The 140297-nt window shown below is 37.6% G+C and overlaps 2 protein-coding genes across 3 annotated transcripts; both read right to left on the bottom strand.

Moving 5' to 3' along the window:
- Positions 1–63566: 63566 nt before the first annotated feature.
- On the bottom strand, positions 63567–84103 carry LURAP1L (leucine rich adaptor protein 1 like). The gene is made up of 2 exons (XM_050328735.1): positions 83644–84103; positions 63567–65167 (listed from the first exon to the last, which is right to left on the bottom strand). Exons 1-2 carry the CDS (start codon positions 83827–83829, stop codon positions 64793–64795), a joined length of 561 nt encoding a protein of 186 aa, XP_050184692.1. The 5' UTR covers positions 83830–84103; the 3' UTR covers positions 63567–64792.
- A 23378-nt stretch (positions 84104–107481) lies between these two features.
- On the bottom strand, positions 107482–118301 carry TYRP1 (tyrosinase related protein 1). 2 transcript variants are annotated; one of them, XM_050328727.1, is made up of 9 exons: positions 118171–118301; positions 118116–118137; positions 117120–117589; positions 113957–114279; positions 112449–112653; positions 111276–111443; positions 109562–109741; positions 108300–108446; positions 107482–107765 (listed from the first exon to the last, which is right to left on the bottom strand). In XM_050328727.1, exons 3-9 carry the CDS (start codon positions 117496–117498, stop codon positions 107560–107562), a joined length of 1608 nt encoding a protein of 535 aa, XP_050184684.1. In that variant the 5' UTR covers positions 117499–117589; positions 118116–118137; positions 118171–118301; the 3' UTR covers positions 107482–107559. The 2 variants fall into 2 exon arrangements, with proteins under 2 accessions (XP_050184684.1, XP_050184685.1); XM_050328728.1 differs by having other exon boundaries at positions 118136–118184.
- Positions 118302–140297: the final 21996 nt, after the last annotated feature.

Raw genomic sequence — 140297 nt, 5'->3', positions numbered from 1 at the left:
CTAACTACGTTTCAGAGCAGCAGTACTGGCAGAGAAAGGAATCATGCCTCTGATTTCACAGGCATTATGAAATGCATATGCACTCCATCTGACAGTTTCAGTGCATAGGATTTGAGCCTGTGTTTATGCAAGTCTTCCTAGTTAATACTAAAACAGCACAGTCATCACTAGCCAAAAAATAGTAGCTTGCACCTATCATTCAGTATGACCTAGGGGTCATACTAAATGCTGGGAACATGCTCTACATGATACTGTGTTTAGGTTGTTGCTTATGCCCAAGCTGCTTCCCTGGTATAGATTTATTTAAGAAGAGAACAGATTTTTACAGTCTGATTTCCCAGTAATTTCAAGAGTAATAAGATGGCTAAATAAAATTGTGAGATTTGGAAATTTGTCTCCAGCTTCACTGAGCTCTACATGTTTGGGTTTACACTGATAAGCCTTGTTGCATTCATTGCTCTTAAATCTTAACTGTAGCAGATGATAAATTTTCTTCTCTCTACTTGGTTTATATAAGTTTCTTGTGAGTCTTGTTATGCATAAGAACACAAAATGCATGAAGAGGCATAATGTAAGCCTAAAAAAAAACCCCAGGAATCAGGAAGTTGAGAGGGTCAAATGAGTCAGTAGGAAAAAACTAGAGCCACTCCTACCTCTCATCATTTCAACTATGTATTAATCTTACAGATTTGAAGTCTCTGAAACAACTAATTTGAATTTTTAATACAGTCTTCATTGCCAGGTAAGGTGAAAAATAACATTTTATTATGCAAAAACTTTTGCTATTTTACTGTTCCTAAAACCTGAATACAAGCATTGGGGTTATCCTTCTGTCTTTGTAAGAATATTTTACAGGCCAGCCTGGCTTCTATAAATTCATATTCTCTTAACAAGGGATTCTTCTTTTGCTCCCGAGACTTTGACTTCTCCTGAGCTAGTGAAGAAAATTGTGGGTAGGATTTCTGGAAGCAAACATTAGATAGGATTCCACTAACACTCATAAGAAAAGTGATCTTCATTCCTGGGAGAGGTGCCTGCTCCAAAGGAGAAGCCCTGCCTCACAGTGATAACCCTTGCTGTTGAGATGGGATGCCTTAGCAGATAAGGATCCAGATCCAGAATTGGATCCCACCCAACTGCACAGCCCTGTCTCAGAGAAGTGTGAGCACTAAGAGGGTGTAAAGGTGAGCAGAAAGAAAGTCCGCAGAGAGATGCAAATGATAAGATTACAAACAGAGGGAGCATGGTTGGAACAGGACCAGGTTGGAACAGGTGTGCAAGTATCCAAGAGGAAAAACACCTACATGAGAATTTCAAAGTTTAAAGAAAGAAAGCAGAGAGCTTAATCTAAGGACTGACGGGTGTCACTAGGTCACCAGTAAGAGCTGTGGATGGAGCTGGTGGCAGAGGGCAGAGCAGCAGCAGAGGAGCTGACCTGGTGACCTCCAGCCAGTCGCTCTTCTTACACAGTCCACTGATGCTTTCATCAACAGCAAAGACTATTTAAGTACCTTATCAGGGTGGCAAGAAGACCTAAATCCTTTTGTGTGACTGTAGAAACATCTGTCACATTTTTTTTATTTATGCTTGTATTACCTGCAGTCTTTTCATATGGATTAGGGGGCCCAACTGGATTACCCCAGAAGAAGGTTATTTAAAAGGTAAATATGAAATTATGTAAAATGGAAGGTTGAGTTTAGGTTTTTTAAGCAATAACTACTTATTTGCAAAATTTTGCTGGATGTAAATGATTTGAGTGACTGCTGAAAACACATTGCTTGAAGCAAGCTGGTAATACATGCCTCCAGGGTGGAAATGACAGCAGACATAGTGGGTCAGCAAAAATATGCTAGAAATTGTTATCTCTGACTGCCTTAATAGGTAGATTTCTGTAATCAATCAAATGGCAATAACTGCCCTTTTTACTTGAAAATTGCTCTATAGAAATATGCACACACATCTCCTTTTTTTTTTCTGTTTTCTACAATTTTTTCACTTTGGTTATTTAGTTCTTCAGATTTGTTTCCTTCTCTCCTTGTTAGTACTTCATCAATTATTAACCAAGCCTTCCCCAGCTTCATGTATTTAAAACAGCTGGTGTGACTTTAACAGTCCTTCATTATGTTTTTGAAACCTGGTGATTTACAGCTATAAACGATAACTTTTAGTTGCTTTCTATGCTGCTTGATTTTTTTCTGCCACTTAGTTTGTAACAGTTGTCTAATGGTGCATTTATCTTATCTGTGGCAAACAGATTACATTTACAGATTCAGGAGTTCAAACTTGCACCAAAAGAGGTTTCATGCTTGGATTTATTGGGTAGGAAGTCATAGATTAATTCAGGTTTGGTGTTTCTCAGAATTCAGTGTGACCTATTCATAATACTGTGTGTCTAACCTTTTCTCCTTCATTCCTACAGGCTGAGAAAGAAGAAAAGAGGAGCTACTGGTCTTGAGTTTAGATTCTGAAAGTTAAAGAGCAACTCACTGAGATAGCTTTTAATTTGGACCCACAGTCTGTTGATTTAAATGCTCAACTCCAGATCTTTCAGTCTTACCGGGAATGACCTGGCCATTCGAAGAAACTGCATCCCATCAGTATGGGAAAACACGGTGTTGATTGATATGGTGTGTCACTAAACACAGTTCCAGTGAGGGCTGTGACTCAGACGTACTGCCGTCAGTTGCACAGTTACACTCTCAGAGCATGACCTCTGTAACTTATATGTGACAGATGGGAGTACTCCTCAGAAGGTGCCCCCCAGGCCCTTGCACAGACATGGCTTTTCTTTCCTGGGGAGCAGGGAGGTATTTAGTGTTACAGCCCTACTGAAATTCTCTAAAGTGACTTTCCACTAGGTGGCCATTTCAGTGGCAGTGATTTTCTTTAGGACTTGTGGCATTGTCCTACAAAAAAACAAATTATATTTGCATTTAAGAAATATGACATGGATCTTTTCTTTAGGTTTGTTGGGTTTTGGTTGTGTTTTACCTTTTTGTTTGTTTGTTTGTTTGTTTTTGTTTTGTTCTTGGTTTGGATTTTTTTGTTTTGGTTTGGGTTTTTTTTGTTTGATTTTGGTTTGGGGAGGTTTTGTTTGTTTTGTTTTCAGGAATAAAAGGTTCTCGTTTGCCTTTAAATTTTCTGGTAACTTGCATCTACTAATAAATTGTCTTCCTTCTTTGACTCAGTGACATATTACGGGTCAGAGCAAGAAAAGGTTTCTTCCCTCTTCTAGTGAATTAACCGAAGTTAATACTGGGATATGCCAGTTCATAGGTATTCAGAACTTGATGGAAGTATTTTTTCCATGTTTTGCTCCCAAATGGTTTGATCACCTCTGTAGCATGGTCATACCTTCATGTTAACGTGCACATTTAATACAAGACAGCATTGTTCTAGGAATGGAATTTATTTCCTGCAGGTACTGCACTTGATGGATTTTGAAAGGAACTAAGGACCAAAGCCAACAGACAAGAAAAGACATTTTTCACGCAAAACAAACATTTTTTGAAGAATCAAACATATTAGTGGTGACTGTTGTACCTCAGCTTTAGGCCACTACTGCCTAACTGCATGTGTTATTCCCTTCTCAAAGTTATTTTAGGATATTCCTTGAGTCTAAGCATACTAATAATGCTCCACTATCTTGGTTTGCAACTGAGTGAGACAAAGATCTTATGTTATCCCTCCCATTAAAACAATACCAATGACCCCATTTGAAAGCATCAGTTAAACTTTCAGAAAGTTCATGGGACATTGATTCATTATTCTATATAAATTACCTTTCATACTGAGGTTACAGACAGAACATCATTGATTTGTTTATTTAAAATGAAGTTGTAATGCATAATGCATTCCTGTTCACTTTTTTTTTTCATTTGTGTAGAATATTTTCAGCTGAACTCTGTGCATCAAACTGCCCATTTTTAAAAATTTGCTCAAATATAAAAATGGCAGTGACCAAATGAATTGAAATACAACACCGATGATGAAAAACCTAGTAGAGTATATTACAGCATAGGCAGAAACAAATAAATCTTTCTAAATATAAATTACTGTAGCTGTATTGACTAGACCATCTGCTCCAGCATGCCCCAGGAACATTATTAATTTTTTGAAGTATATCTACGTTCTTAGAAGGAATGTTAAAAATCTGAAGTTGAAAATATACTGGTAAATTATAAACAACAAAAATTTATTGTAAATCCATAGTAGAAAGAAAAATATCACTGCACATTACAGACAACATGTATCTGAGCTGTGGCATTTTTACTCTTTCTATTTGCTGGGAATTTCTCTTACAGCAACTCTTAATCAGTAGGGTGTATAAGATACCTGTATATTGAGGTGAGTATTCCCCCCATCCTACAGCCTCCCTGCCCTCCCATCCATCTCACCCCACAAAACAAAAAGATATTGCAATGAAAATATTTGGGTGGACAAAGTCTGTGATTTAACATATTACCCTAATCTGTTTTCTGGGTTGTTCTGTGGAGAAGATGATAACCAAGACTCTGAATTTGGAGTTTCTCCTTATTAGGTCAAATACAGCAGTCACTCATTCCAGAATATGCAGTATTTCTGTGAGGTTTTCCACTGTGGAAGAAAAATATGCCACAGGTATTTGAACATCTCTTAACACACTGCATTTTGCAGCACAGTTTTGGGTTTCCATGTGTTGCCCATAGCATTTGGGAGCCAGACTCAAAACTCAAGAAAAGGAATTAATTTCTAACTACTTCCTCTTCTGGTCTTGGCTGCATCTAGTTGATGTATGTTATTAGTGCATAGCCATGGAGTGATCTGATACCCAGATGATGAGAGCTTATTTGTTATTCTTCTTCTAATTTCACACAGATTATTTGAGTAAATGTGATACTAGAATTCAGGACTCAGATGAAAATCTATCTTCTCATGAATGAAAGTGAGTTCTTTTTTTAACCAGTGCTGACATGGAGCATATTGCTTCTTTACCCTGCCATTTGGCTTGCTGCTAATCTTATGCTTGAAGGATGTATTTATGTTGTCCTTGCTAGTCAATTATAGTAATATGAGTCAGGTGATGTTAATTCTGGCAAGCTACAAAGATTTGGCTTTACAACTGTGAGAATTCTTCTTTAGGGAAACTGGGAAAAACTTGAACCTTCTTGCCTTGAACTGGAATTGTATTTCACCAAAAGTATTTTAAGGTTTTTTTCTCCTCAATTTCTAAGTCATTAGAACTCATAATTTGTCATTCATCAACTCATGATTAATTAATAGAATTGCATAAGAATTACCAGACTGCACCATGATACAGATCATGGCATGGCTGATCATTTTACATGGTATTCCAAACAAATACTCTTCTCCAACATTAGATGTAGTGGTGACGTTGTTGTCAGTAATGATGCTCTGTGATTTATCACTACCCACTGGTGACAGTGAATAGAAGCTTTCTGAAGAGTTCCTGCGAACAACTTTAGGAGATGTTGGCAGATGCTATTTTTGGTGAGAAACAGAAGGAATAGGTAAGAAATAACAAGTAGTTTGTGTTTGTCCTAAATCTGATGATGACACTCTCCAAAAATGTGAAGATTCCTGCAAGAATGCTACATAACTGTGTTCATATTATATATTCATGCTTAATAATTTAAGTACCATAAAATGCATTTAAAACTAAAAGGAAAGAAATTGCATGGGAAAAAAAGTCCTGGATTCTCACTGTTCCCACGAATGGAGTACAAAATGAGGCTTTTTTCAGTGTGAGGAGAGAGTCCAGGGGTGACCATGGCGCACCTTTTTTACTGGAACTTGTAAAAACTGTGCCATAGGGGCATTTGGCCTGTGATGACTGGCTTTTGTGCCTTAACTGTTCAGCATTAATTCAGTTTGTATTTGGTTTGGGAAGGGTGCTGAATGTTTGCAGGATGGTGAAAGTGGGTTATGAAATAGCTGGTATAGAACATCCTACCAGCACTACATAATATGGAGTGACGTTTTTGTTTTTTCTATGTGGTTTCTTTTCTTCATGCCAGCTGTCTAGCTACTGTTTCCTTAGTGTGTTTATCTGGGCAAATTCAGACTAGAGTTTCCATGGTATTGTCATGTAAGAACCTAATCCAGCACACCTTGTATGTGTGAGTAATGTTCAAACGTATTAATGGGCCTGCTGGAAACACTGTTACTCATGTTAGTCATGTGAACAAACCTTGGAAGAGCAGATCTAGACTGTGGTGAAACTGCATATATAGATGTAAACTCACTAAGAGACCAGATTTGCCACTTGTTGTAAACTATGAGGTGGTGGGGTGAGGGAGAAATGGTGTGGGTGCCCTGCTACTATCCATCAGTTCTTAAAACTGATGATGGCCATCTTCCTCTACCATCCTGAAATTTTTATTTGTCTTAGATAATTTTACTGGAAGGGGCTCTGTAAATGTCACTAATTGGGAGTGACAACTCCATGGTAAGAGCAGTAACATGATACTGAATCATCTCCAGAGGAACTCTCCATTTTGGCTGTACCAAAAGACTTTCTGGTCCATGGCCTGGCAGTATTTGACCCTTTTTTGCTCTGTCCAGCCAGCATCCATTACTCGGTATAGCTGTGACGTGTTTATCTGAAACAGATGAATAGTTTCTCCCTTGTTAAACTGAAGATGATTGGAGATTGCTACTAATTTGGAAGATTTGCTCTATTTGCTAGTATGTGGAATTGCTGGCTAGGAAAGGGCATGCATGAAAGCATCCTTTGACAAGGAACCTGCCTGACTTGTTCTTGGCAGTGGAGACAGCCTGTGTGAAAACTCACTACCCAGCCAGTGGCTCCTAGGAAGACACTCCCCACAATCTCCCAGAAGAGTGGGTACACAGCTTCCACACTTAGCACCAGGAGCTCAGTCTCTGCAGGGTTCTGTCTTTCTCTAGCCCAGCCTCCAGAGACAATGACACAGCCCCTTAGGCTTCTGTTTTAAAGCACAAAAACCTTTGTGTAGGAGCTTATGGAAGAATGCAGAAATCTTTGAGCCAAGAGCTGAGATCACAATGTGTATTTAAAATAACAACATAAATTGGCCATGTCTAGGGGTAATGGTGCTTTAAATATACTCTTGAACAGCATAGTGCGGAAATCAGTTGGAATCATCATTTGGCTACAAATATGCAGAAACTTCTAAATGTCTAGTTGTTAACACACACACACAGAGGAATAAAGTAGACAAGTTGTGAAAGCCCACACCACTTTGAGAGAGTACTTCCCAGAACTTTGGCTGTGCTCTAGACTTAATTGTCAGTAAAACCAGAATTTGTAAACCCCTTGTATTATTGTAGTTTTATGCAATGACCTATTTCATTTAGTTAGTCCCTGCTTGGTCTGCACTTGTGTCACCATTCAGGTGTCACAAGCCCAGGCAATGCTGCATGCCTGGGACAGAGTGACTTGAGAGATTCTCAGCAGAAAAGGACTTGTGGGTGCTGGTTGACAGCTGGCTGGGTATCAGCTTGTTGTGTCCAGGTGACCGAGAAGGCCAAAGCATCCTACCCACTATAAAAATAAGGTGGCCAACAGGACCAGGGAACTGATTGTCTTCCTGTTCTTGTCACTGGGGGGGCTGCACCTCAAATCCTGTGTCCAGTTCTGGGCCCCTCACTACAAAAAAGACATCGAGTGCTGGAGCAAGTCCAGAGAACTGCAACAAAGGGTCTGGAGCACATGTACTGTGATGAGTGTTTGAGAGAACTGGGGTTCTGTAGTCTAGAAAAGAGGACTTTATTGATCTCTACAACTACATGAAAGAAGGTTGTAGCAAGGAAGAGGTCTCTTTTACCATCTCTCAGGTGAAAGGGTGAGTGGAAATGGCCTAAAGTTGTACCAGGAAAGGTTCAGGTTAGATATTAGAATTTATTTTTTTTTTTTTACTGAAAGAGTGGTTAGGCATTGGAATAACTTGCCTAGGGAGGTGGTGGACTCACCCTCTATGGAAGTGTTCAGGAGGTATCTGGATGTGGCACTTAGGGATATGGTTTCAGGGTGATTATGTTGGTGCTGGGTTGATGGTTGGACTCAGTGACCTTCAAGGTCTTCCAGCATTGATGATTCTGTGCTTATATATACTAAAACTTCTCTCTTATACTTTCTTCAATTTAAACTACTATTGAAATTTGTGGTATTTCAATTTGGAGAACAATAAAAACCTTTGTTGTATTGGTGCAGAAGAGTAATCAAAAAAAAATCAAATCATGACAAAGTACCACAGTCAAGATACAAGGAAAAGAAAGGGAAGTAGGCAAAGAAACGAATATGCTTTTCCATCAAATAGAGTGGTCATATTGTTTCCCATTATTCACAGAATAGTTTTCTTGAAATATGAAAGTGAAATAAGAAAACAAATTTCCAAGTTAATAAGATTATTTTTTCTTCCTTATGTCTTTCAGAAGTTTTTTCTTAGAGGGGGACAACAATTGGCAAAATGTTTCTATGTCACTATAGAAGTATTTCCAGTAAGGCATAAAGATCTGTTTCTTACTACTTGTAACCAAGTGGATGTATTGAACGGATTATGGACTTATGCTTGAGGCAGTGAGCGAACATCCAGAGATATCTGATTTGTTTGATAGCATGCTTTTAGACTTTGGAGCTGTTGGATATACTGTTGTTGAATTTCATAACACTTTTAATTTCTATGTTAAATTGAAAGATGTGGACTATTTTTACACTTTAGCACTGGGAAGAGAACACTATCAATATTTATGGATATTAAGCATACATACTCATCTTGGTGCCTCCTGTGTTCCTCTGCTCCTGAGTTCTGCCTTGTGTGACATAACAGCCTTGTCCTTGCAAACGAATTTAGGTCTTGTTACAGTAAGGGCATATCAAACCACAGAGAAGACTGAGAATAGCCTGACAAAAAGTTCTTCATGGATCATATACTGTGATCTCAGAGATTCTCTGAAATCATCCCATAAAAGGCTTGTCATTGTGGAAGTAGACATAGATAGTCATGGCTCTGTCTTAGTGTCCTTCCAAAATGTGTTGAAGGGGTTGTTATGCTATACTTTCCTAAATCAGAACATCTCCTAAGACCTTCACTTGTTAAGGTGCAACTCTCTATGTCCTCTGCTTGAGTAGTTTTATCTCCTCTCTGTATGATTCATGTATACACCTTTCAAAAATTCATTGGATGTGTTGTATGAAGGAGAAATCTTTCAGTTTCATTCTTGCTTTCAGGAGTGCAGGATGTCATTAACGGTAAACACTGTACAGGGGAGTTAATATCCATGTGGAGTGAGGCAGTACAGACTCTCCCACTCCCAGTGCTCTGCACAGAATAAAGAAAGGGAGCACCTGCTGGTTTTTGGTGTTTCCCAGAAGATGCTATTGGCAGCAACTGACTCCTATGGAAAAATGCACTGGAAGATGTACACAATATATCTTTAACATATTCAATCTGTGCTAGCATAAGCATGAATCACTGAGTTCTTGATGTGAAAAAATGAAAGGGGAAAATAAGCCAGCAGATTTTTATTCAAAATAAAAATATATGAAAGCAGAAATTGGGAAGAATTTTCAAATCAAAGGGTATATTATGTCAAGCAGAAAATAATTCATTGGAAGGCAGCATCATCTGTGTAAGTTCACAGCCTGTTTAATTTAGTTAGTCCCTGCTTATACATACTAATCTGACAAGAAGATTCTTTTTAATTCCTTTACACTATACAGATCAGGTAAGGATTATGAAAGACTCTAAGAGTTTGTGTCATTTGCTTAATTTAGAGTGTGATGAAGGGGAATGAGTGAAATATACATGTGAGACCATCAAGGCTGCCTGAATGTTAGGGCAGATGCAAGTTTTGAGTAGAAAGCTCAATATTTATTTTTTTTTTCAATACAGCTATTTCTCAAAATGTCACAATAGCTTAACAATGCTTAAAATCTTGCCTGGATGGACCTTTGACTTGGTGCAACTTGGTACAACTACTTTGCTCCACTGTATCTTTTGCTCCTACCCTTCGTATTTCCATGGAGTATAAATTCATGAAAGTACTTGGATCTTAGTGATTCAGGTCTAGTTAAGCATCATTATATTAAAAGAAACTTTTGGATAATTATTTGAAAATATTCGTAAGTTGATATATATATATGTATCTATATATACACACATGCATATCTATGCATATATCTGTAGATAGATAGACATATCATCTGCATCAGACAATGCAGTCTGGTGTGTCATTTAAATAAAACATAAAATGTTTGAGAGACAGGAGCAGATCCAAATGGAATGAATGGAGGAAATCTAGATTTCTGCTTTTCCTGTGTATTATATTGCTTATAAATTTATTTAATAGCAATAAACCTTGCAAAAAAAATTCTGACTTAATAATTTATAAAAAAGTTTAAATAAAACAGTGAAGCTTGGTGAGAGGTACTGCAGAAAGGTTTACAAGCTCTTTTTAGCATAAGTGTGGCTTGGTGAAAAGAGGAAGCATTTTCTGAATAGGTTGTGCGCAGGAATAAAGAATGTTGAGAGATGAGAAAGAGGACTTAAATTGGACTGAAAAATAATAGTGTAAGAACAGTGGTACATGAGCTTGGTGAAAAAATGGGGTAAAGATAAATATTTGGGTTTAATATCTTACATGAATTTGTTTGGTTTGTTTTTCTTTTTTTTCCTTCTGTTTGGAGTCCACTTTAACTTTTGCAGATTTACTATAGAAAGCTGACATATATTCCAAAAAATTATCTGTTTTTACCCAAAGGGAAAACTTCACTTGTAAACATTGACAAAGAATGCTTCCAAGGAAAATATAGTGCTTAACACTATACTCTCATGACAGGCTTTTCGAATTGTGCATTGGGTGACATGTCACTGGAACCCATATTTTAAGGAACAGAACCAAAATAAAAAATCAATCATAGAATCAGCCGGATTGGAAAGGACCTCTGAGATCATCAAGTCCAACCCTTGATCCAACACTGCTGTGTTTGCCAGACCATGGCACTAAGTGCCACATCCAGTTTCATCTTAAAAACCTCCAGGGACAGAGAATCCATCACCTTCCTGGGCAGCCCATTCCAGTGTCTGATTACCTTCTCTGTAAAGAATTTCTTTCTAATATCCAACCTAAACCTCCCTTGGCCAAGCTTAAGACCATGCCCCCCTTGTCCTCTTTCTGGTTGCCTGGGAGAAGAGACCAACCTGGCTACAACCTCCTTTCAGGTAGTTGTAGAGAGTGATGAGGTCACCCCTGAGCCTCCTCTAACAATCCCAGCTCCTTCAGCCTCTCCTCACAGGACTTGTGCTCAAGTCTCTTCACCAGCCTGGTTGCTCTTCTCTGGACCTGCTCCAGCACCTCAATATCCTTCCTGAACTGAGGGGCCCAGAACTGGACACAGCACTCCAGGTGTGGCCTCACCAGTGCTGAGTACAGGGGCAGGATCACTTCCCTGCTCCTGCTGCCACGCTGTTCCTGATGCAGGCCAGGATGCCATTGGCCTTCTTGGCCACCTGGGCACACTGCTGGCTCATGTTCAGCTTCCTGTCAATCCAAACTCCCAGGTCCCTTTCCACCTGGCTGCTCTCCAGCCACTCTGTGCCCAGCCTGTAGCACTGCAGGGGGTTGTTGTGGCCAAAGTGCAGGACCCGGCACTTGGCCTTGTTGAACCTCATCCCATTGGAATCAGCCCAAGTCTCCAGCCTGTCCAGGTCCCTCTGCAGAGCCCTCCTACCTTCCAGCAGATCAACACACCCCCCCACAATTTGGTGTCATCTGCAAATTTGTAATGGTGGATTCAATCCCCTCATCTAAATCAATAAAGATGTTAAACAGGACTGGGCCCAGCACTGACCCCTGGGGGACACCACTGGTGACCAGACACCAGCTGGATGCAGCCCCGTTCAGCAGCACTCTCTGGGCCCGGCCCTCCAACGAGTTCCTAGCCCAACACAGAGTGCCCCTGTCCAAACCATGGGCTGCTGCAGCTTTTTCAAGACAATGCTGTGGGAGACAAGCAAAGCATGGGAGGGATGTTTGAGTAATACGAATGAAAGACAAACCAGGTTTTTTAAAATTCTTTCAATGAAGCTAGAGTTATTCCATGGAAAGCAGATTTGCTACCTAAGGGTAATCAGGTAAGGTCCTGATCAGTTTGCTGATAGAATCCATTTAATTGGTAACATTGCCTATGAGATAAACACAAAGCAGTTTTATAGGTAGGGACTCTGAGCAATTTAATCAACTCTATTTCCTTTGCTCTCATACCTGGAAAAGTTATGGCATACTTGACATACAAAAGAAAGGTGTGTTTTGGTTTTGGGTATTTATATACTCTTTCTTAGATCTTTGTAGATGATTTTCTTAGTAGCAAAAACTATTTAGAGTCCCATCTCCAGCTTTTGTATTATGAGCACTGAAACAAACACTTGAAAACAACAGTGGTGTCTTGAATCTGTAGAACTTTAGGACAGCTACTTTTAAGTCTTTTTAGTAGATTACTGTTGGGGATAGTTTGCATAGTTTGTCTCCATGTAAATACAGTGAACATACTTGGGGCTATAAGGGGCAAAAGCTCTCTACTGTATTTTGATCATGCAGTATGGCAAGTGATGATCTGGGGAAGAAGACACATGTGGGTCAAGTAAGGATGCAAATGAATGAAGTGGTTGAAATGCACAGCATCTGCCCATAAGTGAAAGAATGGGAAAGTAGTTAAGTAGGGCAAGATCCCCATAAAATGGCAAGCAGAAAAACTGCTGGTCCATGCTGGCTGTTGAGATGCATTCTGCCAGTCCCTGGGCAGCTGCACTTACTGACAGGGTGCAGGTGGATATTTTTTCTCCATGCTGCTTGTTCTGCCACCAGATCAATGGCATGGCCCTCTCTCTTGCTTTGCTTGGTTTGTGGATTTTTTTTGTGGAGCTGGTACTCCACTACACTCATTTTTTTGGTCTGTTTGGCACCATAATCTACTCTGAGCTGAGAAACCAGAACTCTTGAATTTGTCATATTAGTTTTTATAGCTCATTTCTATCTTTCTATATTTTTTTTAAGATGTCTGCTAGATAAAGTATGCTTTTAAAGTTGCCTGGCCTGAATTATAGAAATATTTGGAAAGGATTACAAGATATTAAAATGTCTTTATAACTTAGAACATGCTAAAGATTGTATTTAAATTTATGAGGTTTTAATTTTTAAAATGCTATTTTTTGGTAGTACTTTTTTGTATTATTGCTTAGAAACAGGCAGTTCAGTGACTGTATTAGTAGGAAGATCTCTTGCCTCGCATTTTTTAAATAGCAAGTGACCATGAAACTTTAGAACAGCAATGTTATAGAGATGAGAGAAAAGAAGAATGAGCAGCTTTTGGGTTTTTATGATGTAATTTCAGAAAAGTTCACATATACACCTACTTCCTCAACAGCTTTGCCTTTTATTTGCCTTTTCTTCATATTATTTGTGCAATATATACTTTAGTGCGCATTTTTCTTCTTAAATTCTGACAATAAAAGAATCTTCTTTTATTTTTGCAAAATTTAATAGCATACGTAGGAACATGAAGACCTGTGAAAACCTGAAATGTCTTAATTAGAGTCTTTTTTGCTGAATGGAAGAACCTTGTTAGCATGAATCCTAAACTTTTTAAGTCAGAGATAAAAGTTTAGCAAACAAATCCTACTTGTTAGACATATTCTCTCTATTTTACGTTGTCTAATTTGTTCCAATTTTGTTTTTTGAGCCAGGATAATTTACATATCTTTTTCTGTTTAAATCAAGTTTTCTTTAAATTAAGTGTGAGGTCTAGTTATTCTTAAAATAATGTCCGTAATAACATCTGTGCCAGAGTAAGGCAAGCATGCCATGACAAATCTTCTGTAAGTGCAGAAACAAATATAAAGTAACAAAAATAAACTCAAATGGAAGTAGTTTGCATGCAGTAAAATGACAAGATTTAATTTCAGTTTGACTTAACTGGGCTAAATGATAACAGATCACATGACTAGTATTTAAAAAAAAAATCAATGTCAGGTACTCACTGCAAATTCTCTGCCAATCAATCAGCTAGCAAACCATACAGTGAAAATTTGACTTAAATGCTGTCTTTTTCATAAGGTGAATTTATGTCCAACCAGGACAAAATGACATCATTGATATTAAAATTATTTAAAAATATATTTAAAAAAAATCAAATAAATAGAGAAAAAAGTGGAAACTGATTTCCCAGAGATATTTACACCAGGTGAACCATTTTGACTGCAAGGCAAAGTGCTGCAGAACTCCACCTTAGCTTCCTTTTCCTTGTTATTACATGCCAAAATCCAAACTAATTCTCAATTGTGCAGATTTCATCCCCTAGCTACCTGCAGCTGTTGATTGTGACTGTAAAACACTGAGGCTGCTGGCTGCAGTCATTTGTTGTGTGGCCACGGTGAGCAGTGGCTGCTCTGGTTCCCATCTCACTCAGAGCACCCCACTGATAAGACAGTTGCCAAATAACCTCCTGTGTACTTTGGACAGAAAGAAATCTCAGTCTGAAAGTGTTTCTCAGTGCCTCATTTTTGTTTGTCTTGTCACTACAGCAACAGAGAGTTGTATTTTTATGGTTCTATCATATATATATATTTGTATATATATATTATTTTCCTGCTGATGACCTTGAGGTTGTAAATTTTTGGTTGCAGACTGGCATAATGGAACACAGTGCCCTGCTTCACTGAAAATGAAGTATTTTCTTGACATTAAAATGCAATAATTTTATGTGGGTTAAGGTAAAAAAAAAAGCTCTTTAGGGGAGATAAAGCAGAATGGAGAAATGAGTTTGGATTTGCATCTCAGGTCTGCTGACTTTATCTCAGACACAACATTCTTAAAGACACCTCTTGTCAGGAATTAAAAAATAATCAGTTTTTTAAAATATTTTAAGCAGAGCAAATAGTCTTCAACTTATTTTTTTTCTGAAATATCAGTTTGCAGACTGTGTTTGCAGAAATGATATTTTACTGCTAACAAGTTTAGAGGTTCCTCACTAGCCAGTGTACTTTGCCAGTGGGGAGTTGCGGTGGTATAACCCTTACTGATTAATAAAAATTCTATTACTGCAGATCTGTGGAAATGAGAACCCTGTTTAGCTAGAGCCCTGCTCTGTATGAAAGCCTGGATGATAAAAAGGCTTCCTTTTCAGTTATTGCAATGGTCATATTTATTTCCACATAAAACACAAACATGAAACTTAAATACTCTTAAATTAGCATTTAAGTGCCATACTACAGACTGTAGAATCAAAGCAAAAGGGAAACTGGGTAGATGACCTAGGCTAAATTAATAACGTCAAGGATTTCTGCAGGATGCAGTCAAAAGCTTTGTACTTGAAATAAACACTTAAAATCAATACAAAGGGTACCATCCTGGATACCATGGGGACATTTCATTTCTTCTGGCCTTCCCTGACAATAATCTGCTGTGTGGGTGAAGAGCTCCAGCTGGAAGTGAGGGGGTTGCACAAAGGGCAAGGTTGTTTCAATAGTGGTGTTTGAGTTGCACTATTGTATGAAGTACAATACTGCTTTGCACAGGGAAATATGGTGACAATCTCAAAAATTACCACCACATTAGTCTGAATCAGATTCTCTTCTAATATGTGCATGTTAATTTCTGTGATTGACAACAGCAACCCCTTATTTTCTTCTTTGTACAGGCACGCAAATTGTATGGTGATGGACAGGATATAGACAGGATATTTAGCATCAGTTTTTAGTGAATCAGCACAGCAGCACTGAAACATACCTGCAATTTCATATGAAAACCATACAAATAAACAAGACATAGTCAGTAGCCCCTCCTGTGGAAGGTTTGGCCTGTATATTAGAAGCAATTTCACTCCTCTTAAACAGAGAGTGCATGTCATGCATTAGCTAATTTTGTCTATAATTTAATTCCTGTAGCAGAGCCAAACCAATAAAAATACATTGTTGGCCTTGGAAATGAAGAAGAAGCTATTCAAGTGACCAGTGTCTGATGCTGATGCAGTGCTGCTGCAGGAAGGCCTGACCTTGGTGGTTTAAGTTAATACATCTGTAACTGCAGATTTGTTAACAGCCTAAGTACAGTGTTATTGCCAATGTGTAATGGCTAAACCTGCAGCTCTTGTTAGCTCTGTTATTTCACACGTCATTGTAGCAGCTGTTTCCAAATAGACAAATAGACTAAGACTGAATGTTGTGCTCAATCTTGTAATTTATGGCTATTTTTTACATGCTTTTGTGGAACTTAGACAAAATTATTTCAAGGTCATCATGGCTTCATGAACTACTTAAAAAAAAAAAAAAAAAAAAGCTGAGGTTTTGAGGTAGGTAACGAGGTCTACAGAGTAGGCTGTGAAGTACTGTTGCCCTTTTCCAGAAAACCTCTTGACACAAAAAGCAGCACAACCTCTGCTGAGCTTACCTTTTTGTTCAGAGCATTGACACACTGTAAGCACTGCACCATAAAAATCTTATGGGAATATATTCCCATCCTGCAGAGGAATAGAGTACAGAAAACAGCTCCACAGTTTGGAGTGGTTTAATGCCACAGATGCTAGACAGCTGGGTGTTGTGCAAGGGAACCATATACAAATGCTGCTCTGAAACAGACTGAACGCACAGGGGCTTCTACCCTTCAGGTTAAATACATTTTTCCAGGGAAAGTTTGGCAGGGTTTAAATCCCAGTTGTGAACACGAGCAATCTGTATGAAAATCTTCCTATGAATGAGACTAATTTCCATGCCAAATGAGGGCAGAATTATTAGCATGTGGTTAATAGCTTTTCTCTTTTTATATATGATAATGTTGATTTATTGGGAGACATAGAATGGCAGAAAAGCATCTTTTACCTTGTTTTTCCAATAGATTTCCCCTGACTAAATCCTGTTATTTAGTAAGTATACAATGCATATTCCAGACTGTTTATGCTGTGTAGTGGAGCCCCTGGTGGTCTAGGGGTAAAGGCACCGCGCTATCACCGCGGAGACCCGGGTTCGATTCCCGGTCAGGGCCACTCCCGGGCAGGTGGGGCTCGTTAGCCCTTAAAGGCAACCCACCTACGTCCTAAGGACCTCGCTGCCACCGTCCAAGCTCGCTTGGCCCCGGCAGATGAACCTTAGGATTAAAGGGTGGGCTCAGTTCCGCGCACACTGTGTCTCACCTAAAAAATCCAATGCGCAGGCTGGAAGGTGGAAAGACCTTCCCCAGATCTTCGCTCGCGAAGACTGGCCATTATTATTATTATTATGCTGTGTAGTGAAGTAAAAGCTTTTCAATTTTTTCAAATGTTTGTTCTTTACAACCTTTGTCTCCCTTTTTGAGGGCATCAGGGATTGCTTTAAAAAAAAAAAAAAAGAAATTAAGTTTGAAAATATTGATCCTTCACAACCCTGTAGCGTAACTTTTGAATGAAAAGGCATTTGAGAAGTGGTAGAACTGGTATTCAGCATAGGCTGCAGGATTAGGAAATTTCAACAGACCTAAAGGCATGATTTAAATTCCCCTTGAATAGTAAAAACATAATGTAATATAAAATCTATCTATTTTCTGCAGCTGTCAGCCAGATTCAGGAGCTATACTCAAGATAAATTGGTGCATTATCTGTTACAGTTGTGAGCAGACTCTATGTCCTCTTTTCTGTATGATGAACTACAGAATGAATGTTTCTGAAGTACACTTAGCTTTTTGGCATAATGAAATAGGAACTCTAGGACTTTGATCTTAGTTTTTCAAATTTCCATCTCACTGTTTTGGGCTGACAGCCAGTGTAGTGACAGCATTTCTACTTTGTGCGTGTACATTGTGAAGTACTAGGTACACCCTCTCTCTTTCTTTAACATCTCACGATCTCTAAGCAAGGCACAAACTGTTCCATAACAACTCTTAAACGTTGGTCTTTGGCAAAGAAGAGAAATACACAGCACCTTTCTTCAGTGACTTAAAAAAACATTGAGTCAAAAAGTGAATCATTCATTCCCCACTGAGTATAAGGTAAGATAAATACCTGTACACTGTACCTTCATAGCTTCATAGAAACCTCCCTCCTTCTATGACTAGAGCAGGACTCTTACCAGCAGTACAGCAGCAACAGACTCAGGTGAAATATACTTTAACAATCTCTTTTCTTCCCAGACTTCTTTTTACATTTAAGTCATGACAAAAGACTGCAAACACAAGGGTCTTCGTCAGCTGCTATAAGAGGAATAACCTTATTCTCCTTACAGTGGCTAGACCACCTGTTTAATCTTCCAGGAGGGTGTAGAGACTTCTAAAGGTATCTGTCTCCCTGCTGATGGTGTGGAAATCTATCAGATGAAGAAGGTTATCAGTATAGATGGAAAATTTATTTTAAGCTTTTGGCTATGCTGTGCTATTACTAAACATCTATGTGATCAGTGGGCATGCAGGTGACAGCACTTATTACTGGCAGTAGCAGTAGGAGTTTAAGAAGAGTTCTGAAATCAGTGCAGGGTCTAAAACAAGGGTTCCTATCTGAGATGCTTCTGCCAACAGCCCACATGCAAGGATTTTTAATTTTCCATTCCTCCAGATATAAAAGCATGACAGACCTGAGTAAACAAGGTGTTTTCTTAGCAATAGGGATATTTTTTTGCTGTCATCAGCACTGTGTCACTGTACTGTTTCTTCCCTTTCTACTAGGAACTTACCAGCCATCAGAATTACTGCAAAAGGGAGCAAAAAGTTGCAAATGCTGTCTGAGAAATTGCACAGAAGTTATGTTTTGTCTGCAGTATAGCTCTGCAAAGTGGAAGAAGGTTCTCCTAAGAAGAGCTTTACCCAGTAGTCAGTAGTTATAAAACCATTAGCATTCCTACTCCATTTAAATCTGGTTTGTGTATTTCTAAATTACACAGGAATTTTTAGTGGCCACTAAATGTGAATTTTGATTTTGCCAATGACACAGCAGCATATATTGTTCAAAGATGGCAAGTCAGTGTATTCCTGAAGAAGAAGAGAGAGAGGCTGGGAGGAAAAAAGAGGAATGTGGGGGCATAGAGGCTTCTTCACATGGTGCTAAAGACTGTGAAGGGTCAGGGATAATTCGGTGTGTTGTGAGGTGGAAAGGGTTTAGGAGCTCTCCTGGGACAGGAAAAGGGATATGTGGTGGGTTGACCCTGACTAGTTGCCAGGTGTCCACCAAAGTCACTCTGTCACTCCCCTGCTCAGACAGAGGATAGGGGAGTGTACAAACATATAAGAAAATGTTTGTGCGCCAAGGTAAGGACAGGGAGAGATCACTCCCAGTTACTGTCACAGACAAAACAGACTTGATTTGGGAAAATTAGTTTAATTTATTATCAGTCAAATCAGAGCAGAATAATGAGAAATAAAAACTAAATCTAAAAACTCCTTCCCCCACACCTCTCCATTCCTCCCAGGTTCTGCTACTGAATTCTCTAACTCCTTCTCCCCAGAAGTCCAGGGGGACAGGGAATTGGGATTGTGCTCAGTTCATCACATCTCTGGTGCTCCTTTGACCTCAGGGGAAGGACTCCACACACTCTCCACCTGGTCCAACATGGTGTCCCTCCCACAGGAGGCATTCCTCCACAAATGTACAACATGTACAGACTGCAGTTCCTCATGAGCTGCTCCAGCATGGATGCAGTCCTTCAGGAACAGATTGCTCCAGTGTGAGTCCCCCACGGGGTTATAGGCCCTGCCAGGAGCCTGCTCCAACACAGACTTTCCACAGGGCCACAGCCTGCTTTGTGCACATCCACTTGCTCTGGTGTAGAGTCCTCAACAGGCTACAGGTGAATATTTCTTCAGCATACTCCATAGGCTGCAGTGAGACAGTCTGCCTCACCATGGCCTTCACCGTGGGCTGCAGGAGAATCTCAGCTCCGGTGGCTGAAGCACTTCCTGCCACTCTGTAAGGTAAAGCATAAGCAGATATTCTTCCCAAGAATGTCAGGGCACTGGATGGACTAAAAAATGTTCGTTTCAGATGCAAGGGCCATTTCTAAATGATACTGCACACTGAGTCTGTATTTGGTGTTTGTGGCTTTTGATAACAAGACAAAGAAATTCTGCAAGGAACCAGGACTGTTCTCAAGGCTCAGATATGAGAACTGAGCTGTAATATACAGGATGAAGGGTGTCCAAATTCAAATGCAGACACGACCACAACACACGGCTCACATCTCTTCAGTAGCTTCTGGTACTGTTTCACTTGGAAGAGTCTCACTGAAAGAGAAGTGCTGTTAATGTCATTAGACTTCTAATAAAATTGAAGGCTTGTGTTTGACCTCAGATCACTCTTCCATCATCTGGTAGTAAATTAGGTTTAACTCATGTCATCCAATGTACAGTTTGAAAGTCTGAGTAGCCCTCAGATAATTACTTTCAGCTGCACCTGAACACTCACCTGAGTTTCCAGTTGTCCTGAAGTGGCCCTGAGTTGGAACTGAACTATGCTTTGCAAGGAATTATGACTTTGGTCACACTCTTTTAAACCCTGTACCTATATCTGGCAACATGAACCTTTGGACAGCAAAGTTGGAACAGTGTTTGTGCTTAAATCCCCCTCTACAATGCTGGTGAAGACTGGAAGAGCTAGAACATGCTTTTCAGAAGTGAACAGTGTTTCTCTTCCACTACTCCTACCCTCTAACAAAGATGTCATTTGTGGCTACGGATGAATCCTCTGAGCAATCATCTTAAGTATAGTAAAAGTAGCAGTTTCACTCAACTATTATCTAAACAGCAAATTGATTATGGCTTTTACCTTATATGACCTGACTTCAGTAAATTTCAACTGTTCGACTTCCCTTCGTTAGTAAATAGCTACCTTGTTGTTGTTTTTGAGCTCAAATCCCAGAGAGCATATTTACTTAATAATAGACAATCTATGCAGCAACATATGGGCAGGTCATTAAAAGGGGTTCACATTATCTAATTAGAACTAGGTCACTGTTTGCCTTTCCGCACAGTGAATCAAGGCTTAGCTCACAACTCTGCTTTCATGCTCCCCTGGGAGCTTCAGTTCAAAACCAGGCTAAAACTTTGACTGACCTGAGATGACCCATTTTCAGCAAATTCTGCCCCTTAGCCCTCTGTCTGTCCCTTCCCAAGTAACTTTGGACCTTGGCTGACTGCCTGAGGAGCACATGTGGGTCTGTTTCCCTTCTGCAGGTCCTACAGAGCAACCTGCTCAATGTCTATTTGACCACGGACAATCCTGCTGACTTCAGAGGCAGGGAGGGAGGAAAGTGAGGACATGGCATTCGGGTGCCCTGAGGAGAATGAAAGGCTACCCTCTGCTGTTGATATACACTGTATCTATCTGTTCTTGCTTTTTTGGGAAAAGAAAGCTAGAGTTTAATGAGCCCTTATCATCATGTACCAGTATTTAAAGGATGGCTACAAAGAGGATGGAGATTCCCTTTTTTACAAGGAGTCACACAGAAAATGTGAGGGGCAATGGGTACATTTACTTCTGATTAGACACAAGAGAAAATGTTTTCACAGTTATAACAATCAACTATTGGAATAATTTCTCTAGGGAAGTGGTGGATTCCCCAACATTGAACAGTTCTGAGATTCATCTAGACAGAGTGCTGGACCATATTGTCTGAACTGTGTTTTTGCCAAGTAAGGCTGGACCAGATGATCCTAGAGGTCCCCCTCCAAGCTGGAATTCTATCATAGTGAAAAAAGTTCTTTTAAAGTGTTTCTTTCTGGTGGTCTTGTTGGCATTTCCTGGGCAAACATGATTCAGAAACTTTTCTTTGTGCCACTGCCAAACAGTGTTTTGATTTTATTTTGCACAAATTGTTTGTCTTCCACATGTTGGGGTATTTTTCATCCCACGTAACCATGACACTTGAAAGAGCCTTGCTTTCCCGGAATTGGCTAGCATCTGCCTGCCACTGGGAAGTAGCAAATTCATTCCTTATTTTGCTCTGCTTACGTGCATAGTTTTTTGTTCATGACCCTCTCTGGGCCTACTCTGAGTTCAACAGTGTCTTGTACTGAGGGCTCCAAGCTGGATGCAGCACTCCAGGTGGGTCTCACCAGAACAGAGTAGAGGGGCAGAATCATCTCCCTCAACCTGCTGACCATACTGCTTGTGATGCAGCCTGGATGCGGTTGGGTTTCTGGGCTGCAAGCACACATTTCCAGGTCACATCTGGCTCTTTGTCTCCCAGTATCCCTAAGCCCTTCTCAGGGCTGCTCTCCATTCATTTTCTGCCCAGCCTGTACTTCGGCATTTGGGATTACCATGACCCAGTTGCACGACCTGGCACTTGGCTTTGTTGAACTTCATGAGGTTTGCACAGGCCCATCTCTCACACACGACAAGGTCACTATTCTGAACGGCATCCTTTCCCTCCAGTGAGTCTACTGCACTGCTTATGTTGGTGTCACCTGAAAGCTGCTGAGGGTGCACTTGATCCTGTTTTCTGTGTTGTTGATGTAGATGTTAAATATTATCTGTTCTGATCCAGACCCTTGAGGTCTGGCACTAACCATTTGTTAACTGGAACATTGAGCCACTATATGAAGACTGTAACTCTTTAGATGGGGCCCTCCAGCCAATTCTTTGGCCTTCTAGCAGTCCATTCATCAAACTCACATATTTCCAATTTAGTAGCAAGAATATTGTAGAGGACGTCTTACCAAAGGCCTCATAGAAATCTTAGTTCTTCATGACAGCCTTAGTTCTTCTCTTCTCCACTGATGCAGTCATTCCATTGTAGGAGGCCATTAGCTTAGTCACAATTTTCCCTTCATAAAAACATGTTGGCTGTCTTTAATCTTCTCCTCATTTTCCAAATGTATTAACATATCTATTTCAATATATTGATTCATGAGTCTTCTTGCATTCTTCCTATATGCTGCTCTGTGTGTGCTTGATCACTGACCAGGGTGAAAACACTATAAAACCATACACTTACATTTTTCATAGATTAGTGGTAGCGGCAAAGATTTTTCTCTAAGACCCTACTAAGACCCTACTAAGACCCTACTAAGACCCTACTTGGTGTACTTGGAGGTACTTGGTACTTACTGATACTCTTCTCAATCCTAATTATTAGTGATTGTCTAGTGATTACATTTATCAATAAAAAAGGACTAAGGAAAAGACAAACTCTGTTTTTCTGGAACAGTTATCCTGTTCTGCTAAATTTAAATCCCAGTAAATTGGTTTTCTCCCTAGAAACAGAATTACAAAAGAACTGCACATGCATTTTCTACACATAATAGTTTCTGAACATCAAGTTGTGATTCACAACTTGCTTCTATTAGTGCTTTCTTAATGCAGATGGTGACAGACAGTTCCATTTCTCTACAGAGCACCATATTTATATGAGGGGATTCCTGAGCTATGATTGACATACTGTGATTTTTCGTTAGTGTACAGCCTAAATATAGCATAGTTAGGTGAATCAGGGATAGAAGAGCTCAGAATACAGTATACTGATGGCAAGTTGGTTAGTTTTCGGAATGACCTGGCCCAGAGGCTACCAGAGGTCTGTGTTTTCTGCTGTCTTAATTCAAATTAATAGACTCCACTAAACTACTCCTCTATGGCTGGCTTCTGTTCTACCTTTTTCATGCTGAAACAATGTTGTAAAAATGCTCTCTTCAGAATTATTCTTCTAGGTTATTGTTGCAATTCTAAACAAAACCTGTGTTTCAGAGAGGTCCTTTCTGGAAAATGATCTTTTATTTTATCTTTGTAACATGTTTTAGGGCGGATAAGCAAGAACCTTCCTCATAGACAGAACTTGTTTCCAACACATTTAGTGATAGCATCATAGCATGCTATGGTATGAAAATACATTGTAAAAACACACTGAGAATTCATGTTTAAACTGGTTCTGTAGATGTGAATCCTGGAAAGCTCTTCTCCTGTGGTCTGTGAGCAAGCTGGTACAGCTTTATTCAAAACACCTTGCAGCTTGCTCATTATTCTGTCTCAGTTCCTCAAAGCAGGAGCTTCTGGCAGGTTGAACAGCACTGGCAATGGAGATCAGCTCACAGAGCAGTCATAGATCACCTAAACAGTTCCAGGTTATCTATGCATGCATGAGCTCTCATAGATTTGGGCAGAATCCCTTTGCCCATTGACCCAGCCAACTGTGAAATGATCCTGTTCCCCATTCAGAGATGTGAGATGTTCTCTGCTTCATCTAGGAAGTAAGAAATTCTAGACATACTTCTAGGATGGGGCATAGCTCAGACAAGCCCAGAATCCACAACGAAACTACAAAGGACATATGTATGAGAGTTTTCCTCTAAAGAGCCAACTTTGAAAGCTCGGTGGGTTTGAGTTAGATAAGGGAAGTACTGTGCATTTATCCTGGAGCTATTTAATTTGAATACCTGAACTGAAACAAACACGATTCCTTGGGATATTAATATTTAACTTGAACTGACTTGAAATAACCTGTATATGTTTTTAATGCACTTTTTTCCATGTCTAGAATGCTAACATGTCAGGAGACCAATTAAACAGCAAAGTCAGATGTTTCTTCTGGGCTTATAGTGAGCTGGATAATTTGACTCAGAGATCAAACAAAGAGACAGATATTTAAATTTAGACTTTTCATATATTGCCTTATATCAATGGGTGTCTCCACTAATAGTCCTGTGTCTTTTTCATTTCGCTCACAGCAGGCTGTATTTTTTTAAGTTAATCAAACTAACATAGGTAGAGTTAAGGTGAAATACATATTCCTTCAGTTAGCACATGATAAAAGATAACTACTATATACTGGAGGTAATCCAACAAACAAGGCATTAAATATGCAAGTAGTTGTACTTGTTTCAGTGGGATTAATTGTATACCTGAGAGGGAAGCTGATGTGAACAGCCTAGGGTTACTGTTAGCACACACCTGAGACTGCAGGAAATGCAGAATGAATATTTTCAGGCTGACAGATTTCATTTTCCAGTGTTTAGAATGAAGTTGAACATTTTTTACAGAACTGGGATGGGATAAAGGATATGAGCCAAGAGAGAGCTAAGTTTACTAGAGATTTATACTTTGTTCTTTTGTAGCTCCATTTTCTCCATTCATTTTCAAGTGTGAAGATCTTATTGTTCACTTAGCCTGATGAAATTAGGAAAGTTTGCAGTGAACTACAAACAGTGACTAATGCAACAAACTGAAAGTGTATGGCTTATTTGGATTTATTTGAAATCCACTGCTACTTTATGGAATAGAGATTCTAATTCTTCCTCTCCTTAACCACAGGAGATAAATGATGTTGTACTAGTCAGCATATGGCTCAATGAAGAAAGTCGAGATTTTTTACTACATATGTCTAGTCTTTGAAAAGGGAGATAAAAAAGTAATATTGTATTGACCACTCCAGAGTGAGGAACAAAATGGAGAAAAAAAGGAGAAGGAATATTTTGGCTTTCCAATTTTTTCTGCTCTATTATTAAAGCATGCCTCTTGAATCAGACTAATGTTGAATTTAGACTCCTGCACTAATGTCATATGTAACATTATCATGACAATGTTCTGATATTGGAAGACTTCTGAAGGAAGGTATTTAATTGCTTTAAATCAAAAAGTCACTTCAACATGAGTTAGAATCTTTTTTCATCTTACTTTTCTATTATGGATATTAGCAAGTGAGTTTTAAATGACTTTTTACAGTAAATGTTACTGAGAAAATCACAAGAACATGAATGAAAGTTACCAGAGGTCTCAGTCATCATGTTGTGTCATTTAGTTGTGAAAGATGGAAGCCCTCGGTTGTAAAAATGGTGAAATAGATCTATTTCTGTTGCTGCCACTTAATAACTAGGCCCTGTTTAAGAGTTTTCTTCTTTGTGTGTTTGAGTGAAACACCAAAGTTTAGAACTAATATCTTCTACAACAAGGTGACTTGCTTAGTAGATAAAGGAAAGGCTAGGATGTTGTCTATCCAGACTTCAGTGAAACATCTGACACTGTCTCCCCCTGCATTCTCCTAGAGAAACTGGCTGCTCCTGGTGTGAGTGGATGCAGCCTTTGCTGGGTAAAGAACTGTCTGGGTGGCTGGGCCAAGAGGGTGGTGGTGAATGGAGTTACATCCAGTTGGCAGCCAGTCACCAGTGAGTGTTCCCTAGAGCTCAGTAATGGGGCCAGTTCAGTTTAATATCTTTACTGATGATTTGGATGAGGGGATTGAGGATATCCTCAGCAAGCTCACAGTCAACATCAAGCTGGGCAGGAGCGTTGATTTGCTGGAGGGCATGGAGGCCCCATAGAGAAATCTTGACACACTGGATCAATGGGCTGAGGACAACTGCATGAGATTCAGCAAAGCCAAGTGCCATGTCCTGCCCTTGGATCACAACAACCCCAGGCAGCACTACAGGCCTGGGGCAGAGTGGCTTGAGAGCTGCTCAGCAGAGAGGGACTTGAGGGTGTTGATTGACATCCAGCTGGTATAAGCCAGCAGTGTGGGGTTCAAGGTGGCCAAGAAGGTCAATAGCATCTTGGTCTGTAAGAAGAACAGTGGAGCCAGAAGGACAAGGGGAGTGATTGTTCCTTTGCACTTGGCACTGGTGAGGCTGCTCCTCAAGTAATGTCTTCAGTTTTGGGCCCCTCACTATAAGAAAGACACTGAGGAGTGAGTCCATAAGAGTGCAGTGGAGCAGGTGAAGGATCTGAAACAAGAGTCCTGTGAGGGCCAGCTGGGGTTTTTTACTCGGAGGAGGCCCATTGCTCTCCATAGCTACGTGAAAGGAGGTTTCTGGGAGGTGAGCATCAAGGTGAGGTTCAGTCTCTTTTGCCATATCTCAAGTGAGAGTATGATAGGAAACAGCCTCAAGTGTGCCAGATGTTCAGGTTAGATAGTAGATTTTTTTTTTTTTTTCAACTGCAAAAGGTGTTAGGCTTTGGAATAAGTTTCCCAAGGAGGTGGTGGAATCACCATCTCTGGAATTCTTCAAGAGGCATCTGGATGTAATACTTGGAGATATGGTTTAGGGGTGATTATGTTGGTGCTGGGTTGACAGCTGGATGAGACGATCTTGAAGATCTATTCCAGCCTTGATGATTCTCTGATTATGTATCTGGATTCTGCAAGTTAATTGTGAAAAGTAGGTTAAAGAACCATCTGTAGGGGATGGTTCACAACGCATCTCTAGTACAGAGAAGCTGTACATAGAGTAACAGCACTTCTGATTTCCAAAGCAGCTAGCATATTCTTTAATTTAATTCTTGTTTCCTACAGGAAAACAGCTGAACTCCAGACACCCTCTGGTAAACTGTAATGAGAAAAAAACACCCTGAATTTCAAATAGCTTAAGGCCGGAAAACATGCTAAGTCTTTAAACTATCGAAGGTACTTCAGGTTTGTTACGTATTAATTGATATTTAAATACTCACCAGCTTTTACAAAATTACTTCAACTAATTCAGTATTTTTTTACCGCAATGCAGCAATAGCATTTCTGCGACATACTTAATTTTTTTTATTTCTTATGCTGATATGAAGACATTCCTCCTTCAAAAAGTATCTTGCTGCTCTTGGACATTGCCCTAAAGTAGAAAAAAATGAAAACAAAATATCAAGGTGACCTGTAAGATATTTCAGCACTATGTTTATTATATTCTGGTACGATTTGCAGCAGAGTAAAGGAAGATCCAGATGAATATGGTGGTATGTTTGGTGGGGGAAGAAGAGCACTGGTGTGCAGTCATGAAGTAGGTTGGCAGCTTTTATGGATACATTCTTTGTTCAAGGTACTTTTTTATACTCTTAATGTTACTGAAGTTATTTGTTGGCATGGATGGTGATGTAATGATAAAGTTGAATAAATCTTGCTTTAAAACCCCAAAAGAGAGATGCATTAAGTTGTTTTTCAGAAGTCCTAGTGACAGCTAAGTGCACTAGCCATAGTTAGTCTATTGTTGAGGAAATAATAGGCTTATATTTTACACATAATTCCTTTATGTGTACCCTTCTTGAAGGGAAAAGGCAGGAGCAGAAGGTACAGAAAGCCTTAAACTTACTGTCTTTTCTTGAAATTCTATCTCGGCAGACATCCTTGACAGCCTTTTAATAGGATTCTACCAGTCAGGTCACACTAGTAAAAGATGTGGTGAGACAACCAGAACTCAGGGGTTAAACAAATCTGTTTGGGCAGGTAAGCTCCACCTTTAATTTTATTTGTGTGAATTTGTATTAACTACATTCATATAGAGCTTAGTTTAAATTTACACTAGGTAGCTCATTGCAGAGCTTGAGTCCAAATGCCCATTGTGAATGAACAAAGTGGTTGTATTTTAATGGTGAAGGCTTTGCCCCATTTTTATTGAAAACAACTGATGAATAATTTATTGCTATATATCAGTTGTTTGCTCCTTTTTTAGTTGTTTATTGTAAGCATAGGAATTGCTATAATTATTTCAATATACTTATCTTCCACGGAACTTCCAGTGACTATACATTGTATTGCAGAGGGGACTCTGAAATCTGTTGCTGCATATGAGAACAAACTTAATGTTTGAGAAAGTTCTGAACTTTTATGAAACTTGTCTGAGGCCTAGAACAAGAAAAACTGTAGAATTCTATTTCCATTCCAGTCTAGAGGTGTGATTCATGTCATGATGACATCAGTAATGCATCAGTAATAGTGTCAATAAGTTCTTTTGTACCTGTGGGGACATATGTGCACACACAAGTACGTATATCAACACTTCAGACACTGCTGATCCTTAGGTTTCTAAGCAGGTGTTTCACTGTGGTTTACTTCTCTATAAAATAAGAATAATATGTGTGGGTTTTTTTACAATGAATATAAAAATGTGTGTGAAGTTTAAAAGTCTGAAATTCATTTATTGTTAGTGGCCTTACTGATAAAGAATGGCTTGATAGAGAATGGGTACTTATGCTGCAACCTGCAACCACTCATGACACTGTAATCCTCCTCTTATTTTCAGTAAGGTGAACTGAACTTTGTTTTATCTTCCTTTGGGCTCAGCCAATTAGTTTTCTTCCTTCTTTTTACAGAACTGAAAGGCCAGAAGTCTTCTGTCCCTACATGCTAAACTGAATTCTACATGAGAATAAAGAGAGAGAGAAAGAGTAAAATAAATATATGCAGCCAAAACATAAATCTTATCAGCTAGCTCATTTTTCCTCATAAACTCTCAGAAGCAAAAGGAATATTTTAAGTAATGTAGATTTTCACGCATTCATCCATTTCACGCATGCTGTCAGAGCAGCATGGAATGTTTTAACCTTCCCATTTGCCAAAATGAGCCTATGATGTCAAGGGTGATGCTGCCTTGGAAGTACAGCATATGCTTCACCCCTAGATTGCTCTATTAATTCACAGGTTACATTCTGAGAATCAGATACCATCAATGTTAGCACTCTAGCCACAGACAAGCCTTAAAGTGAGACAATTAGCCAAGAATGTAGCCATATGGCATGACAAATATGGACAATGACTTATTTTAGGTTGGATGAAAATGTCTACTCTGCAATGAAGTGTTATACATAGTTTCAGATTAGAATATCAATATTCACTGTAAAGCTGCCTATCCTCTGAAAAGTTAATCAGATTTGAGCTATGTAGATGTGCCTTGCTGGATTTCAAGGTCTCTTGACATACAACTCTGAAAGAAAAAGAGAGTTTTAATTAGATCTGGTGTATATTTTACTGTAAAGGCATTTAGTCACTTTGAAGGCTTAAAAAGAGCTTTACGTTTTGAAGGTCGAGAGAACTATCAATAACTTTTCTGATAAAAGAAAAGTTAAAAGACTTTTCTATATTTTATACAGTGCATTTTAAGAAACAAAATGATGTGTCTGCTTCTCTATTCTTGTGAGCCTTTTTGTGTGAAAGGCTCTTCTTTTCAGTGCGTGTTCTCCATTCTTGGTAATACAGTGCTGGTATGTTAAGCTTTTGAAGGTAGGGAAGACAGTAGGCAGGAATTACTGGAAGGAAGAGATTGATTACACTCTGATACTGACACAAATACTTCAGAAGTCTGAAGTAATAAGAACCTGAGGACTGATGCTAAAAAGTATGTGAGGAAACCCTTGTTTCATGTCTTCCTCAGGCACTGACAAAGTAAGCTGAATACTATTTTACCCTGGTAAAGTGACCCTCATACTTCATCAACCTAAAGTTTGCTTTAGGTACAGATAAGACAAAAAAATCTGCATAAGACCAAAATCTCTGACACTTTCTGGAGATTTCAAAACCATAACCTGGGAACTGACCTAGCTCTCAAGTGACATCAAAAAGGCACGAGGAAGAAAAGGAAACAGAGCTTGACCACTGGTTTTGTGGGGTTTGATAATTCATTGCTACAACTTCTTCCACCTAGTCAATGATTATAGTAAGATTATGAGACAGATCTCTGTTTAAAAGGCCCATCATTCCAATTCTTACAACCTCTGAAAAGTTACATATTAAGCATTTTCAGACCTTGATTCCTAAAAATATTTTCTGGGTTATGATAGAGGAGATTAAAGAGTTACTGTAACATCTCTGTCTGACAGGGGTTTCAGGATGGATTTAAGTACCCCCCACCATGTTGTTCAGTTTGGCATCTTCATTCTTATTCTAAGCACAAAATACACAAAGATGAAAAGAACATAGTCAGATTGTCCTGAAATGTAATTACTCAGATGGCATTCTAGGTAACAATTTATAAGTCATTGAATTGATTCCACACACCAGTCAATTTCTACATATTCCTTATAGAAAAGTGGTTAATGGGAGGGAATTCTTCTGAATAAAAATTTTTATATTCCTCCCTCAAACCCATTATGAAGGTTTAACTTTTTGAAATAAATCCTGATAATATGTAAAGAAAAACACATGAGTGACAGCAGATGGTGGATCAACTCTAACAGAGAATGGTTTGCAAATGGGTTAGTAGGACAGAAGAGGGGATGTTCCAGTGAGATTACAAATTTGGATGATTATCAGAAAATTAATTTTTATCTGAAATGATGGTTGTTACAGTTGGCTTGTGGTATATCTTATGCATTTTCTTTTCCAGTAGCTTGGTCTGTACTACATTAGCTGTCACCATCAAAGGAAAAGACAGCTAAGAGTCACATTTGTGTTTCAAGAGTTCTTGCAAGAGGCTGTCTGTTGATTTCATAGTCATCATTTATTTTCTAAAACAGTTCCAGTAGCAAAAGGCCTCAACAGTAAATATCAAGAAACAATCTGTTTGCTAAAAGTATGTGTTACTGAGTAAATCTGAATATTGGGAAAGACTGATGCATGGTGCCCTACACTTATTAACATTTCTGTTGCGTCTTTGAGGCCAATGCTCTTAGTTAGACATCCCAGTGCTCAAGAAACTTCATCTGAAGACACGAGCATCATGTCTTCCAACATGATTATGGTGTTCAGTTTTTTTCTAGGCTATGTCTTTTTAAGAGGTATGAAAAGACATTCATGATGTTTAGTAAATTCAACCAGTGTTTGTTACACTTATGTGTAAACAAAGTTTGTTACACTTATGTGTAAACAAACATATTCAAGTCTTGATCTATGACTAACTGTTTTTCTAGTTATTTTCCATAAGTTTTTTGCATGTGTTTGGGTGTTAGAAGCTTCTGACTTAAAATATCAAACCTTTCCACAATTCAGGGACTTCTGGCAGTGAAGTTTATCTGTATTACACGTCTCCATAGTCACTATTTTGAGAGCATAAACCTAGATAAGTAAACTATTGTTCTTTCTACTGAGTCATCCAAAAGACCTTCTCTCTGCATGTATTATGACTAAGAGCTTATTGCTTTGCTTCTTGTATTCCAAAGTCAATATGTAAGACTTTAATTGTTGAAATGTTTTCCCTTTCTGCAGCTGAAATCTCCTCAGTGTATTTGTTTCCTTTTTCCTTTTATTTTTCTGGAAAATATACATATATTTAAATAAAATCTTATAGAAATGAAATAATTATTTTAAAAAATCCATTATGTCCTGCTGAAAGTTTTTATATTTTTATGTTTATATAACTCTTCTATATACTGGTAGAAAAAGTGGATCTCTCACTCAATCTGTCTGTAAATAAAATTTTATAAATCAACTGGAGCTGTTCTGCCTTATATTGTGAATAGTATATTAAACTATCCAATGTGTCTTTCATTGGATCTTTGCCAAGCTATTTTACTCCTTGACACCAGACAATCAGTCTTGTTATGGAAATGAGATCATAACTGGCAAAACTTATTTCACATTCATCCAAAGTCAAGAGGAAAAAAATGTCAGCCCCTATGTTTAGGTGCTTTGAACTTCAGAAAAAACGTAAACTGGATGTTACTTAAGCTAAAATAGGTTACTTTAAGGATAGGCACACTAGGAGAAGGAACTTCTGAGGGAGCACAGCTTTTGTGCACTGAGACCTTTGTCTCAAAGGTGATCTATAAAGGCAATGTAGGCCTGTGTTTGTTGCTCTGGAGCATTTCTAGGATGACAAGATACTCGAAGTGATAGCAAACCTTGAGATCTTGTTGTTGTTGTTTGGAGATTATCACTGAGATTAGCACTTCCTGTGACTGAATTATCTCAGGCTGGAATTACTAGGATATTGAACATGGTGTTTGCCAATGACTAAACTGGGAATCTATCCAGGTAGTTAACATCCTTTTACACAGCTGAATTTGAGTGAGATCAAGTCCACCCTTAGTAAAAAGTGTTGGGTCAACAGAGGGGTTTGTTCAACTGTAGATATGCAGATTCAAAATCTCCATTACTTTCAGTAACAATTTAGTCTAGTGATGAGCTCATTGTGATTATCCAAAGGAAAGCAATTCATTCTTACAGGTAAGTATAGTGTTAAAAAAATGCTGAGATAACTTTGGACAGTCTTTGTGTTTCAGTTGGGACCACTTGTCATAAACCATTCAGAGACTGTGGCCTTCACTGTCTGATACAAAATTCAAGAGCTTTTTTTTTTTTTTTTTTTTTCAGCTAGGAGAAACTTTTTCTTATAAAAGGTGAAGGCTTGCATATCCTCACGGTGAGTCTGAGAGTTTGGCCAAGCTGATTTCAGCATTCTTCAACACTATAAAGAACTCGATTCATCACTAGTAGCTTGTAAATAAGGCAAACTTTGAGCTGCTGTATCCCTGCTTAAGCAGAGTAAACTGCCACAAGTAGAGCAGGGCTGCTTTATTTCATTGACTAGACAATGTAGTTTGTCATCAAAACATATCAGCCCTTGCCACTAGCTAGGTATAGGGTTGTGAAAATCAGAGACATGTATCAAAAAGGAAAACTAGCAAGGTAGTGTTGCTTGTGAGCTACAAGAAACTCCCAGAGAAGCAATTAAGCATAAATTTCCTGGGGATTTTCAGGATATGTCCAAGAGAGGATGTCTCAGGGCTGTTTCCATGCAACTGGCAGCAGTGCTACACTGCTTTAACAGGGCAGATTGATACCTGTTAAAAGTTACTGCAGGAGTTTCTAGGCTGAACAGCACAGTTCCCAGCAGAAGTAAGTCAGTATATCAGAGAGATTCAGTACATTGCTCAGCTTCACCTTGAACATTTCATGCTTTAGCTGAAGAAGCTTTTGGCCTTGTTTGCACAAAAAGACCACCCTGACATAGCAGTAAGTGAGAGGGGCAAGAGAAAGTAGGTAACAACAGGTGTTCAGGCTGTAATACGATTTGGTTTTTCTTCTTTACAGCTTTTTTTTAAAGGGGCATTAACTGAATTTGGTCCTTCCACCAGTTTTGAGAAAATGCATTTCCAACCGTATAACTTCTTACTAGACTCAATGTGACTTTTTAGAAGCACAGTGATGAACTGAGCATATAAATTAATTAGAAAAAGCAGGATCTTAACGTATTATATATACCCTACTAATCTAAGGAAATCTGATTTAATTGCATTTTAGGACTCTGGCACTAGGAAAAGTCAGTCACAGGTAATATAACTCAGTCTTCTTAACTCCAGGGTCAGGTATACAAAACTTTGGAATTCATTTCTTCCTAAACTGAGGCATTCAGCAAGCCCACTAAAAAGGAGTAGAAGACGTCTTTTTTTTGATGAGACATCTAAATGTAAGACTTCAGGCTATGATAACAATATTATCAAAACACTGACTAAATTATTACAGATCTAGGTAAACTGCTAGGTCACAGAGTCCATACTTTCCTCCTGTCAGATCTATAATATTTATTTATTTGCATTAACTTAATAATATAAGATTTTTTCTTACCAGTATTAAAATATCATGTCCAGCCTGTCTTCCCTTCACATTTAAACCTGGTTTCTTTAATATAAGATTATTGTAATATCATAAACAAGGATGAAATTTTTAAATAACTAGTCAGGTAGCATTTTAAGTGGTCCCAGAAATGATCTTTATGGATTCACAGACAAAGAACTCAAGAATTTTTGGCCCCAAGCTGAAATGCCATAATTTTTGAGTAAAGAATTGCTACTGGTCTGTGCTGGTATAGTGTACAATTATAGAACAGTTTTTCCACAAAGGTGAATTATAAAGCACTATACATCTAATGGCAGGTGGAGAGTGTCACCGGTTGTTGCACGTGGAAAGAACAAATCCCACTTGAATGGAAGGGAGAGGACTTTATTAATCATTACATTTAAGAGCCTACTAATCATATCTAGGATTAAACGACTCATGAGGGATTAATTTAAGAAATATTCACCCTCAACCATATTTTACAAAGCAGTAGGTTGCTCAGAAAGTGATAGAAAAAGGATGGAAGGTTACACAACATTCCATTATGGCATCCCATAGTCCCAGCTGTGGAGTCCCATGTCCCAGTCTGATCAAAAACCCTGACCTGTGCTGAAGTCAAGCTAAGATGGACTTCTTGCTAAACGCGGACCACTGAACAATGAATCACTGGAAAGATACCTTAAAAAACACACAGTGCTCCAAGGGTCAGAGTTCAATTTTCAAATGAACCAAGAATTCAAACCTTTAAGAAATCAACAACATCAGTTTCTGTCTTCGCTGGGAACTTCTTTCAGCACTGGCTTTGGGGGAAATTTAGCATAAGCCTTTCCCTCCATGCTGTTTCATAATGGCAGCTTTCCTGAGGAATATAATCCACAGCCAAGATGTAAAGGGGAATCAGGATACAATGCCACTGTATGTTTGTAAACATATATATATAACCATATGTGAGAAATATGTAATACATTGTGTTCTCTGATCTATGTTCGTCTGTCTGTCTATCTATCTATCTATCTATAATGTCCTTTAAAAAAAAGGTAAAGAGGAATTTGTCTGCTCCAAATTAAATCAACTCTGAAGGAAGATACATCCTATTTTCTTCATTTTGTAAGTAGTTCATTTCATGTTGAGCTCTAGATTTCCAAAGAAACAGAAATGCTATCAATCAGGATATCCTACAACAGATCACCTTAAGATGTTAAATGAACTGTTGGGAGAAAAAACTCAGAAGAATATAAACTACCATTGCCTTAATGTTTATTGATCATGCAGAAACTTTCCACTTTGCCTATAAAATATCTAAAAAATAGAGCTCCTAGACAGCTGAAAAACACAGACATTAGCTCTCCTATTTCATGAACTGAAATCTGTATAAATGAGACCAAAACAGAAAGCAAGGTTGTGTCAGTATTGTCAAGGGTTCTAGCATAAATAACATCACAGAAGACAAAAATAGAGAAATATGAGGAATAGAGTCACTGTTCTTAGAATCATAGAATCTTTAAGGTTGGAAAGGACCAAGTCCAACCCTTACTCCTATATGCATTTCTACAGAAGTTGAATACTTAGACACAGGCAACATTGCTATTATGGGCAGTTAAACATGGTCATAAATATCTCAGTGAACAGCACAGTTACCTTTGGTTCCAAATGCTTTATTGTCAAAGAGGTGTTAGCAGACTAAATGGCAATGGAGTGAAAAGGACCCCTAACAAAACTTATTTGAAAGCAAAGTTGGTGAGTTTTGCTTGAAGTGAAGAATAATAATAAAAAAATAGTTATAGATCAAAATCTATAGCTTAGATTACTTTTTAAATGCCAGAAAATGCAGATAACTTTTTTCCCCTCGTGGAACCTTCATTGCTTCATCTGCACATCTTCCTGGTAAAGTCTCTTTTTTAGAGACAATTGCATTCTTTGCTGCTCTGAATACAAAATGAAGGAAAATATGAAAGATTTGAATTTATAGTATTTTGTGCCCCAAAACTAAATAGAAACCTATATTCAAATGAGTATTTTCTCTGGTCAAAATGCACCTTACATGGTTTTGATATTCTTGCCTTGTATTAAGCTTGGTTTTGGCTGTCAAGGATAGATATCAGTGATAGTTTCTCATATGATCTGCTGGTGCTATGCCCTGGCTCTGTATAAGTCTATATGATAGTGATAAACCGAAGTTAGACAACAGCATGCCTCCAAATTGTGCTCACTGAGATCTTGAATTTCTGTGGCTAGAACAAAAACTCATCTATTTTGTAATGTTAATTTCTGCAGTCTTACTGCAAAGTGAAGAAAGAAAATACAAAGTTGTACGTGAGTTTCCCAAAGAGAATATAACAACTCCATATGTATATCCAGATTCAAACTCTTTCTGGTTTATTTCAAGTTATGGTCATAAGAAATGGTGTTAGAAAAGGATTTTTCTTTTGCGTTTGAAAATTAAATGCCCTCAAGCTGAAACTAATAAGATTTTCCTAGCTTTCATTTTTCCTTCTTGGACATCAGAAACTTTTTGAAGGTCATTATGAATTTGGCTCGAAACTCTATTAACAAAACTTCTAGAATATATTTAAAACCATTCTTCAGTTAAGTCATGGGCTTGGTAAAAAAATGAGAAACAATGAAGCTGGTGATTCTTATGAATATATGATCACAGAAAGTATGTTTCTGCCATGAGAAATTAAACTTTTTTCATTAGTCATATTTGCTAAATGTAAATAACTGAGAAAAAAACCCCAAACTATTTTTGACAGACTCCTGGTAAAAAAAAACCCAAACAATAACTTTGATACATATAATAATAACGGCTGTAAATATTAGTATAAAAGGTAAGAAGTAATAAGTATCTATGTCCTTTTAAAGCCCTAAATATCTTTTAATTCTAAAATAGAACAACTCAAGTAACAAATAGGTCAACCAAGATACCTAGTTACCTTCACCTTTTATCGTGTTTTTCAAGGTGATTCTATAGAATTATAGGACCACAGAATATGCTGAGGTGAAAGGGACCTATCAGGATCCTTGAGCCCAACTCCTGGCCCTGCCCAGGACACCCCAAGAATCACACCATGTGCCTGAGAATGTTGTCTAAATGCATCTTGAACTCCGACAAGCTTGATGCTGTGACCACTTCCCCGGGGAGCCTGTTCCAGTGTTCAGCAACTCTCTGGGTGAAAAACTTCCTGACATCCAACCTGAACCTTCCCTGAGTCAGCTTCATGCCATTTTCTTGAGCCATGACACTGATGATGAGAGTAAAGACATCGGTATTTGCCCCTCTGTGTCAAAGGCTGCAATGAGGTCTCCCTTCAGTCTCCTCCAGGCTGAACTAAGTGCCCTCAGCGACTCCTCACACAGCTTCCCCTCAAGGCCCTTCACCATCTTCGTTACTCTCTTTTGGATACCTCCCAATAACTTAATGTCTTTCCTATATTGTGGCATCCCAAACTGTTACAATATTCAAGGTGAGGCCACCCCAGTGCAGAGCAGAGTGGGACAATCCCCTCCCTTGATGAGCTGGTGATGTTTTGCCTGATGCCCCCCAGGACAGTGCTAGGGCACTGCTGACTCATTCAAATTGTCATTGCCCTTCCTGTGGCAATGCTTTTCACCTGTGTAGTGCAAATACACATGTGCATGCACAGCACAATTTCAGCTCACCTATTTATGTAACTGAAGTAAAATACTGAGCCTGCCCAATTCTAGTGCCCTTACAGTACCTAAAACAAGATACCATCAAAGAACATCTCTTGTTTTGATTATATATTCCACTTAGCTCTTTGCTCTGCTGTACATCATTTCTGCTCTGTTTATAACTTCAGTGATACATGCTGAGCTGGAAAGTATTAACAGTAAAAATAGAGAACATGTAAGAGATCAAATGTGTTGTAGCAAGGCCATCAGAGACGTTGTCATGGAAAAAAGTGTTAAAAGGAGCTAGTTTGTGATGAACTTACTAACAAATATATCTCTAAGTTGTTCCATAAAAAAAAAGAAGTAGTCAAAAGTTTAGGTAAATAGTAAAAAAAAACATATTAAAGATGAGTATGTGTAGAAATTGTTGCAGTTGCAGGAATCGCATATGATAGCTTGTTGTATCCCAAAATATATTAAACAAGTATCTATTTATTATTTGCTAGCTGGTGCTGATTTCATAGATGGTGGGTTTACCTTTTAAATATCTCTGTATCATAATCTCTCTTCATTCTTAACAATAAATTCAGACGTATCTTCAAAGGATTTTTTTTGTGCTAAAAATCCTAGTATTAGAATAAAAAAGCTTAGAGTGCTAATATCGTGTTAGTGTGCTTGGAGTTCATGATTCTGTGGATGAGAAAAGACTCCAGATGAATGGAAGATTTTTTTTTTTTTTTTTTGGGGGGGGGGTTTTTTTTTTTTTAATCACAAAAATCTTTATCCAACATTAATTTTTCTTTTTACAGTGAGAATACATAGCATAAAATGGAGACAAACATCTATGTTAGGCAGCATAAATTTGATTCCCTTTGTCAGCAAAGAATTAAGATTTCTTTAAAGTTGTTTATTATGGAGAAACTTTAGGGTTTATTAAGGTTTTGCTGCTAACCAGATATTTATTTTTATGTCTGTATTTTCACTGCTGGCTCACAAGAAGGCAAAGCATTTCATCCACATCAGTGCTCTTTCAGCATAATAATTGCTGAGTCCTGAATTCTGGTTCTTCTACTTTCAGTGAGTGCCTCCCCCCTCCTTTTTTTTAAAAAAAAAAAAAAAAATTGTTAGAAGAAGAGTTCTTTCATAAGAGATGTAAAACTTCTTTTGCTTTTAGTTTTCCAGCTGTGACAGCTGAATATTCTAATCAGTCTGAAGTAGAAAGGGGACTCAGGTTCATTGTAATTTTTGTCCTTTTTAAGTAACTTTTATCTGATCTTCGTTACTAGTTTTGTGCCACAGAATAGTGAATGTTATGAAGATTAATTGTATATGTAACTATAATTTTAACTACAACTGATAAAAAAAAATGTTTTGCTTAATGGTGTTTGCATCCTTTACATCCAAAATAGATGGAAAGGGAGGAAAAGAGTTATAAAAAACACTTCTGAGTGTGAATATTAATACAAGTGTGTTTATTAGTGGATATTTCTTGTGGAAGTTAGAAAGAATCATGCAGGAATTTTGTATTTTAAAACTGTACGAACTCACCATGCATGGGACTTAATATATTTATTTATTAGAGGATTAGATGCTTCCCACATGTCTTCTCCTAAGTTCATCTGAAAGTCTCTCACTCACCAGCTGTCAGGGAGAGGATGGTCATTGTGCCCTTTGCTGCAGCACAGAGAGCCAGGACATCCATGGCAGCCACATGACTTATGCTGCTGCTACCTCTCCTATTTCACATTTTTCAAGTTTGAATAAACCATTCCTACAGTTTTCCACAACCTCATAGTCACTTATAAGCTCTCTAAAGCCATGGTATTTCAGCTCCTCTACCTCGTTTTTCAAACCAAAGGGTATTTTATTTTTTCATGAGCTCCAGACAACTCTTTCAGCTATGGTTTCAGCTTAGTGCAATTACAAAATACCTCCCTTATGTGTAACCACAGACTACACTGAGTTTTTTAAACAGACAATCTCAAGTGGCTAAAACAAAAGTGTCCTCAACTTATTCCTTTACTTCTTTGTAATGCTGTCCTCTTTCTCAGACCCTGGAGATGCTCCCATCACAGATTTTGAGTAGCTTCTGAGCTATCCCAAAAGTTTTCCTCTCTGTTTCAGACTTTCAAATTCTTAGAGAAACTGGAAACCTCTGGCAAATGCTACACTAAAAAATACTCATAAAATTCAGGCTTCTCTAAAGTCACAGTGATGGAGAAACCAACTGTGTCACATACACTTAATTTGCAGACTGCAAAAACCCCCTTCTATTTGGAAAAGTTTAGATTTTCCTTTCATATAAACCGAGTAACCCGTAACTTAATCTGCTCAAGAGACACAGATGTGTCAAAGAACTGGAAAAGAAGGGGGAAAAGTGAAAATGGAAAAGTTAGGAACCCTTCTTAGTCTGATTTATTTCACACACATCCCTATTGCTTTGACTGCTGTTTTGAGAAACCTGGCATCAAAATTGTTCTGTTTTACTCTTATCTGCAAATCTCTTTGACAAACCAGTCAGACAGACACTGTAAAACTCAGGATGGATAAGCTTCTTCAGCAGTGGCATTTCTGGTATTTTAGTGTTTATATAGAGAGGAGTTTCAGTCCATGTGATCCAATGGAAAAGAGCACTGAGGCTTTGTGCCTTTCAGACTTCCAGTTTCCCACAGTGAACCATGTTAGTTATCCAAAAGCAAAGTATAAAGAAAGACACAACACATTTATCCTAATGACACAGAGGTTTTTTCCTATTACATTGTTAAGCTATGAGGCTAGTGCATCTCCAAACAGCTAAACACAGCAATGCTTTGAAGAAGTCCTTATAGAGACATTTGGTAAACATTTACAGTCTTAATACTTGCTTAGTAATTTTGAATATCATTTGCATTGCCACATATTTTGAGGATTGGTGTGTGGCTGTGGAACTACTGACAAAGGAAAAAAAGGGAGAAGTAAATTTGCAAGAGGTGCACATGAGAGTTCCTTGAAGTCACTGTTTTTGGAGCACTTCATGGTGCAGTAGTCGGTAGATGGGTTTTATGGGGCTGCAAAGGGAAGGTACTTAAGCAAGATGCAAAGGTGTGTCTGGCAGGTGGGGTTTTTTATGTGTAAATTGAAAAGCAGTTTAATTAAAGGAAACTATTGTTGTTTTACTTTTTCCATCCAAGTATTACTGAGTAATCAAAGGTTATGCCTACCAGGTGCTTAAATACTCAAAGATGTATCTAAGTGGATAGTAACTTTTAAAAAAGGGTGCAGCTTAACTTCATGAAGGCGTTCAAGATTAACTTGGTCTTAACATACTCCTCAATTTCACTGAAATATCTTAGAAGTGCATATTAAGATGCTTCTTAAATTCTGAGGGGGGGGCAATTAAAATCTTGAAAATACTAAATCCATTTTAAATGTGTAAATAAATGCACTTGTCTAAAACTATGTTTCCTTACTTTCATATCATTCAAGGTACCATCCATTTATTGATGTACTAGCGGGTTAGAAGTAATCCATTGGGATCTTCTAGGAGAACCTATAATACAAGATTCTTATAATCTTTGCCATTGGCTCTTGAAATCAGCATGATCCAATCTGAAGAAATCCAGAGAAACAGAAAAGTTTGAAAAATATTACTATTGATACTAAAATATTTTCAGGAAGGTAAAAGATTCCGTTTGAATTGTAATGTAGGAAATAAAACCTTGTCATTTTTATGTCAACATCTATATGTATGAGTTCTGAAAAAATATCCCTGATTACATCTTTGATTCTGAAGGGAATATTTCAGTTAGCCTTGTCTAGAAGCTTCCAGGGTGAGCTTATGTGAGATGCTAGCAATGCCAGAAACAAAACCACGGAAGTTCACATATTACTGAGGAAACAAATAGAATTCTGGAATTTTCAAGCTAGGTGTTTTGCTGGAGTTGAAAGATAAAGGGTAGTCCGCATTCCACAAGCACTATATTTATTAAAAGAGATAAAACACAGGACACATATAAGCTAAGGATTCTTGGCAGGACCAGAAAGCAGTAAAGCTGTCTGAAACACACTAAGTGCTTTATAGCATTGGTAGTGAGGGCAGTTGTCCATTTTCAGTTGATTTTGTCAGTTTGTTTTGAATTTGTTTCTCCTACCAATTCCCTCTAGAATCATAATATATTCTTCATTATCAACTCTAATTGACCAGAGTAGATTTTTTACAGTCTAAACAAGCACGTGTGGACTATGTTATGATAAAGTTCAAGGTGTGCCATACTTTTAAATATACATGCTGTTGATCAACAGTTTCAAAAATTTTCTCAGTCTGATACTCACTGATCACTAGTGCTAGTTCAGATTACAGAAAACTTGGAAAATGCTGTGCCAAGTTCTGCTACCTCAGAGCTGCAGTAACATGTTACTTATGTCCTGCAGAAAATGCAGCTAACTTGCAACAGGGTGTTCCATGCTAAAGGCAGAGACTCTAATTACAAAAGTAGCAAAATTTTCATCATACATACTATTACCATTTTTAGATGGAGAAAAAATTGGAGTGACATTTGACAAATACCAGACTTCACTAGTTACGAAAGTGGAAATCAGATAAGGATACATCTTGCTGTTTACAAATCTGAATTCACAAAACCAGCATTACTGTAAAAGAAAGCAAACATCTTTTGCAGCAAAAAAAACATCCCACTAGTGTTTCCTGAAGATTGAAATTCCATTTGCAAAAAGGATCCCTAACCTAAACCAGGATTATTTGTCAAAAATGAAATATATTCTGTGATTTCTTTTTGAAACACTGATCACTGGGCTCAGATGAATTGCTAATGTACAGGTCAATGAGTTCTTATTCATTCTGTAAGGGAGAATCGTGAGGTCACATTTTCATACTGCCATTGACTCCTTTAATTTCTGAGTCTAGTGATCCAGGACTCATGATTTAAGAAACTGCAGACAGCAAAAACTGATGAGAAAATACGTTATATAAAAGCTTGGTGAACAGGAAAACAACCCTATCTTGCCTTGAGATGGTTGAATAACTCTTACTTACTGTGAAAGTCTTTCATCATGTTATTACATGATTTTCTTATGAAATGGGATGTGTACAGGTACACATAGGAAGCAGAAGATATTGGCTGTTGCTATCATCTGGAGAATCCTGTCAATCTTGTAATTTTTTGTATTTCTAGATTTTGATTCAAGGATACACTGTGACTGGAATTTCTAAAGTTTTAAAATTCTTTGAATAATTAGCAATATATTATGTTTTTGTTGTTATTCTTCTAGAATAGACGTGTCCTTGTACGGTCTTAGAAACCCATATCTTATTTGTCATTTCACAGGGCTGGACAAAGAAACACAGTTTTACGCATGACAGATAAGAGACTTATGGGGCTTCAAATACTTACCCTTCCAGAGGATGATCAAAACATTTTGAGTTTGGGATTTAATTATAAAAAAGTAAAATATAATAAAGAAGCATTCTATGTGCTCTAAAACTGAAGATCAGTGATAAAAGCAAATCTGTTCCTGTTTAAAACAGGGAAAAACATTATTCGGGCTCAGTATCACTCTTAGTTCACAAGGATTTTGTGTTACAATTCATTGGTTTATTAAATCTATTTTTAATTAAAACTATTTCCTACCTTAGGTTTAGTCTAATCCCTGAGAAGTATAGACACAAACACATATATAAACCAGAGGAGAGAAAATAGTTACTGACAGCCACTGATGGAGAACAAATCTGGGCTCTTCAGGTTATCAGGCGTGAGTTTTGGAAGTGAGAGTTAATGCACAGGTGGGCATTTAAGATTTTGTTTCAACCTGTAACAAAGTAACCTTGAAGCATGAATGTCTGTTTTCCGTCTTGTCTTGATCTAAACAGCTACAGCAAACCAGTGCAAGGGAGTGAGGGAATGTAAGAGGCAGTGAAAGAAGGAAGGGAAAAAAAGGAGGGAAAGGAGCAAGAGGAGGAAAAAGAGAGAAGAACACTCGCTTAGCACTATGTTCTGTCTGTGGTATTCTCCCCATTAAACATGCCTAAACTTTCTTCCTCGGTTCTTGCAGAGAAGCAGATAAAACATATGCATTTAATACACAGGTGCTACAGATTGAAATGTGTTTAATTATCACTGAATTTTAAAATTCTCATGTCTCCTAAGTGTGCACTGTGAGAAATATAAGGTAAACTAAACCACAGGTATGACTGTAATGTTGATCTCAGCAGGGATTCTCATGGTGACAGAGTTCACCTGCACATATAATTTCAATGTGGAAATAAAAGGGAGAAATACCTAAACTCCCACAATTAAATGATAACAGGATTATTTATTAAGTGGAGGCTTTGTTCTTAGTTTTGAGCTAGCATAAAATTAAACTACCATGCATATTTGTAAAAATCATCTAGAAACTATTCCTGTTGCTTCCAGTAAAATGTAGATGGGGAAAAAAGTGTTTATGAGAGTGTGTCTGCTTCCTTTCTTCTCTTCTATAGCTGTTATTCAAGAAAGCATTGTACATAGATAATTGATAAATGGCACAAGAAATGGAGTTGCCCTTACTCCTTTATTAAATGACTATCAAGGGAAAGCTTTTATGTCTGTAAACAACTTCTGATTCTCCATTGAGTTGAGATGAACATCTTCTATAAGATGTCCTCTAAAATATTTCTTTATCTGATCCTAAGGATGTGGATTAAAGTTGGATGTGGATTAAAGTTGGAACAAGTTGGTAGCAAAATTTTTGTTGTTCCTTGCCAATATGTGTTGTCAGGAAACAGAAACATTTGTCTCTATGAAAACCAAAGGAAATGATAAAATGAAGAAATATTTCTATATTGTTTATCATCTTGCCTTGCATAAGGCTTTTCTTCTTTTTTAATGGACTGAAAGATAAATAACAGTCACATGAAACCAATTAAAAGAAACAGAGAAAGTACAAACCTTGAAAAAAGAAACAGAATTTCTTTACATACCCTCATGTCTGCACCCCAGTTTTAATTAACCTTGCTTAAAATCATGACTTTCACAAGATCGAATGCCCCTGGCTAGGATCATGGAATATAATGGACTTGATTTGTTTAGCTTCTTCACCAGCCAATAGGATGCCAAGTTTTCATTAATTGTATTTGGTTAACTGGAGGAAAGGTTTTGCCAATGTTCCCTGATAAACAGTTGTGATAGCAGCCTCATGAGACCAGTTACCTGTCAGTCCTTCCTTTCTGCTACATTCTTGTTAGTAGATAAAGATTTGGTCTACTGACTTGAATATTGTGCCTTCAATTGTATGTATCAAAGCAATTTGAAAACAAGCATTTATTAATAACAGAAAATGAATAGGGAATTAACTATTTTAGTTTATCCTTTTTTAACATTCTTATTGCTGATTTGGAATACTAAGCCAACACCTAACATATCTGAAGCTACAGAGAAATAGAAATACTGTATTAATTTATTATATATGTTATTCTTCACTTTCCACCATGTATTTAAAATTATCTATGGACTTAAAGCCAACACATTTTAACAGCAATTCCATAATTCTTACATGTTTGGAACATTTTAATGTCTTTTGGTCCAAACTGCTACAAAGAGAAAAAATTTTTAATATAAACATTCAGAAAGGGATTAGGAATACAAAAAGATAGTAAATATTTTATAAAGGAAGAGATAGAAAGATTTTTTTAATATGTGCCTTGGCTATGGAATATTGTCTTTCAGAACATTTTTATATCTCTTTCAATGGAAAAGTTTAGAAAGACCATCTCAAAATAGATTAAAAAAAACCAAAAACATGTAAAATTGATTTATTGAGATTATTTGTCAAAATGGTCTGTACTTGTGCAAAATGTCCACAGCAGTAGTAGTACTTGAAAAGAAAAAAAATATATGCGATACTACTAGTATAAAGTAGTATTTTAGTCTTCCTAATTCTCAAGAGAGATACTTTGTGATCTCTGGGCTCTCTACTGATAAACAGGAAACCCCTAACAGGTGATATAGCAGCTATTCTTGAAACAACAATGGAGGGTTGTTTGACATCAGAAATGTTTTAATTGTGAAGGAAGGACTGATCCTGGAAGCCTGGAAGCCTCCAGGAAGCCTGCTCAAAAGGTTAAGGTATAAAAAGAAGCTATCTGTTGCTGGGGAAATGAATAGTTTGGGAAGGGGACAAATCCTGGATACAGTGCTGCTGCTCCTACATAAATGATATTTTCTAAAGTTCAGAACATTTTTTCCACAATTTCACCTACATTATCTCACCTTTGGGGTATACAGGAACACAAGCTTGAATGACTTGAGAGCTAATTCTTAAGTTTGTCTCAAGTTCAGGACAGCAAAGCCCATGTCATATCTCAGTATCTGTAGCAATTTCACATAGTTTGACCAGTCTCTTCTTGAATGATGATATGCCTAATAGGGAACATGCAAGAAGTGAGACACCCAATGTCTGTGTCATACCTCCAGTGTTAGATTGTAGACATCAAAAGCAGCACTGTGCAGGGCAAAAATGTGTAGGGCTCCTGGCCTGTGGCTTTCTCTCTATGAGTTATCTCTCACCTAAAATAAAGAAATCTAGCCACAGGCACTACAGCAGGCTGAGCTCTGAAGCATGATCTGAAACTCTCCCATTTCACAAAGGAGAAATTAAGTTCTGAGCAACAGCATAGCACCAGTATTTTTGCACTACACCCATCATTTCTGTTTGAATTATAGTGTAACTTTTGAAAAGACAGCTTGTATTGATTTAAGAGTTTCAGGTGGTATGGAAATCACTCCACTGTTAATACAGTGCTTTATTTTCAGTTGACATTCACCTCCACTAGCTTACGTCTCTTGATCTCTTTATGCTTTTTTTTCTGCTAAAATCCATAAATCTTTCCTATGTAGATACTTCGAAAATGAGATCAAGTCATGGATTAATCTCCTGTTGGATTATTTGATGGATTGATACTTTAAATCTTCCCCAGTAGAAGGGTCTTAAATCTTACCCTATACAGTCCATTATTCAGATTTCAGAGTATCTCAGTAGACCTTTTCCAATTTCACATATTGCTTTTAAATATGTCTTTCAGACACAGTAATAGCCTCACTGATGCTATAAAGTAAAAGAGCATTTTCCTTCTCCTTCTCCTAATATTCTCCAACTGCTCTGTTCTCTGACTGCATCCGAGATGTGTTTCTCTAGCTTCTGCTTAAGTCAAAGAACATCTTTATTAAAATGATGGAAAACATGCCATTCTTAGATAAAAATTTCCCATTTATTTTTTTGTCCGAGTTTGTCCATTCAGTGAAGGCTACACTGATTGTATAGCATATTTTTAAAATCAGAATATGTGAACTGAGCCAAAAATTTTCTCTGTCTGATTCCATGAACAGTGAAGACATCATCCTACTATGCTATACTGTTTGAAGTATTAACACATAAGGTCTTCAGTCTATGGAGGACCACAGTGTTACTCTGCAGCAGTGTCCTGTCAAACAGGCTATAAATATTTCTGCAACCTCACATAGCTGTCAAAAGAAATAGGAAAAACAAAACTCTGCACATCAGTAAACATACTTGGTGCAATTTTTCCCTCAAACATATTTTTTCTCAGAATGTTATGAGAAACACAGGAGTTTAAAGAGCAAAGCACTGGGCCTGAAATTTTACACCCTCTGCTATGATAGTTGAAACAGCATGGAAAACAGATTGCACTTCTTTTTCCTCAGAAAATGAAGGCAGGAGAAAACCCACCCCATCTTGCCTTATTGGTGGGAAGGGTGGGGGTAAAGGAATGTGACAGTGGTTTGTATCTGCCTGTTGGACAAAAGCCTCCTGTTAAATGTGCTTGCATATATTACATTGTGCAAGAGGGAGTGCCCAGATGCACACCTAGAACAATATTGAAACAAACAAACGGGTTTTTTTGAGGTCAGGAAGATAAAAAGCAACCAGTAAACTGTATGGAAACATAACAAAAAGTGATTTTTGAATTTTACCACATAGTGGTTCTCTTAAATACGGATCAACACATCGAAGCACTGGAGATGGAACTACTCATCCAAGATCTGAAAAATGTTAAAGACACAGTTGGTTATGAAAGTATTCAAGCTTCAATACCTTCCTTTAGGAACTATTAGTAGTTCAGATTTAATCCCTTGGGAAACAGACCTGCTCTGTGATATTTGAAAAAGCATCTAACACATTTTTACAAAAGAATCGTTGTATTTGGGTTCTATAGTAAACACCCTAAAAATCTATGATGTGCAACACAGCATGCAAACCTCTTCCCAAGAAGAGTGAATAACTCAGTGAAATCACACTAATACAGATCTGGTTCACAGAAAAATAGATATGAAGCTTTAACTGTAGAATTCCTGAACCAATGTCTGTATCTTTTGAGATTTTATGTATCATGATTAAATTTTTCCCACTCTGTTTCATCATAGAATAAAATGCACTGAAGTATGTTTCAATGTTATTTAGTATTAGGTATGGTCAAACACTTTGTCTTGAAGGGTTCTGTTGGAAAACACTCATTTTTTTAAAAATAGAAATGTTTTGGTGAGGTTTTGCTGAGCAAACAGTACGGCTTCATTTATCTGTTTTCTAAAGCAGACTACAAAGTCACCTTTCTCCCAGCTATGTGCTGGACTTCTAGCCCAAAGAGTGGGATCTATGAGCCAAAAAAGATTCCAGGTACTTGTGATGTTTCTACATTTTCATAAGGTTTTGCAGGATTAGTGGATTTGAAAACCTTTGCCTCCAGACTGTCTTGGGAATGGAATTCCTAATATAGTTCTTGAAAAAAGAGCATATGTGAGATTATAGATAAAAACAGGAATGTGCTGCCCTATTAGGGAGAACTCAGTCTTTTCCACTATACATGAAGGTGTGGAAGATCTTCAACAATATATGAATGTAGTGTGTATGTTTCAATAACATACTGACATCTAACTGCCTACAAGGAATGTCTTTAAAGAATAGAAGTCTTCACTTTCCTGAAGTGCTTTTTGACATATTCTAAGGTTTTGTGAATATCCATGGAACCTTGATCAAACTCTGTGGTAGGAGGTTATGAAAGCTTTTGGAGCAACAGTCTTTAGAGGCACCATTTTAACTTTCCATGGCTTTATCTGGGGTTTTGCTTTTGATATTTTGTGTTCTTTGCTGTTGTCTTGGTAATTTGGTTTGGTTTGGTTTGGTTTGCTTTCTTTTGTTTTTATCCTTAAAAAAACCCCCAAAATCTAACCTCCCTAAACCAATAATCTAAACTTCAAAAATTAAACCTTAAAGCATTATCCTTTCTTTCTCTTTCCTTATGAAAACAATTCGGTACATTCTTTGTTGATTAAGTATCTAAAACATTTGTGGGAATATTTATGGAATCATTTCTATATCCTATTTATAATATAATGTCCAATAAAGTATTATTTCCTCTTCAGATCATAAGCACCATGTCATCAGCAGTCCTCCATTAACAAGAAAGTGAAATATAGAACTGTACTTAATAAAACTGATGCCTTCCTACTTTCCAAATAAAGCTGTATTAAACGTTTTTCATTCCTTAAGAAACAAGTCTTTTCCAAGTGTATTATTCATCTACAAAGTCTTTTCAAGCACTGTTATTAAATTCCTTTTGATACTTGCTTGGAACAACTCAGAGAGTGGTGATTTAGCATGGCCGCAGCCTCCTTTTTCAATAATACCATGATTAAAAAGTAAATACTTTGAAGCAGCCTTGGAATTAGTGTTCTTATGGGCAAATTAAACCCTTGGTAACACTACTTTTCTTTCTACACATGAATACATCAATGGAACAATTCTCTATAACAGTAGTTGAAGCTTCTTCTTGCATTTTACAGGAATCTTTTTCAAGTGTTTCATTATTCTGCTTTTACAAAATAATATTATCTTTTATCTCAAATAATTTATATTTCTGCAAAGGTTATTTAGGACAAGGACTCCCAGTTCATTAATATGGTTAAGTGGTTAGGGTCTAGCGCAAATCTAGATTTCCTGCTAGTCATTGCTTCAGTCTTTGGGTAGTATAGTCCTGCATTCATATCAGAACAGCAACAATTACAAGTTAATTACATTTGAAATTCTGAGATTTTCATATACAGAGATAATATGTACATATAAATTCTTCAGATAGAGGCACTGTCATGTTTATGCCTCTAACTTCCAAAGTCATTTTACTAATCTGAATTCTTACTTATCAACTACCACAGGAAAAAAAATTGGACAAGAAAAAGATATCAGATAGCACAAATACAGATATGTGCTAGGGGTTATAATAAGAATGTTAATTTAAAAAATAATGCTTTAAGTAGCAAAATACTTGGTAACAAAGAGAGAGTGGTGGACACCAAAGAGATTTACCTTAAATTTTGTCTCATTTATCTTGCTCACTGATGAACTAGAAGCAATGACAATGGATGTAAATGATATTTACATATTATAAGGTTTACTGTGGTAAAAGACAAATGATAAAATTATACAAAAGGAGTGAAAGGTTAGAAATTTGATCAGAAAATAAGAAAATTAAGTCAAATTTGGAAAATATGTAGAGTAGTCTAGGGGGAGACTAACCTGAAACGAAGATATTTATCAGCATAGAGATTCAGCCAAAATCCCTCAGGGTGACACCAGATAGCAAATTATAAAAGATCTTGCTAAGGAATGCAGCAACAAAAACTGCTGGTGTAAATTCAGGCTGTACATGTAGAGGCACAATGCTGTGGGCTAGGGAGAAGATAGCTCTTGTCTGTGTAGTATAAAGGAGACCACATCACAGATACAGTTCATGGTAACAAGCATCTCTGTGCCAAAAAGTTTCCGTATGCTGGAGGGAGTTCAGAGAAAGCAACATGTGGTTGTAGGGATTAATTTATGAAGAAAGTTCAAATGAAATAAATACCTTGGTTTGGTTAAAGAGTTACTAGGAAGGAATATGATTACATTCTTCAAACACTTCAGGACTGTTATCATCAAGGAAGAAGATAAATTGGATGCATGGCAGATCTGACTCTACATCTACTTTCAAAATGCCCATATAATTGAAAAAATCTTCTGTATTGTCTTCCAGATGAACTTTTCCATCTTCAAATCTCTCTCAAAATGGGTGTGCTAGTATAGAAGTCAAACCCCCCCCAAAAAAAGAAAAAAATAAAAAAAGGTTGGTTTAGGTCAAATTAAACGATTTACCCAGCTTAAAATATTGTTTTTATTTTGCTTCCCTTTCAGCTTGGTTTATAGCAGACAGTAGGACAAAGGTTAACTCTTTCACAGAAGATAAGACCTTCAAAATTTCCTCATGATGTGGTCCTATTTTGTACAAAATACATATAAACTTAATGACAGTAGGACAGAAGCTCAGATGTGTCAGTCCCTAGGGGTTTGGTTTAACCTATAAACAACATCACTCAAGAAAGTATCTAGAGGCAAAGAAATGGAAATCAGGGGTAGAATGGATCCAAATCAGGATTTTCACATCTTATTGGATGGCTAGAATAATAGACATCATGAGGAAGTCTGTTGGAAGAACTTCCTTCTTATTCATTTGGAAGATGGGGTTTTAGTCCCCGTTCTATGCCTGGCTTGGAAACTTGGAACAGTATATTCACAAAAATTCAAGCTTTCTTGACATCTGCAAAATAATTTTTCTTTAAGCTCAACCTAAACTGTTAACTGAATTAGGGTTAGATTTATAAATAGCCTAAATGTGGCAAAGTTGGTATTTCTTAGCCAAGACTAAAAAGACTACTAAAAAACCCCAGGAAATAAAAATAGATATCTACTATAGAACTTAGATCTCTATCTTGGAACTTAGTTAGGCTGTGCAGTCTGCTTTAGCCAGCTGATATCCACAGTTTAACCGATGCTCATAACATCCGAGTCAATTTTGAATTTGATAGAGTTAAATAATTAATGTAACTGTTCAGTCATGTGCGTAGTTAATTGATTCATATGAAGTTAACGGGCATTCTGAATTTATCTTCACCACTGGGGACTTCGATCTGGGCATGATTCATGCAACTGGCCAGAATTAAATCAGTCGCCAGAGTCATATCAGTAGGAATCCTAATGAACACAATTGAGCAAAATCTTCAAGCTTACTGGGAAGAACAAGTATTTTGGCCTCCTTTCTCAAATTCAAGGTCTATGTGACATGTACCTCATTTGTGCACTTACTGCACATTATGAGACACAATTTAAGACAAAAAATTCCAAACACAGAGTTTAAGATGTTAATACCTTTCTGCTAAGATGATGTCAATTATTTTCTGCCAAGTAGAAAGCATAAACAAGATGAATATACAGTTTCACTTTGGTTCTCAGTGCTTTCAGATGCTGGACTACTTCCCTGTCTACCTAAATTTGGATCTATTTGCTGAGTTTTTAAGCTGTTGACTTTTCTTTCAGGACAACTTATTCAAGTCAAACTATCAAACTTTCTCTGAATTCAATAGTAGTTATTGTAAACTACTTGATAAAAGTAGTTATTGTTAAAAGTTAAAAAGTATTCTTTCATTACATTGGTAAGAACATCAATATTCATTTATTTCTGGTGACAGAGGAAGTCAATCAACAGAGATTCACATTGAAAAATAATTGATTGTAGCAGCATACTCTTTTGAAAGCACCAGGCTACATACTTCTGTAGGGAAAACATAACTATGAACTTTACACATGAAAATATCTCCAAAAAGCACAAATTGTCAAGGACACTGCTATGCCAGATTTTTTGACAACAAGATTATGAGCGTTCTGCTTTCACTTTTTGTTTTTGTACACTGATACTGTACATGATTCAGTTCAACACTTCTGAGAGATGCTGGCCCGAAATATTAGTGTGTCCTTTCACAACAATCTGAAGGCCTTTCCCTTCTAATCCCAATGGAATCCCCTGGAGCCATTTTACTACCTAGTTTTTTAGAGAGAAGTGAGTATAAATTGGTGGGTTTTTCCTAACACAATTACAGACATTCCATCTCTTGTCAGACTAGATCAGGCCCTTGTAAACATTTAGACAATTCTGAAAGAATTTATGCCACCTGTACTTTTTGCAACAAAGATATTATCATATTTTTACAAGAATAACTGTCCCTGTACTGCTTCTCTCTCTCAATTAGATTAGTTAATACTTCCAAGGGTTTTTTCCATTGCCTAAACAGAACAAAGCTTCAAAAGTTCAAACACTTGTATGTGTTTATATGCTTATACCCTGAGGATGCAGTATACTGTAATCATTCTTTTTTTCAACAGTCATTGATTCCTTCTGCACTGGTCAATACTTATTTAATTCCACAGCCTATTATACAGATTTTTTTTGGTTCTTGCATTCTATTTGGTATAATCCATTAAATGTGATCCAGCCAACCATTTGGCTGAATGTCCTTGAACTTCACAGTGAATCAAATGAGCATTCCCTAAACAATCTTGCATTTCCAGTGAAAACAAATAGGTGCAGATTCTAGTAACAAGAATCAATTTCATAAATAAAATGTGAATTTTATTAAATAAATGTGACATAAACAGCTAGAAATTTCCTTGCTAGATAGTTTTCTATTTAGAATAATAAAAAAATCCCAACAGTATATAATAGAAATGGATTTGATCTTTAAAATAAGGATTTGGATCTCCTTTCCCTTTTGTAAGAAGACTGGCCTCTCTAAGTCTCCCAGCATCTTCTGGATTTATGCTACCTGTTTATGCTCTCACATTAGAGTTTGATTCCCCCTACCAGGTCTATGTTATTTAGAGGTCACAACACACACATGTGAGGAGAAGATAGCATAACAGATAAAAAGCAGTAAATTACACTGGTCACACTGTATGGCACTAGTCTTTTGTACATTGTGTGCCATTTATTGTCACACACAAGTCATTCTGGCAAAATTCTGAGACAATTTGGATGAATAAATCTGAGTAAGTGTCCAGTTTTTGACAGAGAGAGGGTTAGTCCTCAAGCATTTTTGAAGGACAGTTCACTTGACAATTCATGGAATGAGGATATAGGAAAAACATTATAGGGCTCTAGCAAGAGTACCCATACAGAACACATAGACAGTTACAAATAGATTTAGCCTTCGTTCTTCTGATCTCACTCTTCTGTATTTTAATAACACATTTAATGTCTTCAGGAAGAGCACTACAGTATGGTATCACCCAGCTCACTGGAGTACATGCCAGCAATATGTAGAACTGCTCTTCAGTCAAAGAACTGAGAAGTGCTGTATTAACCCAACATGATGAAATAGCCTCCCTAATCCTTAAAATAAAAGAAAGGAAAAAGAAAGCCAGTGGCAGGTGGTGTTATTTTTTTGTTTTGTTTGTTTAGTTTTTTGTGTCCCCCCCCCCCCAGTAATTTGAAGATATAGGGAAAGCTGACAATGAAAACACAAATTTTAAACATCTTAAGCAGGTGCTATGACACAGAGTACTGATTGAGCTATGAAGGAATGATTAATATTTACTCCTATTCCTGCAACAATGTATATTTTCACTTTTTTTTCAGAAAGACTGAAAAGTTGGCCTAGATTACAGCAAACCTTAAAAAACTACTGACTTTTAAAAAAAGAAAACTAACTCATACTCTGACTAATAACCCCCATACTTTTTGACTGAATCCTGATATGGTCACAATCTCAATGAGAGCGTTACCATATAATATTGCTACATGATGATCTCTGTAAAGATTAAGAATTAAACAATTGAAAGCTGGATTATTTTCCAGTAATGTGATGATAACAGAGGTATTTTAGAGTCTGAGAAGAAAATGAACTCTGGATACTAAGTGAAGATCGTTTGGCGAAATTTCATTTGGAAAGATTCAGTGTCTGCACAGTCAGCTCTGAAGGCTGAAAGGATAACCAGAAAGATTTAGTTCCTGATTCAGCCGGGCATTTAAGGTCATGAATAGTCCCATTGAAATCAATGAGATTACTCACTCGAAGTTAACCACATACTTAAGTATCTTTCTGAAATGAATGTCTACACTTGCAGAACGGTTGTAGAGAACTGGTTTGCCAGAGACTGACTACAAATCAGCTTTGTAATGTTTGTTTGGAAAGTCTGCCAGAACTTTCCCATGAAAAGGTACATTTTTCCACCCTACTGAACTGTCAGAATAGCTAGGGGCAAGTAGGTAAAACAGATAAAATAGTCCTTTGCCTTGTTCTTTAAGAAGATTATGTGGGGGCATAGAGTAAGCTCTTTCCACTTTGCCTAGTGTGTCAAGGAAGCCAATTGTTTTCCAGACCAGTTTTCTCATATTTGTATCTTAATGAGTGAGCTTATTACTGGAGCAAATCCTCCTCCTGGGAAGCACTTCTAAAATTAAATTAAAGTACTGATTGATTTGCAAGATTTGCAAAATGTTATTCATATTTCATTGTTTTTCCAAAAGGCAAAAATATCCCAACAGAATTGTTCCAGAAGTTTAAAAGGAAGTCCTGTCACTAAAGGGGAAGATGGTACTTTATTCTTAGAAAAATTCAATTAGTGCAGTGAAAGGGAGAAACCAATATACACACTTTACCATTATGAAAACTAAAGCTCAAAAAAGTAGATGAGTCATTCATTTAAAATAACTCTAAACAATGTAACTATGTAAACAGTAACTGCTGAAGATTAATAAACCATGAACATGTATACAGAACAAAAATCCACCTCATTTCCAAAATGAGGCTAGCTGTCCAAGAAATGACTCCGTAAGCTCAAAAAAGGGAAAGAATTCCACACATAAAGAAGAAAATACGTGGAAAACGTAAAGATATATACAGCATACCATTTTTTTTTCCTTACAGGCTGGAAGTCAGAAGCCATGTTAGAAAATGAGATACCTACAGCAGACAACAGCATTTTGTCAATATGTAAAGGCAGTCCTTGATAAAGTTATGTGACTTCAGGTACTCTGGGCTTTATTCCAAATCGTACTTTGAACTTAACTCACTATCAAGGAAAAGTGACAAACCTTTGTACCTCATTGCTCCACATCAAAAACATAGGTAATTTTTCTTATTTTTAATTTATTTTTAATTTATTCATGGAAAAAGCTAGTTTTTCTTACCTGTTATTTTGATATTTTGACACAATAAAGCCCCATTTTGTAGACAAGCTGCTGAAACGTAAGCAGAATATAGACTATCACTGAATTAAAGAATTATAAAGCCTTTAAACTTTGTCCTTAGTTTTTGGTTAATAAAGTTCTGTTTACTGTACTGATTAACACAAATCAGCAGCTGGTAAAGCCTGTCATGCAGTTTTGAGAGGTGAAGGTGGGTTGAGTAGTGACCAGCTCTTCTTCTGCCAGGATTCCCTACCTGAGTGTTAAAAAGCACAGGTTAAGTTTTCTTCCAGTCTCTTCCCTAGGTGAGAAAGGAAAGTGACTTGATATGAGAGGCAGAAGAGGCAAGCAAGCTGTTGTATTTTCAAGGGTTCATAAAATTATCCCCCATATGTGTAGAAACAGGCTGTGAAAAGGAATGATGCCTTGTGATTGCCTTATAAGTGTACATATCCTTAAGATCTGCAACAGTGGAAAGGAGATAGATTGGACAAATGAGCTGCAACTGTTTTGCCAGTTCCTGTCTTTCATGACTAATCCTGCTTTGTGCTTTTGGTTTCGAGCCACTGTCTGGAACCTACATGACAACAGCATCTTTTGACATTGTCTGTGTCCTTTCTTTCCTCCCTCTCCAGCTCCTGGTCTTTCTCACTAAACAGTTCTCTACAATATCAGATATATGCTAACTTCTAAGTTTTGCATCAAATAACCTGACACTGATGGAAATGTGTGTTCCTTTTCTAGGCCTGGTTATGAGAAAACCCAGCAAAACATGCTGTGTATTTATATCTGAGAATGTGGTTTCTGTCCAATAACATGTCAAGTTTGTCAAAATTGTGTGACTGAAGCCCTTTATTCTCAGTGGTGAAATGATTTGCCTGAAGGGGAAACAGAGCATTAATAAATTGAATGAATTGTACATTGTTCATGACAGACTCTAATGGTACAGTCTTCTGTGTACTGTACATTCCAGATACCACCTCAGGTCCTACTGATTAATATTCATCAGTATAAAAGCATAAGAATCAACTTGGGATTGGTAGCATAAATCAGACATTCTGAGTATGCCTCACTGAAAGCATTTCCCAGGCTAGATGATATGCCATCTAGTCTTAAAACATGGCAATATATCATGTTTACATTGTCAATGAATCATCAGTCTGATGACATGGCAAAACCGGCAATTCAGGCCTTAAATACTCATGTCATAATGTCAAGATTAACATCCACTCAGAAATGTGGAGTAAACCATATTTGTTCCCTTTATTGCCCTAATTGCCTTGACAAAGGATCTGAAAATGTGGACATTGCCTTATTAAAAGTCCTATAAAACTTATTTAACTTATTGAGAAAAAACATAGTAATTTGCTCATTCTAAGTGATTCTTACATCTTTATGAAATAACAAGAACCCGAACGTCTTGCTAGAATTTTGTTGGTCCAAATGACAAAGGTAAGGGAGAAAAAAAAAAACTTCTATAATGTACTGTATCATGGATTTATTACAATATGGAAAACATAACTACAAAAATTAAGGATTTCACACTGCCCAGAAATGTAAGGAAACATTGGTAGAGGGTTGGCTTCCTCAGTATACTGCTTCAAGTTGGTTTTCTATTGTGGAAATTCAAATGTATACTAAAATGTTTCATGCACGCTTATTTAAAGTAACAGAAATGCCCGCATTTTAAGAGAAAGTCCAACTCTAGGCATGGTGTTACAGATTATCCTTGTTCAGTGAATGTCTTATTGGTTTTAACTGCCAAGCACTTGAAAGTATAGACAGAAAATGGGACTGTGTTTGGTTTCCTAAACCAGAAATCGGTACAAATGTAAGTTTTATACTTTATCATTCAGTAATGGAAAAAAATAAAAAACAACAAAACAATGTAGTAAAACCCAACAAAAGAACAAAAAGAACCAACACCCATCCCTCAGCTGAAACCCCAAAGCCCACAGATACCAAACATTTACCCACAAGGAAGTCTCCACAAATACTGTCAAAGTCCCTTACGAACAGCGGTGTTTGTAAGATTCACCTCTGGAAATAAATTGGATTATATTTGTTTTCCAGGACCAATGCTAGTGTACACTTCAGAGGGGTCAGTGGTATATTCTGTTTATTCAAATACTGCCTCCATATTCATTTACTTTCTCATCTGTGTGTTCCAGTTCACCAAGAAACTAAGCTCCCTTAGGAGCCTTTGTTCTCTCTCAAATGAAAAGAAAAAAAAAAAATTTAGTCTTCAGCAATTCCAAAGGAATATTCTGAATTGTAATTCATTTCAGAGCAAAAAGTATCATGATAATATTTTCATAACATTTTGAAGGTATCTTTCTCTTTTACTTACGCTTTGGCATAACAGGTCATCAACAAATCACAATCTTCCTCTTACAAACTGAAACTCACCATTCAGTTTTCTTGAGTTGCTGGAGTAACTGAAGCTACAGTATGACAAGTGGGATGATAAGACTGCAATCTTTAGGCTTATATAATTTTTTTTTTAAAAAACATAATTATTTTCTGAAAGCCTTTCTCAACTCTACCTTTCCTGACGATTGTGTTCTGAAGGGCAGTCTGTTCTATGTGAAGATTAAACAAGTTGGTAGCTTCCTATACAGCCCTGTGACTCATTCTGAAAATCTCTGTGCTGATATCAGCATGTTGAATACCAGAAAGAAAGTGACCCAGCAATGACTCTGGGTAGCTTCATGGACTGAAGCAAATATTTACATTAATCCAGACAACGAGGAGGTGGGGTGGCAAAATGAAAGCCATATTTGTCCTAAGAATTATGTCACTGTTCCAAACACAGCTTCTCTGTGCAAAAAGCGAGGAGCATTTTAATTACCCTTCTCCTCCCCCCTCATCAAAATATTTTTAGGATTACTTGACTGTGCTAACTATGTGATAGCCAGTTGTCAGGAACAAAGGGCACTGTATTCTTGAGAGAAAGAGATGGCCTTCTGAGCAATCAAAATTCTCAGCGACGCATAAAAGGAGAATAGGTTGTCCCTAATTTGATCATTTGTGATGTCAACTGGGCAGTTAATAACTGTGCCTAAATAATTGGATTGCAAAATACAAAAATATTGGGATAGTCCTCTTACACTCACAGGAAAAGACTGCCTTTTAGAAAAACATGGCTCTTAAGAAATGAATAGGGGAAAAATAAATATGAATTACTGTTAAAAATCTTTTTATGTTTGTGTACTTCTTTAATAAAACTGTAGCACTTTTTCTTCAAACATTTGAATAGCCCACAGGAAATTAGTATATCTTAGAGCTAGAACAAGCAATCTGGGAAGATTACCAAATGCTAGGCTGATAATTTTTTTTTCTTGGTTTAACAAACACTTTAGTAGAGTTCAGTAAACTCAAAATGTAGAGGAAGCATTCAGATTTGTTTTCTATTTATAAAACATTTAGACTGCCTCCTGCAGCAGGTCAGATCTGTCCTTAACATACTGAAATCCCTTATCCTTTTGATGCACACAGGACTGGGTGCATTGATAACTACTCTGTTATTGTCTCTCTTCCTTCCTTTCCTAGAGAAATGTCTTTAGTTTGCCTTTTTTTTGTGATTTGTTTTTCTCTAAAAAGGCAGCACAATCACTTCATTACAAATACAACTTTATGCTGTATTGCTTAATTCTGATTTTCCAGATAAGCCATATGCTATTGTTTAGACATTCATCCGGTAAGATGATGGGAACACTTCTGACAGCAAAACTTAAACAAAGAATTAACCGAGTAATTTTACACGAATAACCTCACATACAATATTTATTGTTCTCTTTCTATAGTGGTGGTTCTTGGAAATTAACTTAGAATGCAAAAAAAAAATAATATTTAAGTCAAAAAAGAGGTTTTCTTTCTTCAAAATGAAATAGTAGCACCAGTCATATTGCCAACAATAAATAGTTTACAACTAAAATTTTTAAAGCTTAAAACCTATTTTTAATTCAGTATTCCAGTGCATTCTCTTAATGCTCTACAACTTTAAATAGTTCTGACAAAATCTCACATAATGCCATCTGAAAAAAGTAACTACTTTTTGTTTTTTTAGTGATATAGTATAGATTGAAGACAAACACTGTCTCCAACTACATTAAAGAGAAACACAGTATACTACAAGACAGACCTTACATAAAAAGATGATTCGTTTTATTTTGTACTTTGTCCTTTGAGTTCATTATTCTTAAATCAAAATTTATTCTGTTATTACATTAAAGTTTTCCTTCCCAAAACCAAAGCAGTATCCTTTCTAAACTAAAAAGGTTTCAGCAGCCTCACAGGTTTCCAGAAGATGAACAATGTTGTCATTATGTGAAAGGGTTTTAAAGGACTATAATGTTATAGTTGTCAGCTATAAAATTATGGACCCAGCAATGCTGATAAGTTTGCACTGAGGACAATTGTTCCCAGGTAAAAGTATGATTTCTGACTTTTGAGCTCAATCTGCTATTTTCTTTTTATATGAATGTCAGACAAAAATGGTGGCAGGGGGGATTAAAAAATTGCACAGGAATACCAAAATATTTTTTGCAGCTAATTTTTGGAAAAAAACCCAAACAAAACAAAACAACAAAACAAAATGGGAAAAAAACCCAAACAAAAACAACAACAACAACAACAACAAAACAACAAAAAAACCCCCACCAACAACCCATCCCCCAACTCAAAATTCTGTCACTAGTATTTATCAGATATTTGTTTCATGTAGTTCCCTAATTGTAACTAAAAGACCCATCTTTTCAAACATTCTATTTTTGAGACTGAACCCAGGAAACCAAGTAAGATTACAGGAAAATGCCAGTCCTGAAGACCAGATTAGTGGTATGCCATAGCATAAAAAATTCCATGGGGGGCAAAGAAATTGTTTTATTTTCCCTCTAGACATACTTAGCAGGGAAATTTAATCTTTGGCCAATGAGAGCGTCAAGTGCAGGCAGCATTAATCTCTTTTTAAGTTATGTAAGGGAAAAGCTTCTATTTTTTTCAGGGCAGGATGCTCTTATACTGTTTCTATAGTCAATTCATAGGTATTCTGAGAAAGACAAACTTGCTCAAAGAGAGTACATCTAAAACAAAACAAAGCCTCCTTTGCTGAAGGTGATTGATGTTTCTACTGATCTCATGTTTACTGGGTATATGTTAATTCTTTATATCAAAGACACATCTTTTAGTCTTGGTTCAGAAGTGTTGGTAAGATGAAAAATACTAGCACAGGTTTTTTCGACAGCTTAGTAACTGCTTAAGATTACAGAACAAAACCCTCACAGTTTCTCAGTCAATATTATAGGGTTATATGAGATGCAGCTACATGGTGTAACCAGACATTACTTCAGACTACACTTCACCCATCTTGACTAGCCAGTTCTTTTTCAAAGGGAAACACAGAGAAAGATTTTTGAAACTTCAAACAACAGTTCCACGGTACTTCTAGCATTTTAACACTCCCTTCAAAAGTCAGGTCTCATTTTAAGATATCCCAGATTTCTTTTTTTTTTTTAGTCATCTTGTTTGTATTCATAGAATAATGCTAATTCATCTTTCAAATGCCAAGAGACTGTTCTGCCTTTGGTCTCCCAGTGTAGTGTTTCGGGCCCACTGATGGAAGATGCAAGAGCTCCTACTTGGTTCTTCATAGTTTCACAGCATTTGTAGAGACACAGTCATGCAACCTTGAGATCAACAGTAGACCTGGCATCTGGCAGAGAAATTTTAAGGAATCTTAACTGCTCTTTTGAACGTGCCTCAAAACTTCATAACCAGACTGTTTCAGCAGAATCTTTGAAGAACTGCAGTTTTCAGATGTGAACATGTTAGCTTTTTTTTTCCCCCTGCTTCAGTAGTTTGTTTGTGAACCAGAGCACATCCACTTACTAGTTGGTTCCTATTATTAGCAGGAAAAGGTTATTTTAAAACAGAAAGCATTAATTTACCTTATTTTTGACTGTTCCTTATTGTCTCTGAATTACACAGGTTCCATAGTGGAACGTCTTTCAAAGACAAAAACTTCAATGGTATGCAAATAAGAATGGACTGGCTGTTGCTCATCACCTGTGATTTTACAAAGTATCTTGAAATTGTTTGTCGTGCCTGAAATCAAACTGAGTGTCATAAGAGCCAAGTGACACAGAATAATAAATTATGTTTGCTATTTTTACCCTTTTTTTAATACTGTTGCTTTTATCCATTTGAAACAAACATAGCTTTGTAAAGTACTTTCAGATACTTTGCTCAGTACTACTGAATCCTTTTTATTAGTTCTGTAAATGAGATAAAAAATTACAAGGAAGTCCATGCTAGAAGGGGGTACCCAGATCACTTTTTACCACACAAGGATTTTGCAAGGCCAAGGTCAACCCGATAAAGTGGAAGCTGGAAGAAATATGCAAACTTTAAAACCAAAGTTGAAGACCCAATGTGAATACCTTTTAAGGAGCACTGAACGTTTTCCATTGTCTAAACAGTCAAGTATTAGTTCAGGTGTAAGTTATTTGACTAATTTTAAGAGATGATCAAATTTCATGATCTGTCTTAAGTGGCAAGTCAATTACTGACTGTTAATGAAATTAAAGAATCTAAGTCAAACCTAAATCTTTGAAGTTTTTATGCTTCAAAAATAAAACCCAAGCTGTTCATGTTCTTGGATATCAGAAACAAAACATGGAAATTCTTGTTTACTTCTAACAGTCTGCTAACACCTCTGTTTTGGCATTTGTACTCTTTCTCCACTTCCAGTCAAGACATGGAGGAATATAAGCTTCTAATCACACACAGTTTTTACTTCACCACTTCTAGTAATAGGCTTTTCTGCTCCACCTTTGATTCCCATTTAAATGGACTTCTAAATCATAATGTGATAAATCTATCACTGATGTAATTACTCCTTATCCAGTATTACAGATGTGAATGGGTGACTGACAGCTATAGACTATATTTTTCTTGAAGTAATTTCAGTGTAACTTGAGGGGATATTTGAGAAGGTATGTTAAGAATATTCTTTAATTTTTTACATAGCAGAAAAATTTTATGTGCCTCTTGGCCTGCTGCCCAAAATCTCAGTTGAGGAAGAAAAGACTCTACATATTGCACATTCAGTAGATTCGGAGGGAGTAGTCATCCCAATATTTAACTTCCATGCCAAGCAATAAAGGTAGAAAAAACTTTCAAGATAGCCACACATTTATATCAAGGATTTAGTTCTGTTCCCTAGATTAAAATAATTTAAAGTAGTAAAACCTATTTTGAATTCACAGTTGAAGTTCTATTTAATGTTATACTGACAAATAATTTTTCCCAAGGTTTTTAATTCAAACCTTTTTTTTTTTTTAAGCTATGTCCAGCAGTCATAAACTTGGGAAGGAATTAAAAAAAAAAGTTAAGTCAGCACAGCATTGCTATTTGAGGGCTTGTCTCCATTTTTCCTCAAGCAATCTGAAATACCCAGAACTGAGTATACCTCAGAAGCAGAACTGAGAAGGCCCATTCTTGGAAACCACACATTTCTTCATTATTTGAAGAAATCATGATGTCCAAAGCAAAACATATATGTCTTGGTTTTTAATTTTGAAAGATATCTTTTATATTAAGAAGCAACGGAGCTAACCCACAAAACATAAATTGCCACTTTCAATTTCTTGATTTTTTTACCCGTTCTTCACATTTAATGTTGCTCAAGACTGGACAAAACAGATCCATAGAAACATGGCTTGGAAGAGCAAAACCTTATTGGATTATTATTTTATTCCAGAATGAACCAAAACAACATATATTTATGGCTGCACGTGCTAGCTTTATTCCTTCAGAAACTGTAAAAAAGTTCTCAAATGGGAGACTGCCTTATACTTACTAAACATTACTTTCTTCGGTGAGGAAATTCATGTTAGCCATCAAATATGGAAAAAGAGAATATTTTTAGATGATATGTAAGTTTCAATACCTCTTTTGCTATCTGTACACTGGAAATACACATTCATTATGTGTTAAAGTACCTAATTCAATTCTATTTCTTTTATTCTATTTTTTTCTTAGTGTAGAAGGATAAAACCTTTGGGGGTTTATTATAATTCTGAAGCAGTTAAAAGAAAAATCTACCTCCTAGTCTTCTGCACAAAAGCATGGACCAGGAGAGTAACTGTTTTAGTTCTCAGCTGTTTTTATTACAACTGACTAGCTGCAGCTCTCAACTGCACCAATAAGCACAAAAAGGTTAAAGCAAACTCTTACTTGTGAATCAAGCAACAAAAGGACAAACAAGGAAACAAAATGACAGCATGGCAATACTGCCGAATAAAAAAAGCAAACTTAGAATCATAATTTAACATCAAAATTAGACAAGAGACATGAGAACACTGCAAAAAGAAAGAAACCCACACAGAAAAGTTTAGGATATTTTATATTTCAAGTGAAGACACCCTAACGAAACCAAGTTTCATTGCTTATAAAAGAAAAAATATTTTTAGAGGTATTTTCAAGATTCAAATTTAAGGCTCAGTAAGAATAGTGTCTTTGAAAAGACCAAACCTGGTAGTCAGTAAAATTTATGGCAACATATATTTTTTAGAAGGTATTTTATTGCTAACAAAGACAAAATTGTTGCTCCCATTCCCTGATGTCTCATTTTAAAGATAAAGCTTTTCTTCACCACTTTTAAAGACCTGTAAATACAGCATTGTAAAAAATTAAAACAAAAACAAAAATAGAAAGAAAAATTATTACAATAAATTAATAAAATGAAAATGTGAGGAGAAGAAAAGCCCGACCTATCAAGCAGAAAATGCATTAGAAGTAACACAAAATTTATGCAGTGGAATTGAAGTATCATTTTATGTTCTCCTTCCAAGAGAACTTCGGGGCTTTTGCACATGAAATAAAATAGCAGCAAAGAAAAAGAATAAGTACAAGGGCATTTGTGTCGCACTGGAACATTTTCTTATTAGCCAAAACAGTAGTACTCATCAGAATCAATTTTGGGATGCTTGTGAAGAGGTTGTGGGTCCTCTGTAACAGAAGAATCACTGAACTTGTCCATATCTGAAGGGGTTTGGTGACCAGGGACATCATCCACTAAGGTGTCCAAATAACTCCCCACTGATATTCCATCCAGTCCATCACTACAGTCTTGTAAACTGTTACAGCTGTCATGAAGGGATGTCTCCTGACTTTCCAGCAAGCTGCACAGGCTGCCACTCAAACTGCTGCCCCTGCTGGCAATGGCCTTCTCTTCAATCATCCACTTGATTGATTCAATACTTTCATTGATGATGAGGAGCTGGCGCATCAGTTTCACATCAGTGGCTCGGAGATTAATCTATAATGCAAAAGGGATTCAAAAAATTACTCTTTTTTCTTCCAAATCAAGCCAAATAGCAGGCTGGAGGCAAGAAATGGATTAAAAGAAAACACATTAAAAATCCACCTTTCAAATCTACAACAAACATATTTAAATAACTAGTTAAAAAAAAAAAGGTATTGATATACTAATGTTTTCAATGAAGGTCAAATGGGAACTTAATCAGGCTACCTAAGCAGTCCATTAATGGGAGTACTAGTCAATGACAATATTTATACACAATCTGTTACAACACTATTTAGATGAGAAACACAGCTGCTGTGACAACTCTTGGGGATAGCATTTCACTAATCAGAAAAGAAAGACACCAAGCCATTTCTATTTGCAATGACTCTAAGCTACAGGCACCTAAGCATTCACCCGAAGTTATCCTTACAATGGTTACTTGCAACCTAAAATTTTCAGATGTGCATCATTTGGAAAAAAGCTTGTAGACATTTAACTTTTACTCACACTACTCCTGAGTGGATGTTACTATCTGCCATATAAACGTCTGAATGTTAAGATACTGAACTTAGAAAAAATGTAAATTTTAGTTATTTAAACCTATATTAGATGAAGGTGATGAGTTCACAGTCAAAAGAGCAACAATTTGCAGCAAATAACTAAATAAAAAATGGACATTAAGTACCAACTCCTACTTTCCCACTTAGTTGTGTTGGTCAGTGCATACACACAGAAGTGTTAATTGCAATGGCCAGTGGAATATTGCATTGTTGCATTTCACAGACATACTTGAGTTAACGGACTTAATGTTTTCCTTAATATGCTAACTATATAAGCCAATTTACAAGCCACTTCAGATGACAAATAAAGATGAGGCCTAAGGGTTATATTTGTTGCTGCTTTCTCTTAATCTGAAATATCACAAGTATTGGCAAAAAAAAAAAGTGACACCTTTGAATGTCTTCACTCGAGAAAGAAAGGAAAACACAAGTAAGATCTGGTATATCAGACAGTAGATATTTTATGCTATTCTCCATGTCCCAGTTATTATACAGAAATATAGTACCTGTATTGTTCACACACAATGGACTGGAATGGAATCTGTATTCTCAGGAAGCAGAGACACTATCTTTTGCTGAGAGTAAAATCTGAACATGGTTCTTTCCATACTCAAATGCCATCTTCTCAGTACCCTAATTACATAAACCTGGTACAGGTGTTCAAAAAGTTATTTTAATGTATTCCTATTTTGCTAGATTCTGCGAAAGATTGTACTGGCTCTAGCTGGGATGATTCCTAGCAGTCCGTGTGGGGCTGTGCTCTGTATCTGTAACTAAATCAGTGTTGGTAGCACACCATGGTTTCAGCTTTTGTCAAGCAATGATTGCACAGCACTAAGACCTTTTCTGTTTTTCACTCTGCACCCTCAGGGAGTAGGCTGGAACTGAGAAAGATGTTTGGAGGTGACAGAGATGGTGGGACATAGTGCATCACTGACTTTACATCACTTGTGGGGTTTTTTTGTTTGTTTGTTGGGGGTTTTTGTTTGTTTTTGTTTTGTTTTGTTTTTATTTATTTCCTTCACTTTTTAAACTGTCTTCATTACTACCTATGAATTTGTCTTACTTTTGTTCTTCCAGTTCTCTCCCCCTATACCACTGGAAGAGGAGAGGGAAGTGAGTGAGAAGCTGGTGGGTGTCTAGTCCACTGGTGGGTGGTCAGGGTCAACCCAATGCAAAGATATTCAAGCTTTACCAGTAACAGACCTCTTAAGTAACTGTCATACGTATTCCCAGTTTCCTTCCCCAATCATCAGAATGACTTCTGAATTATTCTCAATCCAATATTCCAGGATTTAACACAGCTAACCTGGTACTGTGCAAAATAGTTTTACCATTCACATTTTTAACAATACTGTCCATCTATCATTGTTTCAGATGTAAGGTTACGAAAACAGATTGACCATTTTGTTGCTCTTCTGCACAAGCCAGTTCCACTAGTCCTACTAATAAATCATTAGAAACCATTTGCTCAGCAACCAGGTTGTCATGAAAGCAGTAAATTACCCAACTTCTTCAATGCAACTACAGACTTCAGCAACTTTCTGAATATAAGCAAGCTCAGAGACAAGTTTCCCAAAAGGCTGATTAAGAAACAGTTCAACAGAATTAGCACCAACATGACTCTAATGCAATAGCCCAGTTTAGACCTGGAGATCTCATGTATTTGAGATTCAGTTCACTGGAAATAATTTTTTGCTCTAAATACACTCACAACTTTAGCCTTTTTGTGGAATAGCCTTCCTGGAAGCAATTCTTTGCATTCCTGATTACTAGAGTTCTCCTCCTCCTAGCTACCATGTTGTCCCAGGTCTCCTGTATCAAGAATGTACTTTTCCTAAAGCAAACACTAAAAAGTAGTCCAACAAATGTCATCTTTCTTTAATATGGTTTACTTCATCATCTGCTTGATAACAAAAAGATGCTAAAATGACATTTTTTCCCCTTATCAGCTTTAGCCCAGACACAACCACATCAGTTTTTACTCACTTATGTAGCTGTAACCAATTTAACTGTTGAAGTAAACAAATCAGTCCAAGATGGTTCAGCTAAAGGCACTAAACACAATAAAATCTCACCATGTTTGACAGTTCCTTTTGTTATGCACAATAACAGGTACATTTCAGGAATACTCTAAACAAGAGTGTGCCAGAGCTAATACAGGCATTTCAGAACAGTTTCTACAGCTGCTCTTTGACTTAAAGTTAGAGCACAGCATCACCATAGGGAAGGTGTTTATTAGCATAGATCAGTCCTCAGCAAAAACTTGTGGTGTACAGAGGAAACAAGTCATGATAAGAGAGCAAAAAAATAATTATTGATACAGCCTTTTACATATTTTTGCTTAATTTGTATAATTACATCAGTGCAGATCCACAGGAAGGATCATAAATGTTTAATATTCACAGTTAGTCACAGTAAGAGAAAATAATGAAATTAAAGTGACAGCATCTTTCAAGTAACTCAGTCTGGTAGCACAGGTGGACAGATTAGCAATCAGACAGAACCAGATCTTTCGTCTGGAAGGGATAGCTGGTCTAAGCATCTGTCTGTGCCTCCCTCTCATGAAGTTTGTTCTAATAAAGTATTTCTTCCTTACACAACTAGGCTTTCTTTTGGTCGTCCATAACAATATGTACAACACTGTCTTAATACAGTCAAGACAATTTATGGGCAAACAAATGGGATTTTGTGTACATATATATGTACAGACATATACAAATGTTCATGCTATTTTTATAAATACAATGTTTTTAAAAAAGGACTTAACAAGGTTATTGCTTTTAGAATAAAACTCTTCATGACCAGGGTTGTTAACAAAGACAGTTATTGCTTCCTGGCCTTCACCCAAAGTAGTCCATTAGCTGTCCCTATACTGGTCACTTAGCTTTTGGATCAAAGTTGCACTTGCCCTCAGAATATGGGCAAAATAGACTCGTGTTTTCCTGCTGCGTGTTCTGCAGGCATAATTTCCAGTCTGGTGCAAACACAGTGGGGCCCCTTTCCTTCCAAAAATGACAAAGCTAAAAATTCTGTTCAATAAACCCTTTTAATATCTGAAAGCTGTTTGAAACTCTAGTTTCTTCTGCAGATTACTTTCTTTTAAATTTCTGAGCTCACCTGCTGCTGCTGCTTCTGACTACAGAAAGTCTGCAGGGATATTAGTGTCAATGATAAAATGTGGTCTGAGGAAGTTTATTTAAACTATTTTAGTTTCTTTTTTTCCTCAACACTTTTATGTTGTGTTCTGTAAAGAGACCCCTTGAGTGAGCCTAAATAATGAGGTATTACCTTCAAGACAAGTCTTTTAGCCAGATCACAGTGAAATAAGTCCCTACAAGACACAAAATCCTATACTTACAAGTTAATGGATTCAGGGAGGTATTTAAGTCACTCCTAACAGAAGCTCTGTTCTACATAGGGTCTCGAGCAGGACTCAAATGTGGATCTGGTGTTGGCTACTATGGAATCTGTGTTCTAAAGCAGTATGAGTTTGGGTACATATTGGGCACAATAAATGGAAGTTAGATGGAAACAGTAGCAAAGTATCGTACTCCATGGAAAGTCACTCAGAGGTTCAGCATGTGAGAAGTCTTACAGAAGATAATGAATATGTGAAGAGGGTTAGATGAAACAGGCACTGGAGCCAATTCCATCTGTTGTTAAACACTGCCGCACCCATCTCTATCACACCTTTTACAAATAGAACTTCTAACCAGGAGAACCTTTCCATTCCAAGTAGGTGTCCCTGACCACTACAGTTCAGGAATATTAATGCTACTCTTTCCTTTTTCTAGGATGTGTCAGTTGCTCCTTTCCACTTTCCTATTCAATTTCCTCTATTTCCTGTATTATTCAGGATGAACAGTTTGCCAGCTATCCCTACCACCCCTTTCTTCTTTTAAAGGCAGATTACCTCAGTTTTCCATGGAATAATGACTTCTGTGAATTAATTTGAGATGTAATTAAAAAAAAACAAACTAAAAATTAATGACCAAATAATACTTGGTTTTGCATTCTGCAGTGTCCCTTTCTTCAAAAAAGCTTGCCTTATTCCACTTTTTACTGGTGTTACTTTTGTTATTACAAACACTGAATAACAATTTTTAAAGAAAATCAATTCACAAAGAGAAAGCTGAGAGTGTGGAAAATAAACAGTGCTTAACAATATTGAATTATTCAAGTCTTATCAAGATAAAAATATAATAAGGGTCAAAACCTCAACAGTTAAACCTCATCAGCCAATTCTGTGAGAGAGCAGACATAACAAACTAAAGAGACCATAAGCAGCCTATTCAACGTCCAAAATTCAGAATATGTGAAAGCAAGCATTATTTAATGGGAGTCACCAAGTTAACATACTTACAACAAGGACAAGTGTGGTGATACACACAGAGGCTTTGTTAAACAACCACCACAAAGCAAAAAGCATGCCACTTAAAGGTCAGCAATCTCAAAATGGTACTATCACAGCCTCTTGATGCCACTGAGTAAAAGAGAAGCTCTTTTTCCAGTTAACATGTTTAAATAAAACAAACCCACAAATAACAGATAATGTCTGCTCCTTTAACACACAAGATGATTAATAGGCTGTGCAGGAGCTACATTCTACTTTAATTAATACATATGCACCTGTGTGTCTTTAAGCCTCTTCCTTGCTTCTAAATTGTCTCACTGATTCAAAATGTTTGCATTGGTTTCTTCAAGTAATGATGCTGCTTTAGGCAATGGTATTTCAGGATCAAGATGAAAAAATCAGAATGCCTAGGCTGACTTCTGAATTTGAACAGAGTCCTCAGCATCTCCTGTAAAAAAAAGGGAGTTTTTCTTTTTACAGAGTATGAGAACACATGTTTACTATCCTTAACCACAAGGGATCACATCTGCACAGGTCCAGGAACTGTAAATGCTTCTGGGAATGCTTCACATCCACTTCATAGCAAAGCCAACTAGCTTTGATTAATTCAGGCACTGCAGTAATTCAAGCTAACCGAAGCAACCTGACTGACAACACTATATGTAAGCTCTCTCAAACGACAGATATTGACCAAAGCCTGGCAGAGATGAGACTGTCAGCAAATCGAGGTAGGTGCTGCAGTATTCATCATTAGGCCAGATATCTCTGACTGAGATTCACCTTACACCAATTTAGGTAAATTAAATTTTGGTTAACAGTGACATATGTAGATCAACAGCTTTTTGTGCACCTGGTTTCTTTCATCATGGTCTTGTTTCATAATGTACTGTTGTAACATTTTCCAATTTATTTATTCCTGGTTTTTAGGCTTGTGGTAAGCTTCAGACAATGAGGGAGCACATACAAAAGCTATGTGTTTATACAAAAGCTAAATTTATGTGATCCATTGATTTGTAGTTGCAGTTTGCTAATCTACTTTATTTCTGCAAAGTGAGCAAGTTACACTGACCTTTCTCAGCTGTACTTCCATAATGAGTCACAATAAAAATATTGTGGCAGGCTACAGAAGTAGTCTTAATCACTTGATTTTTGACTTTTGCAAAAGACATTGTTTACACTATTGTTTTTCTAGAAGACTCCAACACTGTTAAAACCTTCATAGTAGTTTTTTAGGCAGCATTCATTACAATCACTTAGAAAGTGAGCAGTCATTCAGCTTTCTGTCATTTGGTTTTCTGTCTGCAGCCTTTGCTACTCTGGTACTTTAAACAGAAGCTCTAGCCTAGTCATTATCCTGTTTGAAGGTGCTGCAGCCCAGTACAATCCTTCACCAAATGCTTAAGATAAATATTTCTGCAGGTCCTTCTGCAAAATTTGGCAGCCACATAACATAGCTTTGGGCAGAGTGATTTTTAACCAGGAAGGAGAGACCTTGTGATTCTCCATCAGCCAAAAAAATGATTCTCCTTCTGAAAGCAGAGCTTACCAGCCGATTAGCTAAAGCAAGGAAGTGAGCAGTCAGGTCTGAGCATACACCAGAATAATCACGAGGCAGTGCAACTTCACAAGAGAGCTAGGTAGATCAGTAATCACTGTGAGTAAATAACTTAATTAGCAGGTTCCAAGGACATTTCTTGCAAATAAATGACCAAAGTATCATGCTAGTATGGTTATCGTACAATACAGGAAATTACAGTATTGGTGACTTACAACACCGTATTTTAATATTTTAATTTTATGCATAGTAATTGATTCCTCTCAGACTTGACAGGAAAATACATACCACCAAGTTGTGCAATTGTATAATTGCATTATCTAAAAAAAAAAAAGAAACAGTGGATCACGAGGCCTTTTTTCCACTTCCTTGAAATATGCATGGTCCTTTTTGGTGAACTGTGTGTGGGTAGCCTGCTGTTTGCATTAATATCTTTGATAGTAAAATATCAATGATTCAGATGAATCATTTGTTCAGTAGGGTAACATTCTTTTTATTTTCAACATCATACAATTTGAGGCATCTTCTAGCCTTAAGTGTAATAAAAAAATCTCAGGGGGTAAACTATCTTGTTGTTTGTTCTAGTTTCTTGGTTATTTTTTTATTTTACTATAAAAAAGAAGGAAAAATTTAAACATCTCTTAAGTAGATATGCTATATACCACAGAGTATATAGGAAGAGGCAAGAAAAAAATAAAGGTTAATCAGTTAAGTCCCTATTTCATGACCTCTTGTCCAAAAAAAAAAAAAAAAAAATCTTTAAATACAGAAGTACCACAGAATTCAGATAGAGAAACATCCAGCCTCATAAGGATGAATGAATATAAAAGGAAGATCTTGATTCTTTTAAAGCTTCATTGAATTAACATGAAAGGGAGCAGTGAGGAAATGTAAGGGCTTGAGAAGAGTAAAAACTTCTAATGCCACGGGAAGCTTTTACTAGATGTTTCCAAATATCTCATAAAAACACCATCTGACCTTAGAAATGTATCTATGGCAAAGGTGAAAACTTCCAGAACAATCCATAATATGGACCCACATATGTTTACAGACAAGATAATACCACTGCAAATGTTCAGGTCAATATGAAGCGGTAACATTTGGCTGTTGGTGTCAGAAAGTGTTACAGCAGATGGACGATCACAGCATCATTATTAAGTGTTCTGGACACCAGCCACACTACAGCACTGTATGTGTCATCCCACCAACATGAGACAGCTCTGGGGCTCAGCAGCATATCTGATTTCTTTCATTTCATTGAATTTCACTCTCTGTCTTATTTATGTTTGTCTTGACCAAAACACAGCGCAAGAAATGGGTAAAATATCTGCTCGTTTGGTTAATAACCACTCCAGTCCTGTTCATCCCTTTAAAATGAATTCTTTTTAATACTGGCACTGTACAAGTGTGCTCAAAAGCACGTAACTAAAGTAAAAGTGAAAGAAGATAATGGGTTTTCCTTACAGGTTTGAAAGTTTGAAAATATTCTAAAAATAAAAAAACCCAAACAAAACAAAACAAAAACCCAAACCAAACCAAACAAAAAAACCAACAAAAAATCAAACCACTCAACTTATTTCATTAAGTCAAAACTGAGACATGACAGTATTAACGCTGGAGACAAATCTGAAGTTTCCTGAAATTCAAGTCTGCTTCCACAGTACCACTGGAAAGACACACATGATTTAAAAAAAAAAAAAAATCTTTGTCTGAATCTCCCCAGAAGCCAAAACGGAATTCTGTTTGAAATAATTTTGGGTTCCTGGAGATAGGGTAGATGCTATTAAAAGCAGTTTTTAATCTAACAACCAAGACTTCAGTAAAGACCCATCCTATTTACTTAAGGTTTATCTGTATAAGAATAAAAAAGAACTTCAAGACAGACTTGTAATTATAAGTGATTACATGTGCTCTTAGAATTGCTTTAACAGTATTAAAAGTGATATGCTGATCACTGGGATTTTTTCCTATTAAAACATTATGAGCACTAAATTTACCTGCTAATTGTTTCAAAACTTATTGTATAAAAATGAGTCAATATCTTATAAAATAAGGCTTTTTGGTTTTGTTTTTTTTCCTTTAATTTGTGCAGTATTTGAAGCTGCATGTCTTTCAAATCCAGACTCTTTTTTTTTAATGTACAACTTTATCCAAATCTTCCTACTGATGTAATTGCTGTAATCACCACCCTCCTAAAATGCAGTTTCTACACAGTCTTTATGCCTATCTGAAAGTATTAGCAAATTTTAAGGCTTTCAGATAAAATGAAGTTGAATATTTAGAGTCTTTCAAACAAAAACACCCTTTTAAACTTCCAGACATCTATAAAAAGTTAGCTTCTTTTGTGTTCTGCCATCCCCTAAGAAGGTATCAAACAGCTAGCAGATAAGCTGTTTGATATGGGATCTAGGGGTTAAAAATCTAGAGGTAAACAAGAGTTTAGAACCATCACTATCAAGCTGAAATGCTGAAATTGGCCAGCACAGCTAGTAAAGCAGGTTGTTGAAAGTTGCATTACCTGCAGCTTTTGAGCCCTTATGGATCAAAAAACCACGTACCCCATTGTTTCCTCCAGAACACACCGTAGTAATTTGTTTTGCAGGTCACAAGGCATGATTATCCAGGTAGAACAGCAAAAGCATGTATTAACACTTAAAAAAAGGCAAATCCTATGCTTCCAGGGATGGATATGAGAAGGTAGCAACAGTAATCAGTTATAAACTATAAACTTCAAGGCAAAATCAGACACTGTAGGTACCAGTCTTTCTATATTATTTGAACCCTCCTCTGATCAATAACTATCATTCACACCATGTAGTGCAGTCCTCAGCTTCTCCTGCACAATTCAAACTCATGTCATATTGCCCTTTTTTAATTTAAACCTGTTCTTAATGAAGATTTCTACATAGAATAGTACTGGGACAGTGTAAAGTGATTCTAGTTCAGCAAAGAATATTAATCAACGCAGTTACCAGAGGTATGAATAAAGTGTGAAGGAATCAAGGTCATTAGTTATATTTCCCATTTCTCTTTCTACTGAGAAAATACTAGCTACTAAGCTAGTTGGGGAGCAGAAATTAGGTGCAAGATTTGAAACACATGGCTAGAAAAAGATAAATATGGCCTTTGCGAATAATCAAGGGTGACCTGGGAAATGAGAGCAGTAGACATGGAAAATCAGGACACAACAGGTTTGGATTAGAGAAGTTCGGCTGCATTTGAAAAGGGCTGGTTAAGACTCTTCTGAAATGATTTTGTCAACTGAGTACAAATTAATGAAAATGAAACAGAGAAATAACAAAAACTTAAACATCATACTGTTGTTTTGGTTGTGTTTCTTTCTTGTCTGAAATGGGAGGACTGATGCTCTGCACTAGTGAATGCATAAATAGCTTTATGAATTGATTGTCACAGAGGGCTACCTTGTTTGGCTATGGGGAAAACAGCAACCACGCTTCCACTCCAGTGCTCCAGTCACAGCAACTAGTGCTAGATGCTAGCAAAGGAGGATATAAATTCCATAGGCATTTGAAAAAACTTATGGTTGCTTTGCCATGCCAGTGGCACTGCTCTTATCTTGAGAAGAGGCTTTCTCCTCTGGTGTTGCAGGATTTACAGTTCCTGCAAACCCTGTAACACTAGGACCCTGCCACAGGTCACAACTGGAAATCAAAATATTTCAGTGTATGGCACAATTCTCCCAAGACATCTGGACAGACCATTAACAGTCACAGAAGTTGAAGTGACCCTGTGAAGGCAAAATGTACTTCAAATCATAGAACAGGAGAAGACCTCTAAAAATTATCATTCAGTTTTCATATTTGCTCCTCTCATAGGTGCATAGTTTTGAGAAGACTAGAAAAATAGTCTAAAGTTGGAGTTTACAATGATTGACTTCTCAAAGTTGTCATGTTTTTGGGCAGACCCATCCTATGGAAAGGATTGTTCAGTACCAAAACCAACATAAAACCACTACATTACCACTGTTTTATCATCATGCTCAGTGGTGGACAACTTCAGGCTTTTAGTATGGCTGGAACAGACCTTCTCTGGGCACTCTTAAAAATGTACATGTTAATCTCATTTCAGGAAGGATGTTAGATATTCAGAATCACAGCATCTCAGAATACTTGGAGTTGTAAAGGATCTCTGAAGATCTTCTAATCCAACCTCACTGCTACAGCAGGTTGCACAGGATCATGTCAAGGTGGGTTTTGAAAACTTCCAGAGAGGTAAGACTCCACAATCTCTCTGGGCAGCCTGTTCCAGTGCTCAGTCATCCTCAGAGTAAAAAACCTTTTCGTCATACTCAGATAGAACCCACTGTGTTTCAGTTTGTGCCTGTTGTCCCTTGTTCTGTCGTAAATTAAAAAGTCTTTTCAGCAAACACTTAATATTGAGTCATGTCCAGTGTCTGCTATGTCTCATAAGCATGTATCCCAGTTAACAAAAGCAGTGAAACCTTTTCAAATACAACATTTCTTTAAACTAGTGGAAATCCTGCAGGAAGAAAATAGACAAATGCAATGCAACAAAGCTTTTCTATTTTTGTTTCTCACTTGGGGTAAAAACCTGTAAGCTTGGAAACACTCAACACAATTTTTACACTGTAATTCCTGGATGTGTGTTTCCTTCTGTACCTAGAGAGAGGTAAGTTTCATGGTCAAAGCACAATGCAGTGAAATGGTTCTCCTTCTGGAAGCATTTTAGTCATGAATGCAGCAAACAAAATTACAAATTAAGCCAGTGAAGTGTTTATAAAATCTGAAACTCATAGTAGTTAAACAGCAATTTACTATTGCTTTACAGTCACTAAATGTTTTCACTTCACCTGGCACTGCACCCAGAAGGGCCATACAATACTTGGAGTTTATTTTAAAGCACGGCAAATGAAACACTTCGATAACTTCTCTAGAAGCTTAGCTAGTTTGTGTTTCCTGTTAATTAACAAATGTGCCATACCATTCCCTTGACTAAAGTATTAAGAAAAGGCTAGGTTGGTGGGGAAGGATGAAGATTGGATTGATGAAACCAGGGTTGCACAGGTGTGCCACTAAGCTCTTCTCCACGTTTATGGAAGCTCTAGGAGAGACTGCATACCCTAACAAAGCAGAGTAGCTAATTTTAACGCCTGACATATATGTACTCCCTAGTGTATTCTCCTTATCTTCTCCTATGGGGGAGGGAAACCTCCTTTGGAGCTGCTTTAGGAGGGGAATCCTTGGACACATTTTATTCCACGTGCTAATCCACAGGCATGCACTAGAGGGACTCACCATTGGAACACAGCACAGGTTACCTCTGAAATAACTACCATCCCAATATGCTTCTATAGTTGAAAAACCTTGAGCTGTGTTGTTTATACATCTTTCACAGCTGTAATACAAGGTGGCTTACAGACCTTCTGGGTGTATTTTGGTCACTTGTTTTGGTCACCCTCCAGATTAGGGTTGATTATCATGAACACGGGTAAAAGCTTTTAATTAGAAGCCTCACTTATGAGAGTAAAAGCTCCATAACAAAGGCTACAAGTCTGTCTTCACAACACAAAAGTTTCCCTTTTATTATGAGATTGTCCATAGTTTTACAATCAGAGCTCTTCATCTTTACAAATAGTAATCAGAGAACCATTGCTTGGAACAGTTTACATGTAAGAAGTCTAACTTCCATGTTTATAAATATGGGTGAAAACCCATCATAGAAATTGCACTCAATTTAATTGAATTCCAACTGTTTTTCAACAGCTAAGACTCTCTGGCTTTTATTCCTGTAACTTTATCCTCATTTGTTCCAGCTTCAAGTATCCATACTCTCTTCTAGGACATGGACAGAAATGAAACACAGGAAATAACATGTCCACTGCGGAAAGTTAACTAGGTTGTGGCCTTGAAGGTAGAGAACAGATAAATAATTTTGTAACCTTTAAAACATGAATTGAAAATGTATTTACTATTTACTTTCAGGAAAAAGAAAATATTGAAGAGTAGAAATGCACTTGTTCGCCATCACCTCTGCTCAATATAGGTATTTAGGATTGTACATTTCAAGTTTTACCAGCTCACACACAAAGGGTACTTTGAAATTATTTTTAGCCGTAAGTATCCACATATAAGAAAGCACACAAAATTATGATGATCAAAGGGCTGGGACATTGTCCATATGAGGAAAGACTATAGGTTCTTTTCTCCCCATAGAACAGAAGTCTTCGGGATAGGAATATCTCATCACAGTATTCTAGTGCTACCAAGAGAATCGGGAGAGGTTTCATTATAACACATGATAAATTTTTTTCAGTGACCACAACCAACCTCCCCATGTACATGGTGGAGTCCCTGTTGCTGGAGGTTTTCAGGATAAAATTGGACAGGATGCTCAGTAGTCTCACCCAGACTCTGTGTTCTGTGAAAGATGAAACCAGATGATTTTTGGGGTTCCTTCATAGAATGGCCCTTCTATCCCAGGCTATTCTATGAAAACCATGCTCTTCTGCTGATTTCATCAGAAAGTTTATAACCTATTTGCTAAAAGCTATCATAAACTGTAAAGCTCTGTTCAGAAAGGCTTTAGTATTCATGTCTTCTCATTACAAATTGTCAGCAACCAGACTTTAAAAAGCAACTTCAGTGATTCTTCTATTCTTGAAAACATAATCAGGAATGAATCACTAAATTATAACATATATTCTTTGAAATAAAGACTGCAAAAGTCTCACAGTACTTGGGCAGTCTTGGGCACTCTAATTGGAAATCTTGACCGAAGTATCCCCAACACTGCTGTAAGGATCCACACATGAGACAGGTGCATGTGTATCAAAGTATCTCACACTGATGTTGCCAGGTAAGGTATCAGCAATGTTTTACACTCTGGGCTGTACAGTAGCTAATAATGTAAGTACATATTCGTCTGTACTTCCTGTAAACCCTTCAGCATCTGCTATAGCTGAATACGAACGGCCATAACCACCAAGTGCAACATGGAGACACTCCACAACTCAAATCCTTCTGCCAGGCACTGGGGGAGATTTGACAGTCAAAATATATGTTTAAATATGCATTCATTTAAATAATCTTCCTCAGCTCATCATTCCAGAGATGATCTGAAAAGGGGGAAAACTTGGCAAAGTTTTTTTCCTTCCAGATTTGATCATTTTTCCTAAGGATCAATCTGCAAGTGCCTTTTACCATGAGTATCTTGGTATCAGTACTCAATTTGCATTATATGTAAAAAATTACAAACTCCTTTACTACATCATGCGAGTTGGAGGGTATGGAGAGAACTTGCTAGCAAGATCCAGGATTACCACCTTTTTCAGTGACCTCCAGGAGGACTTGGGGAAATAAGTTAATTTCTATTTCTGTGTGTCTTTCTATTTCTAAGAGCCTCACTGAATAACTGCTCACCAATAAATGAAGGATAATCAAACTGTCCTACACAGGCTTGAGGCTTAGCCACTAGTAATTTTATATTTAAGATTTTATCTTCAGTCAAGATTTTAAGCAAAAATTCCAATTAATCTAATAGAAACCCAGCATCTGATACACAGTTTTGCATTGCCGACTAGGCAAAGTGAACAAGATCTTGGCTTCAGTTAAGACAACTGATGTTATCATACAAAACAGTGAAAGTAGCGGCCTGTACCTACAGCAAGTGATAAAGAGATGTTTCAAGTCACAGTTGTTGACTTTTTTTTCTTTAAAGAAACTAATAAACGTAGACAACCCCCAACTGTGCATCTAATAAATCTGAAGTGCTGTTCTAATTCTTTAGAGCTGGTAGAACAGAGTGACAACAGCTTTTCCCTCCAACTTGCTTCTTCATTGGAAGATATGCTAAGGATATGTGAAAAGAACAAAACAAAACCAAACCACCAAAAAATGCAAGAAAAAAAAGCAAACCAAAACCAACACAAAACCCCAAGAAGGACTGGCACCATAATGATTGTATTTGCCTTAATTCTGGTCAGCAAGAGATACTTTAATTTCATTTTGTCAGGATCAGTGACAATTAGCCTCTAAAAAGTAGTAACAGAAGTAGGAAAGCAAAGGAGGAGTCAACTCAACTAACGAGAAAGCATAGGAATATGCCTCTACCTCAAATAGGTTTAGCCTAAATCTCCATGGCATGCTCCACTCCTTGAAAATACGATTGTCTCAATTTCTTTATCCTTTACTGTAAAAACTGCTGCACTCAGCATATCCAGATTGACTTTCAGATTCATTAACAGTATTTGATCCTCAACACTGTTCACTAGAAGGAATCTCATTTAAAAGTCCCAGCACTGCCATCAACCCCTCTCTTCCAAGCCACAGTGTACCTTTCTTGCCTGATACATTTTTATGCAAAATATTTTTTTTTTTATTGCATGTAATGTAGACTATACTTTTTAATTTTTTAGCTTTCAAAAAAGGCATTAAAAAGTTGATTTTGGAAACTTTTGAATTAAAGGAAAAAAACCAAAAAATTCTTTCTTCAAGTGTTAAGGAAAATCTCCCTCTCAGTAACCCCAGAACTTGTGAAGGAGAATTGAGGCTTTTGAAGCAGTGTCATTTCACGCTGCAGAATAAGCCTCACTGATTATTTACTGCAATGCATAGCTGTTGAAGTTGTACGTGTTGAATGGTGACCTCAGGAGCATAGTACACTAGAAAAAGAGCTGAAGCTATAAAGGGTTATTATTAATTCCCCAATGGAACATTCCACCTAAAATACCACAGGAAAAAAAGAGCTTAACAGTAACACTGTGACAAGTTTCATAGTGAATCAAGGCACATCAGCTACCAGGAACTTTAATTCCACCTTAGGCTGACCAGAGCACAGTTTTTTGACCTGCACTTGCAATCACATCTTGCTACTCCGGTAACCTTATGGCCTTATAACTCAAAGGTTTTCAGGATCCACCTCAGTCTCCATTGTGGCCTTGTTGGGGAAAGTGGAGGATAAGTAAAGGGAAGTAAGGCCAAGCAGATCTGTATTTCTAGAAAGATACTCTGTGGTGCTTTGTGTGTGATTCCAGTGACTATCAGCAAAATCAGGTTTGAGGGAAAAAGAACCATTTGCTGTGAACCGCAAAAGGATCTGAAGGAGCAATTGCAAGCCTCAAGACCTTTAACCAGGAGATGTACAGTTGCCACATCCCTCCTCCCATCACCAATCTGTGAGGTACTGTAATTCACAGTCAAAACTAGGATTTCCAAGTCAAATATTGTCGATTTGTCATATTTGACTAGAAAAGAAGAGCCTAATAACCCTGTTTTGTATATGCTTACCAAAAGTTTGCCTCAAGTGTGAAACAAGCAAGCAAAAAAAAAAAAAGCAAAATTCAATGAGTGGGCTGCAGAATTTGCCATCATAGCACAATCAGAAAAAAACAGCTTGATGGAGATGACACTTGGTTTTCTAAACTTCTCGTCATTTCCATTTTTTGCATTTTTTTACTACTGCAGCAACTATAAACTACTTTTCTACATGTAAAAGGCATCTTAGGCCTTGCAGCAAAGCCAAAGAATAATAAATAAGAAAGAGGTCTTAAATAAGAAGATTTGACTGATGTGCAGTAAAAGAGAAAAAAAGCATAGAAAGGAACCTAAATTTTTACCTGGTATTGTTCTTAAATTGATCAAATCTGTACAATGTCACAAAGAAAACTGCAGAGGGGAAAGTGACAGATTAAGACGATTAGAAAACCTTTAGGATAGAGGAAAACAGTGAAAATGCTAGAGGCTAGAGACAAACCCCACAAAGGTAGTTCACTTACAAGCTCTGGATTACAGAACACAGCTGAGAGCATGAAAAATATACACAGGGTAGTAATATTTCACAAATAGTCATGTTATTGGTGGTTTAATGGGCATACACAGATCAGAAGTCAAATGGGAAGAGGTGTGTAACTGAATTCTCCTTGCTTAGCAAGAGCAATGAGTTCAGATGTGAAAGTCAGTCAGTCACTGAAGTGACAAAGAACAGAGGTCAAGGTTTTTGGGACTAAAACATGTTCATGCTTAGGGCAGGAAGGAAAAAGAGGAAAACTGGGTGGCAGGAGGAAGAAAAGGTAGGAAGTAGGTGAAGAGACCAACTTGAAAAGAAAGGGTGACAAGGCAACTCACTCGCATCCCCCTCCCTTAAGAGGCCTAATTGTCATGATATTTGTCTAGACAGTCATGCCAAGAGCCCTGGCTACCTTATTTGCTTCCTTTGCAGGCTGACATTCCATACACTATAAGCTACCTGCAGGTCATTCTACAATCATTGTGGAAGTTTAAAATTAAAAAAAATAAACATAAGATATGCTGACAGTGTGTTACTCAATGTTAAACTGAAATTCCCAATGATCATTAAACTAACACCATAGAATCACAGAATTAGATTTGAAGGGATATTAAATTTCATCTACTTCCAATCTCCCTGCCGTGGGCAGGGACACCTTCCAAAAGACCAGGTTGCTGAAAGCTCTGTCCAAACTGGCCTTGAACACTGCCATGGATGAAGCACCCCCAATTTTTCTGGGCAATCTATTCCAGATCCCCACTACCCTCTAAATAAAGAACTTCTTCCTAATACCTAATCTGAATCTTTTATTTTAAATCCATTCCCCCTTGTCCCATCACTACATGCCCTTGTAAACATTCCCTCTCCAGCTTTCTTCTTGGCCCTATTTAGATACTGAAAGGTGGCTAAAAGGTCTCCAATAATACATTGGTATCTTGATTTGTGCAGATCTCTTAAATAATCTGAAGCCCTACAATAGCAAGTGTGACTTATAAATTACCCCTCAAGATTAACATTACCAGCTTGGCTATTAACTCTCACAATATCCATTCTCTTCCCCTTTTTGCCTAGCATGCTTATTTTTTAAAAACACTTATGAAGCCACACACCTTTTACTTCTAACTATCTATCTATCTATCTATCTATCTATCTATCTATCTATCTATCTATCTATCTATATTTGATGTTGCGCAGGGACTGAAGGTATGGTATTAGACTTGTTCACCCAGTATGATATTGATTTGTTTGCTGTAGATGGTTGAGTTCTAAGAATGTTGCATAAAGTTACCTCAACACATTGCCAGAAAAATCCTCATCCCAACATGATCAAATTTCATCCTGTGTTCAAATAAGCTTAGTGGCAAGAGCTATGGAATGAACCACTACTGAAAAGTGTCTTTGAGGACCTCACATAACAATTACTCCCTAATAAAAATGGAAGATAACTATGCCTGCAAATATGAGGTACCCTGCATTGGCAAGATCGTATCTGCGAGTGTTCACTAGGGTCTCACTTGCAAAGAGCATTTTTTTTGTCTTAAAAAATTAAGCCAGATATGGCATCATCAAAAAATAAATTTATTGAGATGGTGGCTTACAAAGGAGGAAAAGCGGCGGCATTAAGATAGTAAACAAGTTCCAAAGTACACCTTAGTCCCATCACAGACCATTGGCAAAAAAGGAGAAATGATTCCACCAAATTATAAATACTTGTTTGTTCAAGAGTTAGTGTACATCATCTGTAGCCTGTTTGGAACTAATTAAATCTCTGAAGTCCAGAAATCCAGTCCCTGAATTTCAGGCCAAACTTCCAGCCCAAAAATACCCCGTGCCTCCTTAGGCATTAGTCATTAGCAGGAAACAGGTACGATGCAGAAAATGCACTTACAAAGGTGAGAGAATAGTGCATTATTTCGTTTATTGGTACTCCAGCTTTCAGTACTTCTAACGAGCTGACAGAGGAACAGAAGCCAACAGCGAGTCACTGACGAACTGCCACGCTGCGAGGGAAAGAGCCGGCAAGTTCCTCATCCTACGCCACTCCGCCGAGCAGCCTCCTGCCCTCCCGGCACCGCAGCCCCGCTGCCACCGGCCCGGCCGGGGGATGGATGCGGGGCGGCGGCAGCTCCTGGGGCCGGCAGCAGCTCCTCCCGCGGCGGGCCGAGGGGAGCGCAGCGCCGTCCCCATCGCGGCCGCCCCCCCGATGCCGCCGAGCGGGAGGCGGCGGTGCGGGAGGCGCCCGGCTACTCACCATCTCCTGCCTCAGGAGCTGAAGCTTCGCCTCCAGACGGGCCAGCGCGGCGGCGCGGCGGTGCCGGGGGCCGGGGTCCGCGGCGGGCCGGGCCGGGAGCTCCTCCCCGCGCAGGGGCCCCGCCAGGCTCTCGGGCACTTTGCGCCCCAGCTTCTGCTCGACGTCGCGGAGGTCAGGCGGCTCCATGGCTCGCCCAGCACGGGCCTGCGGAGGCGGCGGCAGCGCCGGCTCTACCCGCGTCCGCCCGGCCCCTGCCGGGGCGCGGAGGCGCCGAGATCCACGGCGGCCTCGCCGCGCGGGGGACTCGCCACGGGCTCGGGCATCTCCCGGACGCACCAGCCCCTGCCGCCCCCTCCCCGGCCCTGCTCTGCTCTGCTCTGCCGCCGCGGGGAACGGCGACGGCGGCAGGCGGGGGCGACGGTGGGAAACGGACCGCGAGGCACCCCGACAACCGCCGGCCCGGACAGCGCGACCCGAGTCATCGCGTCCCGCCCGGCTGCAACTTTAAAGCCGCGGGCAGGTGGAAGAGGCGCGGCGCGGCCCTCCCACCGCCGTGCCCGGGCTGGACGCGCGGCCGCGGGGCGCCCCCGCACGGCGGGGACTGCGGTCGGGAGCTGCGTGTGCCCTCGGCGGGGAGAGGGAAGGGAGAGACGGGGGAGAGGAGAGAAAGAAGGAAAAAGAAAATTAAAAAAAAAAAAAAAAAAAAAAAAAAAAAAAAAGGGGGGGGGGGGTGGAAGAGAGGAAAATAAAGGAAAAGAGAAAATGAAGGAAAAGAGGGAAAAAAACCCAAACGAAAACCCAAGAGAAAATTAACTGGTCTTCAATTCTAACAGGGCTAGAAGCATAAGTGCAGTGCAAATGACACTCGTCAAACAGGTTTTATTTCAGGCAAGCCGATTCCTCCCCAAAACTCCCTTTGTTTTTATTATTTTTGGAACCCTCCTCCTCTGTAAGAAGCAAAGTTTGCGACCTGAGCCTGTTGATCTGATAGCAAGGCACATGTTGGCCGTGGAGATAGGAGTGCTGGATGTGTCCTGTAGCCAGCTCCTTGTCCCATGGTGCTGCTGCTGTCACAGCACTGAAAAACCTTTTAGGAGCAAAGGTGTGAACAGCTACATCCGTGGAGCTACAGCAGATGCCTGTCAAGGAGGCTGAGAGGGTGAGGCCACCAACGCTGAATGCCAGGTCCTGTATAGCATCTAGAATCACAAAAAGCAGTGTGGTGAGCATGGGAAAACAAAATGTTGTTACAGTAAACTGGATACTCTGCGAAATGATTTCATCAGTACTTCAAAATCTAAGATTTATTGGTCAGAGAACTTTGCAAGGATTTAGTACAGTCAAGCAAAAAATCCAGAAACGTATCTGATAACCTTAGAGGTGAATTGATTTTAGACCAGGGCCCTTATTGTGTCACTATAATCATCTGGAAGTCCTTTGTGTGAGACATATGCAAAGACATTTTTTTCTCTCATATTTACCAGTAACGTTTAGTTCAGATGACAAAAACCCCATCAATTTTGTTTAGGAAAGAAAGACAAAAGCAACCAAACACACAAAATCATAATCTTCCTTCTTAATGTCACCACTACCAAATATGTCCTACAATTATATGGATATTTAAAGTCGAGTTTCTATATAGTCTCAAATTAATATTGTTTATGCCTTTCTGTAGATTAGTAAGAATCCCACTGAAGTTCTTCCTCTATGGATGAGCTATGGATGCCTTGTTATGTAAAAGCCCAAGTTTATATCACTGTTATTAGTAGGACATTGAACTATAAAAGGACAATTCTTTATTATACAAGAAGCACTAAAGTCATGATTCAACTGTATTCAAACTTTCTTTTTGATGATATTTAAAAAAAAAAATCTGAAAAATTAATATTAATTTTTCAAATATATTTCAGGTAACCTGAATTATCAATTTTTTAAAAATGAAAATATAAGAAGAAATAGTCCAAATTTTTATGCTAATTAAAAAAAAATGTTCATAGTAATAAAAAGTTCCCCAAATCCTACTGTAAATAACCCCAAAATAATGGAAAGAAACCCTTTCTGTTATTCTATATACACAATATTCAGAAAGTAAACTACATAATGTATCCTATTTGTTCATGAATTTATACTTTACAGTCTGGTGACCTGATTCTTACCTCACTGGCCTTGCATCAGTGTAACGGTTAGCAAGTCCATGGGTGTACTCTTGAATTGCAAAGATAAAGATATTCCTATTTATGGTCACCTTGCTAAATCTGCAGTGTTGTCAGTTTGCTAAATTAATAAGTGTTTCAAGGAATCAGGTTTATTTTTAAAGAAACAAAATCAGTAAACAGTAAGAAAATCACATTTTTGTCTGTGGTTCAGATCCTCTACCTTAATTTTAGAATCATAAAATCTCTTAAATTGGAAAGTGCCCACAAGGATTATCTAGTTCAACTACCTGCTCTTTGCAGGATTACCTAAAACTAAAATGTCTGACAGAGCATCACCCAGACAACGTTTGGCCTCTGACAAGCTTGGCGCGTGACCCCTTTTATGGGGTGCCTGTTCCAGTGACGAATCACTCTCTTGATGAAGAACACTTTCCTGATGTTCAACATAAATTTGCCCTGATGAGTGTTCACTCTGTTTCCTCATGTCCTGTTGCATAGGAGAAAGCAAATCCTCCTCCATGAGGAAGCTGTAGTGTCTGGTAAGGACAACCCCACAACCTTCTCTTCGCCCAGGTGAACAAAGAGTGACCTCAGTTGCTCTCGTATGCCATGTCCTCGAGGCCTGTCACCACCTTGGTCACTCTAATAGTATGATGTCCTTCTTTTACTGAGGGGCCCCAAACTGCTCATAGGACTTGAGATGGGCTCCACCAGCACACTGTGGAGTGGGACAATCACCTCGCTCAACCAGCTGACAATGCTGTGCTTGAGGCACCACAGGACGCGTCTGGCTCTTTTGGCCACCAGGACACATTGTAGACTCATATCCAACTTACCATCTGCCCAAAACAAGAAATCTCTTTCTCTGATGCTTCTCTCCAGTCTCTCCATCAATGATGTATAACCAGGATTACTATGTCCCAGGTGGAGAATCTGGCACTTACTCTTGTCAAATTTCATGGACTGGGTGATCACTCAGCTCTCTAATTTATCCTCATCTCTCTGTAAGGCCTCTCTACCCTTGAGGGAATTCATAGTTCCTCCTATTGTAGTATAATTGGCAAACAATGTACATTTAATTCCTGCATCCAGGTAGTTTATAAAACTACTGAAGAGCACTGGCCCTAAAATTGAACCCTGGGGAACCCACTGGTGACTGGCTTCCAGCCTGATGTAACCCCGTTAACTGACTTATCAGCCAATTGCTCACCCAACATATTATGAACTTGACTAGCTGTGTGCTGGACATTTCGTCCAGAAGGACACTGTGAGAGACCATATCAAAAGCTTTGTTAAAACTGAAGAGCCCACAACTATTGGCTTTCCTTGGACAAGTAGATGGATGACTTGGTCATAAAAGGAAACTAATTTAGTGAAGCAGGACTTTTCCCTCAAGAACCAGTACTGGCTATGACCAATGACTGTATTGTGTCTCGAGTGTTTTTCACTAACTCCCAGAAAAATTTTACAAGTCACTGAAGTGAAATGACAGGCCTGTAATTACCAGAGTCTTCCTTCCTACACTTCTTGAAAATTGGAAGATCATTTGATGTGCTTTCAGATTACTGGGACCTCTCTAGACTCATAAGACTGTTGAAAAATAGTAGAGAGAGGTTCTACAATGACACTGGCCAACTTTTTCACTATACTGGCATGGTCGCAGTGGTTGTCATAAATTTATTGGAATGTAGCTGAGGTAGCAAACCCCCAAAAAATTCAGAGTCAGCTGGGAGTTTATAATTTCTCTAATTACAGTCTTCCAAAACTGAGCTCAGGACTCAATGGTGTTAAAGAAAGAGGAAAAAAAAGGCATTAAATGCTTCTGCTTTGTGTATATCTTGTTTTTGAGGTGATTGACCTAATCAAATAATGGACCAATATTATCTCTTCTTTTTCAGTTAACATATTGAACAAAGGAGCCCCTTTTGCTGTCCTTCACAGTGCTATTGAGTTTGGACCTTAATTGAGCTTTGGCCCCATGAATTTGTTCTCTACAGTGTGAAAAGTATCTCTGTGGTCCTTCTGTGTTACCCTGTTTTATTCAGTCCTGTACTGTCTAATCTTTGTGTGAGATTCAGAGCTTTCTGAATCTCTTACTTTGAATCTCTAAATAAGGTCATTTAGATCAGTCTTTATTGGCTTGTTTGTTTGGTTTTTTGTTTGTTTTTGTTTTAAGTACAGATAGACATATTCACCAATTCTAACACCTTGTTAAATCCTTCTATCAACCCCTTTATTCTTTCTGTAGCCAGAAGTCTTGATATTTCAGTCCAACAAAGTGTGAATTCTTCTGTGTATAAGAGATTAAGCTGTTCAGCTTCTTGTTGGACAGGCTCCCTGTTGTCACACCATCTCATACGCATCCCCTTCAGGGTGTAAGAGTGAAGGAATAAAAAGTTTCTTCATATGACTTTACTGAGCATGGCCTTAGACTTGCCTAAGGCCAAACCATGATTTTACATAAGAAATTGAAGAATGGATGTTATGTTAAACATTTTGAAAGTAAAATGAACTTATTCCACTGTTTAATTTTTCTTGATGCCTTAGAACTTTGAGGTCTGGAACACAGTACTATCTTTGTCCAGTAGGGTGAAAATACTGTAAAAAAAACCTAGTGCCATCATAAAACACACCAGTATTTCTGAAGATCACATTGTGACCTTGATTTTATGAACTTCAGGCATGTAGCTAAATCAGGTAACTACTTTCAAGCCTGTAAGACGGGAACCTCATTTTAATGCTAGTTCTTTGCAATTTTAGCTCTTGAATGATTGTTGAAGATAAACACATGGGAAATAAGAGAAAAAAGTCATGAAACAGCACAACGGGCAGCTTGAGAAGAGGTTTAAAGTTCTGTCCTCAATTTATGTCTTTTTTTTTGATTTTCACAAAAGGTGCATGTTGAGGAGTGCTATACTTCAAAATAGAAACAACAAAACAAAAGTAAATTTATTTACAGGGATGATATACTTAAGGGATGTTATACTTAAGGAAAGAGACACAAAACCTCAGTTTATTTATATCATTGATTTTAATAATAATGGATCTCTTTATAATACTTTTCCTTTCTATTTCCATTAAATAAAATGAATAGAGGGCAAAAGTTGTTGTAATATGATTCTAAAATGTAGGAATTTTCCTGAAGCCAGATCCAAAGGGGAGGCACCCATAGTCAAGTCCTCCCTCAACTAGAGTGCATCCAAGATGAATTTGACTCATTGGTGTTACGAACATTAGCCGAATCCAGAGACTGTTCAAGGTTTTAAGCTAAGTGATTGGGTAATCAGGCAGACCTCAACTTTTGGCCAACATAAAATACTCTGCCGTACTAATCTGAATGCTTGTAGATATTGTCATTGCTTGTTCCCCTTTATAAAAACTGTGCTTGAAAAATAGTTGGAAGGTAGCCAGCAAGTACCTTAAGCCTATATAAGTTTACTATTTCCTTAATCTGTTGACAGTGTCAGACAGATTCCTACAGTGCAGCAAAAAGTTTGGTTGATATTTAACCTGGAGTTATGTCATATCAGACTGTGAATATTTAAGGGTTTTTAAAAAATTAATTTCCTGGAGGACAGCCAGTTTTGTGGGAGTTATTTCTCATAATATGGTAATGTATTTCTTATAATAACCTTCCCTTGGAAGTATGAGCTACAGAAATGGGACCTTTGTTTTGTCTTCAAAGGCTACAGGAGCATTAAGAGAATTCCAAATATATGACAACATTGGGTGTGGTAGACAGGAGTCCTGCCTTTCCTGCTTTCAGCCAGTTACATCACAGTGCCAGTATTCTTTGTCATATGCTTCTAGGAAGCAATCATTATTTGTTTATTCAAACCAACACCCAGAGGAGGGTGAAGTGTTTTGAGAGGGATGTTCACTGGCCATGCTTTGGTGTCACATTGTGTGACTCTTACTTGGGGAGGCTGAAGCTGAACTTCTTAAGTAGGTCCCTTAAAAGGAATGAAGATACTCGGGAATGGAAGAATGACTGCATATGAGTAAGGTCAGGTAGACTAACAGAAAGTATTAATAATCATCATCAAGGTGATTATTCCTCAAATCCACTAACAAAATAAAGTCTTGTGCTTGTTTATAGAGTAAGTTTGGGTCATATTAACTGAAGTCAGAATTTTCATCCATGGGATTCAGTGTGCAGGAAATTTACTTCAAAGTTGGCTTTCCCCTAATTTGACTGTGAGTAGCTGTAAGAAAAAGAACTGTGAAAGTATGAAATAGCTATCAAGAGCACCTTACACTGATACACTATTACTTCCACAGCAGCCTTAGGAGGAATACCACTACTACGCATTGTCCTGTGTCCAAATTCCAGGGAACACTGGAACATGAACATGGTGATGTGAAAGTAGTAAGCCGTTCTGTTTCTGTTAGTTTTGACACACTGTCTCAGTGACACCTAAAAGCTATTGATCCCTTTCTGGAACTCCTTGCCATGGTATGGGAGAAGAGTGCAAAAAAAAGAAAGCAGGAGCAGTTCAGAAACACAGATTATTATTTTTGTGGCTTTGTATAAAGGGAGGAGATGAGACTGTTGCCCTCGCTGTTTCACAGGCTTGTACAAGAACTCTCATGAATCAGAACTGAAGGCATACAGAGAAGTTCCAGTTTTTCAGTGTGTTCACAGCAACTTGTACCAATGCCTCCTGCTGACTTCAGAGGCATTAATCATTGCACACAGGGAATATAGAAGTGTGTCTAAAACATTATTATTCTTTCTCTGCTGCTTTGTCCATGTACATACATGAATTCCTTAGGTGCTACTGCCACTAGGTAGGGATTGTAAATACCAGTTATACGATCCACTTTAAAAATACATGGAACGATGAACTACACATATGGGTAAAACTTAATATAAAAACTTTAAAGGCTGTGGTAGTCGTTTGTCTCAGAGTTACAGTGGCACTGATATTGATAAGGCTGTAAGCAACACTGGAGACTGTATGTAGAATTCTGTGCAACAACCAAGAGCATGCAGCCATCCCAACAACCTCTAACTCCAGTGGTTTCATCTTTTTTCCCAATTGCAAACTTCATAATATTTTCCTGCATAAAGATGCATCATTGCACAATAGCTTTAAATATACTGACAGTAGTTTATACAGATAAGTTAGCAGAGCAAGGCTAAGAAAGTTTCTACAGATCTCCCAAGGCTTTTGAGCCTCTGATTCAAAAACTATTTCACTGAGCTGAACTCCTGATGCACCAACAGAATAAAGTCCTTTAGCTGTTGTGAACTTATTAATGTCTGTCAGTTTTACAAATAAATGAACAAGAGGCCTTTAGCTGATGCAACAATCTAAGTGCAAGACTTCTTTTTCCTGAGGCAAAAAACCTTCCAACCATCCAGTGTCCCTTAGATTTATGCCAAAACCTTCAAATCATGACCAAGCACTGGGTTACGTCACTCTTACATCAAAAAACAAACTGAACTTCTAGAATTAGTCAGATCTGACACATAAGGAAGAAAAACAACATCCTATGAATTATGCCCATCTTTTGCAGTTCTGACACATTACAGGAGGAAATGTGACATTTGCCTTCTCTGCCCTTCTAATATCACAGAGGCATCATAACATAAAGCTTGGTATGAGGATTTTTTTTTGCTTTGAAATTTAATATTATTTTATTGCAACACCATTTCTAGACGCCAGTCACTCGCTGGAGTCATTTTCATGTTTACTGCTGACCTAGTTGGACCTACACACAAGCACCAATTTTATTAGGTATAATAATAAAACAATTATATTAGTTTTATTCTGTTAAAAATCTTAGCCTGAGCAGTGATTTGAGAAAACATTATCCAGCATCCACAGTGGGAAGATCAGGTGAAAGATGTCTAACACGTAAGTTAAGAGAAAATTTGTAGGGACAATTTTTGTTGTGACATACGGAGGTAGAAATGTTACCTGAAGGTCACTTCTTGTCTTGAAGAGGGGAAAAAAACTTCAGGGGAAAAAGCTGGATGCATTAGTATAACACAGTCAAATAACAATGAATTAATGTTCAGGAAACCTTGGTTCTCTTTTCAGGTATTCTGAGGCTTTCAGGAAAATCACTTCAATTCTGTATGTACCATGTCCTTGTATGTAGGGTGAATTCAATTTGGCCTCTCAGTTAGAAACTTTTCAAGCCTTATTCTTGCTTATCTGGATGTAGAATTATGAAGTATTTTATTATTGTCAGAGGTTATCACTACTTTAGTTTATGGTATTTTGTTTCCCAAATATAGACTATCTATCTCTGTTCACAGAAGGAAGGAGTTTCTATGCCACTAAAACTCAACAACCTTTTTGAGACTCAGAGTAGCAGGATCTTTCCTCATGTTTCCTAAAAATCAGGAGACTAAGACTCAGCTGAAAATGTTAGTATAGATAAGATAGAGAGCAGGTCTTTAATGAAGGCCTTCTGGTGCAAGGAATACAAGGCTGTGCACTGTCTCCAGGGCTTCTAAAACATTATAGAACTATCCATCCAATCCAAGAACTAACCACCCCAGATCCTCCCTGGAATTGCCTCCCCTGGCACACCTCCCCAGGATTGGGTGAGGGGTCTCAAGACCTGTTTCTTCCTCATCTTTCTCTACCTCCTTCCAGCACACATTATCTTTGGAGCTTCTTCAAGGTTCTGGGCCTTCAAGGTTGCTTTAGTTACAAGATACTTTTTTGTTCCAGTCTAGAGTGCCTCTGTTCTTAAACAGGATGTGTTTGCTAGAGACCTTCCTTGAAAAAGAACCTAAATAAGCCTAAAGAATTTAGAAAATTTGATATGGAGTATGAGAATAAGATTAGGTAAGTGTCAACTTCTATTCTAAAGTGTGAGAAAATACAGAGCTGTACTAAAATTTACAAAACACTAAAAATCCTAAGGCATCACTCACATACTCCTCATGTATCCTCATGAAAACATCAAGTGTATCCCACTGAGGTACCAAAAATGTTCTTTCCTACAACAATAGTTTTTGTTTAGTTTTTATGAGTACAACTTTCAGTCCTTCTAGCAAGATAAACTCAAACAGTAAAATCAGCAGATTTTTTTAAATTTTCCTTAGCAACTTGTAAAGAAAGGATTAGGTGAGTTGGCTGACAGTAAAGCAGGGTGGTGTCAGAAACCATACACATAAACACTGCTCTGTTTACTGCTTACTCTTACAAACAAACAAACCAGAAACTATTTTGGAGAACTTGAGGTGAGCCCATAGGAACATGCTAACCTTCTACCTTCTTTCTCTTTTTTCCCATTCCCCTTCTTTTCAGAGTGTGTCAGCAACACTGCATACTGAATTGCAGCCTTGACTCTTGTCCATGAGCAGTCCTGTGCTATGTCCTGGCACAGCTGAGTGAGTGGGTCATGGTTAGGCGGAGAATGTTGTACCAATTCTTTTTTGGCTCAGTATTACGATGAATCTTGTGTGTGCCAAAGACACAGATGTCTAGAAAGTCTACATTTCTAATGTACTCTGTTTCTTACTTTGAGCTTTCTGGTCATCAGGCACATCCTTGCCTTTTGCATCTTCAGCTTTAGCAGGGGATGATGATACAATTGTACAGGACCATCTTGCTTTTTAAGCAAGGCCTCTGCCAACATCAGTGCACTCTAGGTGGATAGCACTGGTGTGGAAAGCAACTACTCCACAATGTTTTTAACTGTTTGGTTGAACAGATTCCTTGCACCTGGCTCAATAATTGAGCATTTTCCAGTCCATTCTGGTAGCAGCTGGACTGGATGACCTTGGTCTTTTCTAACCTAAACAATTCTGTGATTCCACAATTTTGTATTGAAAAACAGTTGCTTTGATTTCACTTATCTTTCTATATTACTGATTATTTACATTATCATGACTGTTACTGAAACTTCATTTCTTCCTAATATGTATGTAAGAATATTTCTCTATAAAAACACTTCAGTAGGTAAGTCATGGGATAGACATGCTCTTGCATATGAATCCTTCAAACTTTTCTTACTCACCATCTCCGAGACTAACATACATGACAAAATCGTAGCCCCCTGTAGCATATGATGAAAACATTCTAACCACACAGATTATGACACTGGAACTCAGTGTCTCTATACATTCATTCAAGTCTTTGGAGAAAATGTACATATTTTCTGCTATAACAACTGAATTAAAGGGCAGTCACTACTAGGCTGTGTAAGTTTTTAGTTAAGATGTAGCCCTGCTACCTCTTTCCTTGTTAGCAAAATTATCTTTCCCTGTAAACAGTATGTATGCACTGCAGTACTAGTCCCAGAAATTAAGCACACAGAAATTTGGAAAGTGTTGCAAGAATAACTATAACCCTGTGAAGCTCAATTCAAACTGTCTTGTCCTGTATTCTGAGTATTACAATTAATTATGTGATCACAGGCTTTAGTTTCAACCACATCTTACTTTTTTACATTCAATTGCTTCTTGACTCAACATAGTTTCTCTCACCCACGTCTTTCAGTTCCTGCCCTCTTTTAAGCTTTGTTGTTTCAGTCTTAATTTTCTTACTCTTTTAGCCCTGAGCTGATGAATGTCTGATTTCCATACTGCCAATTAAGTGCCAGTCCAAGACCAATAATATCACAAATTCATAGAATGGTTTGGTTTGGAAGAGACCTTAAAGAACACCTAGGCTTCCCCTTCTGTTATGGGCAGGGACACCATCCACTAGACCATGTCGCTTAAAAAACAAAACAAAACAAAACTCAGGAATCAAAATCCCATTTCTCCTTCTTTCTCCTCTTTCACTTACAACCCAGTGAGCTGTTGAATTCCCTGTTATAAATCCAAGCCATTGAGAACCATCGTGTGAGACCAAGAAGCTGTTTATTTTCCATTTTTCTTTGCTTAAACCTAGATCCTTTCAGGCTCAGTCTGCTGCAGTTGTATTATTCAGAATCTCCTTACTTTTCATTTGATAACACTTTGCCCCTCCTCATCTTCTGTCTGCCTGTTTCCTTTCCACTCAGTCTCTTCCAGTCTCCTTAACCTATGCCCGACTTTCAAGTTTTTGATTTGTGCATTTTTTGGTTTAGTATTTTTGGGGCGTAAAAATGAAGAAGAGAGTTTTTTCTGCTTTTGATCCTGACACCTGATTCCACATTTGGACTTGTCAAAAGCAAACCTCAGTGTCTGTCCTAGCAGTCCGTGACAGACTTAATGGTTCGTGTACTTACTCACTGCACTTGGCTGCAATGGGATATAGCAAAGACTCTCTGATCATTCAGGAAGCATGTTACATGAAGGAATGTAAGTCATTGAGGGGTTTAGTAGTTCAGGGTAGAGAAAGCCAGCTGAGCATTGGTAAGGTACCATTTTAAACAACAACCAGGTCTACAGCCTTTGTGGGTATATTACATATATTTTAGGTATAAAGGGAAGAGGTGTTAGAAGAGAACAAACACTATATGAGCATATATCTAAACATAAAAAAATTGACTTGTCAGTTTGCTAGTTAGGTTTTTAGCTAGTATCTCCCCCATTTTCTTCTGCGTGGTAAAAAGTGTTTCGAGTTTCCATATCTCTTCTACCTCTTCTCTGTAAGCAAAGAGAGAAAAAAATCCAAACCTTCAAAACTTCTCTAATCTTATTTCAGTAGCTGCCATGAAAATCTTCTATTTTACTAGGCTATATAAACTTGCTCAAGATTGTTGCAGGTGAGCTGTACTCAACAGGCCAAAATGATGTCAGTGCCATGACTGATTTCCCTGGGCCAGCTCAGAAGAACCATGAACCCTTCAAGCTTGCTTCCTATTTTAGTAATGCCAATATTGTTCCAATTTCAGCCTTGCTAATGGAAAGGGACAGACATCTGGTCATGTCACTGTTTCAGTACTGTGAAACAGTTTAGAGTTTCTAATAGATTTATAGAAATAAAAAAAACATTCTGTGGCTTAGAATTTGTGGCTTGACCCTGAAAAGAATTAAGGTTTAAAATCTGAAGTTATGCCTCTGGGATCCAGTGAGTTGCTGAGAAGTTAAAAGAACTAATGTTCCTAAGAACTAGACATTTTTACCCCATGTTAATGCTTGCATATTAATTTTCAGATATTTGTCCAGTATGGATTGAGGTGAAGAAAGGCTATATTTTGAGAAAGGGCTATCACTGCTGCTAGGCATAGAACTGGACTGCAGAAAATGTGACTCTACTCAAGGCCTGAAGAATTGTTAAAAGGAGCTCATATATTCAGTAAACTACTCCTGGGAGTACAGCCATTCTAATAGTGTGAGAAATGCCAAAGCAGCTAAACAGTGTTTGATTCAAGCAGAGGCCATTTAGATCGAACTTACTGGGTAAGCTGTAGGTACCACACCCTACCTTCCAGTTGAGCGTTTACAATGGAAGCATCTTTTCATATTATATTGAAGTGAAATGAAGTCTGTTTATTTGTAAAATAATAGTGATTATATAAAATTAAATAATATAAATTAAAAGAGGAAAGCATGGGAAGTGACAACATTAATGGGAAGGAGAGCTATATAATAACAGCGCACACACTACAAAGAGTAGTGTAAGATTCTTTTTATTAGACAGATTCATAAAGAGAACATGACTTGCAAAGCCATTCAAATTTCTTTTTTTGTTCATCTTGGATTCCCGGTTTAAGTTTCCTGGATTTGTAAGCCAATTGTGATGTATTATTACTGTCTGGAACCATGAAGACACTCAAGATTCTGAAACCTTCCTATCATATGAAACTGAGTAATATGAAGGAGCATATTTTCAGTTTTATCAAAATGTCAGGGAACAATCTGCTCATTCCTGTTTTTGTTGTTACAACAGTGGGGGTTTGAAGTCTTCTACACATTTGTCCTGTAAGAAGTGGAAGATAGGATTGTTCTTAATTATATGTTTAGAATGATTATTATGCTCATTTCTATACTTCAATATAAAAAAACCCCAGATTAACTATATTTCTAACAGTAGAAACTGGTCATGTATTCAAGGCAAAAAATAACTCAAAGAAAAAGAATCAAATTCATAAAGGACAAAATATATATGTTGCCAGAACTCAACACAGTTTCAACAGAAGCTAAAGTATATTGTTCCCAGCATCCATTAACTCAGTTTCTAGAGAGTGTACTTTTCAGTTCTTTGTATATGAACAAGCTATTGAGGTCCACACACTAAAATTCCTAGACCAGTGAAGCCATGAGAATGTAGCTTGACACGGAGACACCCGTTAAGCCTGCTTAAATTCTTTTAGGATTGCTTCCCATCATGCAGAAGTACACATAAAAGCTTGTGCTCTCCATAATTTAGGTATTGTCCCCTTGCTTCTTGTTAATTCTCCCCGCTACCCCAGGAAACTGCTGATCATTTGCAATAGTATTTCCTTCTGCCACAGCCCTTCCTCTGGAGTGCCTCCATGCAGTCATGCAGTGCAGCTCAGCAGATCTCTACACTTGTCATTGATCTTCCATCCTCAGAGCCTTTGATTGTTCTTGCAAGGTCAAGTTTACAAGGGAATAGCTGAAAAGTTTGAGAGTCATTTCTGTTCCATATTTAATTTCATTTAGAAGAATTCCTATTTTCTTGGACATCATCAAGAAACTAATTTACAGGTCAAATTTCCATCTAAAACATTCCTGTTTCCATCCACTGTGGGAGGGTTGATGGGTAGATGGTGGAAGGAAGATTGAAAAGGCACAAAATGCTTTTGACAGCACCAGTCAATTTGTACAGCTTCTAAAGGTGTGGTTACTTTCCAGGATCAAAAATTTATATTGAAAAATTATTATTTTTAATTCAAGTACTATGGACTTTCCCCCCTTTCATTAGAAATGTAAGTGAATGAAGTTGTTAAATTTTTGAGACAAAATATTAGGTTTTTTATTTGTTAAATTCTCTAGATTCTGATGTTTTATAAGTTCAATTCATGAATTCATAGACTTACAGAATGGTTAGAGTTGAAAAGATCCTCTAGTTCCAGCCCTCCTGCTGTGGGCGGGGAGAACTTCTGTTAGACGAGCTTGCTCAAAGCACCATCCAACCTGACCTTGAAGAGGATTTGTTTCAGTGTGTAAGCAAAATAATTTATTAGATTCACAAGATTTCATAGTGAGTATCAAGTCACTGTTGCTATCATCTGTGTATTGGCTTGCTGCTAAGACAAACCTTCATTCTTTGAAAATTTCAAGACAATAGCAGAAAGGTTCTGTCTCCTCAGAAAGAGGTACTCTTGTTAAGAGCATATTGCTAGCTCTTGAGCCAGTTCTGAGTTTTGCAAATAGAGCCTCCCAGGGAAATGACAACAACTCAAACCCAGAACTGGCATGAATCTTACTGGCTCTCCTAGCAAAGATATCACATTCATTATTCAAAGCATAGGGCTTCTCATTGCCCCCAGAGCATGGGATGTTAGGAAGTGCATGCAGAGCAGGTCATATTGCTGTCCTACTTTCTGCCTTGCTGTTGGAAGATTTATTTTTGACATCTTAAAGGTGTCATGCATCCTCTCCCCTCTTTTTCCTTTGCACACCTCTTGATGTCAGCTACTCTTTGCTTATTAGATAAAGGGGACAGATGTTCACTGCAATAGCAGCTATACAGTCAGGCTCAAGACCTGTCACAAACACAATAAGGTCTGTGTTTGGCCTTGCAGTGATTAGAAAAACCATAGTGTCACAAGATAAATGTCAATGAAAGTGGTGCTGAAGGCTGATCCTATTTATTATGGGAAGTGAACAGTGTTATCAAAGTTGTCAGGTGTAGAAGAGTCAGTTAGTACAGACAATGTTGATATCTTTGAAAAGAATAAAATGAAGAGAACATACTCAATTATTGCCAGGAATGAGTCTTCACCCTTCCCCAAGACAATTATTTTAAGTGCTATAAGGAGAGGAAATACCTCATTATTTTAAGTGTCTTGAATTGCTTCCATTACTCCCCAGTTCCCAGGAAAACATTTAACATGGAACAAACACAGTGATATCAGTAGTCTTTCTTTACCATCTTTTACCAGTAACTTTAACCCTTATGGGTAGGTATTGAGGGAAAAAAAATAAATCTATACTCATTTATTTCCTGTCCAGATAGGCAAAGCAACCCTTATTAAGTATAAACAAACTAATGGCAAACACCAGTGTCCATCAAGGTAAGAAAAAAAATCATTCTTTATTAGTGATGCTCTTTGTTTTGTGGGAAGTGGAGATCTATTCCAAGTGTATGTAAGCATGCAGCACACATCCAACCTCAATGGATCAGTCCCATCCTGGTGGCTCTGTGCCCCCATACAACTGACAAATTCAACCAGGTTAGTCTGTGGATCTGTCCCAGTGACCCCATCAATTCAATTTTGTATCTTCATCCAAACCTCGATCCTTGACTGATGGTCCCAATAGTTAGACATTTTATGTACCATTTAGTACATGAGTCTACAGTGTCGCTTGCTCTGAAGCCAAAGACACATAGAATGTAAATTTAGCCTGTGGGATGTTTTCAGCTGCTAAACCAAATTCTGCTAACCCAAATTCTGGCTGCCAAAACAATGGTTCAGTCCTTGCTGGTTTGAGACCTAATCTCTTAGTAAACCAGTCACTATGGCTTTTATAATTTGATCTATTTATTTTCATATTTATTTGTAGTATTTTCTCTTTGAACGAGCAACCTTAATCCAGATTAACAGATCTGTTCCTGACATTATCTATATCCTAGTACACACTTTTCTACAAAGCATCCCCTAAAGACATCCACTTTAACACATACTCAGTAATCCCAGTCAGGGCCACAGTGACCTATATTTAAATACCTCTTGATGATTCGAGCCACTTAGCCTTCCCCACTAGCTTCACTAAGCACAGATGTAGTCTTGATAATTCTTCTCTTCAAAAAAGTCATTCTTGCTGCTTCTCAACGCTACCAGAACAAATATTAATCCCAATATTATAATTAATTTGACCCACCCACTTTCTATAAAATGAGGTAAGACCTGGATGAAGCCTTCCAAACAAGTTATAATACTGTGCACAATTACTGGAGTCTCCATTAAATCTCTAATACAGCCAAGGCAAGTAATCCTTATTTCTTGGAGTCCCCTTTCAGTGTCCACCCCCATATCTCTGAGCAGTTCTAACCCAGCTGAATTTAGACTATCAGCAGTAATCTGCAATTACATGTTCATGCACTGTGATATTACCCCAATGCTTTGCCTGAACTGCTGGTGTTTGCATGGCCTAGACCTAGAATTATGTAGGTAACAGAAGCCACTGGAAGCATTAAACTTCTGGGCAGCCCCTACAAAGCCCAGCTTTCTAACTACAGCTGATATCCTTCTACTGTCTTGAAATGGTTAATCTATAGCTTGCTTTAGTTAAGCAAGTAAAAAGATTAATAGCCCCTGATGACAGTAGTTACCTAGCAGAGACTGTAGCCTGAATCATCAATCTGGATGTTTCCTGATCCTAATTAAACTTTGCCTTGGGAGAAGAGCCAAATTGCTGCCTCAGGAGGTGACTAAGACTAAAGATCAGGTTTGACTTCAGGCTCAGGTTAATTGCAGCCAGATAATTGTTATCACCACAGATACAAATTTTTCCGGGTGGCTCAGGGTGGATCTGTAAAGGCTTAAATACAGTGAGACCTTTCAAGCCTACTTTTGCCATCTTCAAGATTATCCAACCTGTAGTTCTTGGAAGATCTCATGGCATCAACCTTTCCCCTAGATGGTCTGCTTTGTCCTATGTTTGCTCCTCTGATAACCCATATCTAGGAAGGTGATGTCTGAAAGCACTGATTTTAGATGGAAGAACACCATGCTTAGCCATAGGTGAAGAATGTGTCAACCCAAATTCTAACCTTTTAGAAATTTAAGTTTTCTTTCTGATTTGTGTAGAAGTTACTCTCTGTGCTCCATGAAGAGGTCCAGACACATGGTCAGTGCCCATAAATAGCCAAGGATAAAGAAATGGGGAGGTGATACAGGCTAGTTCTACGTACTGTTTAGACATAAGGAAAGTCTTTTGACCTAGACACTAATGACATATTCCTTATACAATGATAAAGTAATTTAAAAACCTGAATCTTTAGAGAAAGATCTTACAAATTACAAATCACTTACAAATACTTGGTGATGTCAAGCAAAAAGTCAAGCAAGCATTTGACTTTCTCAGCCACAAAGTGTTACTCTGAAATTGTTTTATTTTTAAAATACAGTCTTTGGTCTATAGACTGTTTTCTCTGAAGTGTGTGCAAGGCCAGAAAAACATGCAATACCTCAGTGAATATTTTCATGGTGTCACAGATGTTCTCCCAGACCCTTGTTCCTATGGAAAAACCCAAGCTACAGTCATTATCTCACCCCCTTACCCAGTATCTTGGTCTCACTATCCTAGGTGTTGAAGGAGCCATGTCTACACAAACCATCTATCCTGTGCTCGTCTCTCAGGGACGATCACAAGTAAAAATTCAGTGTCACCAATCTCTGGTGACAGATGATTAAAATTTCCCTCTTCTCCTCCAGACTGCATACCTGGAACATCAACGGAGTGTTATTTGAGAACTACTGGCTCCATTTACTTCTCTGTCTGGAAAAGCAAGACAAGATGATTCAGAAACCAGAAACTGTGCTGAGAAGTTCTGGAGCACAGGGACTGAAGGTGATCCACTTGTTTGTGGCAGGCTTACAATGAGATGCAGAGGGTCTGAAGAGTCCCAGGCCCTGGCCCTGCCCCTTGAAAAAAATAACTGCGCTGGCTACTACATCCAGCTCCAGGGGAAGGCCCATGAGCATCCAGTGCTGCACTGTCTGCCTGCCTCCTTCTGGGGTTGTAGGAGAGGCTACTGCCTGCAGAAAAGGGTGATAAGAAAAGGCTGTTTTTCCAGTTTGGACTTAGAGCTTTTCAGAAAGTTATGAGAAGGCAAAGCACATTATTTTTGCATAATACACATGATTATCAAAAAATAAACAGGATTTTTTGCCATGCTGAAAAGAATATTGTGCTAGAGTGACAGAGCAAGAGCTACTTAAACAGAAAGGCCCATGCAGGAGGGAAAGAAACTACAGTTGCTTAGAGATAGACAAGTATTTCTACAATGGAATACTCATTACTCCATTTTTTAAACATAATCTGAAAACTTGATTAAAACAAGAAATACTCATTTACATTTTAGCTCTCATTTTCCTATATGGTTTCCCATCCCTTAAGCTTTCTTAATTTTTTAAATTGTCTTTTTTTACTATTTTTCCAATTTTTCTTTTTGTTTGTTTGTTTGTTTGTTTGTTTTGTTTTCCATTCATTGTTCAGCAAAACATTCAATTATCATATTTTAGATGGAAATTTTCAAGTCAAAACTTTGGATGAAAATGTTTTTACGGAAGGCAAAGTTTCCCTTTAGATAAGTGAAGTTCATCCACATGCATAGGACCGGCTTTCAGTAAGGGGATTCCAGCTATCCCAAGTCCTTGGAAAATAGAGTAAACAGATCTCATGCACAAAGACAAATTTTCGCCTGCAGGAACGAGAAGTAATTACTGCCTTCCTCTCTCTCCTGTTTATGGAATTCTCCTCACCTGTCTATTACTGGCATGACCAGTAACTTGTTTCAAGTTTCCAATCTGCAGACTGGTGACATGTTTGAAACAAAAACTCTCCCTTTTCTGGTGGTCTGCTCCACTAGCCTCAGTATTGCTGAGCTGCATCTGAATAAAGGCCGAAGAGAGGAGGCAGAGAAGCGGAGTCTTTGCACAGTAACAGGAGGTGAATCACTGGTCATCAAGTAGTTAGGCCTGGGGAGTGTCTCCAGCCTCCCCTGATTCAAGCAAATGTCAGAGCTGCGGCTGCTGCTCCATGGGAAGTAAAATCATAGGATCACAGCAAATGTAACCCCTGAGGATGATATAGGACATGACTCTGAGAAATCAAGATTCACAGCATTCATCCTAGATATCCACTCTTTGCTGATTACCAAGAACAATGTTTGAACTTTGCTTTCCATGTCATTATTCTTCATTGTCCATCCTCATCTTCCATAACTAACAGAACAGACTTATTTTTCCTGTCACTTCACAAACAGGGGGAAGGGTAAGAGCTATAATTAACATTTATGACTACTTTCTTCTGGATCAAAAATAGTTTTGGGGTAATTTTGGGCAGAAGCAACATATACTGTAATATGAACTATTCTTTTCTCTGATCCCAAATCTCCACATCTAGTAAAGACACTTTAAAGAGTCATTAATGATAATTATAACAAGCCTGAGAGTGATGACAAAACATCTGGAAAAGTTACTCAAAAAAGGAATGACAGCTTCTTATTCACTTAAAAAAGTGACTTTTTTTTTTCAGGTCTTGCTGCTACAGCTGCTGACTTCTCTTCAAGACTGCTAAAGACAAATTAAGATCATAAATTTCTAACATCACAACATATCAGTGTTTGATAGGCCACTATTTTCTTAGCATTTGAGGTACAGGGATAAAAAAAGACAATATGACAACCACTTCTCTGCCACCGTTAAAAATTAATAAAATTATTATTATTAATATTAATATTGATAAAATTATTATGAAATAATAACTTTGGATATATAATAATGTATTAACATAAAAAAGACAACAGCAACAACAACACCACCACTACTATGAGGAGAAGTAGTAGTAGTAGTAGTAGTAATAATAATAATAATAATAATAATAATAATAATAATAATAATGTTTACTTTCCTCAGTGGATAGCATTTACTTGCTGTTGTGAATCAGTAATTGCAGATATGGGACATTTAGGCACATCTTGTTTCCATTAAGCATTTGTTTTTAAATTAATGAACCTGCAGCAACTGAAATAGTGTCCCAGAGTAAAAGAAAGTAGACTTCTTTCGGACCAGGAAGATGAGGGGCACAAATTAAATTGTCTCTTCAGAAAATTTTTCTTGGAACTTGAAGTGCCGTTTTAGTTCCGTAGCTTTCTATTCCACGGCAGAGAACAGCCCGGCTCGTTTGGGGAGCGCTCCCTTGTGTCCAGGAGCGCTCCCTGCGCTGTGAGCTCCCTGATGGGGCCGGGGCGCAGCACAGCGGGATTTCTCTTCCTGCGCACTTGGAGCCGCTGTATACGTAAATCTCATCTTATTTTAAATGCGACTTTTCTATTATGGTCATATTAAATGCAATTCTTAGTAGCAATCAACAAGGGTGATATTTTTCCCCCATATAAATTAAAAAATAAGGGTTACAGATAGTCCCCGTCATTCAAAATCCAGCTGAAACCAGAATCTTAAGTTTTGAATAATACCAGGCATAATTTTCAGTCACTCGATGCTATTTAATTTTATTTCATTCTTTGTATTTAACTATGTTGCTCATACTGAGTATTGTTCCTGTATATTGATTCTTAAAAGGTGTTACTAAAAGATAAAATTGCACTTGGAGGCCTTAGGTGCAATGATATTGTTTGGAGGGGGGGCGGGGGGGTGTTAATTATTTTTTGTTGTTGTTGTAACCTATCTGGTTGTCTTGAGAGAGATATTGTTCTTCCTGCAAACTTCAAGTTTAATAGCCTGAGTCCATTTTAGCTACAACATAACTTTCAGCTTCTATACAAACACTTTCTCACTCTCCCCTCTTTTCCTTTGAGATTTTTTTATTTGGAGAAATTCTTTTCAACACAAGGCCTTTTATCTCTACTAGTAGTTTTCTCTGAAATTTTTTGAGCTGGAGCAAAATAAAACTTAGTACTAATAGAGACAGACAGGTTGAATGGACAACTCAAAAATCCTCTTAGGCAGTCATCACTGGTTCAGCCTCAAATTAAGGTTGTTTAATTCTGCAGCATCACTTCTGTCTTCCTTTGTAGATTTCTTTGCTTCAAGCTTTTGTACTGAAGAGAGACACGGAGATCAGCAAGATACCAGCCTTATTCCTTGAAGAGCTCTTACTAATTATAAAATCTAAATCCATGCTTGGCTGATTGCCAAAGGTCTTAAAATCAGTTTATATGTGCAAGCAACTTATCATACTGTAAAATTACTGTTTAAATCTCCTCTTTTATCCTCAGCATTTGAGGGGTGAAGAGGGAAAGGAGATGCACATAACTGGAATTGGCAATACCTTACCTAAGAATCTTCAGGGCATTAAGGATGAGTTTGGGAGGATGACACAAAGCAATACACACTATACTCTATATTTAAAAATTACAAAGAAATCAATCCAAGGTTTATTTTAGTTGAAACTGTCTTACTTAATTCCCTCCAATGAGCAACAAGAAGCAAATATTTTAAATGTGACTTCCCTTTCACTTGAAAAACAGTGCCTGGACAAAGCACCTGCTAAAGCCATCACTTTTATTTTAAACTGAAGGTTGAATGAGATATCAGGTTAAAATTCTTATGTCAACATAAGACCATTATTAATCAGTGTTGCTTTGACCTTCCACACACAGAAGAGGTGATACTTATGGTGTTAGAAATGTTTCCCTAAGGTATAAAAATAGTTCAACTTTGTGCCCAGAGCAAATATTTATGAAAGTTATTATTTTACTGCCTACCATTAAGAGAAAGTTAACTGGACAGCCTAATCAACCACTAACTTCCACTAAAATCTTTGGTCTACTTTTGAAAATCTTTTCTTTCATGTAGAAATACCAGTTTGCAAGGAAATTTTTATTTTTTCCCCCAGATACTGCCTTTATTGTAGGCAGCCAACTTTCCTTGCCTCTCTGATTCCTACACTTGCTGTTCCTTTTCTTTTTAACTCTGTAATAAAAATCTACCTTTCTTCCTTCACTTGTGTGTGGCAACTCTAACTAGCAGGTAGTTCTCCTCAGACTCTGACCCTCAAGAATTGTGGCTTCCTCAAAGCACAAATGTATGCTTTTTCTTTAAGGTTTGAACAGTTTTAATGACTAAAAATTTCTTCTCAAAATCTGATTTCATCTTGATATTTTCATTCTCCTGTTAATCTTCTGTAGGCTTCTTTTCATCCATTGAAGTCAAAACACTTTAGAAAAGAAACTCTATTATCTTCATTTTATAAATGAGTCAAATGAGTCACAGAGGTAAAAATCTGCTAGCTGAGAACTTTCGTCAGGTCAGTAACAATTAAGAATAAAATTCAGGTCTCTTGACTCCAGTCCAAAGTATGTTGCATCTCTCTGCTTTAATCCATTAAAATCAGTAAAGTGGATGACTTGATAAGTTGCTACTCAGTACAAGCAAGAATGGCAGGAAAAGGCACCTAAGCTGGAACACAAGCTATTTATTGGCTAGACTGTAAGTAGAAATAAGAGCATAACATAAAAAAACCCCTTTGTCTAATTAGCTTCTGTGCCATGAGTGCCACAAGTGAAATTTTTCTTCCTAAGTATCAGTTATGTGTGTAAGCTTTTGTTGCTGTCCATACCTCATGCTTGGTAAAATAGGTTGAGATAATAACTCATCTACCACTTGACTAGTCAAGAGTACTTGCTTTGATACTTACGCCATTCTCAGTGTATAAGCTTGTATCTCCTTGCAACTGAGTAAGTGTGCCTTGAGCACAGCTGGTACTCACTGAAACCACTGAGTTTAGCACAGCATGTGACCTTTCTTCTGCCTAGTAACTTACTGTCTAGGAGCACTGCCTCAGACTGAAGGAGATCAATCCAAGTTACTTACCATTTCTGCTGGAGTTGGTCTCAGACAGAGAGACAAGGGTTGTTTTGATTTTTTAGTCTGAGTGCATGGTGTGGGATTCATTATTCTGAACCAGGAACATCTCTGTATGCCAGTAAAGGACTGCTAAATTAGATTCAATAAGACATCATAGGAAGACAATCAGATGATTTATTGGTACCCAGTTATGATGACAGAGAGGACGTGAGACTTCAAGCCAGATTCCTCAAGCCCTAGCTTGGGAATCAGTTTGTTACTGTCCTGTTGGCTTATGTTGAACAAATTCAACAGCAGCTGCTTAAGACTATTTTTCCAAATGTATTCTACATCCTGATGCTTAGGGCCTTTTTTTTAAAACCCAAGAGTGGGTTTAATTTCCAGCATGAGGCAACTGAAGCAAAGTCTCTCATTACTGGGGAGAATACCCTGCCATGGGGAGAGTGGGAGAGAGGAGAGGAATGACAGTGAAAAAATAAAATAAAAATAAAACAGAGGCTACTACCAACTATCCTTTTAAATGAATGCACTTGTGTTTGAACATAGAGCCAAAGTGTCCAAATACTGGAGTGGCTTCAACTGTGAATCTGTTTTCACAGATCAACCTAAAAGCAGCAATTAGTTCAAAACTATGTTTTGTGAATAAAGTTGGTTTCAGATATACTGTTCCCTTCAGAATTTCATTTTAACTCCATGTCTGGTATGCTGGCTATACGGAAACACATTTCTACTCAGGCAAGGTGTCAATTGCATTTTGTAACACATTTCTGGTCACTTAGCCAGAGTGTTGACTTGTATTTTGTATTCAGCTTCTATCCTGTTCTAGACTTGACCTTTTCATAAAAGTACCTCAAATTCTGGATATAAAGGTTAGGTAAAGTCACATGGCATTTGCTGTTGTCAAGTCAACTAAATTTTACCAGATTTTACAGAAATAAGCATGGCAAAGGCTTGCAGGTGATCCTTGAAGAATTTGTTAACATCAACACAATCATCATTGCAAAGGTGACTTATTGCTGCTTAGGTGTGATTAAAGAGGAAGTGAAACCTGAAGCAAACATATCAAGACAACTGACGGTTTATGCTCTTTATTTTAAAGCAGATGGATGACCACCATTTATGAAATACAGCAAAAATAAACAGTTTCAGTCAGATGCAAAAAAGTGTTATCTCTTCAAACAACAGACTGGCTTGGTGTTGGTACACCATCATAATCATCTGAGTAGTGCTGATACTGGTCAGTAAGAAGAGGCTGATGCAACTCATCCTTATTTTTCTTGACACGTACAATACATGCAGCAGCAGCAAAGATAATTGCAACAAGAACCAGTGCAGTCACTATTGCTATAGTTATCATCTCTGTGACACGGAGAGCCCGACCTACAGGAAATAAAAAGAAAGAGAAAGTTATTAAAAGTAAATGCCAAGTATATGGATAAATGTCACAGGGACAAACCAAGGCTCAGCATCCGTCATTATTCAGTGAGTCATGGAAAAATTTTGTTTGATAATATGTGAGTAAATTCAGTCCATCTTGTTCCACTCTAAAGGCAGTTCTGGACCTTTCCACTTCCCTCTGGTTTGTGAGGCATTTACATTCTCTGTTGTGATTTAATGAAGGCATAGGATATAGGAACAAGGTTCTTCTGCAAGGTTAAGATCCAAATGAGAACTTCTCCCAAAATTGAAGTGGATAGTGGGAACTTCATGCTGAAACAATCTAAGATCGGGACCTATACTAAATGCCAAACACACATTTGGAAAGTTAGGCAGAAAGGAGAAAAAGACCTTTATGAAGACAACAAGTATTGTTTGTGAAATCTGAACAACTTTGTTATATGATGCATAAACTTAAAGGGACAGCAACATGATGTGAAAAAAAGGAAGAAAAAGTATCTAGATATCACAGATTACCTGGCCACTCGACTTCATAGCTGTATCCCAGGTTCTCTGGTGCAGTAACAAACATTTCATTATTGGTAACTGGAGGCCAGAAAGGTACCATGTTGTACTGTCGGTTATGTCCAATAGGGGCATTCTCCAGTGGATATGTTGAGATATCTAAATTTTAAAGTCAAATCACATTTCTGTAAACAAGATCAAAGTAACTTGGCCTACCTAATTTTTTACTGACTCAGGAATTGAGTACCTCATTTTTTTTCCTAACTTAAGCTATTCCAGGAGGATTGGTTTTCCAGTGTAATGCATACAGAGCAGAGGGCTCTGCACAGTGCAAAATCAAGAGCACTAATGATATCTCTGTTTTTTTAACAGAAGTCACTAGTAAACTGTAAACACTTTTGTTCATGTTGGGTTTTTAAGTTCTTCTTATATGGAAAAGGAGAAATATGTATACACGGAGAACTGGGAAATGCTTTTTTCTACATTCTAGTTTTGCCTGATTGTAATAGTGATGAACAGCTCTCTCATCCAGTTCCAGAAGACAGCTAATGTAAGTTCCAGTGGAATTTTTTGCAACATTTTGGTAAATCAGAAGAAAGCTGAAGTAAAACAAACAAACAAACAAACAAACCCCAGCAATAAAAATAAAAAAAAATCCATGCTGGTAAGATGATGCAAAACCTTGTGATAGTTCATGCAAGTACCACAAGGGGATACAATTGCTCTCTGAGAGCTGTGTGGGAAAATTATATGAGGTAGGTTGTTGTGGAAGCTACACAAAGAAGTCTCAGTTGTGCAACAACAGCTGTCTTCTATAGAAGAAGGAAGAGGGGGATGGGTTATTCTGAAAGGAATACAGTTGCTGCATTGTGTAGACTGATGCATGGACATCAATGTTATACAGAATTCTCTCCCTAGTACATTGATGCCAGTCTCCTTCCTTCTTTATTTCTCTTTTCTCCTTCCTTCATTACAATTCCTTCCTTCTGTTCTCCCTTTCCCCATCTCTTCCCCCTTCTCCCTTATTACTTTTCTGTATCCTTTTTGGAGCTAAAGAAGCAAGAACAACAACAGTGATCATCCCTTAGAAATATATGGAGATGGTTATTGAATACTGGTAATATATCGCAAATGTGGTAAAAATGAGTCTGTATGGCATCTGTTCTTCTTTGACAAGAAGAAACATAAGTATTTCATCCACAAGATGATGGAATGTCCTTCCAGGGTTACACTGACAACCACCCATCCTGCCTCTGCCCATGAGAACATCTTACCTGCAGAGTGCCGTCTCAGCCACTCATCAAAAAGAGCATCTGTAAATGTGTGCAGGAGGACAAAAATGGGATCATTTGGTGATAAATGAGTTTGCCCTCCTGTTCCATTCAAAAACAGATGAGCCAAGTTGTGAAGACTTCGAACTGCTGGATCATATTTTCCAGAAGGATCACTGTACCCTGAATATACAAAAAAAAAAAAAAAGAGGAATACAACAAAATTCCAGTGAAGACTTTGTTTGGATGCTGCACTCCCAGATGAACACTTCTTTTTTCTCTGAAAGGGTTTCACGTTGTTGTGTTGTCTTGCTTAAAATAAATGATTAGCTAATCCTTTACCTACTGGCATTTGAGAAATGTCCCTGGTATGCATAATTTTCAGATTAAAATAGCCCTTACAAAAGAATGCTGAGAATATGGAATGCAAGGCTGCTGGGATCTAATGGAAAAATGGACAAAATAAAACACAACGTAGCATGAAAATAAAGGTGTATATTTAGGCCCTAACATATCTTTCAGCATAACTAAAATAGTTGCACATGGTTTTTATTTGCTGACTAAAGTGGGTATATTTTTGCCTCTATTCTAATGAGCCAGCTGTTAAGTTTCCATACATCATTTCCATGTGTACAGGGAATACATGCCCTGTTTTTACTTTTTCAGTGAAGATAGTGCCTCTGTAACTTTCTTAGTGCCCAAAACATCATACCTCAGGTCAGGTGTCAGGATCTGAAACGTCATGAAAAGTCCTCCTGTTTTCAAGCTATGAGCAGTCTTTCCGGAGAGGGATACATACAGTTAATTGGCTAAAGCCGTATTTAGATACCTAGGTATTGATAGCCCATTTGTCAGACTTGATAAGCATTCAGAACTTTCAGATACACTTAGAAGGTTGGTGCATTTTCTTGGTTTTGTTCTTCAAGAGAAAGAAAAGGGAGCAGATCCTCTGCGTAGTAGGAGTTACGCTTCTTTAAGAGAGACAGAGTATCTATGGGAGGTCTGGCAGGTGTCTGAACTGTCACTTTGTAATCTCTTCCTGTTACAAACTAGGGATTATTAAAGTACAGAAGAAGTTGTCAGGATATCGGCTGAACAGTATAAATCAAATATTTAGGCTAGTTTCTCTGTTGGGGATATGTCTGCTCAGATGCCAGTGACTGAAAATTTAATTTTAAATGTGTAAAGCTTATAGAGGAACAGAGTTTTATGGTTCAGAGAGTAGGACTAACGTGTTTAGCAATAAATCCTGTACCCAGACCTCAATACCACTGCACTAAGTAATACCAAAGCTTACAATTTATTTTGCTTTCTTTTATTTATTTTAATTCAGATACAAGAATAACTGCTAGAAGCATATGTTTGCCTCATTTAAAGACACAGCTGAATCAATCTGCAGGGAAGGACTGCCTATTTCCAACAATGGCAACCTATTAACTGTGTTTCAAGAACTTGATTTCAGCTCATTTCTGCTTGGTATGCCAGCAATAGGTCTTTGAGATTTTTACACATTTTAAGAGACATAAGCTATAGCTATAAAGCAATTTACCCAGAGCTTATTTCCACTTAATACTAAACTAATACTTGATGCTAAGAACAATGTGTTCTTAGTGTCCAATAGCCTGTCTCCAAACTCATACTTCTGGTAGGAAAAATTCCAGGCCTGCTTCTTGACTTATTTGAAGTTGTTACAGGTCTTTTTGTTTGCCATGTTTACCTTCTACTGTGTTACGGAAACTGTCTGTTGAATTGGAATAGAAAGGAGGAGTGTCAAATACATCAACTTCCAAACACTGGGCAACATCCTCAGGCTCTGGGAGACGCTGTACCATAGGTCGTGCAACATTTCCAGCAGGATTTCTTCGGATGGGACCACCCTCAGTGCCTGGGGATGGAGGGAAGAGAGAAAACAATATACGGAAAGTATCCTTTGCATGACTGAACCATGAAGAAAAAAATCCCTCACAAATGACTTTACACTGAATGAATGGGTCAGTTCCTTGTGTCAGGCAAAGAATCTTCATGTAGCCCTGTGTTCTGGAATTTTTGCACCAGGATGTAAAAAAAAAAAAAAAACATCTAGAAGCCTCTTACTGAGGTTTGTTGTTCTCTAAGTGCTTTGTGGAAATCTTCTATAGATTTTCCATGTAATTTCCTGATAAGACTAAGGACAAGTTTTGAGGATATCCTGACAGAGTAGCTGGGGAAAGGACTATAGTTGATTATGTGGATGACCAGCCCAATATTGTGGGATTTTTCCTATTGTTGTCCCCTATTTCCATGACAATGCTGAGCTGTGGCTTAAAGGTGATGAATGTACAAGAAACTTACTGGGATTTTTTAAACTCTTTTAATTTGGGTAGGTGTGGTAGAATCCAATATTACTCACATTTAAAAATACTGTACATAGTTAACATGGGGATTTGTTAGATGTTCGCATTTTAGGTGCAGAATGCCAGGAAGGTGATAAGGGGGGAAGTCAGAAGAATACTTAAGCTTCATTTAAGAAATTACATTGGCAGATTTAGTTATTTGTAGTGCAGGAGCTGAATAGATACTCCATCAGAAGGGAAGGGAAGCATTTTGTTCTTCCTTTGCCACAAGCTCCTAATCAAATTTTGAACTGCTTTGTGTCTCGTTACAAAACAGATGATGGAACATGGATAATAAGAATATTAAAGACTAAGAATATGAAATATTAGTATTATATTCTTTATATGTTTATATTCCTATATAAATATTAAGAATATTTAAGAATATTAAATATCAAGAATATTAAAAAATCCCTCTAAGACTTTTTACTGGGAAAAGCCACTGCAATGTAAAGTACTCTATTTATTTATTATTAAGAGGATTTTCTCTCCAGATATCTTCCATCATTCATACTTACTGTTACAGATGGTTCCCAAAGTTTCATAGTCTTCTACATTTTCACATAGCACTCGCCACTGAGAGAAGATTGAGTTTTGGCTGATAAGAGTGACATCAAAATTGCTTCTAGCTCCCATCAAGTCATCTGAGCAGATATCACAAGTATTTTGCCCTGTTGCAAAGTTCCAGTAGGGCAGTCCAAAACTGGGGTCCTGCAGCATGTTCTAAACCAAATAAATATAGTGTTATTACATATGTGATACAGACAGCTGTAATATTTACTACCAGAATGATGTTAAAAACAGTTAAATACATCTTAGTAAGAATCAGAAGCTTGCCTCATAGTGGAGAGAAACTCTGGAAAATTTATGAAAAACTTTCTGGTGTTTTTTCACACTGATGCCTTTTTCAACAGAACAGATAGTTGGACTATTGAACTGAGTCATAGATCTCCTTCATTGATAAGACAGTACCTCTTCCATGAAACCATACTGTGAGTATTAAGAAACAGAAATTTATGCTGAGACCCCATTTTCAAAATATTTTTAATGGCCTGTAGGGAAGAGCAGTGTTTGTAGCACACACAGCAACTAAGATAACTGTGAAACGACTGATGGAAAAGTAAAGGATAGGGGTACTGGCTCTTCAGATTGTCATAGTTTGGTTCCAGTACAGGTTGGAGTTGAGCAGCTGTGGAGTTAACAAACCGAATTACTTTAATTAATGGTCAAGTCTAGCGACATAAATGGAAATATATATTAAATAACAAAGAGAAGAGCTTCTCAGGGCTTCCACAAAGTGAAATGACACTGATGTCAAATATATTCTTTAGAAGGGAGTTTGTGCCTCAGTCTAAAGTAAAGTCATTAAAGCTGGTGAAAACACTGAAGTGATTTCAGGTACTATTTAATCTTGACCTTGAAAACCTAATTCTTGCTTTTTTAAGAAGGATGATGGTCCACCAAATGCTACATTTTACTTATTGGTAGGTCTGCATAAGAAAAGGGAAACAAGAGAATTGCTGAATTATGGAACAGGGTATAACAAAACACTAATTTTTCTGACCAGTTACACAAATAAAATATGATTGTGCTATATATATATATCTCATATGTATTATTTATATATATATATATATTCAAGCAATTTCTGTTTTTCCTTTCTATAAAATTTGTTCTGATTTGTTTATTTTTCTTCAAGAATCATGACCTTTAGATTAAAAATACCCCCTGAATTAACTTTGTTGGTTCAATAAAATGTCTTATAAGCATTTTTGCAAGAGATTTTTATGTAATTGTGCTGATCAAAATATTATTTTTAGAATCTCTATAAAAATGACTGTCTAAAATCTAAATGCACTTTATTAAATTTAGTGTACCCAGTGAGTTGCTGAAATTGAAGCAGAATTATTTCAACACGTAGAAGAAGCTGCTATCAAATTTTTTTGTCTATGTAATACAGAGATAAGTTATTTAACTGTACAAAACATAGCATGAACACATGAATCAACAGTAACATGAACTTCACCTGCATGTCTCTTTCAAGCTGCAGTAGGTGGTACCTATGCCATGTGACAAAAGCTGGTCCCTCATGAGAGAAATCAACTCCTCCAAAACTCTGCTGCCCTGCACCAAGGAAAGTTTTCCTCACAGAATAATAATGAGACCACACAAAGTAGTTATAAATGGAGATATTCTCAAACTGTGGTGTGTTGCCATCTGGTCCAAATATTTCTTCACGTCTTCGTGTGGCAATGACAATGTCAGGGTGGATTGTCACCTTGGCTTGGTGTAAGGCATTCACAAAACGATTCCTTTCTTCAGCACTTAGATCCAAAAGGTTCCTTCTGACTGTGATAATACAGAATAAGCAAGTTACCAAAGTTACTCAAATCTGAACTCACAGAACTAATTTTTTGTGTTCCTAATATCTCTGTGTAAGTCCCTTTTTCTTCAAGAATTCATTTTTTTTAATTTTATTTTTTTTTAATTGGGGCAATTCACTGAGCATAAATAGAAAAAGTTATTTATTATGAGACAGGCTGAAAAAAAAACAAAAATAAAGACCCAGACCTTGAGATTTTCGTGTTTTTAGAAGTACTGTTACAGATTATCTTTCAATTCTGTTAAAGACAAAGACCATGCTTTGTCATACAAACCTTTCAGAACTTCATCCAATATACTTAAGGTTTCCTGTGGTAGCACTCCACAAGAAATGAATGCTATAAAGCAATTTATAATAATCAGAAACTCTAATGTTCGGCAAGATAGTGAAGAAGTGCATTGTTTATGCTTGAAATTTCGCAGGAAAAATAGGATATTTACTAGTGAATTACTGTGAATCACTCACAGTTATTAAAAATAAACATATATTAGTCCTTTTTATTAGTATACTTAAAATAAATTTAAAAAATCCTTATCCACACAGAGAAAGTGAAACAAGGAAGAAAACTGACTCTTTGAAATACCAGAATTTCAGCAAGAAGAACAGAGTTCAGATCACCTCAGTCCCTCTTTCACCTGGTCTAAGAAGATTTCAGTCTAAGTTTAGAATAAGATGATGCAGGTAGGAGTCCTCACAGTTGTTCTTCAACATGCATTAATTTTCATTATAAAAAAAATTGTAAAAATCCATGATTGTCCAAATGAGAGATAGATTATGTTGATACAAGAAGCAACAGGTCTTCAGCACGAATCCATATGAAGAATACAAGTGAAATACATTTCACTACACAAAGTTGATTTGGTGAGGGATATTTTGGGTTTTCTGAACTTTAAATAAATACTTTTGTGAAATATGAATTTCATCCAAGAACTGTGTGTCCTGAAACATGCCTTTCTGTTTTGCAGAACTGAAGCAATATGCTAGCCATCATCACTAAAGAATTATTTTGGTGGTGTTTTAAGTAGTGAACTACAAATATCCATCTAATTTCAATTTACGTATGCAACTTAACATTTTTCATTTTCAAAGTATGTGCCTGAGCCACAGGAAATAATTGTGACTATTATTAAAATTAGTCATAAATTGAGAAGATTTGAAGACACCAAAGTGCACCTGACAGCTATTTAGTATGGATATGCCAACAGCAATCCAGTAATTATTTTTAAAATCTGAGCAGATAGACCCAGGGTTAAGAATGGTCAAAAGAGATGACTTCTGTGGGGAAAACTTAAAGCATAATAAAAAGCTAATTTAATCTTTTTAAACTCATGTTATCATGCATAATACATTTGATTTGTCTAGGGTTTTACTGACTAATAAAGGATTTAATAAGAGAGAAAAGTAAAAGTGCTCTTGTATACCTTAGAAAACCAGCTAAATCTGCTTTTTGCCTGTCTCTAGATTTGCATGGCTAGGTTTGTGTGTGTGAACATTTATTTCTTGGCTGTTCTTCAGTTATCATCACTGTAAGAGCAAACAGGCCAGAACACCAGACAGTGCAACCTGGCTTAGAAGATCCAATTCATGAGTCATGATTTCTCCTTTCTAGTTGGCTTCTTGGAGTTGAAAGGATGAAAAAAAAGAATCCCTAAGATCTTTCCTGTAGCGCACAGGTTTTTTTGGTTGTTGTTGTGTTTTTGTGGTTTTTTTTTTTTTTTTTTTTTTTTTTTTTGTTGTTTGTTTTTTTTTTTAGAAATCCTTTTGTTAAAATTTTGATTTAGTAAGTGGTGCTTTGTTACCCATCGTTGGAACACAAACTCATATTCATGGAGCATTTCCTATATGGCGAAAATAATGCTAGTGCTCATATCTGTTTCTGCACTGCATATTTGTGCGAGAAACCTCTTGTTTCTCATGTCAAAAGAACCCATAGCTCATTTGGGGATTTATGGATTTTACAGGATTTCAATAATACCTTTAAATTTAAAAGTGGTAAGTTTGAAAGTAAAGGCTGAAATCTCATTCATTCAGATGGTTTTGACTTGAGAATAAGGATATCCCCCCAAAGCTTCTTGTCTTCTTCAATTTACCTACAGTATTCAACATATTTCCTGCAAGGATTGCATATCCATTTCAAACAATTTTAGTCTTTTTTTTTTTATATATATATATTTGGGACTAAACTGAAATTGGAGTACTCTCAGAAAAATTCATTTCTTCATCTGAACAGTCTGTAGTTGTGACTCAATGTTTTTAAAGATGTTGACAGCAACTAAGTAAGTAAAAATTTACAAGGCCAGATACATAGTTTAGAAACATATTAAGAAATTTTGAATGAAAAGAGTTGCTGTCACATTGGAAGTAGTCACAAGGTATTAAACATAGCAAGATATGAAGATGTGTATTATTCCCAGACATATTCACAAGCACACATCCATGTCTATATACATTGCTTTACTTTTAAATAATTCTAAATAAGATATTTATTTTCTGAAGTAATTTCAGACAATTTTTTTTATTTTTTTTTTTTTTCCAATTTAGATGTTCTATCCTCTAATGGACTTGGTCCTAATCCTCCGTTGCCTAAAGGTTTCATTTCTTTCTTTTATTGGGCAGTAAGTGTGAGTACTTGATACACAAGATGTACAGCTTATCTAGCATCTACCTTAATAGACCTTACAGCAACATAACTTCTCTAAAGAAATTTAAGAGATATTTTGTATTTTAAGGAGGAGAAACATGCCGGGTACATTTAGAAGCAAGCACTGACAAGGCAATTTTCATCTCATACTTCTGATGCTCTTACCTATATTAATCTGTTGGCTACAGGTGGGTCCAGTCCAGCCCGGTCGACATGACCCACAGTTGTAGCCAGAGAAGTTACCGTTGCATCGGCAGGTTTGGTTGAAGAAGCGAATGGGCCATTGCTCACGGTCATCCCTCCCGTCGTGGATGTACTGTGGGCCGTGTGGGCGGGAATCCACAGTCACCTGTATACACCGACCCCTGCCCGTGGACACACCACACCGGTCAGTGCCTGGCCCAAACACAGGGAAATAGTCTGGGCAGCACATGCCGCTCCGCAGGGACTCAACAGTTGCACACTGACGAGGGAACTGAGCTCCAGCTTGGTCCAACATGCTAAGTGGTAGCAGGGAAAGGAAGAGCAGCGTGGGGGTCTGCATGACAGCAGGTCAAGCAGAGCCGGCTCGTTGCAAGAGCTGGCTGTCCACACACGCTGACTTTCCTCTCCTGTGATGGGATACCCAGCTCCCTCTATGGAGAGAGGGAGGGGGAGAGAGAGAGAGAGAGAGGGAAAGAGAGAGAGAACAGAATGAAAACAAGTGATACAAATCTGTTCTTTAGGCTACCCCCTCTACCCCTTCTGTCCCAGAAAATTCCTTCTAAACTCTACACTTCAATACACTGTCTGGAAAGGCAAAGATTCTGACCACAGACACTAATGTTCTTCTCTTCTAATTACCAGCACGACATAAAGTAACTATATGTAGATCTATATTTGCTCATTGACTTCTGAGTTCCTGTGAATTGTTCATTCATAATGCACACCTGCTGGTCAGATTTGCTTCACTACCACAAAATGATAAAACTTGATTAAGGCACCTGTTTTCTGAACTTTTTGTTTTCACCCTCCCTCCCCTCCCCCTGGTTCATGCCTTTCTTTTCTGAATTTAACTAGTGTATCTTGTTCTCCACTCAGCAACTCCTCTCTGTAATCCCTTGCTGTTTTCTAATGACAGCTTGCTCAAAAGGCGAAGTTACACTGCTGCATGCATTGTACCTGTTCTCTCTTCCTGGTACCTCTCCACTGCTGGGATCCTGTTCTATCTCTGCACGTCCTTTGGCTGTGTCTCACCCAAAATAAGCACAGCTAAATTCTCTCCTGGTTCAGTCTGATTGCTAATCCTTCTTCTACCAACACAGTATGGTTTGGCCTCACCCTCCTTCCTCTATTAATCCCCTTTCTACTTCACTGCATTTCTCTGGACTTTAAGTACTTGAACAGCACATGATTTCTTTCATGCTTATCTCCTTGTGATTTTACAAGTTTTAGCAAAGGTCAGAGACAAATACTTGAATTCAAAACAGAACAAATGTGAAGGTTTTTTTTTTTTATTTTTAATTACTTGCAAAGAAAGGCTCACTTGAAAACAGACAAAGAACACTAGGGAAAATCACATTTAAGAGACACTTTAAAAAAATTCTTCAGATGGCATTTTCAAGATCAGCCTGAAGTAAGTGACTAAGATATATAATTTGTAAAAAATCTCAAATTTACAATTTTTATTTTACCTATTTATTTTGATGCTAAAATAAGTAGGCAACGATCATATTGAAATTTCCCAAAATGAAAAGTTCTGAGAAGGTGTTATGAAACAAAAAAGTAGAGAGGTATTGAAACAAAGAAACAGAGAAAAACCATCTCTGAAATGAAAAAAGTGCTTCTTCTATCTTTGCAAGTACAACTTTCACAAAAATTACCTTATTCAAACTTTAACTCTCTTTCTGAGCTTTTAGTAACAATGAATTTCAGTGAGGTAAAGATATTTTGTGAAGAAACATCTTAACTGGCACCAAGACAAAATCTTACCAAGTTTTCTGGGAAAAGGTTCAACCACCGTATAACTGACATCAAGCAGAAAATGGATTACCTACTTCTTCTTCTGCTTCCCTATAAGCAAGTCATAGTGCAAGAGTGAACCCAGTTCTGTAAGAATACAGAAACAGCTTTTTTGGTCATTTATTCTTGCCAACCTGCAGTGCAACACAGCAGTGAACTTTGCCCCCTGCACCTTGTATAATTGAACATGCTATAGCTTGCTTCAGTGTAGGACTTAGGCTTTTAGTACACTTCTCCATATCTTTATTGCATATTCTCCATTTGCAGAAGGGAATATTTGCTAATCCTTAAATGAACTTTTTTCCTTTTCTGACATTCATTTCATTCTCCATTTTAGCATATATTTTTTTCTTTATTAGCTTATTCTGTTTCTTTCCAAGCTTAAACTTTTCCTCTCTGAACATGTCTATTGGGACACGTGACACAAATTCACTGTTATCACATCAGAAGATAAACCACAACTAGTAAAAAACCTCTTGAGATTTCATCTGAAAAGAACTCCAAGTTCAAAGAATAAACATACAGATTTTAGCTATGAATATTTAGCAAATTCAGCAAATTCATAATAAGCTTAGAAGGGATAAATCCTGCTCTTTAGACAAAGCCCCAGTAAAACAGAGCAAACAGATATACTGATTGGGGTTTTCTGGCACCATAAAACTTTGCTTTGTAATGGTGGATATGTTTTAGACCTTTTTTAAACCTTCTGCATAGAACATCCCTATGAATATTTTACAACAAACTACTAGAGCTTCACCATTGAGGTTCATTTCCATTTTTTGCCCCCAGGTGTTCCCTTGAGTTTCCTGTTGGAAATATTGTTAAACAGTTTGGTGGAACACAATCCTTTCAATAGTTTTTATTTTGATATTCTTGCCTTTAGAGACTCCTGCACCCCTACTGTGCCTGGAATGATTTGACGTTGGAGATTATCCAAATGCACAACATCTGTGTTTCTGTGGCTCTGTTCAGAAAGGCCCTTTACTTACTCTGTCTACAAAAGTAAAATAATGAGGAAGAAGTCAATGTCTGAACTTCTAGCTCACTAATTGCCTTTGTGGACTAAAACACCTGAAAAGAGAGTTTAGCTGTGATCTGTAGTCTAACCTATTGGAGAAAATCTAACCAGTTCTATTTGAGCTTCAGTGGTGATGAAAGCTGAGGTACTGATTCTAACTGACCCTGTGCTGTTAGCTGTATAGTCAAAATAAGCTCTCTGGGAGCTACTACAGAGTTTTTACTAAGTGCCTAAGATTTACAAACTCTTTAAAATAGTATATACTTTGAGAGTTACCACAGTTCATTAAAAATTTTATTCCCCAATCACAAACACATAGACCCCTAGAAATAGCATATTTTTTCAACTTTGCCTAAGTTGCATGGGAAATAGTTTGGTATTATTACTATTGTTTGTGTATCTCCTCTGGTGTGATGACACTAAGCTGCAAGTGTTTTTCAGCTGAATATTGAAGCAGTCAAGTGGGTGAATTTTACAGCTGGCAAATGAGCATCTGAAATGAACGTAACAGCCTCATCTTCAACTGGTGGTAACTGACCCATGATTTACATTACCTGTCAATCCTGGCTGGGTTAGCTTCTATTTGTTAGTGTTGGTTTGCATTTCTTTTTCTGTTTTCTTTTTCCTTGTAGATACCATTACTATTCAAACTTTTCAGAAAATAATTCAGACCCTCAGTTTGCAAAGACAGCTTTGAATTGTTTTGAATTTCTTTTTCGTTCCCCATAAAAGAAAATAATACTGATTATATGAAAACCAAAACAAACTTCTGTGATAAGTGGGGGTTTGGAAGAGAAGTCAGAACTGACCTTCTAAATACACCTTTTTCCTTCCCATATCCAAACACCTCATAAAAACACAAATATTCAGAAAATTTGGGCTCATAAAGGAATCCAAGTGATACAGGGGAATTTTCTTTATGAACAGTGAATTATGAGAACATATTTAATCTTAATCTCTGTCTAGGTGTGAAAACATGAAAATATAATTTTCCAGAATGCAACTGTATTTGTTACGTAATATAATTCAAATAAAGTTAGTTTTAACTCATTACATTCTACAAATATTAAAATGAGTATGAGAAACTATTGTCATATTTTCATTTGAACTGGGAAATATAATTTCAGATATTTGTAAATAAAACTGATGTTTTGATTCACTGAACAAGATGTATAGTCCTATTGTTTCATAAGAAAATTTTTGCTGTTATTAACACAGAGTGTTTACTGTTTCTTTTTGTTTTATAACTACACATATATTAAAAAAGGTTTATGGAAAGTGCAGGCAAGTTGTCAGAAGAGCACTGGGAAAAAAAAACAAACCTGCTTCTTGCAATAATTTTAAAAATTAAACCTGCATTTTTAACGGAAAGTATTTACGTGAGATGGCAAGTATCCTAGAGTTTGCTGCTGGATCATACAGTATTGCAAGACCTTTGCCTCTTGAAAATGTCAGTATTTATCAGTATTTCTTCAGATTTGTCATGACATGTGATATGTATACTCTGAAATGTGAAATGGCATTTTTCTTATTCTGACATAGTGTGGTTTTCACATTCAAAGTAAAGAAACAAGGTCATTTTAACCATTGCTCGTCCTCTCCCCTCAAAAAAAGAAAAAAAGTTCAGTTGAAGCTGCAGTGCTTCTAAGGAAATTAAAGACAAAATGTAAAAGTAACATCTCCTGTAAAGCTGCCAGAACCCCTGAAATGTTTGTGAAAAATCTGAGTAGGATTGTATTTTCTGTCAGCACCCAGGGTACATACCCCTCATGGAAGCCTCAATGGGATAAGTTTAGGGGCTCAGTGCCGTATGTTAAGGTGCTCAGTAGACAAGTGAAGGTCAGCTCTGTCACTGATGAGAAACCAGAAGCCTGGGGTGCCTTCCTTCCCTGGGGAGCTCTATTTCAAGAGTCTGTCCCTGTTGCCCCTGCCTGAGCCGTGTTGCAGCTGCTCAGCAGCTGTGCCAGGGCCCAGGCTGGCTGGCATTTCCCCTCAGCTCCTGGCTCCCTTGCTGTAGCAGCTAGACCTTGCTGCTCCTTGATACCTTCACCTTCCAGCCTTGTGTCCCTATCATTGCAAGGGTGTCCCTGTGCCATATACCTGATGGCTGCTCTGTGCTATGTAGAGGGACTGTTTGAGACTCTGCCCTGTGCTTGTTCTTGGAATATGCTTAGGCATCCTTCTATAGCAAAGTTTGCCTATTTACACGCACCATCACAGTGTAATGTTGCATTGTTAGGTAACTGAAATAGATAAAAGGAGTGTGTGAGAACACAGGAAACAAATAATTCAAGTTGTGAATTTAACAACTGCTTTAACAATCTCCAAACAAATGTTCATGTCTGCAACAAAAGCATCATATATTAAGCCACAGAATAACTGCATGTACATAGTGTAACTGTGTACCAGTTTCACAGCAGACATACAGATAATTTTTACAGGAGATACCATGGCTACACCCAATGGAATAGCAAATTTTAATATAATGTCTGGTAATGTTTCTTTATAAAAGCATTTGTCTAAAAAATTTAAGAATTACATAAATTTCCATTTTGGGAAGAAAGGAAAGAAATTTCAAAATGAACATGTTTGAATAGATTTTACAGGTTGAACTTTAGCATAATTCCTTTCTACTTTAGTAAGCTACAGAAATTAACTGGGTAAAATTTGGAACTAATTGACATCTCACATCTTAAAAAATAAGAAGTTTAAGAAAAAACCTGTTTTAGAAACAATGAAGACATATATTAATAAACAACCAAACTTCTGAGTTTCCAAAGGAGCAGAGTTTTTTATAAACACATAGAGATCGATGACACAAGCAGTTGATAACAGCACTAAGCACATTTTCAGATGACTTGAATGCATTTTTTAGTAGATGTCAGGATATTGACTTTGACAGCCCAAATATTTTAAAACTTATTTCCTTTTTTCTTTAGTTTTTTTTTAATATTCTACTTTTTCATCTGGCACTTTTAAGAAATGTCTCCTGTGTATGAATCAGTATTGAAAAAACAAAATCTGGCTGCTCACAGTACAAGCCAAGTTTTCTCACACTTCATGTTGCTTAATGTCCACTGATGGATATGTACCAGTCCAAAATGAAGGACTTCCCTATTGCATGCATCCCCATCATTAGAAAGAAGCTGTTCACATACAGTAGTGATATTGGATCCTATGATTATGCTTTTCTGGATCAGAGGAACTTCTATTTTTTCATTTCTTACTTGATGCCAGCCTACTCACTTTAAAAGCGCTGTTTTTCCAGTTTTCTAGATTGTCTTTTTTTACTTCATTCTTTCTAGTATTCCCTTTTCATTTTCATGTGGACATCTCCATTTTATGCTCTAAAACTTCTTCTTTATGTTGTAAACATCTGTCCTGGGTCTTGCATAGTTTCTTATTCCTTGTCCCTACAGGGTTCTTTCCTCTTTTGGTTTATGGTACTCATAGACCTTTCTGGCCACTCTTTGGTGGTCCCACTCCTTTTTGAAGACCTGGTTCCAGTTTTGAATAGGATGTGACTCACCTCAGGTCAAAGCCAGTGCAGTGTCACTTGTGGGTGCAGCACTGAGCTAGCCACATATACTCAATGCACTGGTTCTGTATTACCTACAACCTCAACCGATTTTGTTGACAGTTTAGGAAACATAATATCAGGTATGATTAAATTAGTCCTTCATCTCTACTTTTGTTGTCATTTTTTGATTATGTATGTCTAAAAAATCTTTGTTTTTTCTTGTTCTTCTAACATCCTTTTAGACTTTGTACTAGTGAGACCCATTCATAGAATGATATTATAGGTAGTTGATTCAACATGTAAAAATTCCGCTTTTATTTTTTCTTCCAATTGTTGAATTTAATATTACAAGAATATTTACAAGAAGAATTACAAAATAAACAGAAGTTGCTGTCTAGAACCTTAGGTGCCAAGGTCCAAGGAAGGAAAATTACAAAATGAGAGGATCACATGGGCTTGAAAGGACCTGGTCTCATTAGTCCAACCTGCTGCTTAAAGCAGGGTTGACACAGAATTCTGAACAGGTTGTGTGGGCTTCTAGAAATGTTAGAACTATAATAGAATATATTATAAAAGATAATATAAGATATAATATAGTATAAGATAAATATTGCATTGTATTTTGTATCATATGTAATATATCGTACAAAATATACAGAATATAGATAATATAAGAAATAATAATAAAAAAAAAATTTTCCAGTAGCCACTTGGTTATTGGAAAAATCAAAGGATGGAAATGGCTCAGCCTGTCTGTGCTGCTGTTCCACTTCTGATCTACCCTTGAGATGACTTATTTTTCCTTCCTTTCTCTAGACCAGAGCCAGTCCTGTAGTTTTGGATGTGAACACTGTCAGGCTGCTGTTGGGTGCCCTCAAAGCCCTGCTCTTCATCTGACTGAAACAGCTGAAGTCTTGCGGTCTGTCCTGGTAGGACAAAGGATCTGGCCCCCCCACCTTGGTAGCCACCACTGAATTTGTTCTAATGCAAGGATCTTGCAAGTTTTGAGTAGAGAGAATGATCCACAGCCATCCCCCAGACCCAGCCCGTACCCAGCTCTGTCTTTCCAGGACAGGACTTGGTCTCATTGCTCAGTTTCCTGGTATCTTTTCAGCTTCTTCCTTTACATGCCCAGGTCCTGCAGGGCAGCCTGGCTCTCAAGTTTGATGAATATCCCCCCTTGGTGTCAGCTGTAAATTTGATGTGCTTGCCCATAGTACATTCTCTGGGTCACTGGTAGAAATGTCAAGTAGTACAAGTCCCAGATTAGGCCCTGTGGCACCTCACTTGTTTCCCACCAGACCATTTTGCCTTTTACTGTTAGAGTGAGAGTAGAAGCTCTTTCTCTTGCCCCTAATGTCACTTACAAGACTCAACTTTGCCGGACTTTGGTTTTCCTAATACCATGCTGGAATGCCTGGGCAGTGATTCTCCCTCTTTTGTCACCAGTTTCCATTCCAGCCTTCCATACACATTGATTTTCTGTCACAGCTATTGTGAGTATTGTGTTTTTTCACATTGGTTTCTTGCTTTGTGTATCCTTTTTCCATAAAGAAGAATGGCTCTTGTGACTCTATGATACTATTCTCTAGACCTGTCAGATTTTCTCTGCCCTTCAGTGCTGCCTTCAATGGGACTTACCATACCAGTTCTGCAAACCAATGTTTTCCTCAGATCCAGGCTCTGTGCTCTGCTTCTCTCATTCATTTTCCTCCTCAGGACCTCAAACTTCACTGTTTCATGGTCACTACAATCAGTGGTTGTCACATCCACCTCTAATTCTTCCTTATTAGTGAATACTAGATCCAGCTGTGTGTGCCAACCCTGATTGACCCATAGGGTAGCTGTACCATCAACAATCTCTCCGTATCCAGACATCTTATACAGAAATTTTCTTGGCCATAAAGCCTTGCCAGTAGTAATGGGAGTTTAAAGTCTCTCATGTAAACCAGGATTTTGGTTTACATTGGTTTGAAGAAGTCTTTGCCCACTTCTTCACTCTGTTTGTGTGGAAACAATCCCAGCATGTCACTGTTACTGTTCTGGGCCTAAGTCACATAACCTGTAGTCCATCACATTAAAAACATGCTTTTGAAAACTTCCTTCACATATGGGCAACCTGTCATCCTCCTTATCATGTCTCTCTGTCTTTTCTGAACCTGTATCCCTGTATCCCACCATCTAAGCCTGTATCCCACCATCAGGGAATAAATTTAGTGTAAGTATTAGTATTAATATTCATTTTAGTGGTGGCATAGCTCTGTGACAACATACAACTTGAAGTGAGTCTCTTTGAAACCTGTTTCATCCTTTTCAAAAACTGCCTTGATCCTATCCTTTGCATATATCACCTATGACCTCTGCTTCTTGAGTTAATTGCAAACAGCTATCATCAGATTTCCTGCTCCTAGTTTAAAATCCTTTTTGCACGGCTGGCATGCATGTTGTAAAAGATGTTCTTATTCCACTTTGCCAAAGAGGTTCATTCTGTTTATAATGATCTTAATTCCTCAGACAGGTATTTATGACTCTGAAAGCCAAAGTGTTGCCTATAATACCAGTCCTTCAGACAACTGTCAATTTTAGAGCTGTGTCCTTTTCTACTCAAGCTTTTCCTTTTCATCTGTAGGATGCAGGTAAACAGTACTCAGGCTTCCAGTCACCTCTGGTAGTCTTGCTTGCCTCCAGAATTTTGTAATACCTTTCCATTTAGTCCAAGTGTCCCTTGACAGCACTACTGTTATCCATGTGGATGACCAACAGAATATTAGTCTAAGACTCACACAAAACTTGAAAGTAGCCCTCTAACATCCCATATATGAGCCTCTGGATCTGGTATAACAGATTTTGTCTAGATGAAATACTCTTCCTTCCTAGAGCAGCCAACTGACAAAGGCTTTTTAGGACATTTTCAAATTAGGCAGAAAGTCTGGAGCTGGAATACAGACATCTGTTTGTTTAAAGTATGAGAACACAGTATTCATTCAGAAGCTCCATTCTCTGACACATGAAAAGACATATGATTGTAGTGATACCGCTACATGTATTTTTATTCTTGTGAAACAGTACTTTAAAGAAGCATTAAAGGTCAGTGCCAGGAAACAGATCCTTATCAACCAAACTCATGGAGAGTATACGATGGAACAAGGTTGCCTATTCAGGTAAACTGTCTCTTCACAACTCTTTGGTTGTCAAAGTCTTATTGAATTCTATACAGTTAAGTAAGCTCATTATATTTTGAGTTTTGGGTTATTTCTTCTATTTTAGCTGGTACATTCTAACAGTACAGAGCAAGATTAATTTAAAAGAGAAAAAAATTTACCAAATTTGTTTCCCCTGAAAAGTAGTGGAAAACAAAGAAAATAAGAGCCTACCATTTTAGTGTTTTTCTAGCTTATAGTAAGTAAAAAGCAGTCAAAACTACTTTCTCAAGGCATCAGTAGACAGCTACAAAGTTTACAATAATAATTCAGATTTCCAGTTATCACACAAGTTTCATTAACTGAACATGGAGGTAAAAGAGTATTAATTTATAAATAAATTCTGAAATGACAGGGCAACAGACAGCAGTGATGTTATTTGATGTGCAGCAGAGAGTCTTCTGTCTATAACTGGAAAAACAGCCAGTGAGAAACTTCCTGCTGGAAATCTTTTACTTAGATTAGCACTTGCAATGAAACTGATACAAGGTGGCCCTACTGATGTTTGCCATGCAAATTGTAGAAGTACATAATAATAAACAGCATATAATCTCATTTCTCCTATCTGTACAAACTGCAGCTTTTATCAAATTACTTCCAGATACAATTAGTGAGTGCAATTATAAGCATTTAAACCTTAGTGCCCTGTTAAATAATCAATTTGCTGTAGTAGAAAGGCAGTGGGCCAGTCCCACCTAATGCAAATCAACAAAACCCTATTGGTTTTAATAACACAGAGAATTACAGGGAGCCTGAGGGAGCTTTGCTCATTAACAATGAAGAGCTGTCTCATTTGTGTAGGTTAACCTTCATCAGGCTTATTCGCTGACAAGAATGCTAAAAGAGTAATACTGTTACAAGAAAGTGCTAGCCATTCACAGTTAATTCTGTTATGTATTGTATTAGTCTATACTACATCCCTTTCTGTCAAATTGAAAGCCAAACCAGTGATTAACATGAAACTCCCCTTAGTGCAACCTTAAAAAGCCTAGAAATACCATTCTAAAGAAGGGAAGTAAAAATACTTTTTTTTACACAGTTTGGATTATGTGTCAGGTTTCTACACACTCTTTAAATTGTTCGGTCCCCTCCTTATGTCTTTCCTTTGTTGTGTCAGATTTTGAAAGCCCCATAGTAGCTAAGATACATGTCATATGTGGAGCAATATTTCTAATTTTTCTTGGAAATCACATGTATGTTGTACTGTACTTTAAGATTGAAATTTGGATTAATTTTAATTAAAATAGTCAACTGTCTTATCAGCAACAATTTTCTCATCTTCATCCGGCAGATCACATGATGATTTTCTCATAGAGCCCCTGGTGGTCTAGTGGTAAAGGCGCGGCGCTATCACCGCCGAGACCCGGGTTCGATTCCCGGTCAGGGCCACTCCCGGGCAGATGGAGCTCGTTAGCCCTTAAAGGCAACCCGTCTACGTCCTAAGGACCTCGCTGCCACCGTCCAAGCTCGCTTGGCCCCGGCAGATGAACCTTAGGATTAAAGGGTGGGCTCAGTTCCGCGCACACTGTGTCTCACCTAAAAAATCCAATGCGCAGGCTGGAAGGTGGAAAGACCTTCCCTGGATCTTCGCTCGCGAAGACTGGCCATTATTATTATTACTAAGTACCTCTCTTTTTTTGACAAATAAGGAAAAATCTAATTTCATCTGGAGAAAAACAGTGTTGCTTTTCTTGAAAGCTGAACCTCTAAATTCATATATAGGAAAGATAAATAAAACAGAGGACAAGATTTTATTTGAACTTTTTATAACCTAAGAAAACATGTTAAAATGAAGTAAAAAAATATTTTAGATAAATTGATATTGCTTTTCTTTAAAGTATCAAATTTTCATAATTGGTATTGCATATGCTATGAACAGTTTAATAACATAATAATAAAATAAATAATAATTTTAAAAAGTGTTTTATAACAATACTGATGATTTTTGAACATGCCCTCTGTATTCTATCACTTTTGTTGTTCTGGAATGGTATCAATGAGCTGAAGTATGGCTGAAAGATGAAATTGGCCAGCAGTTACTTCTGCAAAGCTAAGTGCAGAAAATTTAGTCCATCTTTTAGTTCAAAAGTTCACCTTCAGCAGGGAAACATATAAGTAATTAGAGTCTTTATTGCTCTCACCAAACACAGTCTAGTGCCTAGAGAGACATCTGCAGTTTCAAAATGATGCAATAGAGTTGACAAATGACTGCCTACAGAGAAATGAGTGAGACCTAAAAGAGTGTTGCAGATAGGCATAAAAACAAGTAGCATTTGTCTAAGAGTTTGAAATACCTGCAAAATAACACACATCACTATTGCCTCTTGAAAATGCATGTAAAATTTGAGAGCAGTATTTCAGAGAAACAGACTTATAAAAGCACAAGATTAGATAGGGCTTCCAAAAAGCAGGAGTGCTGTTGAGTTGGGAATCAAAAGTTTTACTTATGAGTAATTGTTGATGGAATCTGACTCTTTTAGTGGCCTCAGAGGAAGAAAGTAAGGTATGTTACAGTCCTAGAGACAAACACGGTATTAAAGTTGGCTTTGTGTTGTGATCATATACTGTGAAGATACTGCTTTGATTGCCACACTGCAGTGGCCTCTGGGCCGCATGAAGCTCTGAACTATAGAACAGGAAATTGTCGAACATACTTTCCTATGGGCATTGAACCCAGAATGGCTGTCAATGAAGCCTGGGGGTGGGGAGTGTCTCTACACACATACAGAGTTTATAGGAATTTAGGTGTCCATCATCAACAGTGCTCTGCATCTGCCGTGTTACCCCATGCTCTCATCTACTCAACTGCCAACACAAGGTTCTGGAAATTCCTCCTCCTCTGACTCCACTCTGGGGTGCTACTTATCAAGAGGGCATCATAGATGCATTCTGGGCATGACCATGAGCTACTGAAGTAAAAGGGAATTTTACTGTTTATTTAAAAGTTAAAAATGTAAAAACCATTATGCAAACAGACCTGAAGTAAAACAAACCCCAAAAAGGTAGATGATTCTCTTCATGTATATTACCTACCCTTCTGCCCTTTCAGATTGAGTCATCTTCAAGGACAAAGATAATGTTTTTCTAACACATCTTATCCATTATAAAATACCACAAAATTGAAGGTACAAGAGGCTAGATTATTGTTTGGAGTAAACTGTCATAACTCCAATAAATTACACTGTTCAGGATGTGGCCATTGACGTCCAAGAAGCTATGGAAATTTATATTTAGTAAGAATCAAGTTCTCTGTGCTTCAAGAAACTCAATCTGCATTTTTTTCTTTGCTGAAACAAGGTTTTTTCTTCATGAGAAACAATCTTTCCATGTTATGAATTGAAAGACCTGCTGGTCTTTGAAAGACATGTTATCATGTGGCATTTTGTTCCAGGTCTTGAAAAATGTGAAAAATACTGGCACAAGATTTTTTTCTTAAAATTCTGTTATTCCTTTGATAGTCACATAGCCTTTTGAGTAAAGAATATATATTGTGAACTGGGTAATATAGCTTAATATCTTATATTTCACAGATCAAAATACCTAGTAGAGAATTATCCTGCCAAGCTAATACGTAATTGTTTTCTAAATTATCTTTATTTTCAAAGTAAGTGGAAAACAACTCAGTGGAAGGAAAGCCTCTTAGTTGCTTATACACAAGAGAAAACTAAATAATGTCAGTGTTTTTCCCAGAGCACACAGAAATTAATACCAGTATTTTCTTGCACTTTCTGGACTGTAGACCAGACCCATCATGACAGGGATTCCTAATATGCAACCACAAATGCCTTGCTCTAAGAAACAAAATGTTTAAGCCCTTCAATGAGCTATATAAATTAGCTTAATAGCTTTGATGACAATCTCTTAACATTTATGAGTTAAATGGGTGAAGATTTTCTGGTTTTATGCAAACTTTTGTATGACACTTTTGTCATATCAGTAGCCTGGGATGTGTTTTTATTTGCTGAGGTAGAGAAGTTGGTGCTGGTGCATTGGAAATCAAGACTAAAAGACAAGAGTGAAATGCTTCTAGTTAGAGGGGTTATTATTATTTTTATAACCCAGATATAACAATAGAAAGCACTACTTTTCCTTTTTATTACTACTTTAAATCAGGTCTCATAATTTAGTTAAAATCAGGGAATCACAGAACATACCAAATTGGAAGGGACTCATAAGGATCACCGAGTCCAATTCCTGGCCCTGCACAGGACCATCCCCAAGAGGCACACCATATGCCTGAGGGCATTGTCCAAATGCTTCCTGAACTCTGTCAAGCTTAGTGCTGTGACCACTTCCCTGGGGAGCCTCTTCCCAACCTCCCTCTAGGGGAAGAGCCTTTTCCTAATACCCAACCTAAACCTCTTCTGACACAGCTTCAGTCCATTTCCTCAGGTCCTATGACTGGTCACCAGAGGGAAGAGATCAGCATCTGCCCCTCCTCTTTCCCTCACGAGGAAGTTGTCACAGCATTGAGGTCTCCCCTCAGTCTCCTCTTCTCCAGGCTGAACAGAACAAGTGATCTCAGCCACTTCTTATACTGATTCACCTCAAGCCCCTTCACCTTCTTCATTGCCTTCCTTTAAGACACTCTTTAAGACCTTAATATCTTTCTTATATTGCAGTGCCCCAAACTGCCACAATATTTGAGGTGAGGCCTCCCCAGTGAAGAGCAGAGCAGGACAATCCCCTCCCTTGACACGCTGGCGATGCTTTGCCTGATGCCCCCCAGGACACGGTTGGCCCTCCTGGCTGCCAGGGCACTGCTGACTCAGATTCAACTGCCATTGACCAGGACCCCAGGTCTCTTTCTGTGGCACAGCTTTCCAGCATCTCATTCCCCAGGCTGTATGCACATCCAGGGTTGCATAATCCCAGCTGAAGAATCTGGCACTTTCCCTTGTGGAATTTCCTATGGTTGGTGATTGCCCAGTCCTCTGATTTTTCAAGGTCTCTCTCCAGGCCCTCCCTGATTTTCAAGGAGTCACCAGCTCCTCCCAGTTCTGTGTCATCTTCAAACTTGCTTAGTATGCCTTCCAGTCCTGCATCCAAATCCTTTATGAAGATGATGAAGAGCACTGGGCTCAAGATGGAGCCCTGTGGAACCCCACTGGTGACAGATCGCCAATCTGATGTCACCCTTTGTGCTCGACCCTTGAGCCAATTGCTCACCCACTGCATGGTGTGTTTATCCAGCTGTGTGATGGACATTCTGTCCAGAAGGACACTATGGGAGACGATATCAAAACTTTACTGAAATCCTAAAAGGTGACATCAACTTTCTTCCCTTGATGAGCTGGACGGGTTACCTTGTCATAGAAGGAAAACAGGATTGATAAGCAGGACTTTCCTCTCACTCAGCCATGCTGAGTGAGTGATGGCAGTGCTGTCCTTCAGGTGTTTTTCAGTATCTCCCAGAATAATGTTCTCCATAGGTATATCAGGCTTAGCTAGGGAGGCTGCTGCAGTGATAATGTTAATGACAATAACAGTGGCAGTTGTCCTTTAAAGACTATGCTTTGCTGCAGCATGGTGTTAGCCTATTGCTTATCCGAGAAATATCTGCAGATCTGTTTTGAAACTGAAGTCCATATTTATTATTTATTAATATTGAGGTTCTAGTGACACTATTTTTTTGCAACAGAACAACAGAGTCCTTGATCAACATTAGTCCTAACAACTGCATTAAAGCCCTTTAATGTGTCTCAGTATTTTCATTCAAATAAGACAGTTGTATTCATTTTACGATGTGCACTGTTTTTTGGTGCTGCTTCTGAACCATTCGATCTGAAAATGGAACAGAGTTTCATTCTAGTTTTGACTAGAGTTGATACATGTCAAGGATTAAGGATAATTGATGTTAAGGACTAACTGAGTCCCAAAGTCTAACTAAAGCCCTTGGGAATTTCATTTCAGAGAAGTCCTGAAAAACCTCATTAATTCTTGATATCCTCAATGTCACAGATCAAAATAAAATGCTTGATATGCCTGAAAATGTGTAAAGGATATTCATGTTATCCCTTACTGAATACTATGAGCTATCTTATTAGCCTTCAAAAAATTTTGTTTCTTCTTAAAAAAAACTTATTACCCCCTGCAACAAAGTAGGAAATCTATACTATATTAAATCTATACTATATTAAAATCTAACAAGCTAGGAATACAGCTTCAGCTCCTCTACACACCTAGTCCATTTTTGGGGGGGCTTCTATGTAGATTTAGGCTCCTCCTTCAATTGTACTTCAAAGAAAAATCTCCCTGAACAAACAAGAAAGAAATGCTGACTAACCTTTGATTCTGTGAGCAGTTAATAAAAGGCAACATGATGAAATATTTTTGATGAATATTTTGACGGAATATTTTGATGAAACTATCACCCCTTGCTCAGAAATCCTTAATTGAATGAAGATTTAAAAATTAGAGAAGATACGTTGTGTTCAGCCCTAGGGGATCTCATATCACAGTAAAAAAGATCAGCTATGAAAATTGATTCCATTACTGTGGAATAATGGAAGTCAAAACTGTGTATGTGCATTTCAGGCAGGGGTCACAGGTTGCTTCTAAGTGCTATTAGCATTGGCTCAATATGTAGAAAGATTTATTGCTATGTCATAGATATGCTTTAAAACTTCACAATACTATCCTTTGACTAGAAGGCTCTGTGATAACTTCTCAAGAAATTGACTAAACAAAGATCTCAAAGTCAAACAGGCATATAGGGTAAATTAGTCTAATGAGAACAGACATCTATAACTATAGAAAAGCTTAAGCTTTTTGCTGAATGAAGTATTCCTAAGAAGGTTGATTACTGTAAATGCATTTTCAACTTTTTTAGAGTAAATGGATCTTTTTAGATAATAATCTTTCTGTCACCGATTTTGTGTCAGACATAGTTGGCAGGACATTTAGCCATAGTTTGTGCTTTTATCTTTCTGCATTTTTTGAATGAACTTGATGATATGCATGTGATAGATTTTGGCAGGAAAATACCCCTCTTTTTAAGATTACTGTGTCGATACAGACTTCTAATAATTGTATTCCACCTTCTATTAAGTAGATACTTCATTGTGTTTTCCATATTTTTGAGGGGAGAATAATGGTAGGTTAGCTGTCCTAGTCATCCTCATTTTTTGTTTTGCATGACAGTATTTCACCATCTGCATCCTTCCAACCTGCTAACTTCTCAAGCAGAAATGATACAACACAGCATTTTTGGTCACTTTTCGTAACAATAGCAATTTGTTGTTGAAACCTGCAAAGTTCTCACCACCAGCAACATCCTGTTTTAATGAATTGAGCTGCCTACATGCATTCCACAAAGTTTTTTCAGAGTTTATAAATAATATTTTGTATTCATCTAGGGATGGACATGAATGCAGGGAAAACAAGGACTTAATCTCTAAACAAACTATTGTCAAATGTAAGGAATGTAAGACAACTTTTCCATAAATTTATCTAGTAAACAGAAGAGTAATTTCTGCTAGAAAAAGAAGAAGAATGAAATTCCTTTCAAATGTTGCAGTTTCTTAATATTTCCCAAGTCTTTCTGAATGCATTGTTGCACTTTGGAGGTAGTGTTCTTAATTTTCCAGATGAAAGTTCCTTTCTTGGTGTGTTGTTAATCTATTCTTCTTCCTCCCATAAGGCTGCAAGTGCAACAACAACATTTCATATTACACTTTTAAGGCAGGTTTTGGGTGGCACTGGGCTTATTGATGAAATGATCAATTAATTTTTATTATTAATGCATTTAAAAGCTTGTCTAGGAACCAGTGGTGTCAAATACTGTAAAAAATGCTGAACAAAATGAAACCTGATGTTAAGAAAAGAGACAATAGATGTATAGAACCCCCCTACAGGACAATGCTTGTCTTTCTAGAAGGGTGTAGATTCAGCAGAGTGGCAAACCAGCTATTACTAGTCTTGCAGCTATGAAAATGTGAAGGAAATCATTGAAAAAGTATTATATGCGGGTATAGGTGATCCAGCCAAGTGTGAGTGGCAGCCTAAGGGAAAGCAGAATGCATTCAAAGAAATAAAAATTGTGTCTGATCCTGTGGGAAATAAAAAAAGTGGCATAATTATTCACAGTAGTGAAGAAACGTGGTCAGTGGGGAAGGAAGTAGACAGGGAAGGCTCTTCTAAGAGAAGAAAATTACCTTTTCTTAGATAAAGAAGATAAATCAATGCAAAAGGATGAAAAATTGTTATGAAACTAGCAAAAACCATGTAATGTTTTAATATCAGTCCAATCTGAAGACTTCCTATGTTCATATTAAAAAGAAAAATCTCCATAACCATCACCCTGTGAAATGGTGAATTGCAAAGTAGGGGTTGAAAACAATATAGAATGTGTCTATATGTGCAGTACCAGAGGATTAGGTTCTCAAACTGCTCTAAGTATCATTCTCTGCTGTTCCCAGAATAACTAGTATTAACTTAATTTAAACAAATATATGTAATTATGTCCTCCTGATAAAGAAACACAGTATTTATAAGGGAATAATATTATCAAATATAAAGTAAAATTCAGTTTAAAAATAACTAAATGTTTGATAACATATGTCAGATTTAATATTTCACTATTTGAAAAGTTGTTCAGTAATGTAAAAGCTGAATTAGGGTTTGAGCAAGATTCAAGTCTGTCACTGAACATCTACAACAGATATATTAAACACAAAATGAATTTGCAAGAACGAAAATTGTTCATTGAGTTTGAAAAAAGATAGATTTTTTTCTCCTACAGAACAAATTCTACTGTCTTCTGGTATAAAACCGTACAGGGACACTGTATTTAAACACTGTTTGTTGTTTAACACTTAACTGTTTAACATTTAAACACTTTTTATAAAGAGAAATAAAATGTATTGCTTAAAAATACATAATAATTCTTGCACCATATCTGTATGTGTACTTCATATATGCAAGAAGGTCTGCGCTCGTTAGGAAAGACAGAGGCTGTAAATTACTCTTGATGCCAAAATTTTGAACAGATCAGTTTCTTTTAAAGCTCAATATAGCACACTTAATTTGTTATATATTTGCAATTAATACTTGTTATGGCAAGATGTGACATTCAGAATAAAAAAAAGGTTACAGCTTTTCAGAAATAAAAAATCATGTGCTTTCTAATTGTGTTCACTGGATATTTCCAAGTGAGGGACTTATCTTGGACTTCTGTGGGCTCAGAGCGCTCTGATTGCAGTGATGTCATTTTGGCAACAAAAGTTGATGCAATACGCTCAGGAATAACGTAACAAATCTAGGTTGTTAGTTCAACGAATATTAAGACTGGATGATCAAAGGAACTTCAGCAAGGCTTTTACACAATATTTCACCAAATGCCTTATATTTACATCTGCCTTTATAAACAAATAGTCAGAAAACGTGAAACTAAGCAAATATAGGCTATATATGTACTTTTTTTACTCTTATTGGAGACAGAGAAAAAGGATTGATAACTACACCTTGTATCATCTTTCAGAAAATATATTTATTGAAATAGAGATGCTATCACAAACAATTTAATCAATGATATAGAGAATAGGGCCTGCTGCCCACCTGTCCAAAGCCATGACACTCTATGGAGTATCTATAGAGTGGGTTGGAGGGAAGTCAAAGAAGTCAGATGTATAGACAGCTTCCTCTTACATTTTGTGAAGATCTCTTGAGTGAGATATTCTGGAAATAGGATTGCTCAAGTGGTGCAGATTTCATTCAGACTGACTCTTTCTCATTGCCCTGATCTCTTCAAATTGCAATGAAATACTTTTACAGTTGTATTTCAACACTAGTCTGGAAGCTCAACTGGCACTAAAAAAACAATTGTAACTCTGTATCAGTGATCAGCAATTTCTGCAAGGTGGTTCTGGCAATTGAGAGTTACTAACATGCTTGAATTTTTGAGTCTTTGTATTATCAAGTCAGAAAGGCAATTTTCCATTTGAAAACCTCCAGGTCTTTTGATTTCGTGTGTTTTTCCAAGTTTATCTCTATGCTTTAGACTCATTTTTGTCTTTTAAGTGTTGAATTGAATGAAAATGATGTACTATACATAAGTGAACAGAAATAACAGCTAAGGCTCAACATGATGGCCAATTTAGATCAGGCACCAGGGCTAGGATTTACAGTCTCTAGCTGTGGATGTCAACATGAGAAATAGTCATGGCAGGCTCATTTTACGGTAGAAACAAGAAGAAACAAGGATTTTCAGAATGCAATGCATCTCCTACCAAAATAAAGATATAAAACAGAGAGGATGGTTTTGTGTTTGAACAGCATCTATTTCTCACCATTTCCTGCAATGAGAGCCATGCACAGCTTATTAGGATGTAGAAGATCAAAGTTAGCTGACATGAACTGAACCTCGAGCTTCTGACAAAAAAGTTTACTCAGAAATCCTACAGACATTTATTTACACTGTACATTTTACAACCTTTTATATGTATAAAATTTTTAAAATTTCAGTTGGAGCCTACAAACATTGTGCAAAGTGACTCTTAAACATGTTTAAAGTACTTTTCTTCTATCAACTTACTTATGTTACCCTAGATTTAATACATTTTTCTGCTATGAAGGCAATTATTCATGAAGATCAATTAGTCTCTTACTTTTAGTAAGGCCAAAGTTAGAGTATAGTTTGGCAGGCTGCAGTACTAGATTTTTGCAAAAGTTAAAATATCTAGTCCTTTTATTAACAGTCAGTGTGGTGGTACATGCAAGATTTTCATCATAACCACGTGTGATAGTCTGTGATATCTCTGGTAAATCTACGACTACAGGAGATTTTCCAGTAAGTATGACAACTAACTGGAGAGCAGGTTGGCAGAGAAGGTCCTAATGGTCCTGGTGGAGACTAAGTTTAACATACCACCATTGTGCCCTTGCCACAAGTAATTTTAATGGGATTCTAGAATGCATTGGATGCAGTATTGCCAGCAAGCCAGGGAAGGTGATCCTTCCCTTTTATTTATCACTGATGAGGCTACACCTGGAGCACTGTGTCCAGTTTTGGGTTCCTCAATACAAGATAGGCATGGACATTCTGGAAAGAGTTCAGTGAAGGGCCATGGAGATGTTGAAGGGACTTCAACATCAACTTCTTCAGGAAAAGGCCCATTGCCTCTTGTTTGGACACTGAACACCACTGACAAAACCCTGGCTCTATCTTCTATATTCAATCTCTGCTATTCCTAAGCTATGTATATACATTGATAAGATACCACTGAGCCCTTAATTTCTCCAGGGTGAACAGCCCCAGCTCTCTTAACCTTTCCCTGAAAGGGAACACTCTGAACTTCATTTTGTCATGGTAAGGGTGACAAAGCACTAGACTAAATTGCCCAGGGACATTGTGGGACTCTCCATCTTTGAAGATATTCAAAAGCTAGCTAGACATGGTCTTGGGGAATCGGCTCCAGCTGACTGTTGGATGGTTACAGGCCCTACAGGATAGGCAGGGCAGAAGAGGTCAAGGGGTGGCACTCTATGTTATAGAATAATTAGAATGTGTGGAGCTCACAGTTGGCAATGGTATATTTGAGAGTCTCTGGGTAAAAATCAATGGGATAAACAAATAATGAGGATGTCATCATGGGAGTCTGCTACAGACCTCCTAGACAGGACAATGATGCTGACAAATCATTCTTTGTGAAACTAAGGGACACTTCCAAGTTAACTGCCCTTGTCCTTATGGGGGACTTTGTCTTGCCAGAAGTGAACTGGGAGCATTACACAGCTGGTACAACCTGGGCCAGGAGACCCCTAAAAAACCTGTATGACAGCTTTATGGAACAGATCTCAAGGGAGCCAATTCAGAAAAGATTTCCTCCTTGAACTGCTGCTTGTCAACAGAGTGGATCTCATGAGCAAAGTCGAGATTGTTGTTCGTCTTGGCCACAGAGACCATGAAGTAATCGAGTTTAAAAACTCTGTTGACAGGAAGAAAAGTGCCAGCAAAACCTCAACTCTGGACGTGAGGAGAGCGAACTTCAGGCTACTCAGGGAATTAGTAAGGTCCCTGGGAAAATGTTTTCCCAGGTGCTGGGGTCGATCAGCACTGATTGCTTTTTAAACATCACCTTCTAAGGGCACACGAACAGGCAATTCCCAAATGCTGGAAGTCAATCAGGTGAGGCAGAAGGTCAGGAATAGGAAACTTCTCTTGGAAATAAAGCAAAAAAGGAAGGTGAATGCCCAGTGGAAGCAAGGTCAATTGACATGGGAAGAATTAAAAATTTTGCTTGTTGCTGTAAGGTGAAAATTCATGTGGCCAAAGCTCAAATGGAGTTGCAGCTGTCCAGAAATGTAGGGGACAATAAAATGAATTTTTTTCAAATATATTAATGTCAGTAGGCCGTATAGAAATATCGCTGGCCCATTATAGGATGAGGATGGTCACCTCACAAAAAGGGACAGAGACAAGACAGAGAAGTTTAATGCTTTCTTTACCTCTGTGTTCAACATGGATGATGGACCAAGAGGATCTCAGTGCCCCGAGCTGGAGGAACATGACTGAGAAAATGATCAATTCCCAGTCGATCCTGAGATTGTGCTGGATCTGCTGCTCCAGCTGGATCTCTACAAATCCATGAGACTTGATGGGATCCACTCCAGAATCCTCAAAGAGCTAGCTGATGTCATCACAAAACCTCTCTCAATGATTTTGTGCAGTCTTGGGAATCAGGAGAGGTCCCATCTAACCGGAACTGATTTTCAAGAAGGGCAAGAAGCAGGACTCTAGAAACTATTGGTCTGTCAGTCTCCCTTCAGTGCTTGGTAAAGTTATGGAGAAGATTATTCTGGGAGATACTGAAAAACACCTGAAAGACAGCACTGCCATCACTCACTCAGCATGGCTGAGTGAGAGGAAAGTCCTGCTTATCAATTCTGATTTCCTTCTATGACAATGTAACCCATCCAGCTCATCAAGGGAAGCCAGTTGATGCCATCTTTTGGGATTTCAGTAAAGCTTTCGATATTGTCTCCCACAGGGTCCTTCTGGACAGAATGTCCATCACACAGCTGGATAAACACACCATGCAGTGGGTGAGCAATTGGCTCAAGGGTCGAGCACAAAGGGTGACATCAGATTGGCGATCTGTCACCAGTGGGGTTCCACAGGGCTCCATCTGGAAGGCATACTAAGCAAGTTTGAAGATGACACAGAACTGGGAGGAGCTGGTGACTCCTTGAAAATCAGGGAGGGCCTGGAGAGAGACCTTGAAAAATCAGAGGACTGGGCAATCACCAACCATAGGAAATTCCACAAGGGAAAGTGCCAGATTCTTCAGCTGGGATTATGCAACCCTGGATGTGCATACAGCCTGGGGAATGAGATGCTGGAAAGCTGTGCCACAGAAAGAGACCTGGGGTCCTGGTCAATGGCAGTTGAATCTGAGTCAGCAGTGCCCTGGCAGCCAGGAGGGCCAACCGTGTCCTGGGGGGCATCAGGCAAAGCATCGCCAGCGTGTCAAGGGAGGGGATTGTCCTGCTCTGCTCTTCACTGGGGAGGCCTCACCTCAAATATTGTGGCAGTTTGGGGCACTGCAATATAAGAAAGATATTAAGGTCTTAAAGAGTGTCTTAAAGGAAGGCAATGAAGAAGG

Source organism: Myiozetetes cayanensis, unplaced genomic scaffold (assembly GCF_022539395.1).
Source record: "Myiozetetes cayanensis isolate MyiCay16 unplaced genomic scaffold, myiCay2020 scf4, whole genome shotgun sequence".
Taxonomy (NCBI): Eukaryota; Metazoa; Chordata; class Aves; order Passeriformes; family Tyrannidae; genus Myiozetetes; species Myiozetetes cayanensis.
Note: the sequence above shows the minus strand (reverse complement) of the source record. Positions and strands in the feature narration are given on the sequence as shown.

Excerpts from the sequence above, each read along its gene's own strand:
- LURAP1L (XM_050328735.1), bottom strand. The coding sequence starts at position 83,829 with ATGGAGCCGCCTGACCTCCGCGACGTCGAGCAGAAGCTGGGGCGCAAA. Across the intron at positions 65,168-83,643 it reads AGCTCCTGAGGCAGGAGATG|ATTAATCTCCGAGCCACTGA; the intron begins GTGAGTAGCCGG and ends TTTGCATTATAG.
- TYRP1 (XM_050328727.1), bottom strand. The coding sequence starts at position 117,498 with ATGCAGACCCCCACGCTGCTCTTCCTTTCCCTGCTACCACTTAGCATG. Across the intron at positions 112,654-113,956 it reads AGCTTGAAAGAGACATGCAG|AACATGCTGCAGGACCCCAG; the intron begins GTGAAGTTCATG and ends TATTTGGTTTAG. Across the intron at positions 108,447-109,561 it reads GCTGAGACGGCACTCTGCAG|ATATCTCAACATATCCACTG; the intron begins GTAAGATGTTCT and ends TTTAAAATTTAG.